Source organism: Centropristis striata, chromosome 17, assembly GCF_030273125.1.
Source record: "Centropristis striata isolate RG_2023a ecotype Rhode Island chromosome 17, C.striata_1.0, whole genome shotgun sequence".
In the NCBI taxonomy this organism is placed as follows: Eukaryota; Metazoa; Chordata; class Actinopteri; order Perciformes; family Serranidae; genus Centropristis; species Centropristis striata.
Window position 1 is genome coordinate 16,089,596 of NC_081533.1, and position 144,179 is coordinate 16,233,774.

General features: G+C 37.5%; 3 protein-coding genes across 4 annotated transcripts in view; 1 reads left to right on the top strand and 2 right to left on the bottom strand.

The window, feature by feature from the left end:
- Positions 1 to 21,922: 21,922 nt before the first annotated feature.
- On the top strand, positions 21,923 to 28,900 carry gpr185b (G protein-coupled receptor 185 b). 2 transcript variants are annotated; one of them, XM_059355274.1, is made up of 2 exons: positions 21,923 to 22,197; positions 25,185 to 28,900. In XM_059355274.1, the coding sequence occupies exon 2, from the start codon at positions 25,187 to 25,189 to the stop codon at positions 26,255 to 26,257; it is 1,071 nt and encodes a 356-aa protein (XP_059211257.1). In that variant the 5' UTR covers positions 21,923 to 22,197; positions 25,185 to 25,186; the 3' UTR covers positions 26,258 to 28,900. The 2 variants fall into 2 exon arrangements, with proteins under 2 accessions (XP_059211257.1, XP_059211255.1); XM_059355272.1 differs by lacking the exon at positions 21,923 to 22,197 and adding an exon at positions 22,972 to 23,366.
- A 20,896-nt stretch (positions 28,901 to 49,796) lies between these two features.
- zgc:109889 (uncharacterized protein LOC553542 homolog) lies at positions 49,797 to 116,769 on the bottom strand. The gene is made up of 11 exons (XM_059354604.1): positions 116,181 to 116,769; positions 77,063 to 77,207; positions 72,110 to 72,244; positions 63,597 to 63,750; positions 61,683 to 61,800; positions 58,498 to 58,566; positions 57,976 to 58,020; positions 56,484 to 56,617; positions 54,596 to 54,886; positions 51,759 to 52,174; positions 49,797 to 51,044 (listed from the first exon to the last, which is right to left on the bottom strand). Exons 2-11 carry the CDS (start codon positions 77,193 to 77,195, stop codon positions 50,887 to 50,889), a joined length of 1,653 nt encoding a protein of 550 aa, XP_059210587.1. The 5' UTR covers positions 77,196 to 77,207; positions 116,181 to 116,769; the 3' UTR covers positions 49,797 to 50,886.
- Positions 116,770 to 139,444: 22,675 nt separating this feature from the next.
- The window catches only part of htr2cl1 (5-hydroxytryptamine (serotonin) receptor 2C, G protein-coupled-like 1), a 41,850-nt gene continuing 37,115 nt past the window's right edge, over positions 139,445 to 144,179 (bottom strand). Inside the window, exons 5-6 of the mRNA XM_059354902.1 lie at positions 142,121 to 142,347; positions 139,445 to 140,168 (exon numbers count right to left, since the gene is read on the bottom strand). Coding sequence (XP_059210885.1) covers positions 139,620 to 140,168; positions 142,121 to 142,347 — 776 coding nt within the window. The 3' untranslated portion in view covers positions 139,445 to 139,619. The remainder of the gene's footprint in view (positions 140,169 to 142,120; positions 142,348 to 144,179) is intronic.

Consider the following 144,179-nt stretch of genomic DNA (forward strand, 5'->3'; position numbering starts at 1 on the left):
GTCAGAACTTTAAAAAACATGTTATGTTTAATATTTTAGTGTTTCTGCTGCGTTCTCATACCGATACAGTCGGTATTGTTAAAATAATTGTTTATTTTCTATATTGGTAAATGATTTGATGCTTGATTTCTGCTCCTCTGTTGTCTGTCTCTGTTCTCTGTCTCTGTGTGTGACGCAGGTCACTATCAAAGGTCAAACCTTGGGTGTAATATCTCTATGCATTTATATTAAGTCAGACAATATGATTTTGATACAATGATTATGTTTGTGTGTTAATGTTATAACATATATTTCATTGTCTGTTTCATATTTTTTAGACTTTTAGAATCTATGTGAGACAGTAAAAATCCTTTGGCCCTGTAACATATACTATCTTTGTAAGAAATAACAAGGCAGAGAGAGTCGTTGTTGAGACTTCATGAACTGAAACCCGTCTGTTTGTATTCAGGGACATGAGTTTTTGAACCCGGAGATCTCTGTAAAGTGCACATTTTTTGACATATTGTAATAAAATTATGTTAAAACTGAGAAACTTGGACGTCTCCAGCTCTTCATTTCCCCATCAACGAACTGCGCAGAAAAATGGTGAGGTTTTTTCTGTTGGTGACATTATCAATTTTCAAGGTTTCCTCATGCAATTTTTCTAACAGTATGAATGCAACTGTATGACCTATAGGGACCAATGCCTTTATAAATAGCAGCTGCTGTCTGTTAACATGTCGGGCAAATTGATTAGCAGCAAAGAGAGAGAGATCAATTGATTGAAAAGAAATAGCTCTGGTCAATACTGCACACAGGCTGGGGGTGAAGAGCCACATGCACAGTCTGCTCAATAACATGACTGATGGGCTGGGATAGAATTAATTCAATCCAACAAAGTCGTTTTAAAATTTATAGATGAGATTTGTGACATATTTACTTTCTGATATTACTTTTTTTTAAGCTAAATCATTATGGAGTAAGACAGCTGTCATAAAGATGTGATGCATGATTCCAACCATTCATATTAGTAATGTTAAACATTTGTATGTCAATAAAATAGTTGTACACAAAATTCAGCTTTTTTTTTTTTTTTACATTTTATTGACATCCAAATGTTTAACATTACGAATATGAATGGTTAGAATCATGCACACATCTTTATGACAGCTATTTTACTCCATAAATCATGAAATTATTAGTGTGTTTTCTTAATTTCAAAGATTAATTTTCAATGCTAAAGGGCCACATGGAGTTTTTTCTTTGGCAGAAATCTGGAATGATTCCAAATGTTTTATATAGTTTTACATTATTAAGTTAAAATGTGTCGCTCAGGCTACAGACACAAAGTAGACACATTTATGTCAACTGACATGTGGCTTTGATTTGAAGGGAAATACAGAGACACACACACTCGTACCGACACAAGCACACACTGCCCTTTTCGATCAACATCAAAGCTGTTCATTCTATGAATAAGAAAAGTGAGCTATTTTTATATGACACCCCAGTGTGGCTCTCAAGTCGCCCATGTTAACAGTAACAAGGACTGACAGGTGAGTGTGTGTGTGTGTGTCTGTGTGTGTGTGTGTGTGTGTGTGTGTGTGTGTGTGTGTTGAACATCAGCGGTGTGGCATATTGGGGTCCTAACCCACAGCTGCTCACAGTGACAACAGGCTGTCTGAGTGCATCACTATTCACTGACAAACACACACACACACACTTTCTGTTTCTACATTTTCATTTGTCTAAGGCCGATTCTTGGCCCTGTTTTAGGATCCAATCACAGAACGGGGAGGGGCGGCAAGATGATGACGCGTACTATTGGACAGACGGAAGCTTGTAGTTTTGTAGTTTTCTTACGGATCCAACATGGCTGCAGCAGACGCAAGCTCTCTTTGGATCTATCTGTAGACAGTGTTCTAAATAGTTTAGAGCCAACGTTTATTTTAAAAGAAGAACAACGTTTGACTTTACACTCCTGTTTCACCACCAAAAAGGGTGTTTTAGCCTTGCTTCCGACAGGATTTGGCCAAAGCCTAATCTACCAACTAGCCCCGCTACCGCTCGCTGCTGTAACCACGGTGATCTGGCTACGAGCCGGGGGACAGCGGAGCACCCAGCAGCTCGTCTATTGACCATAAAATCAGTGGATGTGTGTGGCTGAATGACATGAGGGGGAATAAGGCGTAAAAATAAATAATCTTACAGAAAGCGAGAACTGGAGAAGCAAAGCAGCAAGCAACACTCTCTCACAGACACACACACACACAGACACACACACACACACACACACACACCAACACTGCCGGTAGACTGTGAGCAGCCAGAGTCAGAACATGCTGCAGAAAAACGTTGCAGAAGCAGAAATCAGCATTTTAGTCTCAAAGTAGAGATGGGCTTGTTTGGCTATGTAAACATCAATTTCTGTCGCTCTACATACGTCATCTGGTATAACTGATACGATTGGCTAAGAGCTACATACAGACGCTTATGATAAAAATTTGTATCGCCCAATAAACTGCTCTGGAGGATCGTAAACCACGCCTCCTCTACAGAAAAATGAATTGGTGGCATCCAGACTAATCTCATTTGTGATATAGGCTTTTTTAGATATTAGCAGAATTTAGATTAATCTCTTGCTAAGTGTGCTAACCTTCTGATCTTGCTAACAACACGAAGCATATTTAACCCTTGAGTATGTAACATATGTTTTCTTTAAAAGATCACCAAAAATACATCGTTTATCATAGAAAGAAACTTAAAAAAACAGGCATTATCTCCAAGATTTAAACCTTCCGACAGTCCTCGAAGTTGATCATAGTTTACGAAAGTTTCTATTAGAAACACTAACCAAAGCAAAGCTTAAAATTTTGATATTTCCATCAAATTCACTTTATTCTACATGTCTAATTTAAAACGTCGCCAAAAATAAACCGTTAAATTCTGCTCCTCAGCAACACTGTGAAGCCTTGATTGATTCTGCTGAGACGAACATTCACGTGACAAATATTCACTGAAAATGTGAGAATGAGAATGAGAATTTGTAAAAATGTAAATAGTTCAATATGTATAACATGTGACCAAATTGTGTTTCTAAAAATATCGGTGACACTTGTGGGCATTTGGAAAAGTACACGTCCATTTCGTACACGTCCTTCCACAAATCTTTTATTTTTATTTGGTAAATTTGTGCACTGTGAAAGCAAACCAGACCAAATACAAAACAAACCAAAAGTATAAATTTAGCTCTAATTTGGATTAACCAAGCAGACTTGGGTTGTGAAAGCACCCTTAAAACAACAAATTTAACCTTTTAGTTTCACTGGAGACATGAACATCGGTCTCCTGGGTCAAAGTCCTGTGTTTGTTTGAACCATAAAAACAATTTTAGGCAACGTACTCTGATGTGTTTACATTTTGTGTAGTATAAACTGTAAAAACTGTTCCTCTGCTCTCTGTGGCAGTATTCTGGGAGTTACTGTCTGCTGCCTGGAAGTGGTGAGTATATCTCCCCTATTATTTATAGGTGTTATATTGTCTTTATTGTATTTTCAGAGAGGCATTATTGTATGATGCCTCTCTCATCCTTTATTTATACCTCTCTGTGTCCCTCTGTTGCATTTTATTCCTCTCCGTCCACTTTTATCCTCGTCTTTTTATTTTCTCTCTGCCCTGAGAGCAATATCCTTCTCAATAACTCTCCTTATATCTCAGTCTTTCTTGTCCCCGCGATGTCAGTGTCACACACACACACACACACACACAGTAGGGTTTCCTTGCTGCATCTCGTCTAGTGACAAAACACCACTGCAGCTCTCTGCAGGAAACTCCTTCAGACACATCACTCACAATAGGGGCCACACACACACACACACACACACACACACACACTTGCTACTTGTCTCAACAGGAAGTGACTGGAATAGTAGTACCTCCAGGCAAGAAGACATGAGTGTGTCTGTTAGTGTGTGTGTGTGTGTGTGTGTGTGTGTGTGTGTGTGTGTGTGTGTGTGTGTGTGTACATACAGTATGTCACTGGGCTTTGCGTGAGTTCCTCTATTCCTGCTCACTGACCTCTTTCTGACTTCACACTCTTAAATCCCTCGTCAAAATAAAGCTATGCATATACTAAAGGCCACATTTTCTGTATGTGTGTGTGTGTGTGTGTGTGTGTGTGTGTGTGTGTGTGTATTCATGTGTGTGTTTGTTTGTGTCTATGTATTAATGCTTACAGCCGTCGAGCACTGATTGGCCCTCTGTGGTGTAGTGTCCCTCGAGCAGATTGGCAGGAAGTCCATCAGTTGGATGGCTGACACCTGCTCATCTCCCTCTGGATTCACTCAGTCAGTTGATGTTCCCACTCGTTCGAGCACTGCAGTGACAGGATCGCTGTTACTTAAGTATGTTGTTAGTCTACTCATTAACTCCATATTTTTACATATTGTTTCTACCATTTGTATTTGTATATTTTTTTGTATGTTGATATCACATAGACTGTATATAAATAATGGAAGTAATCACCGTGTCGTCACCCGTTGGTTTGTGGCCCGTTTGAGACATCGAGTTCAGCGTTACACTCTTCGCCATCTTGTGTCGCCATCTTGTTTTCGGAAAAAGGGAGCAGACCATATCTGGATTGTGGAGGAGGAGAGGGATCTGATCACTGACTACAGCCTCTCTACACCTCAACCTGACTGAGAGAAGCTGCTGCTAATTCATGTTAGCATTAATTCGAGCATTAACTGAGATGTTAGTTTCGGCTAGCAAAAAACAAAAACAAAATGTACGTTACTTACCTAAGAAAACTGAGCAGCGACTCCTTGGAGTGTCTGTTAGTCCAACCAAACACTGAACAAGACATTTCTAATGAACAAAACGTTCAAATAAACTTTCCGTTATGACACATTAAGTGAAAATACAGTGTGAAAGGGCAAAACTGCTAAACGTCCATTATATATATATAGCTTTATTGACACGTTGCCGTGGATACGCATTGTTTTGCTACTCTTCTGATGACAGCTCACTTTGTTAGTGACCTGTCTATCAAAGGTAGCCACGCCCCAAATCATATGATTCTTTATCTTCTATTTTCTTCTAAATGCGGCCATGATTTACACTATGAACATCAAATTGTCTTGAAGAAGATTTTTACTAGCGATTGAAACCATAATGTTGTCCTAAAAAAAATTCTGAGGTAACAAATAAAGTGAGAAGTTTTCTGAAATGAATGGACGTAAATGCTTTTGCAGCCACCGTGGTTGAGGTTGCCGCCTGGTATACCACAACAAATTCCTAGTATGTGAAAACCTACTTCGCAATAAAAGTTATTCTACGCCTAAAAAGTGTATTTCATATATATTTCATAAACTTTTTGATTACTATCTCCTTCCACATTTTTCATTATAGAAACTTCATTCAAACATAAAAATATTAACAGCTCAATACAAAATATGGTTGCATGTATTTTTCTCATTCACATCTTTCATACTTTAAAAATTCCACATTTTTCTCCACTCAAATGAATGGGGAATGTGACAAAATTAAACTCCTTTGACACTTTTTCATCAAATATTCATTCATGCTTTCAGCTAGAAGCCTTCAAACCTTCAAATCTTTCTGACATAATACTTTCAACTTTCAAATTTCAAATGCCATTGAAACTTTTAGAAATACTTAACCTTATTTGAAGCTTAGTAAAAAAAAGCTTTTTTAACATTCTTCTTGTTTCTACTACAACTTCTTCTGATACATTTAAACCACCATTGCTGCTTAGTGTCAGGTCTTCAATCAACTTAAAAATATTCCACTTTTTTGAGACATTATTGGTATAATTCAACTTTTCAGATCATTCATATTATTTCAACCCAATCCCACTTTTAACACTACTCCTACTTCAACTTCTTCTAACATATGTAGTGTCAGCTATTTAGCATCCAGCATTCCCACCACAGTTTCTTCAGAAATTGAATCCTCTAGTTATTGCTAATTTTCCATTGTGTTCATTTAATCTAATGTCAAGTGTGGCCTCCTCCTCTTTGTCCTTCCCCAGAGCTGTGCGGTGACATTATGTATAAATGAATCACAGCACAAAATAAGCCAACAGCACAAGTTCCCCCTTAAGGCTTTGTGAGATTTATAACCATCGTTCTTTGGCGAGTGTGCTTTAAAACCTGAGATTTCAGGGTGAATTATTTCTTGACTGTAAAGACAATCTAACAAAGGATACTTGTAGAAAATATAAATGTTGACAGAAAAGGTAAAAAAAAAGAAAAGCCTTTGAAAACAGTTTCTCCCATAGACTGTGTATAAATAATGGACGTAGCCACGGTGATGTCACCCATTGGTTTGTGGCCCGTTGGAAGCATCGAGTTCAGCGTGTCACTCGGCGCCATCTTGTTTCTGGAAACTGGAAGCAGAACATATCTGGACTGTGGAGGAGGAGAGGGATCTGATCACTGACTACAGCCTCTCTACACCTCAACCTGACTGAGAGAAGCTGCTGCTAATTCATGTTAGCATTAACTGGAGCATTAACTGGGATGTTAATTTTGGCTAGCAAAAAACAAAAACAAAATGTACGTTAATTACCTCAGAAAACTGAACAGCGGCTCCTTGGAGTGTCTGTTAGTCCAACCAAACACTGAACAAGTATTAAATATTACAACACTAGTTACACTGGATGAAGCAGTACAATGTTAATGGATATGTGAATTTTGGGAGTCATTGGCAAACATCTTAAGTTGTTGCTTAGGGAGGAGTTTCTGCATTGCAGTGGTGAAGTTTTTTTGCCTTCTTTGTCTTTTGGGACAAACAACTAATCAACAAAGCAATCACATTCTTAATCAATAATGAAAATGATTGTCAGTTGCAGGCCTATAATGAAATGTTTTAGACCTTTCAATGCATCACTTATTCCCTTTTCCCTGGACACATCAGCATTAAACCTGAAGCTACCTGAGGAAAAGTGTCAAGCTTAAATCAAAGTACCATAGTTTGTGCAAGCTTTCATTAATACGTGTGATTAAAAAATAAAATCAGAATATTCAGTGATGAAAATTCAGTGTTGTAGTCCATTCACACCCATCATGTGAGCAATCAAGGGGAAAATGGAAGAAAAAAATGTCCTGAATTGACGGACTGAGGGGTTTCCCAGGCAGACAGGGGGAATGATGAGGGCAGTCCAGAGGGGTCCAGAGGTGAGGGGCCATCTGGTGACTGAGTGGCTCAGACAAGAGCTACTACAGCTGGACAGCATCTGGTCACTCTGGCCTCTGGGCTCCATCCAGAGGACTTCAGCCAGAAACTGGAGGGGAAATCACTGAAATGTCTGAGTCCAGCTGCTGTGACTAAGATGGACAGATGGATGGACAGACAGGTGGACGAATGAATGAATGGATGGATGCAGTTGGTGGGAAAAAAAAGAGTGGGAGCCAGGATTGCCGGACATGTTGCACTCTGGACATTAGGAGTGAGGAGGGGAGGAATAAAGCCAAAAAATTAAAGTATGACTGCACTTTTAAGATTTGGGTAAAATGGTGTAATGATGCATGTGTGCCGATGGCACTAGGGCAGATCTGGGCATTAGGCGGCCTGGGGGCCACATCTGGCCCGTTGGCTGTCCCTGTCCGGCCCACGAAATTAGAAATCAATACAACCACAGTGCTTTTATTTTGAAGGCGATTTACATATGTGCGTGCATGCATAGGCACCTGCACAGATTTATCTTGTTAAAAACACTTTGCTTTTTGCACAGGCTAAATAAATTATTTGTTTACTGCATAACATATGTACATGCTCTATATTGTTTTTGTGGTTTGAATGTATGTTGTGCTTAAAAAAAATTGGTTTATACAATTTTTTACTGCTATATTTGACTAACTCCACATTAACATAGTCTCTTCATAACATATATTCTTACCACTAACAGCTCTAAAACCATATAATTTACTGCATTTTGTAAAGCGATGAAATTCATATTGAGCAGAATTTAGAGTATTGGTCCGGCCCTTCGCAACCTTTACAGTATCTCATGTGGCCCCTTGGGGAAATTAATTGCCCACCCCTGCAATAGGGTCTGGGGGGATATGTCCCCCTCCCAATATCCCTACATAAGCCGACAAATATTGCTGGTAAAACAGAGGATTAATGTCCATAGTTAGACTAATTTACATTGCAGCGCACATAGAGAGTCTGGCTTTTGCGTGCCACAGCTAATGGTGCATTCAAGGTCCACACGAATGTCAGAATTTTCGACATTGTTCCGAGATCCAAGTTCCGAATGTCAAGTTCCGACTTTTAGTGTAAATTGAACACACCATAAGGCGTTACGGTAAGAATGTGTCAGACCCACCTTCAAACTAAAAGCAAACACATGTAGCTTTCAAAACAAGAGCACATGGATGTGTTAGCAGAATCCACCACAGAATTTACAAGAAGACTGTCAAAATATGACGCCTTGAATGAAACAGAAGAATGATTAAGATGGAATAGTGGCATTAGAATGTGCGAGAGGCACCGAATTTAGGCTTTTAGCGCAAAAATTTATCCCGGGAAGGATGCCTCCAGACCCCCCTACTTTGTTTGGGTCCTCCCATCATAGTCTCATCCTGTGGGAAACACTGGTTCTAAAGGCTTGACAGACTGAACAGACAAGAAATTTCCCAGCAGTATGTTCAGGATAATGAAAGGAGGAGAGATGATTTCTGGGTCCTTCATTGAGTCAGCTTCAAGTCGGTAAATGTGTTTGGCTGCACTGGGAATTTCATGTACAAACTTCTTTCTATTTATGTCAATATGTTGGTTGTTGTTTACACTACAGTTCATATAAAAATGTTTGACTAAAACATGTTAGTATTTGGTTAAGGCATGAAGTGGAAAAATAACTCATTGAGTTGAAATCATTTGCTGACAGCTTCGTCCCCCCCAGTTCAAAAATCTCATCTGTAATGGTGTTAAGAAGAGATACAGCAAAGTGATGATATCTTTCAAATTTTCAGAATTGGAAACCACATCCACCAGAGCCTCTGGTGTCTTACAGCTTCGTTAAAATGTTGAAGACACAGATCTGGACAGTTTTATTTTGAAGAAACATGATGTCCTCAAATTTTTTTAAATGGATTTATAATTAAATTTCAGCTGTTTTATTGCAGTAACCATGATACCTTAGAGGAAGATAAAATATGCCGCTGGAAAATATTGCTTTTTTGTTAATTTATGTATTCATTTTATTGTTTTAATCATCAAACGCACCGTTAAAAGGACACAATGGAACCAGTGAATGTAATTGAAGCTGAACAACTATTTTTCCTGTCTCCTTTCTCCTTCTTCCCTCTCATGTACTACTAAGCTAAACCTCCAAAAGATTTCTTTCTTTCTTTCATTCTTTCTGAATCATTCCAGCTCAGTTTCATGGCGTCGATACTGTCGTCATCATCACCAGTTAAAATCCACTCTACTGCAATTACACATCACGGTGGGATGAAGACCAACGTTCTTATTCTTACTCATGCAGGTGGAGTCTTAGTCAGGCATATACCAACTCAATAAAAAAGAGGATAAGGCAAACAAATGAAAATGCTAAGAGGAGATTAAAGTGAGACTATCGATTTTTTGGTTGATTGCAGAAGCACAGCTGTTTAAAGGTTACATTAAAGCTATTGCAGAAACAAATGTGCTCATCTCCTATAAGCATCGGGGGATTTTCTCCAATATGATTTCATTCTTGATTTACTATAATCATACAGTTAACTAATAGCCACTATGTTTAGACTTTGAAATGTATGACAAGCCCCAGTGATAGTATCAACAAAACAGGAACTATTGTACAGCCACAACAACAACAACAGCAACCAGTGTAGGTTAGATTCCCAGATATTAATTAGTTTCTGTTTTTTTCTTTACTTTTTTTCCACTGCTTTGATGTGACATTGGCAACAAATTTAAAATGAGACTGATGTTTGATCTTGCTTATTCAGAGCTTGTGGGCACAATGTGGATTCAAATGTAAGATTTTTCTCATTGGAATCTCTCCTAAACCTCCTTCAAATATTCATATGAACTCCTCTTCAGCAGTTCCAGTGTTCAGGTTTAATGAAAGACTGGGTTAGCTGGTGACTTTCAGCCAAATGTTCCTGTGGTTGATGTTGATTACAACTACAGATAAGTATGTATTTGAAAATTGATTAAAGTCAACTTGAAGGCCTTTGTTAAGGACACTTACATGTTCTGTTTTTGGTTTCAAGAGCTGCCGTCACTCTACGAGCAACCATTCTGAGTCAGCCGAATCACCGGTCATCTTTTAACAGGAAGGGAACTATTGCAGTTAACATGGTCACTCGTTAATTAAACCGTAACATCAGTCATCTTTTTAACAGGAAGAGAACCAGTCAGTTAACACGGTCACTCGTTTAACCATAACACCAGTCATCTTTTTAACAGGAAGAGAACCAGTCAGTTAACACGGTCACTCATTTAACCATAACACCAGTCATCATTTTAACAGGAAGAGAACCAGTCAGTTAAACCGGTCACTCGTTTAACCATAACACCAGTCATCATTTTAACAGGAAGGGAACTATGTGAAGGAAACACTATTCAACAGGGGAACAAACTTTGATTCAACATCCACATGCCGAGTCAGTTGAGTCACCAGTTAACATGGTCATTGTTAAACCATAACACCAGTGATTACTGGTGTTATGGTTTAACAATGACCATGTTAACATGAAATTATGAACATGAATTAACATGAAAGGAACTACAGCAGCTAACACGGTCATTCATTAAACTATAACAACGGTCATCATTGTAACGGGAAGGGAACTATGGCAGTTAACACTGTCACTCGTTTATTAAACGGTAACACCAGTCATCATTTTAACGGGAAAGGGAACTACGGCAGTTAACATGGTCACTTGTTTAACCAAAACAGCAGTCATTATTTTAACAGGAAGGGTCCTATGGCTGTTAACATGGTCACTTGTTAATTAAACTGTTACACCGGTCATCATTTTAATGGGAAAGGGGCCTATGGCAGTTAACACGGTCATTCGTTAAGCCATAACACGAGTCATCATTTTAACAGGAAGGGAGCTATTGCAGTTAACATGGTCACTCGTTAATTAAACTGTAACACCAGTCATCTTAACAGGAAGGGAACCAGTCAGTTAACACGTCACTCGTTTAACCACAACACGACTCATCATTTTAACAGGAAGGGAACTATGGCAGTAAATGCTGTTACTTGCTAAGCTGTAACACCAGTCATCACTATAACAGGAAAGGAACTATGGCAGTTAACACCGTCACTTGTTTTAAAATAACATCAGTCATTATTTTAACAGGAAGGGAACTATGGGAGTGAAACACTATTTGACGGCGGAACAAACTTTGATCAAACATCCACATGCCAGGTACAGAAAGTCCACCAAAAAAATGTGCATTGAATGCACCCTTTTAGTGTGTTCATGCTAACACTCACAACTCCAACTACTGTCTCGCCTCTAAAAGCTGCTGTGCAGACTGATTCACACAGAAAAAATATAGTGTCAGTTTTGAACAGTCGTGAGAAAACAGGTGCAGGAACCCCCATCAGAAAGCAGAAAGGTGTTACACACATTTCATCACACTTACAATCTCAGAATATCACTCTCTCTCTCTCACACACACACACATACACATATTTTAGTCTCCATGGAAATACATTAATGCATATATTTCCATAATTATTATACAGTTTCATTAATTAGCACATTAAGATCAAGACTAGATAAGGATAACAGTATAGTTAATTATACCATTGCCACAGGAAAAAACTTTAATTGGTCACCATAGAAACAGTAATCTGCTGTTTTATGCAACCAGTTAACTTAAATGGACCTAGCAAACAAGCAAACTACACTCAGCCTTGAATATTTTTTGAATATTGATTTTTTTTTTGGCACTTCTGTTGGCAGAAGTTCACAAATATCACACGTTTGACATATTATGGCCATGAACCACACCCTCCCGTCAGGGGGGAAACGCATGTTAAGATATCACCAAAAATATGCTGTTTATCATAGAAAGAAACTGTGAAAAAATTAATAAAAATGGATCGTCATCATTATCTTTCCAATAGTCCTTGAACGGATCATAGGTATTTCAAGTTTTTGTTAGAAAAAAACACCAAAAAACAAAACAAAATGAAGCTTAAAATTGTGATATTTCTGTCAAAATCACTTTATTTTACGTGTCTCATTTAAAACGTCATCAAAAATAAACTGTTTGTAATAACAAGATCCTTCTAAAAACATCACGTAATAAATATTCACTAAAAATCAGACAGAACTGCAGGCTGTTTACACAGAGCTGAGAGGAGAGGACAGGAGAGCTTGTGCCATTACAATTGCAAATAATTCAATATATGTAGTATGTGGACACCCAATTTTATTAATTCTTAACTAAAAAATTAAAAAAATGTCAATTTATTGGAAAACTTGAACACCTGAGTCATTAGTGTCTTTTAGTACCATCAAATAGAAAGCAAGACATTTTTAAGCAACCACACTGAAACTGAAGCACTGAAATAACTACAACAGCAACACATATAAATATTGGGTTGTGTCATTGTCACGTTACAGAGCAAATCCTTTAATCATGCAAAACTTGAAGTCTTTATTAAATATAAGTAGATGACTTATATAAAAATCGACTGCACCAGAATATAAACATGTTTATTCTCGTTGTAAACATGGGTGTCTACTGACTTGCTTTTGGTGCCAGCCTCAAGTGGCCATTAAAGGAACTGCAGTTTTTGGCATATTACAGCTTGGTCTGAAGTTGTTAAAATTGTTAAAGTTACTGTATGCTTAAAAACTGATTTTGTAAGGATGTTTGTTAACCCTTTACAGGGCGAAGAACTATATTTGGTAACTTCAGTGGATATCTAAATGGTCTCCATGTCTCTCTGTTTGGTCGTAGAACCACATGGATTTCTTTAGCTAATCAGCAAAGAGCATGCTACATCACAGACGGTGACACCATGACATCTGACCAATCAGTATGATAACAATATAATAATATTAATTTTATTGACCTTGACCTCAAATGTAAAAATAAAAAATTTAGAAAAAAAATCAGCAAGAAACAGTCGTACAAACAGAGTTATTCTTCAGTGACTTGTACGAGGAGAACTTGACTATGACGGCATGTTAGGGAATAAAAATGAATAAAAATAATAGTAATATTTCGAGAAAAAAGTAGCAAATTTACTAGATTAAAGTGGCAAATCTACAAGAAAAAAAGTTGAAGATTTATGAGAAAAAAACAACTTTTTTCTCGCAGATTCACCACTTTAAATCTCATAAATCTGTGCATTTTTTCTCGTAGATTTGCCACTTTAACCCATTTAAGCTGGGAAAGTTATTCTGCCATTAAAGCCGGGAAAGCGGATACGTCGTTTTGTAGTATTTGTAGTTATTTTTATTACAGTAGGCTAATGAAAACTATTTCTATGTCTATTTCTTCCAATGGTCATATGATGTTTGCATCTTGCTGATGGGCATGTATTAGTATTATGAAGAGGATTTTTATTCAGTCAAATGTAACATTTGCTGAGTTTGTTGATTTTTAAAAAAACTTTATTGAAGGTTTGGACAAATAAACTCAACTTCTCATGAAAGCCACGGGTATAAGCTCTCAAATACTTTTTGAATTTCATTTCTATCTGCAACAGAAGCTAAAAAATCTTCTGAATTTCCAGAAAAACTGGTTTTAGGGGGTTCTTTCAAAATCGGCCAGAGGTTTTACAGGCATTTTTTCCAGGCGTTTTAGGCCTAAATGGGTTAATCTCATGAACTTTTTTTTTTTTTTTTTTTTTTTACACATTCTGGCTTTATGTAATATCCTCCAATATTGTCTAGGGTTGAAATTTGGAATTTGCAAGTATTTCAATGAGTGCCCTATTACGGGTTAAAATCAAACTGCTAATACGCACAGCGGTACACACACTTGTTTCCAGCTTTGCTTTGACAGTGAAGAGGGACATTTTACATTTCTATTAACCAAAGGCTCTCTGCAGTCCATCAATTTGTTCTCTTGCTCTTTTTCTGCCTCCCTCTCCCTCTTGACCTTTCACTGAGACCTTTAATCAAAGCAGAGTTATGGCTCCCCAGAGCCGTTGCTAACTACCGAATCACACGTCCTGACAGAGCTGCAGGGATTTGGTGGGTCTGAAAAGTCTGTGTCCTCCTCTTAATCCTACAGCAGCGCGCTGAATAATGCATGTTGTTCTCCGCCTGGGAAAGAGAGACTACAGCGCCACTGGTGATTCAGTGTGTGATTCAATCTCAAACACAGCTCTTTAAGACCTGCGCTGTGGTGAAACACGAGGAAACGAAGAAAACGTGTCGCACCCTGTAAATGATGCAGGAACCCCTAAGTTCAGATGCGTCACTGCTCCAGTCCTTTCTATCTTGTGATGCAGCAGTTACAGACTTTAAAGTGTATGTCAATGTTATACCACTGCCAACAACAATCAAATTGCTTGATTTGGGCATCAAAGAAACACATATTTTTAATGTAAAACTGTCTTATCATGTATTTTTTTCTGGTATAAATCACCAGGTCCATTTGTTTTGGAGAGGAGGTGCCTTCTGTGGATAATTCTGCCTGTCTGGATTTTAAGTTAATCAAAGAAACACATGTTAGCATGCCAATTAGTTAGCAAAGGAGAAAAAACTAATTTTTAAGACGAAACTATACTTTATTCAGTGTTTTTACCAGTTTTAACTAGCAGGTCCATTTATTTTAGCAATAAGGAAAACTATTCGGATAATTTGGCTCTGGAAAAAATCTCCTAAACAATGAACACTAGTAACCAGGAAAGCCTTGGTCCGCCTTTTGTAATTGTTTTGACAGAGACTCCTAGAGTCGGCAAAAATGACATACTGCACATTATACTGGGCGTATGATTAGCCTTGTTTCCATTTAAGTCAAATCGAATTTTGAAGCAAAATTTAGAAATGTCGCATTAAAGAAAATTACGTTTTCATCAACTGGTTTAGAGCGAATAAACAAAGCTGCATTAATGTACTTTGGTCAGCAGATGGCAGTGTTATCTATAGCTGAAGGCTAATTCGTCAGTGAACAGGAGAAGAAGTAGAGAGAAAAAACAACAAAAAGAGGTTGCTAATCGGACAACTTTGTCCACCCATGAGAAAAAAATGGGGAGAAGTCTTCAGGGATTGGATTCAATTTGTCAACTTATAATTGTTCTTTAACCCATTGAAGCCTGGAAAGCGGATACGTCGTTTTGTAGTATTTGTATAAGCTCTCAAATACTTTTTGAATTTCATTTCTATCTGCTACAGAGGCTGAAAAATCTATTATTTAGTAGAAGCGTTGACACTTCTGTTGAATTTCCAGAAAAACTTCAGGTTTTAGGGGGTTATTTTAAAATCGCCCAGAGGTTTTACAGGCGTTTCAGGCTTCAATGGGTTAATGTCAGAGCGGAAACAGCTGATCAGTCATGTGAATTAAATGTTCGCTACGTCAGAACCTCAGGAAACACCTTCACCTTGCCTTTACCTAGAACCAATGCACTCTAAAGGTGGGTTATGTATAGAGCTGTAGCTCGCTGGAACACTTGATCACAACCAGTGGAGCGTCGAGTTTTAAACTGAAACTGAGAGAAACAGTGTTTCGTCATAATATTATGTTGCAATCGCCTTCTATAAAATTAGTAAATCATGTTAAGTTGAACTCAAGCAGGTTAATACATCTGCATTGAACATCATGGTACATTTTATGCTTTCTTCGTATACTCTTCTATAACCATGTAACTCTTTCATAATCATGTCTTGTACTACTTCATGTATATTGTAATCATGTTAATATACATTTTAATCATGTTAGGATAAATGACTTCATGTTATCCTCTGTATAAATGCTGTAATGAAGTAATTGTGTAATAATTGTTTGATTTAATGTGGACCTCAGGAAGAATAGTCTTCATCTCTATGAAGACTAATGGGGATCCAAAGGATACAATAAACAATAAACTTATTAGGAAAAAGTGTTTCCATTTCCCGTTTAACTTTAAAAAAAAAAAAAAGTCAAAAACAAACTCAAGCGTGCATAAAAACTTATATCTGCATTTTCAAAAAAATTGGGTGTTTCCATCAAGCTTCTTCAAAATGCCCATAGAAATTTGTTCTGTTGATCAACAAGTTGTTCAAAGAATAGAGGTATCGTATCGTGATGAATTTTTTGATTTACACCCCTTATATCGTTATACATACTGCTCAGTTATGTTATGTCACATTTATCAGATTGATACTGTGAAGTCAAACTAGAGCTGTCATTTTCAACTACAGGAATCCCACTTAGATAAAACAGTAAAAATCAACATAAGTCCCAGCCTTAATAGATGGATTTTCCTTTAAGTATCATACTCAAGGGAAACCCAGTGGATGTTTTATGAAGTAGTGTGTAGGTGTGAAGGAGTGAGAGGAGAGGAGGAGAGGAGGGGAGGAGTAGTATTAGTCATCCACTTCCACTGCTGAGATGTTCCCAGCCAATGTGTGTGTGTGTGTGTGTGTGTGGGGATTCAACCCTGCAGCAGCCTGCTTATCCTGTTTTTTTTTTTTTTTTTAATCAACCCCTCTGACATTTTCTCATTTCCTTGCACTTTTTTCCCCTCTATGAGGAGTCAGTTTTCCCTGTTAGATAACACGACATCATAGCAGCGATCATAAGACGTAAGCATGCACCACTGCCCTAAATATGAACACAACAACGTTATACAACTCAATCTCCTCAACGTCCTCCTGTGACTTTCACTGCGGAGGAGGAAAACGAACAGAAACGCTCCAGTGATGTAATACAGTTTGACTTTGGCATGCTTTGTCATCACTGTATAAAGGCGAGTGAAAGTGTGTGTGTAGTAGAAATGAAGAAGACGGCGTCCAGCTTTCTGCTACAAAGCATACCAAAGCAGCAAGATGATGTAACAGCTCTCAATTACCCATGGTGCTTTGCAGGAAAGATGAATGAAGTCGGACATGAAGAGGGCGTCAATGGGGGACGCACGCGCCCGTGCACTCGCATTTCATCTGTATTCTAATCATGTGGGGTGATTCATACACAGAAATAAGGCAGATGCTTTAACTGAAGGCAGTGGGAGTCTGTGTGCAGCAAAAAGAAACCAAAAGCTTCTTTCCTATTGTGTTTATCCTCAAACATCGTGGGCTTAACAATGAGTAAAGAGAGAAGGAGGGACGCAAGGAAGAAGAAAGAAATAAAGAAAAAGGTTGGCAGAGTGCAGATAGCGTGGGCCGGCTCGGGAGTTTCCTGCACTAAAGGTGTGATGATGTAATTGAGCTGGAGCAAAAGAGAGAGAGAGAGAAATAGAGCTTGTGTTTTTCTTTCTTTCTGTTTTTTTTTTTTCTACACACAAGGGAGGTTCGCAGCCACAGAGTCACGCACCCATTTAACTGGAAAAGAAATTAATTTCTAACAGGGGGCTATTATCATATCCAAGTGGAGCAGCAGTTCATTATCAGCAGGGCCGGTCCAAGAGCCCCAGGGGGATTTAGACTGAATTTAACCCACCTCCATCTCTTTTGACCTGCTGTTTTTTCCCCATATAAATAAGATTAATATTAATTAGAATAAGCAGTCTGCTCTTATCTGTTGTTTGTAGGTGTAGCTGTGAAAAATAATGCACTGGAATTCGTAGGAAAATGAAATGGCATGGTAGAAAATGGCATGATTTTTCAGTTTAAGCTATCATGCGTTTTGTAACGATGTGAATTATTCAGTTTATGTAATGTATATAATGTATACATGTAGATGGTACAGGAGAGGCAAAAATAAGCCTTTTTCGGTTGCTGTCTGATGGATTCTTTTGTAAAAACATGATTTTTTAAAATTTTGTTTCATTCATTCAAAGGTTACTCCCAGTTTTTCCCCTTTAAAGGGTTTTTGTGTGGAGTTCCTTATTTGTAACTGCAGCCACGGGGAGATTTAAACTTTTATCCTGCTGTTTTTTCATATGAATTAGATCGCTATTAAATAAAATAAGCAGGCTGTTCTCATCTGTTGTTTGTAGGTAAAGCTGTGAAAAATAATGTGCTGAAATTAACAGGAAACCCTCAAATTTATTGTGAGGAAGCGCCCAATGCTTTTCTGTTGTCAGGTGGTGCCCTCTAGTGGCCGTAGGAATTATGACAGGAGCGAAGAAAGCAAAGCAGAAGGTGAGGTAACATAGTAGTTATAAATACTGACAAAAGTTGACAGTTAATGTCTGTCCGTGATGTTTTACTATGTCACTTCCGGTGCTCATGTTGTCCTCATAAAACCTTAACTTCCGGTATTGATGTGCATTTATTTTACTACCTAACCGGGATGTTTTTTGCCCTAACCTTAGAGAAGTAGTTTTGTAGTGTGATTGTAAGTAAACTGCAGCCTTATAACTGAAAGTAACAGCTTTGTTTTCAGCGATAATCATTGAATGAGCTGATAACAACCTTCTCAACCTGCTAGCAGGTGGAGCAGACCCCAAATGGATGATTTTTATGGGCCAAAATCTGCTGATAATAATTTTACCTTAAGTGAAATTACTTGAAATTTACTGAAAGAGCTGCTAATAAAGTACGGATGACTGACAAAGTGTAGGGTTATTTGCCTATGTTGAAACTTTTGAAAAAGGAAGCTCAAAGTTAATTTTCAGCAAAGTTTGGAATAGGAAATGGTGGGATTTGGGGAATTTTGTGCACTGCAACTAAATAAAGGAGTATTTCATTTACAATAGGATGAATAAAATATTGTCACTCAAATTATGAAACACTACAACCTGACCAATACTGGATTGTTTTAACTCTATGAAGTTTTGGGCTATTTTGTCCATTTTTGAATCCTTTTCATCCTTCCTGTATACACCACTTAAAAAAAATGTTTAAATGCCATCTTGGTATTTTTTCCACCTACATGACCTAATAATAATTGTTATTTTTTTCTGACTTACTGGATCAACATTTTGAACCAAAAATAAACAAAGAAAAACCAACATAAATGTGATCTTGTGATTGTGTGTGATCCTGTCATCAACTCTGGTTTTTATTCTAGTGGGACTCTGTTTTATTTGTGTCTTGTGTGTTTAGCGTAACAAGTTTGGTCATTTTGTGTCTTTTTTAGTCATTTTGTGTCTCGTAAGTCATTTTGTGTCTCGTAAGTCATTTTGTGTCTTTTTTGTTCATTTTTTGTCTCTTTTAGTCATTTTGTTTCTTCTTCTGTGTTTTTTTTGTTGTCATTTTTTGTCTTTTTTGGCCATTTTGTGTCTTTTTTAGTCCTTTAGTCCAACATAAAATGTGATTTTCAATGTTTTTTTTACTTTCAAAACACTATCATGCTCAATAAAGAATTTTTAATGTTCCAAATCTGAACAAAGGTTGCAAATCTAACATATAAGAGGGTTCCATCCAGTTCTATCATTTTATACTAAATATATTTGAGCTTGTCTCCAGTTTTACTTGGTATATCATCATCAAACTGAAACTGGCCTCATGGAGTTTACAGCCAGAACTTTAGAGGTAAATTTACAGTAGGGCTCCACGCTGCTTTGTTTTCTAGTCTGGATGTCATGAAGAAGTCTGGATTTGGAGCTTTTGGTGAGGGTAAAGGTAAAACAAATTTTGGAACTCTGATAGCAGTATATTCACCAATATTTTTATATAAAGAATGTAACCTTTTTGGCCCTGCACAACCCCACAGGTGTTTAAATAAATCTGCCCTGCTCAGGTTGTATTAAGTATAAAAAGTAAAAAAAATAAAAAAAATAATGTTATCCTCATTTTACCTTTTTATATAATATTTGCAACCATTTTCAACATTTGGAAACTTTAACTCACATGTGATCTATGCACTTTATTCTTATGACTAAAACTAATTTGCACATGTATACCAGGCACTTTATGTATTTGCACTCAGCAGTTTTTTGTCCATGCGAAGGGATCTTACATATTTGACTTAATTTAAAATTCTTCATTGAGGATGAAAATGATTTAAAAAATATATATATATATATTTTAATTGTTTTTATAGTATAATTAATAAATGTACCTTCAGTTTTTAGAAACTTTCGCTTTTTTCTTTCTTTATTTTATTTTTACATAGTTTTTATTCGTTTTTATTATGAATTAAGTACAGCGACCACATTTATCTTTTGCATTTTTTTTTACATGGTTTTAAGTATTAATAAATTATACTTAATAAATGTACCTTAAAAATAAAATGTGATTTTATGTTGTTTTGTTTTTGTTTATTTTGGGCTCAAAATGTTGATCCAGTAAGTCAAAGTGAAAAAATAATTATCAGCTCATAAAGATGTCAACACCACGGCATTTTTTAAGTGGCAGAATGAAAAGTATTCAACAACTGACAAAATAGCTGAAGACTCCAAAGGGTTAAAAGGAAACAATTTTCTTTTTTTTTCTCCAGTTAATCCAGCATTTAAATCATTACTTGAACATGCAGCAGCCAGTAGATTTCTGTATTTAGGCCTCAGATGATGTAAAGCAGCCTGCAGCAAACACACAGAGCTGGTGGTCGCTCCATCTGCAGCAGCCTGCTCTGTCTTCTTCATGCATGGCGGCACACATGGTCCAGCTGGTGCTGTATGTATGCATGCACTTATGTATGGGTGTACGCGTTCACGTGAGCCCCGTGTGAGTAATGCAGTGGGATACCCAGCAGCGCTGCGAGATTGCATAACCACCACCACCACCACCACTATCCCACCGAGTAGCTGGTTCCACTGGCTGCTGCGGACCACAAAGCAGCATCAAACACTAATAGACACAAACATTTATTAATAGCTTATGCTTTATAGCGGATTATAGCTTTTTTTGCACATCTTATGATGCAATATTAGGAGGAGGTGTGTGTGTGTGGGGGGAGTGTTGATGTACTGTACGTCCAATACATCGACCTTGTGAATCACATGTATTCACATCTAACATCAGAAATAATAAGAATAAAAGATTATTCATCATCATCGTCATCGTAGTAGTAATAATAAAAAACTAAGGCATTTTAATAAATACATTTAATAAAATAAGCTTCCTTTACTGAAGGTGAATGTATAAATCATAATTAATAATTAATTTATTAAGAAAAAAGGATATGTTCCCCTTACTTACAATCAATAATAAAACAATTTTTTTAATAAATACATTTTTTTGTTTCCTTTACTGAAGCTGCAATTATTAATTAAAACGAAGAATAAAAACTATGTATTTTTAAAATTAAATAAATAAGTAATAAAATGCTTAAGTTTCCTTTACTTAAGGCACATTTATTAAGTATAATTTATTAATACTTAAAACCATGTAAAAAATGTAAAAGATAAATTTAGTCGCTATACTTAATTTATAATAAAAAAACTAATAAAAACTATACAAAAACAAAGAAACAAACAAGTGAAAGTTTCTTAAAAAATAAATAGGATTTTTAAAAAATAAATAAATAAATACATCTCAAGTTTCCTTTACTGAAGGTACATTTTATTAATTATACTTAATAATAAAAATTAGGTGAAAAATATATAAGAGAAATATTACAATAAATAAATACCCTCAAATTACCTTTACTTAAGGTATATTTTATTAATTATACTAAATAATAAAAACTATGTGAAAAAACTAAATGAGAAAAATATTAAAATAAAAAAAATACATCTCAAGTTTCAATGTACTTAATAATAAAAAAAAACTATGTGTAAATAAATACGAAAAATATTAAAATAAATAAACACTCTCAAATTTCCTTTCCTGATTTCAGTATACTTAATAATAAAAAAGGATGTTAAAAATAAAAAACTAAACTAAAGTTTCCCTGACTGAAGGTAAATTAATTCATTATTTCTCTCCGTGATTCACACACCGACCATGATGACGGGCACCGGAGGAGCGGAGACTTCTGACGTCAGACGAGGAGAATGACAAGCGCGTCCAATGAGGGGCCGAGGATGTGCAGCGCGAGGACGGAGCTGCCGACAGAAGGCTAATAACCATGCCAACCGAGGAATATAGCGCGCGCCGCTGACTGGGGAGAAAGAGAGGGGGGGAAACCCTGCAAGAAGAAGAAGAAAATATATCAAAACATAAAGTGGAGGATACAAGGACAGAGAGAAGCATCCTGGTTTCCTGCAGGGGGGAAGAAGAAGAAAAGGAGCTGGTAAATTTTCTCCTTTTTTTTGTCTCTGTGGCGTGGTCTCCCCTCCATCCCTCCCTTCATCCCTCTCTCTTTCTCTCGCTGGCTCAGGGACTGCACTGCTGCAGCTGAATGAAACCGATCCAGGTACCATTTATTGTCTCTTTTGCACACACACACACACACACACACACACACACACACACATGTCTTTATGTAGATGTGAGGACCACCACTTCCCCTAGCCCAACACACACATTTCAGGGTTTACTATCTCTGAAATTCACATAGTTGAAGCCTTTAGAGGCTATCCTAGCATTTCTTTATGAGGACCGGGAAAAATGTCCTCACAACTACAAATGTCCTCACACTGTTGGTGTTTTGCCAGGGGTTGGTCCTCACAACTATATGAAGACAAGCACACACACACACACACACACACACACACACACACACACACGCGGGTAAGAAGCGCTCGTGACAGGGTTTGCTTGCTGCAGGTTTGATGCTCCGGGGGGCTGCATGAGCTGCCGTTACCGCAGGGATGTGAGCCCCCCTCATGGTGGAGGAGGTGGTGGTGGTGCTGGTGGTGGTGACCTTCCCCGGCCGGTTTGCAGTCATTGAGTATGCCCGTGCATGCGTGCGTGCACATGAAAGAGAAAATAAAAGGGGGCGGGAGGTGAAAGAAGGGTGTGTGTGTGTGTGTGTGTGTGTGTGTGGGGAGGTTGAGGTGGGAGGTGTGTGTGTGTGAGAGAAAGAGAAAGGGGGGGGGGGTGGTAGGGGAGACATTTTTTTTTTTGTGAATGGAGCTCCACATCCTTTTTGGCGCGAGCGCGCGCGTACTGGCAGCTCGGCTGGCTGAGCTAAAATTAGCTTCGTGCCGAATTTTTTTTTCATTATTTATTTTGATGTCTGCGTGCAGCATATGTGGATCCGAATGAACTAACCAGGAGAAGGAGGAGGACACACACACACACACGCACGCATTCACGCACACACACGCGCATGTCTGGGCACGCGCCTCATACACGCCACTGGTGAATAGGACAGCAGCTACCACCACCACCACCAGCACCAGCGCCGCGCCGTGCCCCAGGACGTCATGCACCATTTTTAGAGATGCTCTAAAAATAGAATGATGGTTTTGACTGTGAGGAAATTGAACGTCTTCTTCTGTCTCCGGCATCTTTTAGGTAGGAATGCACCAGATTTAAGCTTTTATTTATATTTATATTCATGTTTTTGTGTTTGTTATGCGTGTGTAGGCTGCTCTGTGTGTCACGTTGTTGTGGAATATACATTACCATCACATATGGATTACTTGTGCGTGCTGTTGTGCTGCTGGTAATTACCTGTCAGCATGGTGCGTGGGTGCTGCTGGTGACGTGCGTGCTTTGGGGTCAAGAGCATAGTTGTTTTCATGAATGACTGAGTGAATGAATGGGCGGATGGATGGATGGATGGATGAAGAACGTCTCTTTTACCCCTTTATGTAAGGGGAGAGAACCCTCCTTTTCCTTGTCCTTTCCTTCCCTCCTTTGTTTTGTCCTCTGCTCTCGTCTCCGGTCCTGTCTCATTCTCCACACTTTCTTTTTCCATCTTTTTCCTCCTCTCATCCTGCACTTCATCTCCTCCTTGTTTTCCTCTGAACTTGGCGTCTCTTTTGGCTCCTCTGGACCAACGTCTCGGCTCTTCTTCGTCGCCCCTTTTTCTGAACTTTTACCCTCCTCACTTTCCACTCAACCCCTTACCCCTTACCCATTCATATTTCTTTATCTTTTTTTTTCCTCTTCCGTCTCTCATTCTTCCTCAGGCTTCCTGTTGTGCATATTTTATCGTTCCCCTTGTCTGAACATTTCCCTGTTTTACACGTTATCGACTGCAACTTCCTTCTTTACTTCTCCTCTTCTCTTCCCTTGTCTTTTTTCAATTCTTTACTGCTTTTCTCGAAACTTTGCATCAATTCCTCCTTTCCCTACTCTCAAATTTCCTTTATTTATTTTTAACGAGGGAAAATAAATGGGAAAATATTAAAATAAACAAATACATCTCAAGTTTCAATATACTTAATAATAAAAACTATGTGAAAATAAATAAGAAAAAATATTTAAATAAATGAATACTCTCAAATTTCCTTTACTGAAGGTATGTTTTATTAATTATACATAATAATAAAAACGATGTGAAAAAAACAATTGAGAAAAATATCAAGTTTCAGTATACTCTATACTATGTATGGCCGCACAATAACCCTCCTCCTACCTATTAACTATCAGAAATCAACATTAACAACAACTGGTGTTGTAAATATCTACTCTTTATTTTTATTTTTATTATTTACCTTATTTTCTGTTAAAGTTGTTAATTAACCTTAATTTGTTCTGTAAATAAAAATAATAATAATATAAAAATGTTTAAGATAGAATCTACTTATTTTGATCACATTAAATATAATCTTTATTTAATTCTAAATCAAGAGAATTTTGAATGAATCCAACACAGTAGAATTTTTAACTGACAGGCACTTCCTGTTAAGTTGTTATCAACTCAACTTGTAACGTACTTAGATTTAATAAATAATATTGCGTGCAATCTGTTGCCTCAATTTTATTGACTAGCTATTGTTTATCACACGTTATCCACTGCAACTTCTCTGTAAAACCCAACTTTTGTTTCAACTTAAATATTTGAGTTTCCATGCTGCGAAATAATTTCATGTCGAGACAACAAAGACAATGTAGTTAGCCCAAATTAATCTTGCTATTTGACTTAATATTTTAAGTTAAAATGACTTTTTGAACAGATCTTTGTTGTATTGAAAAGGAAAAATTAGTTATAATAACAAACAAGCAACATTGGGTTTTACAGTGTTCCTTCTTTACTTCTCCTCCTCTTTTCTTCCCTTGTCTTTTTTCAATTTCTAACCGCTTTTCTCGAAACTTTGTATCAATTCCTCCTTCTTTCCCTCCTTTGACTCCACTCCTCCTTCCCTCCTTCTCTCGTTTCTCCAGCTATGATTCTCTCCCTGGCCGCGGCAGCAGCCATGAGTAGCGGCGGCGGCAGCAGCCTCAACTCCTCCTCCCCCCTCGACCCCTTCGACTCCTCCACCTCCTGGAGCCTGGCCGAGGACCCCTCCAACTCCTCCTCCGAGCCCGTCGTGCGAACTCTGACCCCCGACCTCCAACCGGCGACCACGGCCGTCGCCGTGCAGGAAGTCAGCCCCTGGGACATCGCGCTCTGCGTTACCGGGACGCTCATCTCCTGCGAGAACGCCCTGGTGATCGCCGTGCTCTTCTACACGCCGACGCTCCGCGCCCCGATGTTCATCCTGATCGGCTCGCTGGCGGTGGCGGACCTCCTTGCCGGCCTCGGCCTCATCTTGAACTTTGTCTTCACCTACCTGGTCGACAGCTCGGTGGAGTTTGTGACGCTGCTGTCCGTGGGGCTGCTCATCTCGGCGTTCTCCGCGTCCGTCCTCAACATCCTCGCCATCACGGTGGACCGCTACCTGTCGCTGTACAACGCGCTGACCTACCACACGGAGCGGACGGTCACCTTCACCTACGTGATGGTGGTCTTCATCTGGGTGGCGTGCCTCGCGCTGGGCTCGCTGCCGGCGCTCGGCTGGAACTGTCTGAGGGACGAGTCCACATGCAGCATCTGCCGACCGGTCACCAAAATCAACGCCGTGGCGCTCGCCGTCACCTTCCTGCTCGTCTTCGCCCTGATGATGCAGCTCTACCTGCAGATCTGCAAGATCGCCTTCCGCCACGCGCAGCAGATCGCCGTGCAGCACCAGTTCGTGGCCATCTCCACCACCAAAGGCGTCTCCACGCTGTCGGCCATCTTGTGTGCCTTCGGGACGTGCTGGCTGCCGTTCGCCATGTACTCCATCGTGGCCGACTCCAGCTACCCCGTGATTTACACCTACGCCACCGTCCTCCCCGCCACCTGCTGCTCCGTCATCAACCCCATCATCTATGCGTTCCGAAACCCGGATATCCAGAAGTCGCTGTGGATGGCGTGCTGCGGCTGCGTCCCGTCCAACCTCTCCCTCAGACCCAGGACCTCCAGCGACGTGTAGCAGCGAAGGTTGGTTTCTGTCTGACGTGATGCTTGACGCCGAGTCAGGGTTGTCGGAGGGAGAGGAAGAACGAGAGGAAGACGAGACCAGGAGATCAGTGAGAGGTTGGTGGCTGAGAGGTTTCCTCTACTCTTCGTATCAGGGCTGGTGGGCTGATGGCGAACGCACGGCGGGCCACGGTAACCGTGGCGATGGGAAAGTGCATGGTCCAAAAAAAAAAAAAAAAAGATCTAATAGAGCTAATAAAGATCATGTGGCTTGGCGTGAACCAACATCGTGGTGGAGGTTGTGTGAAACCAACTGCAAAAACCTGATTAAGGTATCGTCATGGTGATTGTAGGCAACGCGGCGGGGGCGTCAGGCGACTTTTTTCAACTGACCTCCTTCCGAGAAGTGAGCCTACTTCTCAAGAGTAGCATAAATGATGATGTGATGGCGGGATTTAGGAAGAAACGTCCTAAAGTCTCCATAGGACCTGAGCTTTTGGGCAGCACTGCATGGTTATGCAATCAGAAGGAGTGAAACAGTCTTAAAATACTGTGTGTGTTTCCACTGATGTGTTTGAAATTAAGTGGTGTGTGGATAAAAATACAATGAGCTAAATATACACAACGAATGACCTTGAGTATTCTCAATGAGCTATCTTTGCAGTCTTGTCCTAATAGGTAAAAAAAAACAAGAATATTTCCTCCCTTGAAACGTATTTTAACAACAATGTTCCCGTGTTCCCTTGATCTGATGCAGATTAAGTAATTAGTGAGTTTATAGACAGAGAGTGCAACAATAATTAACTCTTACAGTATGTGCTGTAGATGGAAATTAGATGGTGTTCATGATCATTAACACTGCTAGTCTGCCAAGCCCATTTTCCCAAAGCCAACAGCACAATGTGCATTCTCTCAAACACATTTCAACGCATGAAGCTGGCGGAAAAAAATGTGAGAGAAACGTCTCCTAATCACATGCCAAATGAAATCTAATCCACCAGCCTCCTAATGCATAGATAACCCGGCTACTTTGCAACAAAAAAAACCTAGAGAGAGATTTCCACATTCAGGCCAGCGTGTGTTGTCCTTGGTGTGATGAAATCAAATCTGCTCCCCCCGTCTGAGAAAAACGGTTTTCTCAGCCAGCCAGCCGCTGCGCCGTGACTGTGAAGCAGAGAGAGAGAGAGAGCTGAATTCAGCACCAAGGACAGCGCCACTGCAGAGCGCTGCTACCCTGGGAATGCTCTCTGCTGCGGGGGGAGAGCGCTGGAAAGTAGGCTACGCTGTTCTCGCTGCACACCATCTTGATAGGGAATGTGAGACGGGCTTTAAAGGGCCATTCCAGCCTGATTGGGGCTTGATCTGGACACATTCAGAGCTAATTGACTGCTATTTTTAAATGCATTCAGTCCTGAAAAGACAAACAAAACAACATAATGATGTAATAATAATAATAATAATAATACATTTTATTTGAACCTGGTCTCACAGGAATCCATGAAATAGCCACGGATTCGCTTAACTCAAAATAATAGAAATGGATATTTTTTCCTATTGGTTTGTTCCATGTCACGTGACTTTCAAGGTCCCGGCGGTCAGAACAAAAACATGGCGGACAGTTCTCTCATTTTCAGTGAAAAAAAATCAATATTTTGACTTTGATTTTGATCACATTTCTAGCTAGAAATATGTTTTATTTTCTAAATATTCACTCAGTGAATGTACATAATCACTTTGTATGTTGGAATAGCCACGGGATATGACTGTCATTAACTTGCATTGTAGCGAAATCCGTGTCAGTTTCACAGAAATTTGAGTGATTCCGTGGCTATTCCATGGATTTTGAGTTAAGCGAATCCGTGGCTATTTCACGGATTCCTGTGAGACCATGTTGTTTTATTTGTAATGCACTTTACATTACAGGAAATCTCAAAGTGCTACAGGATTAAAAGCATAGCAGTCTAATTATAAAAAGGATAAAAAAGGAAAAAACTGCTAAAAACTGAAAACATACATTCATAATCTAAAAACCATCTAGATGGGAAGAACCAAAGGTTTTGCTAAAAAGGAATGTGTCTAATTTGGACAGTGAAGTCTTTAAAGTAGCTCGCAGAGCAGCTTTTATTGTCTGAAAAGCACTTCCAGTTCCTGCTTGTAAGCAAGACAACCAGGAGCAGCTAATGTCAAACAAAACTCAATCAAGACAAAACATGCTGTCACCAGCTCTTATCATGAAGTGTCTACGCAAGAAGCCACAGAAAATGACTCCAATCATGCTCAAATTGTCCTTTAAATATCCACTTGAGGTCCCATAGCGCGACTATGACCCCGTCCTTTCTATCCTCCACGGTTCTTTGGCCTCTCTTGTGTCTCAGCAGCAGGAATTATGCATGAGAAAAGCAATGTATGGGCCCACAAGTGTCAGTAAAGCAAGCCTTCTGACGAGGGGAAAGCAGCTGATGGTTTTCAGAGACGTTAATCTGCATCTGCATAACGCCTTTTAGGCTCTAAATTTAGAGACGGCATTCTAGCTCCATTGCTCCATCGATTATCCATTAGCTAGAGCGGAGCACAATCCATACTCAATAGGTCATTTTTCATGTAGACGGTTTTGCTCGGCTACAGTACATTTAAGTTGTACTTGGATATTTCCAAAGTTCTGCAAAAACCTCTGGACTGGATGGTATTTCCATCATTGCAATGGCCTAAAAACATTTTTCCGTGCTCATATTAAGGGTTTTTAAGAAATATGCATCCAATGAAAGAGCAAAAACACACTTGAAGCACTTATAACCAGCACGCCAAACCAACAGGCAGCAATATAACTCTAAACCTAAAGCCATGTTGGCCAATGATGCATGGAAGATGATGATGTTGGCCAATCAGAAGCCTCAAAAGAGTCTTTACAGGAAGGTGCAATGGTGCATTCTGACGCCTCTGTTACTCAATATAGTGGCAGAATAACCGCACATTCATAAAAGGCTTAATGATTAATCTGATTTTTTAAAATGTTATTCAAATCGCAATACAGACTTCTGTCACATTCAAATCGCAGTATATAATATTTACTATAGAGAATAAAATTGTGATTCCCTCCAATACCGTAAATCATTTTGCAAGTGCAGCATCAATCCGAATAATCTTAAATTGATACTTTTTACAAATTGTTCCACCCTGACATTACAAACTAGAAACTTGCTTTATCTGATACTGGATGTCTGAAAATATTCCCCCTGGATGGAGTTTTACAAAAATTCACTCTTAGAAGTGTCACAATCTGAATTGATACCATGTCGCCTCTTTTTAGAGAAGAATTTGAAAATATGAATGTGAATGGCAGTCAACAGAACTGTTGATCTTTACGAATCAAGACTCTATAATCTGATTAGGGCTGGGCGAAAATACCGGCAAAACTTGTATGCCGGTATTTTTAGGTGGGATGACGATATACAACTTATATTGGTTTTCTTACACAAAACGTGCAAAGTGTTTAGTTTTACCTCAATGCCACAAGAAATCCTCATCAATTAAAAACCTTCCACCTTTTGAAGCAATTTCATCAGATTCAGATGTTTGTCATCTGCAATACAAAATCTGAAATACCTCCAAATTACAGAACCGTTGTTTCTTTGTTTTTATAGGAACCACATCTTGCTAGTGTGCAGAGGGGAGCAAACAAATAGTGGTCACAAGTTAAGGCAACATTAAAAGATATTGTCTCAACTACATATCTCTTTCTAAAATATAATGAGTTATACCGATATAACACCCAGCCCTAAATCTGATAAAAGCATAGCATTCAGTGTTGGAAAAGAAAAGTTTAAATTGAGGATTGAATGGAATCAGGACCTTAAAACCCAAAGTCTGGTTTTCAGTGACATAGAACACAGTATTCGTATGGACGAAAGGCCAAAATGCAAAAAACATCTTTAAAAAGACTTATGTATATCTGACTGTATGTTGGAGTAGGCCTTAGTCCCATGGTGAGGAATGGATCAAAATGAACAACATGTACACAAAAGTCTATAATAATGATGTAAAAGAGGAATCAGATGGTCTAAACTCCTCTGGCTTCAGCTCTCCGCCTTCCATTTTCACTTCCCCACTTGCAGCCCGTCAGCAGTAGCTGGATATTTGCTGCACACACACACACTCACACTCTCCACCTTAAAGAAGCAGCTCTGCCCTGGGGCCCCTCTGAAGGCTCGGCGGGTTAATGAGAAGCGAGAGAGGCGAGGTGACGTGGCGTGAAATAGAAACGCCAGGCGAGACGCGCTTTAACGTAACCTCGGGTCACGTCCGGCACACACCCAATCAGGATGGAGTCATTTCTCACTGAAAAGGGCATCGTGTAAGTTAAATCCACTTAATGTTAATAACATCTGGGTAATAATGGAGTCGGCCTAATGCACAGAGGATGTAGTGAGGACGGGCAGCAGGGGGGATTTATGTCCAACCTCCATCTGCATTTAAATAGAGATAGTTCTCACTCTGTGGAACCTCACAGAGAGAAACCATGACTAAGCTATTGGCACGCTGCTAATATACATGTGTGGGAGGTGTCCTGGCTTTGGGAAAACAGTTCATAGAAACTGTATGGGCTGTAGTTTATAAAACTCACTCAACACTAGAAAACAAAATACATGTTTCTGTGACGACAGGGAGTCAGTTCCAAAATTCAACGCTTTCTACCAAATAAACCACGACGACAGACGACAGCAAAGAAACACAAACTTTTGAAAAATGGCGCTCAGGAGACGCAGGTATTAAGATTTTTTTCTATAGTGTAAATTAAAAAAACTTAGAGTAGAGGTGTTTTCTATTTTTCTTGGCAGCAGCAAACAATCAGTTGTTTTTGCAGCAGTTGTGAGCAGAACAACAGCGACACTACTGATTTTATTTGATAAGGCAGAAATCTCTTGTGTCTTTTTTTTTGTTTGTTTGTTTTTTTGGCCTTATTGGAACAAAAACTCCTTTGCAATAATGTCCAACTGTATTTTGCTGTGTACAAAAAGCCACAATGGAGAGAAAAGAGAGAAAGAAAGGGAGAGGTGGTGATCTCTGGCTGGTTTAAACTCAAACTTATTGTTTCAAAGCAACAAATAGCACATTGATTATAGTATTAGAGAGGGTTTATGGCCGTGTGGCTGGGGTTTCCACAACACATTGCAGCATCATGGAAGTAGGACAAACCTAAATATGAAGCAAATGCTCCATTTCCATTTATAGATGCTCTATTGCAGACAGAGATCTTGCAATGCTATTTTTCTCCCCTCCAAAATTAGCCTTATTTTCATCTCTACAGTAAACAAGTTAAAAAAAAAAATGTTTATCTGAAGGTCACAGCTGTTAAACGAGCCAGCCACCTCGCTCTCTCTTTTTGCTCAATCACTACATTGATGGAACTGCCTAACGGTAAAAGATTTGCATCAATTATTAAGTGTAATACTTTCAATTACTCTGAAGCTGGATGCAGGAGATATATGGATGGAGTTTGGTACTTTTGGCGAGCTCGCTGAATCCATTTCACAGAGGAATCTGATGCAGATCCTTTTGGCACACAGCTCTCCTGTATGCACAACCAAGTGTGGGACTCGCTTAGTCACCTGTGTTTGGAGATGCTAGATGGGACACAAACAGATTACATTTTAGTCTTTAAAACAGCCAAAATGAAACACTGATAAAGCATTTTGCACCAATGCTAACATACTGGATGTAGCTTTCAAGCTGTTTTCACTCTTTTACTTCCCTATTAAAAATTAATTACACTCAGATTTAATTAGGATCATGAGCCAGACTTGGATTAAACAAATGGTTTTTTCATGGTTTGTTTTAGGCTCTAAAGCATAACATACGTGTCTCAAGGCAAAGACTTTAGTTGTAGGAAGTCACCAGCTTTCTGATGTTTTTTTGGATACAGCTAATCCTTAAAATGGCAAAATATGCCAGGGAAATAAATATTAATTTAAATGTAATCGGCACAATATTTTGGTTAGATCATTAAATAATCATAAAATATTTTTTTTAGCAAGCCGTTTTTCCATGTAATCAAATTTGAAGCGAAACTTTAAAATGTCACATTAGGGATGTTTCCATCAGCTGGTTTAGAGCGAATAAACAAAGCTGCAGTAACGCACTTTGGTCAGAAGATGGCAGTGTAATGTATTGCTGTAGGCTAATCCAGCAGTAAACACTAGAATAAGAAGAGAAAAAACAACAACAGAAAAGAGGTTGCTAATCGGACAACTTTGGCCACCAATGAGAGAAATTGGAGAGACCTTCAGGTCTTCAGGAATTGGATTCAATTGGGCAACTTATAATTGTTCTTTCATCGGAAACAGCTGGTCAGTCATGTGAGTTAAATGTTTGTTCAGAGCTTATTTGGAAAAAAACAGTTTCCATCTCCCATTTAGCGCAAAAAAATCTCAAGGGGGCATAAAAACTGTTTTTTTTAGACTTGGTTTTAAAATGTGTCTTGGGCGATGTGATCGGATCACTCAAACCACTTGCCAAGGTGACCAAGGACCACATATATTTTGTAGTGTGAACGCTGATGTGTCCTGATGCTTCCTAAACAAGGACGAAACAGGAAAATACATCATCAGTGCGGGCTGTGTGGTCGTCATGGTGATGAAGGAGCACCAACGATCGTAGAAATAAATGGGCAGTTTGTGGCCCAGAGGTTGGGAATCAGGCTTGTAACTGGAGACTCGCTGGTTTGAATCCCATGACTGACAGGTCAAAAAAATTAAATGTTGATGTCAACATCCACAAATGATGCAACTTCCATAAATTTAGCCTGGATATTTTAGGGGTTACCAAGCTCGTCTAATCAAAAAATGGATTATTTATTAAGACAACCCTGTAGTGTCCTTGAGCAAGGCACCTAACCCCCCTGCACAGCTCCCCGGGCGCAGTAATGTGCTGCCCAACATAGTATTTGAACTGCTCCTTGTGCAAAAATTTAATTTCCCCATTGTGGGATTAATAAAAGTAATGAATCTAAAAATGGAGAGTCGCACTGATGTACGTGGTTGGGGTGCAAGTAAATTGGTAAATGGACCTGCACTTATACAGCGCTTTTCTAGTCGCTTAACCACTTAAAGCGCTTTACACTATAGAATATATTCACCCATTCATACTGGTGGCAGAGGCTACTCTAAACAGTGCCACCTGCCACCATTGGGAATTCATTCTCACACTGATGAACGCAGCATCGGGACCAATTTGGGGTTCAGTATCTTGCTCAAGGATACTTTGACATGTAGGCTGCCATGGTCAGGGATCAAACCACCAACCCTCCGATCACTGGACGACCCGCTCTACCAACTGAGCCACAGCCGCCCCAGTGAAACCAGAAACCTGTTTAATCTCGATTTGAGCAGAAGATTTAGTCCAGAGAAAAACTTGTGGCGACTCATATTGTAACTGGGCCGTTTTATGAGGGTATTGCCACCAAAATAGCAACTTGTGAATAAATGTGCGCTGGGCATTTCAGCGTCTAGCTTAAGCGGTGTAGGTAGTAATAAAATCCTGGAAATGCTGTATACACAGGTGTAAACCCTGATGTGTCTCATATGTCCTCTTGTGATCCGATCGCCCAAGACACATTTTAAAACCAAGTCTAAATCATCGGCCAATATTCGGCAGACCAGAATGCATCCAATACCAAAATCTTGGTCATATCTATATTATCTAGAGATTAATCAATGGATTATATGTTCCTCTGTGGGTTGAAAAAACTTTATGATCTCTTGTGATGGATAAACTTTTTGGTCCTTTGGCAGTAAAATGCCAACTTTATGCAGGGTTAAACAAACCATTTGATCCAAGTCTAGAGAGAATCATGAGCCCTAAAGTAAAAAAACAACAACACAAATCTGTTGTGTGAGTGATAGAACAGCTGATCTGAAGTCAGTGTAAACTCCAGCAGCTGTATATTAAACACGGTGTCTGACGGTCCCATCTGGCACGTCCATCTAGTGATTGTTTTAACAATTAATAACACTCATCTGTGAATATGCCACTACTCAGTCAACCATTCCTGGGGCAGGAGTGGAGCGACCACTCACTGTGTGTGTGTGTGTGTGTGTGTGTGTGTGTGTGTGTGTGTATGTGTGTGTGTGTGTGTTCTCCCCCCGGGATCATAGCCAATTGTAATGAACCATAACTCAACCAACTCTCACTGTAAACACAAACACACGCAGAATGGTTTTGTCAGCCGCTATACAGGACTATAATTCAATTTAAAACAAAAAAAAAGGAAAAAGAAACGATGTACAAGTGAGTGTGTGTGTTATTTTTATTATGCAATGCTGTACAGAAATGTATATTTTTGTAATGTTCATCAGGGCATGAGTTACAAGACATGGTCGCTGCTGTGAGCATGAGTTTATTGTGAGTGTGTGTGTGTGTGTTTTCTTCCTCTTCTTCTGTGTTCTTCCTATAAAACAAATGTCAAAAGTTTCTTTTGGGGGAAAAAAAAGAAGCTGTGTGTCGGATATGCTGAAAAAGTGCCATATTTTTCGACTTTATAGTGTCTTATTTTTCTGTTTTGTTTTTGTTGTGTGTGAACATTTTTCGGAGGAATATCATTGTGGAGTAAATCTGTAAAACAACAACAACAACAACAACAACAACAAAGCTGGTCAAAGACAGCAACTATGAGCTATGATAAAGGAAGAAAAAAAACAGGTTATGTAAAAGTGAACCTGGTCTCACAGGAATCCGTGAAATAGCCACGGATTCGCTTAACTCAAAATCCGTGGAATAGCCACGGAATCACTCAAATTTCCGTGAAACTGACACTGATTTCACTACAATGCAAGTTAATGACAGTCATATCCCGTGGCTATTCCACGGATATTTGTTCCTATTGGTTTGTTCCAAGTCATGTGACTTTTAAGATCCCGGCGGTCAGAACAAAAAACATGGCGGACAGTTCTCTCATTTTTAGTGAAAAAAAAATATCAATATTTTGACTTAGTTTCTGCATAAAAATGGATTTTGATCACATTTCAAGCGAGAAATATATGTTTTATTTTCTAAATATTCACTCAGTGAATGTACATAATCACTTTGTATGTTGGAATAGCCACGGGATACGACTGTCATTAACTTGAGAGATTCCGTGGCTATTCCACGGATTTTGAGTTAACCCTTTATCAGACAAAGAACTAAATTTGGTAACTTCAGGTAATATTTCGAGAAAAAAGTAGCAAATTTACTAGATTAAAGTGGCAAATCTACAAGAAAAAAGTTGCAGATTTAAGAGATTTAAAGTGGCAAATCTGCGCGAAAAAAGTTGCAGATTTACGAGAAAAAAGTGGAAAAAAACACCTTTTTTCTCCCAGATTCACCACTTTAACCCTTAATAGGGCCCTCATTGAAATACTTGCAAATTCCAAATTTCAACCCTAGAGAATATTGGAGGATATTTCATACAGCCAGAATGTGTAAAAAACATACGAAAATAATATTTTGAGAAAAAAGTTCACGAGATTAAAGTGGCAAATCTACGAGAAAATAATGCACAGATTTATGAGATTTAAAGTGGTGAAACTGGGAGAAAAAAGTTGTTTTTTTCCCACTTTTTTTCTCGTAAATCTGCGACTTTTTTCGCGCAGATTCACCACTTTAAATCCCTTAAATCTGCAACTTTTTTCTCGTAGGTTTGCCACTTTAATCTACTAAATTTGCAACTTTTTCCTCAAAATGTTACCTGACTAACTACCAAATATAGTTCTTTGCCTGATAAAGGGTTAAACAAATCCGTGGCTATTTCACGGATTCCTGTGAGACCGTGTTGGTAAAAGTACATGACCTTGATGTTATCGACCATGATGCCGAGAAAAGACCAATTTCATCAAGCCAAACTCTATTTTTCTTCTGTAACATCAGACCAGCAGCAGAATTGATATCAGTGTTTCTGTAAAATGTCTTCTTGACTTAAATTGCAGTAATCTGAACAGTTTTTTCCATAAAAAGACAGAGACAGAGAGACAGAGAGAGAGAGACGGTGCGTAGCAGCGCTGTACGTCACAGAGTCAGGTTTCTAGTGACGTCATTTTGTCTGAGTCGTGTCTCAGAGAGCAGGTCGTTTCAAAGACATCCCCTCTGTTCCTCTTCCTCCTTTCACAAACGTCCCCCTCACTTCTGCCTCCCCCTCATCATCCGTTAAACCACAACCTCCTCTTTCTCTCTCTTTACTCTCTCTTTTTGTCCCTTTCCTCCTCGTTCTTCTTACTATCACTCATAATTTCTTTATTTGCAGTCATTCCTCACATCAATCTTTCTTGACATCTGTACCTCTTTTTACCTCTTTTATCCATCCATCCGTCCCTCATCTCTTTCTCTTGTCTAACATTTTGCTATCCTTGGCTCGGTCGGACTCCGTCTAAAAATAGTCACACTGAAAGCTGATAAAAAGAACAGCGAAAAAAAGGAAAAAGCAAAAAAAAGACGGAGGTAGTAAAAGAAATCGACCCTCCCTCCCCGAGCACAGGAGCAAACCTTCACTTTTCTCTGTAGAGAGAAACATAAGCTTCCTTTTTTCCTTTTTTTTAACTCCTCTTTGCACAAGCATGCATTCATCTTCTATTTTTACACCCATCCTCTCTTTTTTTGTCTCTCTTGAGCACAAGCATTAACACAAGGGATTTTAAAAAGCAGGGATCGGGGGCGAACGCCTTCACTAAATAAGCAGGACCCCTCCCCTTTTTCGACCGTCACTAAATCAGTCAGGCTAGGCTAGGCTAGGCTAACGATTTCCCTCTGTAACCTACAACCTGGCAACACTTCAGGCGAGCAGAGATTGTCAATCAAGAAAAAAAAATACCATTACAGAGCTAATTTTCTATTGGACCGAGTATGGCCTTCATAGAAAAACATTGTTTTATGCATTGATATTGTTGGATGATCACGGATATTAAACCCTCAAGCTGAGGGTGTTATAGGGTAATGATGCTGTGATGTCACAGATCTGATACAGTGTCCTTGAATCATGTTTATTGTTTCATTTCTATTGTATTTTTTTTTTTTTTTTCAATTTTGTGTCTTTAAGTTTGTGTCGTGAAACAGTCGGTTACGATAAAAAGTACAAATGCACTTTATAAGATGGACATGTTACACATTGCACTTGTAAATGTCGAATGTAAAACCTTGAAGAGAAAGATTTATTTTTACTATTGTACATAAATAAATGAGAACAAAAAGACTGCAAAAAAAAGAAAGAAAGAAAGAAAGTGGAGAATAATTTGCCAAATAAAACCGAGAACAACAAAAGAAGAAAGTTGTAACATCGTGTTTTCTTACTGTGTGCTGGAATGGAGTGACGTCAGTGTGTGTGTGTGTGTGTGTGGGCGTTTGCGTGACACTGTCTGCGTGTGGGTGTTATTACGAGTGTGTGTGGGGATTGTGAGTGTATGTGTGAGTCAATATCGCAGGTCACTGTAGTGTTAAGGAAAGCCTGCGAGTATAAAAAGATGCCTCTGAATTATTAAACCACTCCCTGCTTGCATAACTGCAGAAAACAGAGAGAGTGAGAAGAGGGAACGAGGGGAATGAAGGAAAAAAAAGAAGAAGAAGAAGAAGAAGAGAAAGAGGGAGAATCCGATCAGAGAAGATGCGACACACACACATGAACATACACACATCCATATGACTTTCACGTAAAGGAAAAAGGATGAAGCCCAGAGGGAGGGAAGGAAAGGAAAGGAAAGGTGGAACAAAAATGGCAGAGGGAGGAGAGATAGCATATGTGTGTGTGTGTGTGTGTGTGTGTGTGTTAGATCTTAATAGACACACATTTGTTATCTTTGGGCAGACCGGTTCCCCCAAGGGTGTTTAAGCATGTCTGTGTGTGTATGCTTTTGTTAAGGCGGGGTACTGGGACGCACACTAAAGGTTTTTATTTTTGGACTAAAGCTTTCTTAATAAATTATTAATTAATGCAGCAGGAGATTTTGGTCATCCAAATCTGTGATGCAGGCATAGGTGTGTGTGTGTGTGTGTGTGTGTGTGTGTGTGTGTGAGAATTTAACCTTTAATCAGTCAAATCTTCGCGTGTGAATTGCACGGTGGCGAGACTGCATTAGGTGTGTGTGTTAGATCTTAATAGACACACATTTCTTATCTTTGGGGAGACCGGTTCCCCCAAGGGTGCTTAAGCATGTCTGTGTGTGTATGCGTTTGTTAAGGCGGGGTACTAGGACGCACACAATTTTTTTTCTTTTTTTTGGACTAAAGCTTTCTTAATAAATAATTAATTAATGCAGCAGGAGATTTTGGTCATCCAAATCTGTGACGCAGGTGTAGGTGTGTGTGTGTGTGAGAATTTAACCTTTAATCAGTCAAATCTGCGCGTGTGAACTGTACGATGGTGAGACTGCATGAGTCGTGTGTGTGTGTGTGTGTGTGTGTTCGACTCCTTGACTCACCTCTATGCGGGGTCCACACGGAGGGGAAGAGCTCCCCCATGTGGCCACAGGTAGGTACTGCAGCGACAGGAGACAAGGGGGGAAAAGACGCAGCATCCGCCCACACATACACACACCTCACTTCTTTTTACGTCATTACAGCAGCTCGCTAAAAACAAGCACGAAGCCAACGCTCTCCCCCTTCTCCCACCGTACTGTCTGTCTCCCCCCCCCCCCTCTCTCTTTTTCTCTCTATGAGTCAGAAGGCTCTCTCCACCATCTGCTGCAGGATGCTGCAAATCACCTCCATGTACGTACGTGCATGTGCAAAAAAAAAACAACCCCAAAAAGAGCACAGAAGGTGGTGATATTCCTGCATCTGTTGTGTCCTCTACGCCCCGATCTGCAATTTAAATGAACGTTTGATTGAAACCTGTGACGATTATTTCCTCCAAGTGGCCAGGAAATGATCCATGAGTGCACTCAATGTGAACCGGGCGTCATTAACACATCAGAGTTATTTTAAATGTTGCCCAGTGACAGGACTGCAATGTTCTACAAACTTCCAGCTGTGAGGTTTAGTGTGGAGGTGGCAGCTAGTGACATTTATTGGAAAATCTGACCTTTATTGTGTGCAAAATCAAAAATGTGGCTGAAATTAGATCTTGTCTATTGAGGCTTCAAAACATAATTCAGCATTTAATTTAGCATTTTTGTGGTTTTATGTTTCTTTGTGGTCATTTTGTTTTTCTTTGGAGTCCTTTGTGTCTCTTTTGTAGTTATTTAGTTTCAATTTGTAGTTGTTTTTTGTCTCTCTGTGGTTGTTTTTTTGTGTCTTTGTGGTTGTTTTTTGTCCCTTTGTAGTGATTCTTTGTCTTTACTCTCGTATTTGGTCTCTTTGTGGTTGTTTCATGACTTTTTGTAGCCGTTTTGTCTGTTTTTGTATTGATTTTGTGTCTTTTGTTCATGTCTCTTGTTGTGTCTTTCTGTGGTTGTTTGTGCTTCTTTGTAACAAATTAACTACATGAACTTTCTTCATTTAATAAACTAAATGAAGAAAAGGACCTGGTACTGAAAGTCAAGTCAATTCAAAATATGCAGTGGAAATGAGGCATAATATTCAGTGTATGTATCCAAGTAAAGTGACATGGAGTTCCCCAGGGCTCTATGTTGGGTCCTCTTTTATTTGTACTTCTATTGAGTCAAATGATGCAAATTCATGAGCCCTACAATCATAATTATGCAGATGACGTTTTCTTTGTAGTAGTAATTTGTCGTTACTTTTGTCTCTCTGTGGTTGTTCTTTGTCTCTTTGGAGTCATTCTTTGTCTTTACTCTTGTATTTGGTCTCTTTGTGGTTGTTTCTTGACTTTTTGTAGCAGTTTTGTCGTTGCCGTTTATTATCATCCTGTTTGTGATAACTATGTGTGTCTTTAGAGCTGTTTTGTATCTCTTAGTAGTTGTTTTGGTATCTTTTTTTTTTATCTTTTTTGGATGATTTGAGGTTTTTTCCTGGTTGGTACACATCTCCTTGAATGACATTTTATCGGTGAAGGCCAGGGGGCCCCTGACACTTCGGACCCCTGAGCCAATGCTCAGTAGTCCTGTTCAGTACTCCATCTATGACTCCAGTAAATACTCCAGAGCTCTCAGAGAAACTGAACAGCATCTTTAGCCGTCCACCTGCTGCCTTGACAGACTGCCAACAAGCTTCTTTAAAAGCATTTTCAGCTGTTTGGCAACAGACCTGCTGCAATTAGTCTACCATGTCTCCTGTCATTATGTGATTTCCCTAATGTTTGGCGGAGGGCAGCCATCAAGCGACGTCGAACATCTGCGATAAGCAACTACAGACGTACACAGAGCCCGCCCTTTGTAAGAAAATGATCTCAAATAGTTGCTTTGAAAAGAGAGTGCTCTCACTTACCTGATGAATTAAATTTGTTTAGAAATTGATTCAGGCACAATATCAGTCCTTGTTCAATCTTTGTGCTGCCTTTAATATGGCGGACCATACAATACTACAATTGAACATCTAAAGCTGCATTTCCACCTCATAGTGCAGCATGGATCTTCTCAAATTGATTCAGTCTCTTTTGGTTTTCCATTAGCAAAAAGTGTGGATAGCAGATGAACTCATACTAGAGCCAATACTAGAAAGTGAAGCTAAATCAGTGCAGACCAATTCTTTCTTGTCTTTGCTATTGTATTTGGTCTTTTGTAGCTGTTTTGTGTCTCTCTTTTAGGTGTTTTCTTGTGTTTATATTGTCTCAGTTCTTTCGACCAATTGTTGGTCAGAGGGAACCATCACAAGTCTGACACAGAACATCCTGCAATTTATTTTAATTCACTCATCCCAAACAAAAACCCAAACCCACAGACCTACACCCCACAATTGACCTTGTGCTAAATTAACTACATGAACATCTTCATTTAATAAACTAAATAAAGAAAAGGACCTGTTACTGAAAGTCGAGTAAATCCAAAATATGCAGTGGAAATGATGCATAATATTCAGTATATGTATCCAAGTAAAGGAACATGAAGTGACATGGAGTTCCCCAGGGCTCTATGATGGGTCCTCTTTTATTTTGTGCTTCTTTTGAGCCAAATGATGCAAATTCATGAGCCCTACAATCATAATTATGCAGATGATGTCACTGTGTCACCACAAGTAACTTTGTTGTCCAAACAAACAAAAAATTGATTTACATGGACTCAAGCTTTACGACTTACCTCCCTGTGATCTTGGGTTACCTACCCTGCATATAAGACCGTGGTTCCTTGGAGCAGTCATATACAGCAAATAACCAACAATAAGCAGCTGTCTCTGGGTCATTTCACTCATGCTTTAACCTCTGGATACAGCACACTGAGATAATGCTTTGGTAATATGTTCTACATTAACTCGTCCTTGGTACAAATGCTGTTTTCAACCTACTTAAATAGGTCCTTGAGGTAGATATGGGACTTAGATTGCCTCAGCACTAAATCTTCAACGTGTAATAGATCTTTGTATCAGTGGGATTAATTGTAACAAAATGTAAGTAGCTATTTAAAAACTATTAAGGGGTAGTTTAAGTTCAAAGATGAGTTTGTAATTGAAATATTACTGCCATAGAGTATGCCTCATAAGCCAGTTACAGGTTTCTGCAGGTTCATTTTCACAATGTAGCTGTCTGAAGTGAATAAAACGAGTGTGAAATGAATTGTGCACTTTGAAAAGGGTTAGCAGTAATTAAAACCTTTTATTTAAAAAGTTGTCAAACCAATGGTATGATCTTATTCAGTGTCTGACTTTGGATCCAGTATGTAAAATTGCAATATTCACTCATGAATCCTGTAACTGTAACCGGTTTTATCATTAATATGTGCAAGTAGCAGTGGTGGAATGTAACTAAGCACATTTACTCAAGTATTGTACTTAAGTACAACTTTTGGTATGTCTACTTTACTTGAGTATTTCCATTTAGTGTAACTTTATACTTCTACTCCACTACATTTTGAGGCAAATATTGCACTTTTTACTCCACTACATTTAGCTGACAGCTTTAGTTACTTTTCAGGTTGAGATTTAACATGAAAAACATGTTAATTTAAAGTGATTAGACATAAAAAAAAAAGAAAAAAAAAGAAACCTCATTTGAGTATATTAAGCAGCTACAATGAGCCGTATCTAACGCTCTTTACATAAATGCATAAATAAAAATAATCTAATAATATATTTAGAATATGCATAAATATTTAGCATTTTGAGTACTTTTATTTCTGATACTTACAGTACATTTTGATGCAGGTACTTCTGTACTTTTAGGTTTTGAATGCCGGTCTTTCACTTGTAGTGGAGTAATTTCACAGTATGATATTAGTGCTTTTACTTAACCCTCTGGAGTCCATCTATTTATTGAAAATACATGTTTTATTTACAGTAATAACTTTATTTATATATGATATGTAGACAAGCTGAGAAAGCTAGTTAAAAGAGCAATCATAGGAGTTTTCACAGTGTGCCATTTATGTTTCTAGACCATTTTTAAATTGTGAATTTTCTTAGTACAATAAAAACTATTACTATTTTTAATTTACATGCAAATAGACTGTTTTGTAGTTTTATTATTAATTATTTTTTCTGCTGTTTTTGTGTGTATAAATGGTAAAAATAAATAAAAATGGTACATTTCCATAGACACCTGTGTCTTTTGTTTGTATTTTGGGTTCCTGGCAGCTTTATACTTTGTTAATTAAAATAAAATGAAAAATCTGACTGATAGCCAAGTTTGTGTCTAGAAAAAGGAGCCATGCATGTGATGTAAGCACAGACTGAAAGATGCTAAACAGAGACAGAAATTAATGCATAGGAAGTTGACAAATTTGAACCAAAATCTCCTGGACTTCAGAGGTTTAAGTAAGGGATCTGAATATTTTTTACCACTGAAAAGTAGGTGACATTTTAATCGATGGTGAATTTGCCTTTTATCTCTCCACAGGGAATGGAATCAAATATCTGCACTCAAATAAGCCTGAGTCATCTTGAACACTGGTTGCATCTCTTACAACGTCAGATAAATCAAGTGCATCAAAAGCCTTTGATTCCAAATTTAGATCCAGATAAAATTAGACCGTCGCAGTAGAGGATGCAAGAAACCTAAAAAATTATCCTCTTTGAAACCGACTGACCTGCATTTTTCTGACTAATACACTTACACAGATAATTCCTCTGCATTATTTGTGTGTTGGTGGTCATTTTGTTTCCTTTTTTTAACATTTTCCACTGACCTCTCGCTCTCTTGCTCTCTTTCTTTCTGCTGTGTCACCATCTGTGCCCCAAAATGACTCCTCTCTCCCAAACAGCACCCGTCGGTTCCTCCTCCCGCCTGCCAAGATCCATAACAGCACGGCGCTGGAATGAACCATGTTGACTCCGGCGGGCATGTCGCAACGCTGAGAAAATGAAGCGATGATCACTGGATTCATGTCGTCGTTATGACATGACTGACACTGCTGAGTAACTGTTAGTCATTTATCACAGACACACAATATAATGAGCCTTAATTTGAGATAGTGAAGGCAAGAAATGATGCCTTATCTGTTCTAAATACAGCCCGAAAACAGTTAAAATGGGTCAATTTATTCATCAAATTTTAAAACTTTGCTCAATATCAGAAGCTGTGACTAAATAGGCAAAAATCTAACATAAAAATCATTCCTTGGTATTTTTTCACTTAGGATTTAACCCTCTGGAGTCTCCAAAAGCTCCAAATCCTTCATGACATCCAGACTAGAAAACAAAGCAGCGTGGAGCCCTACTGTAAATTTACCTCTAAAGTTCTGGCTGTAAACTCCATGAGGCCAGTTTCAGTTTGATGATGATATACCAAGTAAAACTGGAGACAAGCTCAAATATATTTAGTATAAATTGATAGAACTGGATGTAACCCTCTTATATGTTATATTTGCAACCTTTGTTAACATTTGCAACATTTCAAATTCTTAATTGAGCATGAAAGTGTTTTGAAAGTAAAAAAAAAAAAAGGTTCAAAATCACATTTTATATTGGACTAAAAAAACAAAATTACCAAAAAAGGCACCAAATGACTAAAAAAAAAGACTAAAAAAGACACAAAATAACAAAAAAAAGACACAAAAATGACCAAAAAAGACACAAAATGACTAAAAAAAGAGACAAAAAAACAAAATGACCAAAAAAAAAGAGACAAAAAGACTAAAACATTGACAGAAAATGACAAAAAAAATAAACAAAATCACTAAAAAAGACACAAAATAACTTACAAAGACACGAAAAGACAGGAAAAGGACTCAAAATTGGACAAAATAGCCCTATAAGACTCTATAGAGTAAACAATTAAAATATGTTTTTAGGGCATTTCATGGATTAAAAATGTGACAATAAATAAAAATTATAGAAAACTTTTTTTTTTCATAGCAATTAGCAAAAATAAACACGTATGATGTAATTTCACAGACAAGAGCTGAGTCTAATTCTATGATTAAACTACAAATCAGATAAAAAAGAATTCCAGACATTTTTTGGGGAAATTGTACAATAATTAACTCAAATGAGCTCATAAAGGTTTTGGGGTTTATGTCAAATATTATATATTTTTAAATAAGTATCAGTATGAAATTCTGCATCACCATTGTACACACAGTATTCATAATTTATGTTTTATATTGGTGAGATGTAGCACAGATATGAGGCTTTACAGCAACAATAACAAGATGTTTGCAATGCAAAAATAGAAAAAAAAGACTAATAATCCAAATGGATATTAAAAAAAGAGCAGGATAACCATTTTGTTCACCATTTATTGTCTATAGTTACATGCATACTTGCTTACAGTTGGTTTTTAGTGTGCAATACACAGTTTTATTTTGTTTCATTGTCTATGTTATATAATACCCCAAATGTATTTCACTTTACAGGCTGCCTCGCCAAAAGTCTATACAACATGATTCATTTCTCACATTTTCAACACATAATGAAGTATTCTCACAAGCCAGTCGCCACAGATACACAAAGGTTGATTTGAAATCTTTGCCTTTTCTGTCTCCGATTAAAAATATAAGACTTTAATGTACTTTGTCTCCAAGATTTGGTAGTAGTGGATGAGTATTTCCCATTTGGAAACCTTGACTAGGACTAGTGTTTTCTAGCAGATCCAACAAGACAGGAAGTGTTTTACGGTCACAGCTTTTTATTCTAGGATGCTAAAAGTTGTTGGGATCCAAAAACATTTCAGGACTGATTAAACTGTATCCATGGCTCTTGCCATTGTTCTTGGGTAAATCCAGCCCAGGTATATGTGCTTTTTTTTTTTGCTTAAACAATAATAATATCCATAAATGCTATAACCAAACAGTCAGATCAACCAAGAACCCAACAACAAACCGTCCATCCATCGTCCAGTCTTTTATCCAGTTATAATTTGTATACTTCAACAGCTGTTTGTACAAATATCAAGTGGTATTTAGAAACAAGAAAAGAGCTATTTTTGAGCCATATCCCTTTAAAATGACAATGTTTTCTGTAACAAACCAAGAAGGTAAAAGCCTCGAACCAAGTCGAAACAGTCACAGATATATTTCCTCCGCCAAGGAGGTTTTGATTTCGATTTTGCTTGTTTTGTCTGTTTGTCAACAGGATTACAGAAAAACTACTGAAACTTGGTAGAAGTATGTAAGACTGGCCAATGAAGAACCTACACAATTTTGGAGAGGATACAAAGATTAGTTTAGTAAACATTGGGGGACAGGGCAAGATATTGGTGAAAAAATGATCTGTTCCATTCTAAAGAGTGAGCTTTTTCAAAACCAACATGGCTCAGTTCAAAATTTTGTTTCAAAACAAAACTTCTCATCTCTTCTCTGACATGATTTTGACATCAGATGATTTGCTACCACTACACTTCATAGTGATGTTTGTTCCAACAGAGAGACTGTTGTCTCATCTGTCACTGGATTTCGACTCAGACTTCTACGTTTAGGTTGTCTAATCCAGTAAATGCTGTTTTAGAGATTTGAGGGCCAAAGACATCTCGATTTTCTAGTTGGTTGAAAATGTGATGTTTTTATTGATTGTTTCAACAGTATTTCCCTGCCTGTATTTGCTCACTTGAGGTTTTGGTTGTTGTCTTTGTGGAAAAGTTGATAAATTGAATATGGAAACTTTTGCTGAATTAGTTGTTATGTAGTGAACATCTAGCTCATCAGCTGTTTCCACTGTTGGTATCTTCCAAGAGAGAATATTTATTTGTCTTCAGACAGAAACATGGCCAACATTAGCTGACGTGAAAGAACAATTACAACTTTCCCAATCGATCAATTGAAGCCGATTCCTAAAGACCTCTGTCCATTTCTCTATCAAATTTCCAACTTTACTTCTTCTACTGTGTTTACTGGTGGATCACAGGCTACAGCGCTAACTTCTGATTAAACTACGCTGTAGCTTTGCTAATTGATAGAAATACGCCTAATGTGCATTCATTCTTTTGCTTAAAATCAGCTTGATATGTGAATTGAAACAGCTACTGAAATGTCGTATATTTCGATTTTTTTTGTGATTAAGTGCTAATGTTCACTTTATAATCTAGTTTTATAGAAGCTCTGGCTTCCCTAAATTGCCCAGATCTTCTTTACAAGGAAAAAAAAGATTATCCACAGTTAATATAAAAGGACTAACCAGAACCATCGCTTCAGCCCGAAAAATGTTTCACATTTAAAAAGAAGGCGATTGTGACAGCAAATTGATACAATGCTTATTTCTAGCATTAAATTCTATATTTCTATGAGATATTAGATAGCGCTTTGGCTCCAGATTCAATCAGGAGCAGGTGTATCTGTTTAAAACCATAAAATAATTTAACCCTCTGGGGTCTGTGATTGTGCCGTCCTGATCAGATCACGTGACGTTTAACAAAAAAAACTAGGCCAGACTTGAAAAGTACAGACTTGAAACTTTCTCCCAATTTTTGTTTGACATTTCTATGTCATGTAAAACGAAAGATATGATAGTTTTAATTTGATAGTACAGAAATATTTGAGCGTTAGTGTAGCACTCTTTGTTTTGCAGCTAACAAGGGAAAAAAACGCCTATAAATATACATGTTTTTATGGGACTTTTTTGTATATAGTTTCATTATATTTAAATTTTTACCTTTTTATATTTTCAGATTTGCATCCTATGTTTACATTTTCCAGTTCCAAAATAGTTAATTGAGCATATTTGTGTTCTTTATTATAGTAAATAGTAGGGCCGGGACTTTAACGCGTTAATTAAGATGAATTAATTACACAAAAATTAACGTGTTAAAAAATGTACGCATTTTAATCTCACTTATTTTTACAGAAGGTCTACCTACCTATAGGCTACCTGAATTTCTGAAATGTACTATATTTCTAAATATGCTATTGCTACACTTAATGGCAAAAATTGCTCTGGTCTGTTGGACTTGAACAAAAATAAACAATGTTTTTGTTGCTTAAGCTTATGTATTCAGTCATTATTCAATGGTATACTAAAAATCCATGTGAAAAAAAAATTACTTCTCACTGTTCTCAGGTCAAATATTTATATGCGATTAATTGCGATTAATTTCGATTCATTAATTACAAAGCCTCTAATTAATTAGATTATTTTTTTTAATCGAGTCCCGGCCCTAGTAAATAGTATAATTTTTCAACTCAATATGTTGATAAAGTAGGTTAAAGTTAAAATGGATAACAAATATGGGCATAGGAAACATTTTTTTTATATGGTGCATGAAGGGCAAAATCAAAAGTATTCAAAATCGGCCAAAATCGGCTCAGACCCCAGAGGGTTAAGGTGCTTCTCTGACACGGCTGTTTTCTTTTCTCTGGTACCTCGTTCCTGGCCTCGAGTAGAAAAAAACCCCTAAAATAAACCAAACAACTCACTGCAGCACATTTTAAAAAGAAAAACCACATTATAAAAACACTACAGTCCAATCAGCTCATACTGAGGATTAGCCAAACCTATACTGAAAAGAGATAGATAATATACTGTATATTACTGTTGCAAGTCTCTTACACTTATGTATTTATAGTCCGGGGGCTGCGTTCACAAAGCCTCCACGGACAGCGGGTGCTGGGCCAGGAGTCGGGTCGTGTGACGGAGCGGGCGTGACCTTTGACCCTGGCTCAGGATGACGAGCTTGTGGTGTGTGGTTAAAGTGTGGAAGCGTTTATATAAGACCAATACCACAGCACACAGCCACTGGCTAAAATGTTATGAAGAGAAAAGAAAAAAAGAGAGAAAATAAATTGAAATAATGGCGTTAGAATCTGTGTATCGTTCGTTCTTTCCATTTTCAATTGGCAATCAAAAATCAAATAATGAAAAACTGACTGGTTGTTTCGTTATTTGTTGTCTATTATAAAACTAAATAAAAGATAAAAAAATGCTTGTTTTTTCATATTTCAATCTTAGGCTCAGATCGAAAATACGAAATGGAAAAATGGGCACCAGGGAGTAATTTGATTTTAATGTTTAATTGGTCGGGTTTACGTGATTTGGAAGATTTTGATTACCAATTGAAAATGGAAAGAACGAATGATACACAGATTCGTTAGCTCGCTCGTTAGCTTTATTGTTGGGTGCTGTGATATGAAGGCTCAATGAGGAGTCAATAAAGCTGGTGGCGCTTGTTTTCCCAAAGCAGCGTGACCCCGGGCGGGTGGCGACTCTCGTCACAGTATCAGATATTACACAATAGAACGACTGAATGTCACAATGTTTAAGATATGAGACGAGGACTGCAACGACTTTATGGGAGTTTGGCTTCAACACGGACAAGAGAAGCAGCAGCACATTCCTCTGTGTGGATCTTTTTTATCTGGTTAATGTCCAAAAAGTTATTATAATGCCAGGTCACAGGACACTTTCACTGAATATTGAAGTTGTTATTAAATATAATGGTGTGAGTCACAAAAAGTTTGGAAATCTGTAATTTCTTTTAGTCATTTTAAAACATTATACTCAAACATTTTTAATGCTTTTTGTAATTGTGTTCTTCATACTTACAGTCATGAAAAAAAATATTAGATCACCATTGTTTTCTTCAATTTCTTGTTCATTTTAATGCCTGTTGGAACTAAAGGTACATTTGTATGGACAAATATAATGATAATAACAAAACTAGATCATAAGAGTTTAATTTAAGAGCTGATATCTAGACATTTTCCATGGTTTTATTGATAATGATTTGGAAAATGGAACATGGAAAATGTCTAGATATCAGCTCTTAAATTAAATTCTTATGAGCTATTTTTGTTGTTATCATTATATTTAGTTGTTCAAGACATTAAAATTAACAACAAAATGAAGAAAACAAGGTGCATCACAAAGGACATTTTTGACTTTTTAATTTTAATTAAATTCCAATTTAGTCTCTTGATGATTATTTTTTATCGTAACCTTGCGATTTATGTCTTTATTTATGATTCAAGGCTGATATGTTTTATTGGTCTTTTTCGTCACTTTATTGCCATTAATGTGGTTCTTATAATAAATTGCACATCCTTCTATCCATATATATATATATATATATATATATATATGTATATATATGTTAAAATGCCTGGTGCATCACTAGGGACATTTTCAGTTTTTTAATTTAACTTTTTTTTTTGATAATTTGGCGTATGCTTTTTCATTAAACAACAACATTAGCATTATGTAAACAAACTGGTTTTTGTTGGTCATAACATTTAAGTCAATGAAAGTGGATTTTTATTGCAGTTTTAGGAAGGAAAGATTGAGTGTGTTTTATCCGACACCTTTTAATCTGTTAAAGACGTTAATAATCAGTCACTATTTACTGGATAAACAATGGTAGATGATTAATATCCTGCAGGACATTTAAATCAAACCAGGTGATTGTGCATTTAGTGACAGCTTCATGCTGTATTTTTCAGCTGTTAGCATCACAGCAGCCAGAGTTCATTCCACAAGGATGATTATGCTGCTGATTCTACAGTCTTGTGTTGATAAAATGTGACCAAACTCTCTAAATGAGGCTGCAGCCTCTTAAAGAGAGAGTGTGCATGTTTGGTAAACAGGCACGGCGCTGTGAGAGTTTCTACGAAGCTATTTTTTCCCTGATTTTCCTGACTTGTTTCCATAAATTCTTTCTCAACATTTGGCAGATAAGTTACGATTGCACTATAATTATTTTATTTGTCTTGTGCTATACCATGTGCTTTGTAAACACATTCCCCCCGTACTCACTGGGGGCCCACCTGACTACAGCTATTACAGGCTCTCACCCTGTGATCTTCATAATAATTATCACTCAAATACGTAGGGAGGGAGAAGTAGGCGCGTTTGTTTATCACAGCTGAGTGTTAGTGGTTAAAAATGAGAGTTCGGGGGCGGGAGGGCGTTATAAATAGTGTGATTGTGAGTGTGTTTATCTCGCCGTGTGGTTAGACACACAAATCTCGAGGGTTTGGCGTCGTCAGCGGCAACGAGCAACGATTTAGCAACCTGTTGCTGAGCTCAGAGAGGCGGCGTTTACGTGTGTGAATGTATGCATGTATGATTGACTTTGATCTTTTTTTCGGTTAAAATGTAAATGATGAACGTTAAAACCAAACCCCTTCATTTCCACCACAGTGTCTCAATGTTTCACCTCCCTTTCTGACCCCAGTGATCACCTCCTCTCTCAACTCCTCCTTTTGGAAATGTTTAGTCGGACCACTCGTTCTCGTCCAGCTCGGAGTCGTCGTCGGACTCGCTGTACTCCACGGCGATGCGGCGCGACAGGATGGTGGCCACGTCGTTGCCAACGGGCTCCCTCTTCGCCTCCTGCTCCCTCTGCTCCTGCACCTTCCTCAGCTGGATGCCTGCAGGGGAGGAGATGGAGGGAGGGAGTTAGGGAGTGACTAGAAGTTCTGGCGTCCTTGGTCTGATGTGATTAGAGTTGTTCCGATTCCGATACCAGTATCGGAAATTGCTCCGTGAAAACTACAAATGCTACAAAACGACGCATCCGCTTTCCCGGCTTTAATGGTAGAAATGCGGTAATGCTTTCCAGGCTTATATGGGTTAAATAAATTATGTTAAAATTAAGTTAAAAAACTTTCTTTCTCACTTGTGCACCGTTATGGTACAATGTTGCCCAAAAAAGAAACAAATTGACCAATAAAGACACAAATTGATCACAAAATGATGAAAAAAAGATACAAAATGGTCAAAAAAGACACAAAATGACCAAAAAAGACACAACATGGCTAAAAGAAGACACAAAATTACCAAAAAAAGGAAACAAAATGACGAAAAAAGACACAAATTGACCACAAAATGATAGAAAATAGACACAAAATGACGAAAAAAGACACAAAATGACAAAAAAAACATAAAAATTACAACAAAAAAAAGACACTAAATGACCAAAAAGACTAAAACACATGAACACTTTAACACAGTGGAGACAGAGCTGACTTCCAAAATGATTTGGCGACCCCCAGAAATCATCTCGCAACCCCAATTGGGGTCGGGACCCCAAGGTTGAGAATAGCTGACATAGAGGGTAAATAAAGACTGAATCCCACACTCACCCCTACGTATGGCGGCCAGCAGGTCGGAGCGGGCGTCGCTCATCGGGATCATCCCCAGCATGGTGGACTTCCTGGCCGAGGGCGCGGCGTCCACGGCCGACTGTCCCACGGCGGCGTGCGGCGGTGACGGGTGGGCCTGGTGGCCTGCGGGGGCTCCGGGCGGCGGAGGGGGAGGGGCGGCCGGCGGCGCGCCCGAAGGAGGGTGGGAGGGGGAGGGCACGTAGTTGGCCGGGGGAGGAGGGGGGGAGGGGGAGTAGGGGCGGGACAGGGTGGAGGAGGTGGGAGGGACCGCGGAGGCGGCGGCGGAGGGCGGGCCGGTGGCGGCGTCGAAGGCGGTCTGCGCCGAGGGGATGGTCGGGGGAGGGGGAGGAGGGGCGGGGGGGATGTAGTACTCTGGGATGGTGGAGGGTTGACCACTGGGGAGGGAAAAAGTACAGAAGGTTAATAAAGTTCATCAAAAGGTTTTTAGCCAGTTGTTCAATAAATCATGTGTGACGAACACAGAAAAAAATAACCAAATCTAAGCTGAAAAGAATTACATTTGGTTAACCCTCTGGAAAATATAGAAAACATGTTTTATTTACAGTAATAACTTTATTTATATATATGTGTGCATTACTTACTGTTACAGGTGCATCTCAATAAACTAGAATATGATGGAGAAGTCCATTTCCACTAGTTCAAGTCAAACAGACCCAACCAAGTATTGAGTCATATACATGGACATACTTTTCAGAGGCCAACATTTCCATATTAAACATACTTTTTAAAATTGGTCTTTTGTAATATTAACATTTTTGAGACACTGAATTTGAGGTCTTCATTAAATGTAGAATTATAATTAGAAGAAATTAAATACATTAAGACATGAAATGTTTCATTCACATGTGTGTAATGGATCTATATAATGTGTTATTTCCACTTTTTGAATTGAATTACTGACATAAATAAACTTTCCTATGACATTCTAATTTATTGAGATGCACCTTTATATTGCAATAAAAGGCTGCAGTGAGTAAAATGTGACAGAAGCGAAAATTTTGGTCATTTTGTGTCTTTTTTTAAAATAATTTTGTCTTTTTTGGTAATTCTGTGTATTTTTTGTCATTTTGTGTCTTTTTTTTGTCGTTTTGTGTCTTTTTTTAAACTAATTTTGTGTCTTTTTTGTCATTTTGTGTCTTTTTTTTGGTCATTTTGATACTGCCTCCAGCGGCCCCCAGGTAATTTGAGTTTAAGACCCCTGCCATAATCATTATCATTAGAAGAAATTAAATAAATTAAGACATGAAATGATTAATTCTGTGTGAAATGGATCTATATAATGTGTTATTTCCACTTTTTGAATTGAATTACTGACATAAATAAACTTTTCTATGATATTCTAATCTATTGAGATGCACCTTTATATTGCAATAAAAGGCTGCAGTGAGTAAAATGTGACAGAAGCGAAAAATTCCCTGAAACTGCTCGGGGTTCAGGGTTAAAGAATAGTTTGAGCTGCTCTCTTTAAGGGAATAGCTTGACATTTCATGGGTTTAAATCTGCACAAAAACTGCATGGTAGAAATGACAAGTTCTCTGTCTAGACGAGCCGTTTCATTTATATTCTGTTCACTGTTTGTTGTGTCGATTTGAGGAGAGCTGCGAGCCAAATTTCTGACGAAATGAACCCGAGACTTTCGGGGTCCCACATCACTGGTTTGGATGAATGTCAGGTGTGGGAGAAGTCATGCGGAGACATTTTGAAAAGGTGAGACGATTTCATTTTAACATTCACAGCAGCAGTCGGTTGACATTAGCTCGGCCTTTGCAGTTTAAACATCATGTTTCACTTAGTTACTTTACTATCAGACTACAAAAAGGCAAATGTCATGAGACACAGTAATGTGTTGTGCACTAACTACATTTAAGAAACCTGAAACTGCACAAAACTAAACCGAAAATACTATAATAGTAATGCAAATACTGTGAAATACTACAGAGAATGGGAAGAAATAAATAGATAGAAAGACAAATACATTAGGGCTGGGCGATATATCGATATATATAGATTAAAAAAAAATATCGATATATTTTTAAATGTGATATGGAATTAAAAAAATAATTAAAACTTATTTTTATTCCTTGGCTTTCAACCACGCATCTTGTTTTTAGTGTTTTATAGTTTGCTTTTATTTATTGTTTTTTATTTTTATTTTTTTAAAGCAAATGAAACTATTTATTTTAGTGTTTATTCATGTTATTTATTTATTTATTTAATTGTTCTTGTTTTGTTTGTTTATGTACAGCACTTTGTTGCGGCTGTGGTTGTTTTAAAGTGCTTCACAAATAAAGTTGAGTTGAGAATTAGACCATATCGCATATGTCGATATAGTTACATTTTTTGTCTTTCTTTATATATAAATGCTGCCCTTACTAGGGTTTGTCATATTTAGTTCTTTTGTAATGTTCTGTCAAATTGGTCATTTTGTGTCTTTTTTTAGTCATTTTGTGTCTTTTTTTAGTCATTTTGTGTCTTTTTTTAGTCATTTTGTGTCTTTTTTGGTCACTTTGTGTCTTTTTTTAGTCATTTTGTGTCTTTTCTGGTCATTTTGTACTCCTGTTGTTATACAGTATTTATGCTCACTTAAATAAGCGGTTTCAATAAAACTTGTGACATGTCATATTTGACTTTGACTGAACATTTGCTCTCACTTTGCGATAAAAATATCAGGATATATATCGTATATCGATATTCAGCCTGAATATATTGGGATATGACTTTTGGTCCTTATCACCCAGCCTTAAAATAAATTCCCATTGACAATCAATAAACCCTGATCTAAACGGGAAGCCTACCTGTGTCCAGCCCGGTATTCCTTAACGGACTGCTGCCTCGGCCCGTTAACCGTTGGGTCTCCACCAGGCGGGGCGCCGTGTCCTGATGGGGTCCTGCCCAGGGAGGCGGCATGTCGCCCCGCAGGCCCCGGTGCGGCTGCTGGGTTTGCCGGCCTGAGGACCCGATCCAGTGACTGGGTCTGGGCTGCGGCGCTGAGGTGGTCCCTGGTGGGGTCGGTGGGGTGGACGGCGCTGGGGGCCTGGGTGGAGGGGTGGTTGGGACTGGCTGGGTACGAGTCGGACGCCATGGACCTGTTGGCAGGAAAACGAGTGAAAACACAGGTTTCTCTCCTGGATTACTGCAGTTATAGTCTGGAAATGATTACTTCCAACAAGGAGGTCAAATCTTTGTTTGTTTGTCTGTCAGCAGGGAAAACGTACAGGTCTGATTTTCATGAAACTTGGTGGAAGGCTTAACTCTAACCAGAGGTGTGGACTCGAGTCATGAATATGATGAATTTTGACTCGACTTGAAAAAATGTAAAGACACTTGCAACTCGACTCCAAAAAAAAAAAAAACAGTCTAATGTCATGGGGTCCTTTTTGACCCCTGAGGACCATGAGTGTGATTCTTTTATTTGTTTGCTGACGTTCAAAAATGAACAATGCTTTCAAAACATACGTTTCACTAAAAGTTGACATAACCTACTTGTGCTACTGTGCATTCACGTCAATAAATTATTAGTTCACTAAAACTATTGAAAAAAATATTCAGGTTTTAATACTTTTTTTCCCCTCTTGAAATGAGGCCTAATTTTGTATATTTGACTAAAATTGACCAATAACAATGAAAAAATATGAAAATTAGATAACAATTTGTTGCTATTGTTGTTAACCAGTCTAATGTCATGGGGTCCTTTTTGACCCCTGAGGACCATGGGTGCTATAAAAATGTATAAAACACGTAAAAATGTATGAAAATAAGTTGAAATTTATATTATCTATAATGGATGCAGATGGGATTATTTGAAAATTATTGGGGTCAAAAATTATTTGGGGTCAAAAAGGACCCCAGGACTAATATTTTCTTTACTTATTGAGATTTATACATGAAACTGTAAAAATAAAAACATGAAATATAAATTAACATGCTCTGAATTACCTTCTCCAGAAGAGGGCAGCATAAAGCTTTAAACCACACAGCAGGACGGTTGGTGCTGCTCAAGTCTCTATCACAGGTGTGTGCTTCAATGTGTAACTTCAATTCAATCAATACCTGCACATTATATACTATTTAGAGCAGGGGTCTCAAACTCAAATTACCTGGGGGCAGCTGGAGGCAGTATCAAAATAACCAAAAAAAGACACAAAATTACTAAAAAAAGACAGAAAATGTCAGGAAAAAAAAATTACTTAAAAAAAGAAACAAAATGACCAAAAAAGACACAGAATTACCAAAAAAGACAAAAAATTGCAAAAACAAGACACAAAACTACCCAAAAAAAGTAATTAAAGGGACCTTCCACACCCAACACGGTAAAGTGCCATTCATATGAAACTCACATTAAACTTTCATATCAAGGTGGGGGGAACAAAATATCATCACGAGGGCCGCAATTGGCCCCCGGGCCGCGAGTTTGAGACCCCTGATTTAGAGTATACGGACACCATTTATAACTGTTCAGTCTGAGGAAACCAGTAAAAGTCAGTGACGCTTATATATCTGAAACCTCACACTCACACACACTCCTAATAATCTGACCCGTGTGTGTTTGTCCTCTTGTGTGCATGTATTTCTAGTTGTCCCTGCAGAGAGACAACTCATCACAATAACAGTGATGCTTTGTGACAAAGAGGGACCCTGGAGGGAAAGCCTCACACGTACAGCGTCTACGGCTGGTGTTTGTACCTGCTATCAGGGGACAGGGAGCCTTCTGAGGACATGCCATGGTAAGGTGACGGGGTGAGCCTGGCGTCCGGTCTGAACTCTTTGTCATAGGCCAGGACGTTCCACTCCTGGCGGCGGTTACGAGCCTTACGCACCTTTAAAAAACAAAACAAAAAAAAACAGCATAAAGGGGTTTGTTTTTCACTGAAGACAAAAGACAGAGCACGTCTCTGTCTGATGAATAATGCAGGTGATGGCGTTGTTCAAATTTCAACTGAAAAAAGCAACATCTGGTGCTGCTGTATTGGTTTAATGTTGAGTCACTGCAGAATCAGCACAGCTGCACCTCTCCATGGGCCCATTAAGGACAGTGCTAATGAAGAGTGTCTCACTGTCTTCACTTTAGGAAATTGCTTTAATATACTTTTATTAAAGAGTGATTAAGTGTTCTCCCACACCGCCAATGGTCTCCTCTCTTCAAATGTACTCCTATAAAGCGGAGATCACTGTTGGCCCCCTTAAATACCGGCAACACGTTCATTTCTCTGCAAATTACACACTTATGCAACCCATACTGCTGCAGATATATGCATGCAAAAGCTTATACAGTACATGCATTTCAGTTTGCCAGCGTAAAGCATCATTGTGCACTGCAGCAGTGAATGTAACAGAAGAAAAGTTTGACTTACATGAAGATTAGTAAAGTAAAGTAAGTTAGTAAAGGTTGCCGACCCCTGATCTACACAGTCAACACAATTTCAAGGTGGACACATTAATACCATTATTATATAAATACTTTCATTTTTTCATATATATTTTTTATTTATTGTCCCGTGCAACAATCAATGAGTCGCCCCCTGCTGGCCATTAGAAAGAATACAGGTTAAAGGCGATTGCTACATGTACTATGTTTAATCTTATAAACCCCTTTCAGACTGCAAAAGTCCTGCTATATTGCTATAACGAGCTGTGCCTGCTTTTTGTCTTAGGACATCACCGTGGTTACAGCAGTGAGCGGTAACGGGGCTAGTTGGTAGATTAGGCTTTGACCAAATCCTGTCAGAAGCATTAAGGCTAAAACATCCTTTTTGGTGGTGAAACAGGAGTGTAAAGTCAAATGTTCTTCTTTTAAAATAAACTTTCGCTCTAAACTATTTAAAATGCCGTCAGCTAGATCGAAAGAGTTTCGCGTCTGCTGCAGCCATGTTGGATTTGTAAGAAAACTACAAAACTACAAGCTTCCGTCTGTCCAATAGTACGCGTCATCGTCTTGCCGTCCCTCCCCGTTCTGTGGTTGGATCCCTAACACAGGGCTAAGAAACGGCCTTAGACACCAGACCCTTTCGCAGTTCGAAATGAAATCGAGCATGCAAGGCAGTATGGGTAAACCCAGGCTAGCAAAGTACAGCATGTATGCATGTGTATTACTGTTTGTTTGTGTACAATAAGCGACAACTTTTCTGGCAGAAAAACCCTGTAGAAAAGCTGATGCTGAGTATAAATCCTCACTGACCTTCTTCACCTCTCGGCCCGGGTCCTCAACCTGCTTCTGCTGCTCCTACAAGAGACAGAGGCAGACAGATTGACAGAAGAGTGGAGAGAAAGTTAGTCGTTGATTATTGATTTCTCGTTGGCAGAGGAAGAGAGAACAGGACCCCATCACCAGCTCCTTCACCATGGGGTAAATCCATACACACACACACTAGTCTACTCACACCCAGTGACTATTAAACACACACTAGCAGACGATGGACAACAGAGCCAAAAACCTCTAGAAACACAAGACGGGAACCAAACCAATCCAATCACAGAAGGGTTAGAGAGAGGGTGAGGTGGCAAGCGAACGCAACGTGACACACATGGACACAAACAGAAAGGACGGTGTGTGTGTGTGGGTGTGTGTGTGTCTCTTTTTTGTGCTGAAAAGTGGTGTTTTTTTTCATGAGTGTGTATTGTGTGTTAGTGGGAGTGTGCAGAGGTAGAGTAGGGGGGGAGGGGGCAGGCGAGGGCAGGTTAGGGGTCTGGGTTGTCTTACAGAGATGGACAGGGGGCTCCTGGGTGGGGCCTGTCTGGAGTGGGGCCTGTCAGGGTGGGCCGGACAGCCCTATGGAAACATGGGAGAAAGACAAGCTGGTGCGTTAGACTGAGCAGAGGAAGAGGAAGAGGAGGAGGAGGAGGAGGAGGAGGAGGAGGGGGGCGCTGTGCGACTTGGAAGGCCAGGTAACTATCATGGATACATAAAAAAAAAAAAGAAGGAGGGAGAGAAAGAGGAGGAACGTGGAGATGAGCCGTCCTCCTGCAGCTGAGCTTCAAACCTGTTGCAAAACTACTTTGTATCTGCAGGGATTTTTTTTTTCCAGGTTGAGAGGAAAGGGACAGAAAAAAATGTGAGTAGCATTAAATTGAACAGAAATATTGACATAGTGCAAACACATACAGCAGCAGCTGTTCAGGGGAAGATGGAGAGACGTGGAGCATTTTAAAGTGGGAAAGGGGAATACCAGTAAAAAGTAAAATTAATCTCTCTATGCCAATTTTATTGGTTTAACCCTTTGATGCACAACATGGTCTAAAGTGACCCGACAGTTTTTATGTTCTATATCTTTGCAATAAATTATTTTCATCATTCAGTATTCCAGGTTTTCCTCAATTAGTTTTTTGATCATCATACATCCTAATTTTATGCTTTCCTTTATGGATTTTTTAATAAAATCCCTTTTTGTGTCATTACTCTTCTAATGCACAACATGGGTAAAAAAATGACCCATATCCATTTTTTAGCTAAGTAGCTTGCTAAGCTAACTACTTAGCTAACTTCTTGGCTAAGAAGCTTACTAAGCTAACTACTTAGCTAACTTCTTGGCTAAGTAACTTGCTAAGCTAACTACTTGGCTAAATACTTAGCCAAGTAGTTAGCTTAGCAAGCTACTTAGCTAAAAAATGGATATGGGTAATTTTTGACCCATGTTGTGCATTAGAAGGGTAGTGACACAAAAAGGGATTTTATTAAAAAATGAATAAGCTAAGCTAACTACTTGGCTAAATACTTAGCCAAGTAGTTAGCTATGTAATAATACAAAAACTTTTTTTCTTCATAAAGTATGAGAGGCAAAATGGAAATAATGATCTGTTGTTATCAAAAACAAGATACTTAAAGAATACTTGGAATATTCAATCATAAAATAAGTTGATATCAAAAGACAGAGCACAGAAACACACAGCAAGCATGAAATAACATCGGGAATCAATGTGCGTCATTTTTGACCCATGTTGCTCATCAAAGGGTTAAGTGAACACTAAGTGACAGAGTTCAGAAGAGATTAACACAGAACTAACTGGGACAGACAGAAACTTATTCCCTTTAGTACACGATGAGTTCAGTGTGTTCTTTCCATAAGTCAAACTGGTTGAAACTAATTATGATTCCTAGTTATTTCTGGCCCTTACTTAGATTAAAAAAAAAAAAAAACTGAATAAGAAAGCTATTGGGAATAAGGCTTAACCCTCTGAACCTACAAATCTGCCAGCATGTATTCATAAAAAGTAATAATAAACCTAATTTGCAAAATTTTCCATGCCATATATCATAGCCAGAAACTGTAAAAAAAAACAGAAATAATAGTCAGATTTTAAAATTTCCGACAGTCTGTCAGTTCTATCAGGAAAAATAACCAAATATATGCTAAAAATAGTAGAAAATCACTTTATTCTACTTAACCTTCTTACTTCTACTTAAACTTAATTCTTTAAAATTACGGCTGCTGACACAGAGCTGAGAGGAGTGGACAAGACATGAGGAGAGGTTGAAAAATATATTTAAAAAAAATATATGTTTAGCATTTGGAACCTCCTTTTTTGAAATAAATATATATATATATATATATATATATATATATATATATTTAATCAATTCTAATTTTTCTAAATTCTAATATCTCTTCCAATTGAGGATTTATTTTCTTTTTATTGATTTATTTGTGTCATAACTGTTTTACTGTGTTTCTCTCTACCAGCCATTATTATGCTATTATTATAAATGTATGGAGTATTTTTTTCATACAAAAACAGCATAAATGTGTAATTAGCAGCTAATAAAATTAGCCATTAACTGTTGTATTCCCCTTTGGCCATTTATTTGTCTCTGGATAATAAACCTGCCCACCTGCTGCTGTATCAATAACCAATTACACAACAAAGCAAAGCTAAATGGTGAGTACAGTCACATAGGAATACATACAATGAAACAACAGCATAAAAAATACACAATTAGGCAAAAAACAAAACAAAACTGATTAGCAAATAAAAACAGCAGATGAATTTTATTCACTTGTTTTGCAACACGCTCTCAATCACATACATCCAGCCCGCAGCATGTGTACAATGACACACAAACAACTTGTACTCACACTAGGGCTGCACAATTAATCAAATTTTAATCGTGATCACGATTTTGGCCACCACGATTAAATTAACCTGATCGTCGGTGATATTTCCATTTTAAAATGCGGCTCTCCTGCATATCCAGTCAAGCACTTTCTACACCAACCACCAGGGGGCGAACGCATAGTTAAGGATTCATGTAGCTGCCTAAATAAATAACGAGCGAACGATAAGCAGGATGTGACGTAGTACTGGACGCCACAATAACACGCACGATTTGTAAAAGCCGGCGAAGCAGTGTTGCCACTTTCATATTTAGCGACTATTTAGACCCCCTTAGTGACAGTTTTTCAAAAATAGCGACTGGCAACAAATCCAGCGACTTTTTCTGGTGTTATTGGAGACTTTTGGAGACTCGTTCTTACTCCTTAACGAGGCTCATTAAGAAGAGTCGAATTGGCACAGTCCTCCTGCAGCAGTCTCTCCGAGCTGCAGAGCCGGAGGGGATGTTAACCCCTTAGCGTCCAGTCTGCAAATTGCTAATAGCCTAACAGCTAGCTCTGTAGCAGTACAGTGTGTATGTGCTGCTGCTGCAGGAGGTGTTCACTTAGCGATGTCTGTTTGTTTACAACAAGCACCGGACACTAAAAACTGTTCCTATTGTTTGTTTAAAAGTAGTGCAATAAAAATACAGATGTTTTCCCTAACATGATGAATAATCGCGATTACAATATTCATCAAAATAATGGACATTTTATAATTTTGGCCATAATCGTGCAGCCCTAACTCACACACGCATGAAGCCAACCAGCACACACTGATGCGTACACACACACGTACCTTCTGCCGTCTCTTCTCCTTGCGCTTGTCCTCGGTGGCCTGCAGCATCTTCTCCTTCCACAGGTTGAAGAAGTAGGAGGGGTCAGTGTAGAACTTCAATGCATCCTTCTTGTCATCTCTGTGCAGAGGAATGAGGAAGAGTGGGTGGAAAAGAGCAGAAAAAAACACCATCAAAAAACAACAATTACTTCCTTGTAGAGGACTTTGAAGGAATTTAATGAAAAGGAATTAAATATAGTTTTGCTGATATGGATCACTACATTGACATCTATGACTAAAAGATCTATACCAGGGGTCGGCAATCTGCGATTCCATTACTTATCCATTATTTCTGTTTTCCCTACGGTTTTAAAAACTTTTACCTTACCATCTACATTTTGCCAACTTCAAGTCTAGTTTTGAGTTTCTTTAGCTAGACTAGCTTTCGATTCCAAATCTCTAGAGATATTTCTTTGGTGTCCAGCCTCATTTGCATTTGGCTCCTCGCTGCATTCTGATAAAAACATATTAATACATTTTCATTATTACTTAATAGTAATGTTGGAAGGCTTATTTAGACTTAGCAGGCAATAACACCTACATTGTGAGGCAAAATAAGGTTTGCGGCTCCGTTCTGACATATTTTCTTTTTTTTTTGTCAAACAGTGGCTCTTTTGTTAGTAAAGGTTGTCGACCCCTAATCTATACAATCAACACAGTTTCAAGGTGGACACATTGATACCATTATTATATAAATACTTTCATATTTTCATATATATTTTTTATTTATTGTACCGTGCAACAATCAATGAGTCGCCCCCTGCTGGCCATTAGAAAGAATGCAGGTTAACCCTCTGGAGTCTGGGGCTATTTTGTCCGTTTTTTAATCCTTTTCATTCTGCCTGTATATAACACTTAAAACAATGTTTACCACGTCATGTCGACATCTTTTTTTTATCAGCACAACCTCACCTTTATGACCTGATCATTATTTTTTCACTTTGACTTACTGTATCAACATTTTGAACCCAAAGAAACACAACAAAATGTTACAAATGTGGACACAAGTTGCATATAGATAAAATGAGGATAACATCTAGTTCTATATTTTATACTAAATATATTTGACCTAATCCCCGGTTTTACTTGATGTCCTGTTGATGGCAGGGAAACTCACTGCTTCATCATGAAGAAGTCATATGATGTGATTATGTTGGTGTGATTGGTGACTCCAGAGGGTTAAAGGCGATTGCTACATGTACTATCTTTAATCTTATAAACCCCTTTCAGACTGTGTTTCTGCCTGCTGTATTGCTATTAAAAGTGATGCACACATCTGGACACGCTTGATATTACCACGTTATTTCAAGATAATGATAATTTCACGTTATAACATTAGCCGGCGATCAATAGTGAGCTAGCGTTAGCGACTGATCATAGCATGCTAACGTTAGCTGGCGATCGATAGCTGGCGATCGATAGCGTGCTAGCGTTAGAGTGCTAGCGTTAGCTTGCTAGCTATTATTGTTTTTGTATAATAAGCGACGGCATTATCTGTACAGTAAGCTTATTGTAAACAAACAGAGATTCTACAGACGCAGACAAGTTGTTCTACATTTTGACTGAACATGATTCGATTACTGTCTGACTCAAATGAGTCATGTTTCACATGATACTGTTGGTCTGTGTTGGTCGCACAAATAGCCTGCATCACATATTTTCCATCTTGCCGGCTCCGCAGGTTCACATTGATCCCAGCTCGAACAGTCCCTCAATTTAACACCTTTTGTACTACTGTACCAGGGTCTCTTGGCCTCCCCCATTACGCCTCCGCTACGTTCCGATTGGTGTAAGTGTAAATATCGCGGCTTGAAATGACAGTGTGAAAGGGGCTATATAACTCCCAATAGAAAACAGCTCGGCTACACTATTAACCTGTAAGGGCTGAGAATGTTGAGTGGAGGAGGTTTGTCACAGCGATGGTACATCTCCACCACGGGGTTGGGGACGGAGGTCCTGGACACCACCTGCTGGTCCTGGATGGTGCTGCTCTTAAAGGCCTTCCTCATATTGATATCCTGAAGGGAGACTGGAAGGGAAATGGAAACGGAGAAAGGGATTAGTAACCAGTACAGTAAACAACTTGACAGTTACGACATAATCCCTCAAAACAGCTGTTTTAACTCTTCAAGTGTCGGTTTAACGGCTAAATCCTGCATGTGCAGCACTGTCCTCTGATCTCAGTTCAGCAAAGTTTACGCTCCTGAATCAAGGCAGGTTTTGTGGGATTGAAGGAGGAAATATGATCTCCTGTTTGTACACTTAATAAACACTGTTAATCAGCCAGCACATGCCTACTTAATTTCAATTTATAAAAGTAAGCTTCAGACTTTTAATTTGTTGAAAAAAAAACAAGATAAAACTTGCATTTCTGGGCAATGTTACGTAGATTTCATGGGAATGCCAAAGAGTGACTTGTTGCAGATTCAGTGGCTCTAATATGGATAGATCTATAATAACATTACAGACAACCAGGATGCAAAAGGGAAATGTAATTAGATTTTTTCAGGGCAAAAATACAAGATTATGTATTTTTATTGGATTTATTGGATTCTTTCCATTTACAGTGGAAGAAGCAGTTCTTGTGTCCCTTCTGGTAAATAAAATAAATTAAGTCATTTTTTATTGTACCCATTGCTCATTTGTCTAAGTCCCCAATGCAATCCATTTAGCATGCACAGTTCTGTCTTTTCTCAAAGCAAGAAAAGTTTGGAAATTAGATGTTTAGTAGTAATTTAGTAGCTTGAGTCACACAGAACAGGATGCCACTTTTACTGCAGAAGTGCAGTCCCAGAAACCCAATGTGACTCTGTCGGACACAGGAATGTAAAAGAAAATGGAACAGAAGCACAAACCCAAAACACCAAATCAGAAAGCAGCTACAAGAAGATTTGAACTAGTTAGGAAACTAACTAATTTAAAAATGAGAGTGATGATTTTTTTGGCCCACAGACAGGAAGAAATGGTGTTTATATTTTCTCAGGCAAAGTTTGTCAGTAAGCAGTACTGCAAGTTAGAATCAGAATATCTTTATCTTTATAATAACCAAAATCATTATCAAGAAAACCATGGAAAATATCTAGATATCAGCTCTTAAATTGGGCTTTTTTGTTGTTATCATTATATTTGTCCAAACAAATATACATTAATTTGTACCAGGCATTAAAATGAACAATAAACTGAAGAAAACAAGGGTGGTCTAATCATTTTTTCCATGACTGTAGACTAACATGTAATACAGACAGCTCACATACTGTATGCACTCAAACACACACAGAAGGTGATAACAGGACAGCAGGGACAGCTTGGTCTTAGAGCTTGTTGCACCAGCTTAACAAGTATCTTTCACACACACACACACACACACACACACACACACACACACACACACACACACGTCTTTATATAGTTGTGAGGGCCACGATCATTGAGTTGTTTGTGAGGACCACCAGTTCCCCTAGCCCAATACACACATTTCAGGGTTTACCATCTCTGTTAGGACCTTCCCTGAAATTCATACAGATGATTAATTGATTAATTAAGGCCTTTAGAGGCTATCCTAGAATTTTCTTTGTGAGGATGAGGCAAAATGTCCTCACAACTACAAATGTCCTCACAATGTTGGTCTTCTGCCAGGGGTTGGTCCTCACAACTACATTAAGACAAGCACACACACACACACACACACTATAACCTGCGTGTTGTTGGTGCTCTACATGCTTTTTGTGTGTTATGCAGCGTGTAGGACTGCATGATAATGTGATTTGTCTACATGTAACAGGAGCCAGTTTGCGTGTGTGTGTGTGTGTGTGTGTGTGTGTGTGTGTGTGTGTGTGAAAGGGAGAGTGAGAGACAGAGAAAATGCTTCCTGTATGTGTGTCAATCCTTTAACCCTCCCCAGAGGAGATTTAACGTGACGGTACTGCAATGCTATCCAGGATCTAGCAGATGGCTAACCACACACACTGGCTGGTTGGGTTTACATCGGCCCCGTGTATAATGAGGTTAAACCGTGTCAGCGTGACATATGTTTCTGCCAGTGATTTACTTGACTTCTGTACTGTATACTGTGTGTGTGTGTGCTATCAACAGCATTATTAAAAAAATCTGAAAGGAGGAGCGTGTACGGTTTAACCTCTTGTCCGCAAATTCCTCAAAAACTAAAGAGCGATTGCCTGTTTGATCTCTGTGCGAATCTGTGTGTGTGTGTGTGCGCGCGAGCCTGTGTGTGTGTGTGTGTGTGTGTGTGCAGATTCTGCAGTCAGCACACACTCCTGTCTGCTCAGTGTTTGATCATTCCCTCCTAAGCTTCTGTCCCCGCGGCCAAATGAATAATCCACAAAACTAGCAGCTAATGCAACTTTCATTCAGACACATCTTCAAAGAGACCTCCAGCTTCTCCCTCTCTCTCTTTTTAACACACACACACACACACACACACACACACACACACACACACACACACACACACACACACACACACACACACACACACACACACACACACACACACACACACACACACACACACACACACACACACACACACACACACACACACACACACACACACACACACACACACACACACACACTAACCCAACTGTCTCTTCATCACCTCTAGCTCCGTCTCTCATAACTCTAATTTTAACACTCATCTTCTTCTAACATGCGTACAAACATGTTGATTGCTGGTTGGTTTGCAGCAGTCTGACTTCCACATTTACCTGAATTTAACAACCGATTTAATATCTGGATCTCGTTTGATCCATCCGAGTAAAACGAGACATGTTAGATGAATGAATAATACGGAAGCCCTAAACGGCCAAGCATTCATATATTTTTCTCCCTCCGTTTTCTCGTGATAACGAGTTAATTTCATTTGTTTTCTCAAGATCTCGAGAAAATTATCTCATGGGAAAAAAAAATCTGAATGCATGGCTGTTTAGGGCTTCCGTAGAATAATACTTTTAAGGAGAAGTTGTGTGACTGTTACGGGTAGGATGCATCACTCTTTTTTATCATAAACACAGTGTGATAAGTTGATTCTCCAGGGTCAGACTCATGGCACTCAACGTACAAGCTTTCCTTTGTGCAGCAGCACTTTCACATGAACTCTGCAGATGAGATACAACAACAGACGACATAAGGTTGTCTTTTACTTTCCTGAACCACATGCAATATGTGAAATGGATTTTTTTAAAACAGGTTTTTCTATAATGATTACACATTACTTGTATGAGCATTGCTGTTGAATGTACTATGAAAGCATTTAAAAAAAAAAAAAAAAAATGCAAAAAAAGTTTCTAGTATGGGTAAATGGACGATATGCAAAAAAATAAAATAACGGTACACTGCAAATAAAGTCCTCAATATATATACAGTCATGGAAAAAATGATTAGACCACCCTTGCTTTCTTCAATTTCTTGTTCATTTGATAGCCTGGTACAACTAAAGGTACGTTTGGTTGGACAAATATAATGATTACAACAAAAAAGGCTCATAAGCGTTTCATTTAAGAGCTGATATCTAGACATTTTCCATGGTTTTCTTGATAATGATTTTGGTTATTATCAAGAAAACCATGGAAAATGGCTAGATATCAGCTCTTAAATTAAAGTATTATTTAACTCTGAACAAATATAATAACAACAAAAATAGCTTAAACAAATTAAATTAAATTGAATTAAATCATTTCCTTTAATTCTTCCTTCCTTCCTTTAATTCTTCCTTCCTTTCATTCTTCCTTCCTTCCTTTAATTCTTTCTTTCTTCCTTCCTTCCTTTCATTCTTCCTTCCTTTCCTCCTTCCTTCCTCCCTTCCTTTCATTCTTCCTTCCTTCCTTTCATTCGTCCTTCCTTCCTTTCATCCTTCCTTCCATCCTTCCTTTCTTTAATTCTTCCTTCCTTCCTTTAATTCTTTCATTCTTCCTTCCTTCCTTCCTTTCATTCTTCCTTCCATCCTTTCATTCTTCCTTTCTTTAATTATTCCTTCCTTTCCTCCTTCCTTGCTTTTCTTCTTCCTTTCATTCATTCATTCATTCTTCCCTCCTTTCATTCTTCCAATTCTCCCTTTTTTCCTACACTCTTTCTTCCTTCTTGCCTTTCATTAACCATTCCTTAATTTCTTTCTCTCTTCCTTGATCCCCTCTTCCTTTAATTGTCTCGTTTTTCTCAATTTATTTCCTCCTTTCATTGCCTCCCTTCCTTTCCTTATTCTCCCTTCCTACTTTTTCTCTTTCATCCTTCCTTTGTTCCTTAAAACATACAGGACTTCACTTGGCTGCCAGTTTTGAGACAAAAACACAGCAAAAAAAAGAAAGAAGAAGTTAAATTGAGCAGTAGTGAGGGATGAGAAAGAAAAGTGCGAAGATGTGAGCGAGATGAGAGACGCGGGAGAGTAACAGATGACGGAGTGAATGTGTGCTAGGAAACGACAAATTGGTGGTGCGTGGGAGGAAGAGGCATGGAGACGAAGGAGAGATGAAAGAGTGGAGCGAAGGGAGGAAGAGTGAGAGAGAGAGAGGGAGGGAGTGCAAGACAGAGGACTGCTGAGCTTTTTCTTTTCATCCTCGTCTGTGCAGCAGCTCGATCTGACGCTCCGTCTGAGACGCCGTGCTGCAGAATGACTAGGCAGTATCAGCAAGAAGAGAGGGAGAGAGAGAGGGTTAGGGTTAGAGAGAGAGAGGGAGAGGGAGAGAGAGGGAGGGAGGGAGAGAGAGAGAGAGAGGGTTAGGGTCAGAGAGAGAGAGAGAGAGGGAGAGAGAGAGAGAGAGAGAGAGGGGGAGAAAGAGGGTTAGGGTTAGGTTTAGAGAGAGAGAAAGAGGGAGAGAGATAGAGAGGGAGAGAGAGGGAGGAGGATAGAGAGAGAGAGAAGAAAAAATAGAGGCGGACTTAAAGGGGGAGGAGGCTGAGTGAGACAGAGAGGAAGGAATACATAGAGGGATGGAGAGAGAGATCAAAAGACAGAAAGAGAAATAAAGAAATACAGGAAAGAGGGAGGGAAGATGTGAGAGATGGTTTGATGGGGAGAGAGAAAAGAAGAGGAAGAAAAGTAAGAATACAGAGAATGGAGGAAAAAATAAGGGAGGGCTTGAGGGAAAAAGGTGAAGTTGATTAAAAGGACAGATGGAGGTAGACAAAGGAAGAAGGTAGAGAAAAGGAAGAGTGGAAAATGGGGAGCAAATAAGATAGAAATAGAAGAGAGGCAGAAAGAATAAAGTAGAAGAGAGGGAGATGGAAACAAGGAAGACGGGGGAGGAAGGGGAGAAAATAAATGAGAAGGGGAAGAAAAAATAAAGGCAACCTGAGGAAAAAAGGGAAGAAAGAAAAGAGCAGTGGACTACATTGAAGTTCAGTTTGAGCCTGTGGGGCCACCGTACTCAATCCTCCTGTACGTGCTGACTGGATCATTACAGTCCAGTCTGACCGCCACAGTGTGTGTGTGTGTGTGTGTGTGTGTGTGTGCCTATCAATTACTGCAATACGAAAATTGACCTTCAGAGTTAGTGAAAAGCTTAATGATGGAGATAATGATCATGGCTCGCACTACACACACACACACACACACACACACACACACACACACACACAACTGGAGTGTAATAGGAGTGTGTCTTTCTGATACCTTAACACACTCAGATGGTACACAAACACACACATGGGTATGGAGATAACGACATAAGGATACAGCAGACACACGTCAAATTAGGAGAGTGGAACAGGTTGCGCACACACACGCTCACACTCACGCACGCACGCACGCACACACACACACACACACACAGAGTCACACACAGAGTCACACACACACACACACACACACACACAAACAATATTATGACAGTTGCATTATGACACGATCACGCACACGCACACACACACACACACACACACACACTATTATGACAGTTGCAGGGACATTTTATCAATAAATAATTAGCATAGCCATTACAAATGCTGCAGGCTGGCATCAGGGGGAAGCAATGACACACACATCTGCACAACACGCACACGCATACACAGGAACAGACCTTTAAAAAAATAACTAATAAACTAATAAGTACTAAGATACACACTCTTTATCACACAAGTCCACTCACAGATAGGGATGTAAAATCCATCTGGGGCTCAAGCAAGAACACAAAACGCACACACTCTAACCACAAGACACGCAAAGATCCATAGCAATGAAAAAACACACACAAAAAGAAAGAAAACACAGACACGCCTGAGACTGACTTCAAATGTACACAGGCATTTTTCAGAACAGGGTGTTTCCCTTCTTTTTTTCTAAAAAAAACACGTGTGGAAATAAATCCTTAAAGCTATGTTGGATAGTTACAAAGAAGAAGAAGAAAAAGAAGATGTTGGTTGATAAGAAGCCTATAAAAAAACAGGTGCACCAAAACCAGGTGCTGCAATGGTGCTCCAATCGTTTTTGCATTCATTCCTTTGTATTCCTATGTGTGTGATTGTGTAGAAGCAGTACTAGCAAGAAGATTAAGTCGAAATAAATACAGTTATATACAGGAGTTGGAGGTAGTTCATGGCATTAGTACTACCAGTACCAGCACTCTCATTTTTTCTTTCTTTCTTTTTCAGTCCTTGCTTTTTATTTATTTTGTCCCGTGTCTAATGTCAAGGGCCCTTGGGTTTTCCTGAGATAAACCATATAAACTTAAGTTATTATTATTATTACTTTTGGGACACACAAACACACTGACTCACTCACCCTCCAAGATGTTTTCACTGACCTAAAATGCAGTTTGCATGTGGACGAAAGGTCACATAAGAAGCTACATTTTAAAACATACCTGTGTGGACTAGGTCCGAGACTGCACTTATCATAATCCTCCAAGACAGAGGACCTTTAAAGGGTCACACACACACATACAGAGGCTCTTTGTCCTTTGTGATCATCTCTGTCCACCATTAACCCATTTAGTCCTAAAACGGCTGTGACAGAAGTGTCAACGCTTCTACTTAATAATAGATTTTTCAGCCTCTGTAGCAGATAGAAATGAAATTCAAAAAGTATTTGAGAGCTTATAGCTGTTATATCTGAGCTCCCTCCGCTACAGTTGTCTTCCTCCATGATTTCAGTTCTGGAAAAGTCCCATGTTGCATTGCGACACTCCCACATGTATTCTCATTTTGTGTCTTTTTTTAGTCATTTTGTGTCTTTTTTGGTCATTTTGTGTCTTTTTTACAGTCATTTTTTGTCTTTTTTGGTCATTTTGTGTCTTTTTTGGTCTTTTTTTTTTAGTCCTTTTGTGTCTTTTTTTGGTCATTTTGTGTTTTTTATTGGTCATTTTGAGTCTTTTTGTGTCTTTTTTTGTCCTTTTGTGTCTTTTATTGTCATTTTGTGTCTATTTTTGGTGATGACTTCAAAGTTCTGGAAAAGTCCCATGTTGCATTGCGACACTCCCATATGTATTCTCATTTTGTGTCTTTTTTTAGTCATTTTGTGTCTTTTTTGGTCATTTTCTAGTCATGTTGTGTCTTTTTTGGTCATTTTGTGTCTTTTTTACAGTCATTTTTTGTCTTTTTTGGTCTTTTTGTGTCTTTTTGAGTCTTTTTGTGTCTTTTTTTGTCCTTTTGTGTCTTTTTTTGTCATTTTGTGTCTATTTTTGGTGATGACTTCAAAGTTCTGGAAAAGTCCCATGTTGCATTGCGACACTCCCATATGTATTCTCATTTTGCGTCTTTTTTTAGTCATTTTGTGTCTTTTTTGGTCATTTTCTAGTCATGTTGTGTCTTTTTTGGTCATTTTGTGTCTTTTTTATAGTCATTTTTTGTCTTTTTTGGTCATTTTGTGTCTTTTTGAGTCTTTTTGTGTCTTTTTTTGTCCTTTTGTGTCTTTTTTTGTCATTTTGTGTCTATTTTTGGTGATGACTTCAAAGTTCTGGAAAAGTCCCATGTTGCATTGCGACACTCCCACATGTATTCTCATTTTGTGTCTTTTTTTAGTCATTTTGTGTCTTTTTTGGTCATTTTCTAGTCATGTTGTGTCTTTTTTGGTCATTTTGTGTCTTTTTTACAGTCATTTTTTGTCTTTTTTGGTCATTTTGTGTCTTTTTGTGTCTTTTTTTTTTTAGTCCTTTTGTGTCTTTTTTTGGTCATTTTGTGTCTTTTTGAGTCATTTTGTGTCTTTTTTTGTCATTTTGTGTCTATTTTTGGTGATGACTTCAAAGTTCTGGAAAGTCCCATGTTGCATTGCGACACTCCCACATGTATTCTGATGCATTTCATTGGCCAAGAGACCGAAAATAGGTGGAAAAAACTACAAATACTACAAAACGATGTATCCGCTTTCCCGGTTTTAATGGTAGAAATGCGATAATGCTTTCCCGCCTTAAATGGGTTAATCCACACAGCGTCCCTACCTTCCTCCACAGTGGAGTCGAGCTGGGTGACTTTCACGGCCAGCTGGTCCACTCTCTCCTGCAGGCTGCTCATCCTCAGGTAGAAGCTGTTGGCTTCGTTAAACAGCTCTCCAAATATGTCCTCTGCATGGCGACCTGGACAGAAACGCACAAAAACACACGTTTGAGACTGCAGCTGAACAATATGCTCTTTCATCCCGGGGAAGTTAACAGAGTGCATTCACATGTTCATGTTGGCCAGCTGAGCTCCGGCTCCCAGCTGCCAGCCATAGTCACGCTGAAAAAGAAATCCACTAGACTTCTATTTGCAGAAGAATGATGAAAGTGGTTTTACAGTGGATTGTAGTCCAAAATAAAGTTTTGGTTTGAGAAGAACACTTGAAATAGTTCTCTTTGTGCAGGTTAGGCAGCAGGCATTAATCCTCAGAACTCCAAGCATGTTTAAGAGGTTTTTGGACATTTTTTTGCCCCATTCTCTCACTGTGGACTCATTTTTCACTGCAATATACACTCCTGATTAAAATCTTAACCGTGGGGTTACTCACTACTAAGTCCTTTTTGACACTTTTAGTTCTGTTTTGGGGTTTTTTGGGCAATGGTCTTAAACTTTTGATCAGCAGCCGAACAGCCTGTTTGAGTTTAAATGCAGTTTTTTATTTTTTATTGTGCAATAATACAATACAGTGATATGGACAGACAGACAAATAGTGCAATAATACAGTACAGTGACATAGACAGACAGGGAGTGAATATTAAACGACAACAATGGTACCCCTGTGTGTGTGTGTGTGTGTGTGTATATATATATTTTAATTTTATTTCCATTTTAGTAATACCACTTTCTCTGCCTAATAATGATACATAATATTAGTATTTAACTGCTAGATCTATAACTTAAATGCAGTTTTTAATAAATTGCCTACTATTTTTTTTTGTCTCGAATAGCGAATGGTCCAAATTTTTCACCTGGTCTTAAGATTTTGATCAGGAGTGTATAAGTCCTGGCCCTCTAGGGAAACAGCACAATCATGGTTAAAAATAAGGAGAACTCAATAATCAATTTTGCCCAGTTTAACTCTGTAATAATGCTATGAATCATGTTCATCAAGTTAATTTTTTTTTTTACAATTTATTTGACAAAAAATGGAATTTATATAAACAACACTTTCCCCAAGTAGGGTACTCACATTCTACACATATTGAACTATTTACAATTATATAACCTCGACTCACAACCTCTCCTGTCCTCTCCTCTTTGTTCTGTGTAAGTTAAACTGCAGTTCAGTCAAAGTTTCACAGATTTTTTGAAATGTGACTGTGACTGCACTTTCACACCCTTTCCTGTCCTCTCCTCTCAGCTCTGTGTAAACTACTTGCACTTCTGAATATTTGTCAAGTGACCATTCGTCTCAGAGTCATTCATGGCTTTCTAATTTTGCTAAGAAGTGCAAAATTTATTTTATATATATATATATATATATATATATATATACATATATATATATATATATATACATATATATATATATATACATATATATATATATATATATATATATATTACAGCATCTAGTAAAATATAACATTTTATTTTTGGGATTTTTTTTTAATGAGATGTAGAATATGGTGATTTTGAAGAAATGTCACTATTTCCAGCATAGACTTGGTTATTTATCTGAGAGGAAGCATTCCTCACATGATTTATTTTTTGGGGAAATTTGAATGAAACTGATGGTAATTTCTGTTTTTACAGTTTCTGGATAAATGGTGACATTTCTGCAATTTTTAAAACTAATACTATCTCAACAACCAGCAGGTTTGACATTTCAAACCTGCTGGTTGTTGAGATAGGAGGGTTCAGGTTTGATGTGGACAAACACAAATGAATGACTCCCACAACCCTCAGTGTGATACAGTCCAAAGAAAATAAAATAAAAAATTCAGATATAGCCAGATAAAACAGGAGATGCACGAGAAGAGAAATTTACAGAGACGGAGGTCAGGTGATGCTGTTCCTCCCTCCGTCTGTCTCAGTAGGACAGGCTGCCTCCTGCTGTGCACCTGTCGGATTGAGACTTCCTGTCTGCCAGTGTGTGCGTGAGACAGAAATGTATGCATACTGTATTTACTGCCTTCCTCAATCGCGCCGTCACCTCGAAACCAAATAAAATGCGCACACACACACACACACACACACACACACACACATTCTTGTACTTTTATCTTTGTGAGGACCCTCATTGGAATAGTGAATTCCCTTGCAGGGTTATAATAGTTTTGAATTTTTCATTAGTGTTAGGTTTTTGTAATGGGGTATTTGTTGGGTGGGAGATTAAAAGAGGTCACAGTAAATTTTGCCTTTATTTCCTTTGTCTTATCCATCTTCATTATGTATGAAAAAAGTTGACAAAGACGAAAACGAAGGACATTGTCACTATAATTTTAGTTAGTTTTGTAACCACACAATACAGTTTCAGTTAGTTAAATAATTATCTTTTTTCAAACATGAACCTAGTTATAACCTGAACCCTTAAAACAAAGTCTGAAATCTCAAAAAAGCCTTTAAAGAAGTGAGGACCGGCCGAAATTTCCTCACTTTGCAAAAATGTCCTCACTCTGTTGGTTAAAAACATGTTGTGGTCCTCACGATGTAGGAAGTACAAGAACACACACACACACACCTGCTGCATACCCTGAACGTCTCCATCTCTGCTCCGTTTCTCTGTCTCTCGGCCCACGACATGACAGATGGAGCAGAGGCAGAGCGCTCACTCATTCGCAGTGAGCTGTCGCTGAATTTAATTTAAACAAGAACTGTTAATCAAATTTAAAAAGATCTTTTTCCCCCTAACGTTTCCACTGAATGATTTATTTTCTGGAATAGGTTTGTGCTGTGCGACTCAACGTTCAAATGAACTATGCGGGCTTCTAACGAGCTATTCAGGGTGAAAAGATTCGTGGTAATGAATATTGATTATGATGCATCTGGACACTGATCTGCAGTACTGACTCATCACATTGTGTCACGGTGAACATGTTTATGTGCGGTTATTGGATTTAATAAAAATCCACCTTCTATTGACCCTTTTAAACAGTCTATTTCAAACGTACAGCTGTCCTTATAGTCCGGTTGACAGCCCATAGAGCCCCATTGTGGACCCGGAAAAGTTTTATGATAGAAATATATAGTATGGGTTCCCAGCATGCAGAAACTATACAATGCTAATTTGCATATGTTGGGCAATTTGTGTAATTTAGCTAATTAGCATAAATTAGCATAATCCCTTTATTGGTCATATTATGGAACTACTTGGCCAAATGATACAATGTTAGCATGTTTTTGAAAGACTTTAGAAAGGCCTGGTGTTCCATCATTCAAAGACGTGATGCCCAATACCATTATTGTGGAATTTAGAAATAACTATAGGATCCAATTAATTCCTGAACACTGAACATTTTTATCCTCCAAAAATCTGTCTAAATCGCCCCAAAAAACTCAGCTTAATGAGAGTAAAAACGTGACCAAACCAGGTTTAAATAGTGATTTTGAATCTTGAATCTTTGAATCAAAATGTCATATATGGACTCAGCATCTCCAGTAACCCCTAAAACATGCTGCCATTGTCCATTTTGGCCAAGCAGCTCCTATAATATGATCAATATAGGTGATTATGCTAATGCATGCTAATTAGCTAAATTACACAAATTGCCCAACATATGCAAATTAGCATCCAGCAGTTTCTGCATGCTGGGGACCCATACTATATATTTCTATCATAAAACTTTGGTGTACTCAACATTTCCGGGTTCACCTTTCTGTCAACTGGACTATTAAGGCTTCTTCCTCTCACCAAACAACTGCTGAAATGTATCGAATCGTCACGTGCAGACATTGCTTGCTTCACATTTAACACTTAACATGTCTCAAGTGATGTGATTTCAAGAACACAGCTCTGAATTCATTAGTTTCGGGTGTGAATGCACTTAAAATGCTGAGGATGACACATCAGGATCTCATAATCTCTGGTTGCTCGTGAGTCATTTGGAGGGTGTCAGGCATGCATTTGACCTACTGTGGTGTGGTGTAAACACAATGAGTTGTGAGTTTCTGTGCAGTTAAATCAAGTGTGCAGATGACAATCCTGTTCTTTAGCTCTATGGCTAAGGGAAATGGGTATTTTTAGCTGTGCAAGGCTCCAGGGTTGGCAGTGTTGGTCCGTTAAGCTGCATTCACACCAAATCAGGTGTTGGGGGCGGAAATGCCAGTCCAGTTTATTTGAATGCGGGTAATGTAGTAAACTGGGCTGCAGGGGATGCTGAAAAGTTGGCCCCGTGGCTAAAAAGTTGAAAAAGAATAAACTTTTGAAAAACGAAAGCCGACAACCCTGCCATGATGGCGTACAAAGACCAGGCGGCAACCTCCGGGTCCGAGCAGGGAGGCAAACCAGGAAGTGCCTTAAGCTGCATTCTACCGAAAATTCCAGCAGGGGGCGGTGACAGTGTGGCTACCTTTGATTGACAGATCACTAACAAGGCGAGCCGTCATCAGGAGAGAAGCAGAACAATGCGTATCCACGGAAACGTGTCGATAAAGTTATATATAACATTATATAGATATAAAAAAGGACGTTGACCGGTTTGGTCTCATAACTTTGACCCTTTCACTGTATTTTCACTTAATGACAGTTTATTTAAACGTTTTGTTCATTAAATGTCTTGTTCAGCGTTTGGTTGGACTAACAGACACTCCAAGGACTCGCTGCTCAGTTTTCTGAGGTCAGTAACTTACATTTTGTTTTTGTTATTTGCTAGCCGAAACTAACATCCCAGTTAATGCTAACATGAATTAGCAGCAGCTTCTCTCAGTCAGGTTGAGGTGTAGAGAGGCGTGATTTTAACTAAACTACTGTAAGTGCAAAACATTACTCTTGTTCTGAACCACAGGGTACTCACTCAGACTGCCCAGCTGTTTGATGATGGCAGCCAAGGTGCTGTTGGTAACACACTCCAGTTCACTGGTCACCCCATCTGGCAACGCCCCACGGCACAGGTGCCTGGGCTCAATGTTCCTCTTCACCAACGGCATCCTGGTCTAGGCCTGAGGAAACCACAGACAGGGGAGAGAGATGATTAGTTAATGGGGAGAATTAGCCATCCAAGCACAGCTACCTGTTAGCTTAACCCTTTGATGCACAACATGGGTCTAAAGTGACCCGACAGTTTTTATGTTCTATATCTTTGCAATAAATTATTTTCATCATTCAGTATTCCAGGTTTTCCTCAATTAGTTTGTTTTTGATCATCATACATCCTAACTTATGTTTTCCTTTATTCATTTTTTAATAAAATCCCTTTTTGTGTTACTACCCTTCTAATGCACAATATGGGTCAAAAATTACCCATATCCATTTTTTTTGCTAAGTAGCTTGCTAAGCTAACTACTTAGCTAACTTTTTGACTAAGTAGCTTGCTAAGCTAACTACTTAGATGACTTCTTGGCTAAGTAGCTTGCTAAGCTAACTACTTAGCTAACTTCTTGGCTAGGTATTTAGCTAAGTATCTTGCTAAGCTAACTACTTAGCTAACTTCTTGGCTAGGTATTTAGCTAAGTAGCTTGCTAATCTAACTACTTAGCTAACTTCCTGGCTAAATAGTTAGCTTAGCAAGCTACTTAGCCAAGTAGTTAGCTATGTAATAATGCAAAAACTTTTTTTCTTCATAAAGTATGAGAGGCAAAATGGAAATAATGATCTGTTGTTATCAAAAACAAGATATTTAAAGAATACTTGGAATTTTCAATCATAAAATAAGTTGATATCAAAAGATAGAGCACAGAAACACAGAGCAGCATTAAATAACATGGGAAATCAATGCAGGTCATTTTTGACCCATGTTGTGCATTAGAAGTGTTAAAGACACCACACCCTAAATATGTTCTGACATCCCCAAAACTGTGTCTGAAGCAGCTCAGCTGAAAAGGTAAAATTAGTACATCAACATCATTAAAGCTGCACACTGACAGATAGGAGCAGCAGAAAGCGGGGGGGGGGGGGGGGGCTGTGCTTCGTGACTGCTGATGGAAACGGAGGTGTCATGTCCGCCGTGGGGCGCAGTCGCTCATCACACAGCTTAATGTCAATGCGGCTGGGATGAGCCAAGAGCCAAATGAGCCGGAAAGAAGTTTCTAAATGGTGCTAACGAGCCGCAACTGTAGCCAGAGAGACCACGGGGGACAGAGAGAGGGGTTAGAAGATGACAAAAAGGAGAAGATAGAAAGAATAAAAGAGTGATAGAGAGCAACCGTGACAATGTGAGAGAAGAAAGAGAATGTGCTCTAAAAGAAAGGCTGTCAGTGTGTGAGCGGCCACAAGGGACGAGCTACATATAGATCCAGTATGTCATATGATGTGAGCCAGGCGTCCTGGTGCTGGCTGAACAAGAAGCCTCAGTTATCAGGGCGAAGTGGAAAAGGGAACAATTTAATGCCCAAATGAAGCAGAATGCGTACCAAGTGTTTAAACCTGTAAAGATATATATTTACTTTAAAATTTAAGCAAATGAGTCAGTGGGGATTAACATTAACCTCTGAAACTTTTAGCAGATTGTATAGGTTTTAAGGACCCTTCTTTTAGCAGTAGTGCAACATTTAACATATTTTATTAACCCATTTAGGCCTAAAACGCCTGGAAAGAATGGCTGTAAAACCTCTGGCCGATTTTAAAATAACCCCCTAAAACCTGAAGTTTTCTGTAAATTCAACAGAAGTGTTAACGCTTCCTACTAAATAATAGATTTTTCAGCCTCTGTAGCAGATAGAAATGAAATTTAAAAAGTATTTGAGAGCTTACAGCTGTTATATCTGAGCTCCTCCGCTATAGTCGTCTTCCACCATGATTTCAGTTCTGGAAAAGTCCCATGTTGCATTGCGACACTCCCACATGTATTCTCATTTTGTGTCTTTTTTGGTCATTTTGTGTCTTTTTGCATCTTTTTTTTTTGTCATTTTGTGTCCTTGTGTGTCTTTTTTTAGTCATTTTGTGTCTTTCTTTGGTCATTTTGTGTCTTTTTTTAGTAATTTTGTATCTTTTTGAGTCTTTTTTGGTCATTTTGTGTCTTTTTTTAGTAATTTTGTATCTTTTTGAGTCTTTTTTGGTCATTTTGTGTCTTTTTTTTAGTAATTTTGTATCTTTTTGAGTCTTTTTTGGTCATTTTGTGTCTTTTTCTGGTGATGATTTCAAAGTTCTGGAAAAGTCCCATGTTGCATTGCGGTACTCCCACATGTATTCTGATGCATTTAATTGGCCAAGAGACCAAAAATAGGTGTAAAGAACTACAAATACTACAAAATGACGTATCCGCTTTCCCGGCATTAATGGGTTCAAGCTCATAAATTAACAGGTCAGCATTAACAGCAACTGCAGACTGTAATTTGACCCTGGCTGCACTTTGAAGTGAGTGATCATGACCGACACAGAGAGAGAAAGTGAGGAAAGGAAGTTGGATAAAAGTGAGTGAGAGTTACCGACAGAGCCGTACACGTGAGAGGAAACTGCTCAGCTCTGAACTCTCAATGTGGGACATGCTTGTTATTTTTGGGCCATGATTCTGTGTGAGTGTGTGTTAGAATTAAAGTATGTGTGACTTTTCCTCTGTGTGTGTGTGTGTGTCTGTGTGTGTGTGTGTGTGTGCATATGTGCATGTGGGAGGTGTGGGAGTTCCCAGGTCAGTGCTCTGGAAACGTGCCAATCTAGCACTCTCTCCCACATTTCTAATATAATCTAGTTCAATTAATATGTCCGGGATGGGAGGAATGTGTGTGTGTTCATCTGAATCTTTAGGATAAAAGACATCATGCGAATAAACACTGATTTACACACTTCCCAGGCAAAAAAACATGTTTACGTGCTCCTTAATTTATTTGTCTAGCCTGCACCACACATGCCAACTTTAATAAAAAGTGACTAGTTTGTCCTCTTTATGTCTCCGTCTCTCGCTCCTTTTCCGCTCTTCCTCCCTCTAATAGCGTCTGACATTCAATTACACAAACCACCTCAGATTGTGCCGACTTGTCTTAAGAGTGTGATGGAGCTTCCCTGGAGGCCCAAACAAACACCTTCAATGCTTTAATGCAGGGGTCTCGAACTCAAATTACCTGGGGGCCCCTGGAGGCAGTATCAAAATGACCAAAAAGAGATACAAAATTATTTTAAAAAGACACAAAATGACCAAAAAGACACAAAATTACTAAAAGAAGACACAAAATGACCAAAAAAAGACACAAAATGATGGAAAAAACACTAAATTACTTCAAAAAGACACAAAATGACCAAAAAATACACAGAATTACCAAAAAAGACACAAAATTACTAAAAGACACAAAATTACAAAAAATTATACAAAATTATTTTTGAAAGACACAAAATGACCCAAAAAAGACACGAAATTACGAAAAAAAGACACAAAATGACAGAATAAACAAAATTATTTAAAAAAGAAACAAAATGACCAAAAAAGACACATAATTATAAAAAAAGACACAAAATTATTAAAAAAAATTAAAAAAGACACAAAATTACCAAAAAAAGACACAGAATTATTAAAAAGACACAGAATTACCAAAAAAGACACAAAATTGTTTTGAAAAAAGACACAAAATGACACAAAAAGACAAAATTTCCAAAAAAAGACACAAAATGACCCAAAAAAGAAACAAAATTAGACACGGAAGACAGAATTATTAAAAAAGACACAAAATTAAAGTGCCATTCATATAAAACTCACATTAAACTTTCATATCAAGGTGGGGGCCACAAAATATCGTCACGACTAGTCTGTCCTCTTTATGTCTCCGTCTCTCTCTTCCTCCCTCTAATAGCGTCTGACATTCAATTACACAAACCACCTCAGATTGTGCCGACTTGTCTTAAGAGTGTGATGGAGCTTCCCTGGAAGTGTGCGAGCCGATATCGACCCCCCTCCTCCAGCTGTTGTAAATAATCTAACACCACGGCTGTTTAATAATGCAAACACGCTCCTCCTCATCCTCCGCCGTCGCCTCGATAGCTGCTCTTCAACTCTTATTTGTCTCATCTGTACGGCCCCTCCTCCCTCCCCGCTCGGCATATTCTCTCCATCTTCTTCTCTGTGTCATTAATAAATCAGAAAGGTTGAATATCTCTTCCTCTGACTCCCCAGTGTCCAAAAAAACAGTGTGGGTATTCCCCCCATGTCTGTGTTCGTCTGGCAGTGTGTGTTTCTGTCTGTGAATGTGTGCAAGATAACGGGGGTTGTGTGTTCTACATGTCTGGGTTCGTGATGCAGGTGCTCTAAAACACACTCTCTGACTCCATTTTGACCCAAAGGCACTTATCTCCCCACAGAAGCCCATTCAGGTCAGCTCCAGGGCAGAGTGACATCAGCCTGGTGTCCTACACAACATGCTGGAGACAAAGGATTAACAATGGAGGCCCAAACAAACACCTACAATGCTTTAATGCAAGGGTCTCAAACTCAAATTACCTGGGTGCCACTGGAGGCAGAATCAAAATGACCAAAAAGAGACACAAAATGACAAAAAAGACACAAAATGACAAAAGAAGACAAAATCTCCAAAGAAGACCCAATTACAAAAAAGACACAAATTGACTGAAAAAACACTAAATTACTTTAAAAAGTGACCCAAAAATACACAGAATTACCAAAAAAAGATACAAAATTATTTTAAAAAAGACACAAAAAAAGCCAAAAAAGACACAAAATGAGAAAAAAACTAAATTACTTAAAGAAGAAACAAAGTGACCAAAAAGACACAAAATTATTAACAAAAGGAGACAAAATTATTTTAAAAAGACACAAAATTACCAAAAAAGACACAAAATTACTAAAAAGGACACAAAATTATTTAAAAAAAGACACATTTAAAAAAACGACAAAATTACGAAAAAAAGTAAATAAACGGACCTTCTACACACAACACGGTAAAGTGCCATTCATGTAAAACTCACATTAAAGTTTCATATCAAGGTGGGGGCCACAAAATATCGTCACAAGGGCCGCAATTGGCCCGCGGGCCGCGAGTTTGAGACCCATGCTTTAATGTTTGCTGCATTGCAGCAGCGACATATCTGATTTAGTTTTATTTTCATGAGCTCTGGCTCATTCCTTGGTCATAAGGACCCTCCTACATTAGTTTATGTATCTCAGCGTCTCTTCCACTGATCTGTGCAACAACAAATGTGTCATGAATCATCATGAAATTAGGTTAAAAAACAACAACTGACGTGGTCGTCTTTCTGTGAGGTTTCTCACATACAGAATCAATTATCTTCTGCTGTGAGACGCTCTAGCCTCATATTGTCACGCCTGGTAATCATTTACATACCCAACACCTCCCGTCTGTCAGATGAGGCCATTAATACACTGACATCATGTTTTAAATCCTGTTGACAGGTGAAACACCCCAAAGCAGTCCTCTGCATTTACCTCAATGATCAAAATGGCAGAATGAAGCACCAAATGAAGCACATCAAGGAGGAAAATATCAACACTTTTTCAGGCCTGTCATGATAACTATATTGGTTAGTTCAGGGGTCTCAAACTCTAATTACCTGGGGGCCGCTGGAGGCAGCATCAAAATGACCAAGAAAAGACATAAAATGACAGAAAAAAACTAAATTACTTAAAAAAGACACAAAATTACCAAAAAAAGGACACAAAATTACCAAAAAATACACAGAATTATCAAAAAAGACACTAAATGAATTATGAAAATGAAAAAATAAATAAATAATAAAAATAATAAAATAAATAATAAAATAAATATTCTTAATAATACTATTAATACATTAATTAAATTAAAAATGAAAAAACAAATAAATAATACAAATAATAAATAATTGGATAAATATTAATAATACTATTAATACATTAATTAAAGTAAAAATGATAAGATAAATAAATAATAAAAATAAGAAGATAATAAATAATTGGATAAATATTATTAATAATACTATTAATACATAAATTAAATGAAAAATTAAAAAAAATACAATAAAAAGATAAATAAAACAACAACCCCACACTGGCATTTCTAAGACTTGAAGTATCTTCACTTGTTAAACAGTTAATTACTAAACTATTGAGTTGACTTATTTTATAATACATTTAAAATAATTTTCACATTAAATAAAAAACTCTGTACCTGTAAGAGTGAAACCTGTAAGAATGGAAACAAGCAACCACAATAACTATGACCTCTAAAAGACATGAAGTTTTAAATGCTGTAATTCTTGATGCTGAGGACCGTTTACAGCCTGGAATGTTGGATTACACAGATTTAGTCCTTTTTAGACTTTTTTTGGGGAGCAGAAGACACGGAGGGAAGGAGAAAATTAACAACATGACATGGAGGAGAAAAAGAGAGGAGCCAAAAAGTGTGTCGTGGAGCCATGGGAACGCTGCCATGGCAACGGCGCTAAGGAATCCGCTCCGCTTCTCAAAAGTGGCACTCGGCGCTCCTCCGAAAATAGTAATGAAAGAGAGGCGGAGAGAAGGGGAACGGGGAAGGATGGAAGTAAGGTAAAAGGAGGAGAGGATGGGTGGACACCCGCGTGAAAACTTTACATTGTAAGTAGGTCTCCTGAGGATTTGTTGCAGTCTGACACCTGTGCTTATACAACACAGGAGAGTTTAGAAATAGCACCGGAGGATCTTTTCCAACAGTTTGGGAACTCTGAAAGGCCACTTCAGATCAAAGATTCATGACTGTTTAAGGACACTGCAGAGAAAAGTTGCAGCCGCATTAATCATCCCGTCAGAGGCTGTTAACAGTCGACTGCTAGCGTTTTAAGTGACGGCGGAGGTGGAGACTTTGAGACTTTTCTAATGTAGCGTGCATCAAGTCAGGCACCACTCTGCAGCCTCTGAGTTTGCTGCATCCACATCACTACTAGGGATGGGCATCGATTTTCGAATAGTCATTAAATCATAAAAAAATTGAATAGTTCATCATATCTGGGAAAAAAAAAAAAGAGTTGTATGACTGGTGCCTTCCGCACGGGGGCAGCGTAGCATTTGATGATACAGTGTGGCGGCTAGATGCCAAACTGTAGAAGAAGAAACAAACAGGGGAGAGGATGTTTTCCACGGAAGTTAGTTAGCCACCAGAGAGATTTAGAGACTCTGGAGGTGACGTTTGGTTTTCACTGTCGCTAACTGTGCACAACATCAGCAGCTGAAAGCAGCATGGCTAACTAGAAAATTTCCTCTGGGGAAATTCTGAAAGGGCCACGGGGGCTACTGCCGGTGTGTGTACACTATGATGAGATTCTTCAGAGATTTCAAACAATTAATACTAGTAATGTTATGATACTATATAATATACAAGGAGCACACCTACAACAAGCATTCCTTTTCAAGTATTTATTTATACAGCAACCTAAGCCCTTCAACCTCAAAATGTGTGTGTGTGTGTGTGTGTGTGTAATTAAAATCACATCAAGTTACCTGTGTGTGTGTGTGTGTGTGTGTGTGTGTGTGTGTGTGTGTGTGTGTGTGTGCATGTGTGTGTGTGTGTGTGTGTGTGCTTGTTTGAAGCATGCTTATGCGCATGTGTGTGTGCGTGTATCTGTAACTGTAATCAGAGCAAAGATCAAAGGCAATCAGAGCAGAGCAATCAACAGACAGAGCAATCAACAGAATTAACTGCCACCAACTGCCAAAGTCCCGGAACAATAACAGCAGCCAGAGGTGGACAGACTTGAATTTCTTGCCTCAACAGAAAGCATTTTTGGCAAAACCATAATACCTATCATTGATTCGACTTCACTTTGAGCGTCCTGAGTTCTTCCTGAACGTCTACATATGTTTGTTTTTTTAAGAAAAATGAAAAAAATAGCTTTGTTAGAGCGATCTAAAAAAACTGTTACATCTCCCTTTTTCAGAAATCTTCCTGCATTTTTAATATGGGAGCCAATGAGGCTGTTGGTGCGTGTTCATGCTAGCAAGGTCTGATACAGTAAGCTAGTTTTGCTCCAATGGATACTCTTGTATTTCTGTGTGTTTTATAATTATTATTACAGCTTTCAGTTTGCAAACTGCAGCTTTATCCAACTTAATTCTCAGCTCATTGGCTTATTGACGAACAGCCTCAGAACTGAACGCTCTGCGTGTTTCAGTTTAGTGATCCTGATGCGCAGTCATAAATTTAAAAAAAAAATACAGATTAAGACCGATTACAATAATCGTCGATTAATTATCCCAATTCCTATTTCAAATAAAGCCTCATAAATGCTTTCTGGTCTTACAGTTCTTCTGATAAATGCACATGAAAAAAAAAAAGATTTTGCTATGTTGTGGTGTTGTTAACCAGCATGCTGCTTCTGTCCTTTGCTCTCTCTCTCTCTCTCTCTGGGAAATGCTGCTCACTTTCGTTTGGCAGCCGATTAAATGTCACCAGACCATCATCACTTCAGCCTGTCAAGTCATTTAAGGACTTTGACATGAAACAGTGCACAGAGCCAGCTAAACGGCTATGAGTCAGGAGAAGCTTGTGCTATACCTCCCATAGCTGATTAGTCACTCTGATAAAAAAAATGTAATAGTAAAAACACAGAATCCAGAAAAAAAAAAGTGACTTTTGAGGCGCCGATTGTTAGAAAGTAAGAGGTATTCTTGTGTCAACTTCCAGATTTCAGCCTCTGTAGCAGATATAAATGAAATTCAAATTCTTTTTTTAGTGCCCGTCCTCTCCGCTCTGCATCAGCCAAACAGCTGGCGACTCCCACCTTGCGTGGGTCAACTCGCCTCAAAACCACTTCCAGACTTTTCTCTGTCTTGGCTCCCAAATGGTGGAACGAGCTCCCCACCGACATCAGGACCTCAGACAGCCTGTACATCTTCCACCGCAGGCTGAAGACCTATCTCTTCCAACAATACCTCGGTTAAGTCATGGTCACCTAACAGATATATATATTTAAAAAAAAAAAAAAAAAAATCTTATTCTTTTCTCTTCTTTTCTTCTTTAACATATAGCACTCTTTAGCAATGACAGTTAGCTCTTAAAGTTATGTACTTACTCGATTCCTATGGTCTATGTCTAGTACCATCAGGTTTAATGCACTTATTGTAAGTCGCTTTGGACAAAAGCGTCTGCTAAATGACATGTAATGTAATGTAATGTAGTCATTTTGTGTCTTTTATTAGTCATTTTGTGTCTTTTTGTGTCTTTTGGTCATTTTGTGTCTTTTTTAAGTCATTTTGTGTCTTTTTTTTAAGTCATTTTGTGTCTTTTTTTAAGTCATTTTGTGTCTTTTTGTTTCTTTTTTGTCTTTTTGTCTTTTTTTGTCATTTTGTGTCTCTTTGTAGTCATTTTGTGTCTCTTTGTAGTCATTTTGTGTCTTTTTTTAGTCATTTGTGTCTTTTATTGGACATTTTGTGTCTTTATGTGGTCATTTTGTGTCTTTTTTTGGTGATGATTTCAAAGTTCTGGAAAAGTCCCATGTTGCATTGCGACACTCCCACATGTATTCTGATGCATTTCATTGGGCAAGAGACTGAAAATAGGTAGAAAAAACTACAAATACTACAAAACGACGTATCCGCTTTCCCAGCTTTAATGGTAGAAAAACGCAACAGCGCCCCCGGTTTTAACGGTAGAAATGCGGTAATGCTTTTCCGACTTAAATGGGTTAAATAGTGCATTCTCAAACGGTACCTGAAAAATATATGCTATTCAGCTTACGTGTATTCAATGGACAATATTCCAAATATTGATGGCATGATGAATAACTGTCCTCAAATTCTCTTATTTCTCTGCCTTCATCCTGCAGCTGCTACTTCAAATGAATCACATCAATCAGCAGCACATCATTGTTACTGGAGAAGTCGATCCTCCATTAGTGATTCCCTAGTTTACCTTTGATACTAATTACAAGCTCCTATGATGGTTATATCATCAAGCCAATTAGTCTTTCAAAAAATAACAGAAAACCATGAAAATGTAAATTTGTTGAGCTTGTTGATGTTTTTGCTACATAAAAAGTTACATTTTTAACAAGCTGAAGAAACATCCACTTTTTATTTGATTTCCTTTTTTTGGGAGGTTTCCCATTGTATCTCAGTGACCTGAATACAACTGAATGATGCCCAACTGCTACAGACATTTATATTTATCTATTCATGCTATGTATTTACTTTTTGCCTCCATACCCCTCTGGATGTAAATAGTTAAATTGTATGTGGAACAAGAAGCTTTTGATACAAAACCCTTGGCTCTGTACAATTTTGATACTAACAACTGTAAATCCATTGTATTCCATGTACTTGTCAATTGTTGTGAAATTTCCTAATAAAAAGATCATTTAAAAAAAAAATTACATTTTTGAATGAGATTGAGGCTTTTTGTGTGTTTCTTTTACCTTTAACCTGTGTATTTTATTGCACTTTTATGTGAAGGACTTTGGTGCAGCTCAGCCGTCTGTAAATGTGCTATATAAATTAATTTGACATCATGAAATAAACTCCTACAGCAACCACTGAGGGTGAAATATGTTGAGTCACATGTAGTTCATAGATCAAACTTGTGATCTTTTAGGTCAGTGGTTCCCAACCTTTTTCTTGAGGGACCCACATTTTTACTATAGTAAACTTTGGCGACCACCCCATTGTCCATTGCTTCTATGAAGCCGAACTCAATGTGACTTTCATGGTACCCTCTCTTTTTCTTTTTGAGGTATTCAGCATTTCCGTCCCCCTGACGCTTCGCCATTTTTCCATTAGCTCTGTGTTTCTGTTGTTAGGTGATGTTACCGCTAGGTGAGGTTACCGCTAGATGAGGTTACCGCTAGGGGAGGTTACCTCTAGGTGATGTTACCACTAGGTTATGTTACCGCTAGGTGAGGTTGCCGTTAGGCGAGGTTACCGCTAAGCGAGGTTACCGCTAGGCGAGGTTACCGCTAGGCGAGGTTACCGCTAGGCGAGGCTACCACAAGGGGAGGTTACCGCTAGGTGAGGTTACCTCTAGGTTATGTTACCGCTAGGTGAGGTTACCGCTAGGTGATGTTACCGCTAGATGATGTTACCGCTAGGTTATGTTACCGCTAGGCGAGGTTACCGCTAGGCGAGGTTACCTGTGTATATTGCAGGAGGGATGTTACACATGTCCTTATTCTCACGATAAAGCCTATTTTTAAACTTTTCTATAGTGATTTTTCTATTTTAATAAATGAATAAACGTCTACTGTATCCCTTATTTAGTTGTTTTTGTCCCACTAATGAATTAGATGCTGACTCATCTATATTTAACACATTAGATTTATTACATCCCTTAAAATCAAGAGGGCTTCGCGACCCCCCGTGGGTCTTTGGCGCCCCCCTGTTGGGAATCACTGCTTTATGTTACACTGTGATGCGTTTGTCTGGTTGTTCACCTTTTAGTCGTGGCTGTTCGTCACACTTTTGCCTCTCACCTCCTCCTCCTCATCATGTTTTGATGGCTGTGGGTGTAATTACAGCTGTAATCAGATCAGATTTTTATCCCTCTGATCCAAAGCTGATTGGAGCCTGTTTGTGAGGAGGTGCTGAGGCCAAACATCCCCCCAGGGTGCATACTCATACACTGTCTGGTCTTCAACTCTGTGCAGAAATGCTGCCGGGTGATTCTCATGAACATGGTGCAGCTCATAGCAAAAATCCAAGAGCATTGAATACATATTTTCTTTGACCCTTTATAACATATACAATCTAAAGTCACTGTTTAATATGAATTTATAATATACTTAAAGAATTTTAACGTATTTTCTGACATTTTTAGAGACACTGAGCAAAATTCATTATCGTAACACACTTTTAAATTAAAAAAAAACAACAAAAGTTTTTTTTTTTCCTTGGCAAGCACTTAAATATGCTCAAGGGTAGCTGGTATCACCAAAATGTATTTTATTAAAATATAAACATATTCTAATGCAAAAAATTCTATCATTACCGTAACATTTAACGATTTTTTATTCAGATTTTGTTCTTTATACATTGTTAAAAACCATTGTTTGATTATATTCTGTTAAATTATAAATTTTTAAACAAATGTGTATTTATTTTTATAAAGTTTATTAAATATTTATTGTATATAAGTGTGGGGAAACCATGACATTTTCATCCAGACGCATTACGGTAATGAATTTGTGAATCAAAAAAAGGTTTAAAAATATAGAAAATATTGTTTTAACACAAAACAATGAATTGTGCCTCATTATGGCTATATTGTTCATTCATATAAAAGTGAAATATATTTAGTTTAATAAAGTATGTCCTTATAATCTTCACAGACATAGTTTAGACTGGCTTCATGAGAATCACCCAATAGGATTTATTTTATTTCATTTTATTTTATTCTTTTTCCAGGCCGTGGGAAGTCATGCCATTAGTTAGATGTTGGAAAGTTTTTGGAAAAGTTGTGGAATTTTGCATTTTTGCCACGGTGGTGGGAAAAGTATTCAGATCCCTTACTTCAGTAAAAGCACTAATACCACACTGTGAAATTACCTTACAAGTAAAAGTCCTGCATCCAAAACTTACTGAAGTAAAAGTACACAAGTATTGGCATCAAAATTTGGCACTCAGATTGTTTTATATATTCTAAATATATTTAGTTTAACCCATTAAAGCCGGGAAAGCGGATACGTCGTTTAGTAGTTATTTTCCACCTATTTTCGGTCTCTTGGCCAATGAAATGCATCAGAATACATGTGGGAGTGTCGCAATGCAACATGGGACTTTTCCAGAACTTTGAAATCATCACCAAAAAAAAGACACAAAATGACCAAAAAGGACACAGAATTACCAAAAAAAGACACAAAATTATTTAAAAAAAGACACAGAATAACCCCAAAAAGACACAAAATTATTAAAAAAGACACATAATTACCTAAAAAGACACATAATTTCCAAAAAAAAGACACAAAATTACCAAAAAAGACACATAATTACCAAAAAAAGACATAAAATTACCAAAAAATACACATAATTACCAAAAAAAAGACATACAAGTACTAAAAAAAACTTCAGGTTTTAGGGGCTTATTTGAAAATCGCCCTAAGGTTTTACAGGCATTTTTTTCCAGCTGTTTTAGGCCTAAATGGGTTAATAAAGTCCTTATAATCTTCACAGACATAGCTTAGACTGGCTTCAGGAGAATAACCCAGCCGTGCTCGCTGTGTACAGTACTTAACGAGCTTATTAATTATGTAGAATATTCTGACTTTGCATGTGCATTGCTTTGCACACAGGCCTGCGAGAGACAGACAGATAAAGAGGGTATTAATTACTGTCCTGACGCATCATTCATGCAGGCCATCAGGCAAAGCATCAGCTAATGCTATTACTGCTCCGTCTGTTTGGCTGCAGACTTAAGCACATGCACATGCAGCTCTCCTGCTGTGAAGTTGGCCTCAGTCTGTTCTCAGACAGGTTAGCAACCCTCTCACACACCCCCCCTCCCCTCCTGCTCAATAGGAGGGACGTGTATAATCACAGTTAATTAGCCTTCTACAGTAACTAATGGGAGCGACAAGCGCTGATTCTTTAAGATGATATAATTAGACGATATACTGCATTAGGGACCAAGTTATGGTCCCTCTAATGCGGCAGCTAAATGGTGCTGTATAGTGCATTAATTAGTATGGAGGATAATTGGAGATGCTTCATGCAATTATGTGTATTTTCAGGGTTTATGTGCAGCTTATAGAAGATAGTAGTTTTACTAAATGATAGGCTGTAGAACATGGGTGTCAAACTCGCGGCCCTCGTGATGATATTTTGTGGCCCCCACCTTGATATGAAAGTTTAATGTGAGTTTTATATGAATGGCACTTTATTGTGTTGTGTGTGGAAGGTGCCTTTTGTGCCTTTTTTTGGTCATTTTGTGTCTTTTTTTTTGTCATTTTGTGTCCTTTTTTGGTCATTTTGTGTCTTTTTAAAATAATTTTATGTCTTTCCTGGGTCTGTCTTGCCTGGGTTTAAGTAATTTAGTGTTTTTTAAATAATTTTGTGTCTTTTTTGGTAGTTCTGTGTCTTTTTTTAGGTCATTTTGTGTCTTTTTTAAGTAATTTAGTGTTTTTTAAATAATTTTGTGTCTTTTTTTGGTCATTTTGATACTGCCTGCAGCGTCCCCCAGGTAATTTTATTATTAAATGCTCCAACTCAAGGGTCTCAAACTCAAATTACCTGGGGGCCGCTGGAGGCAGTATCAAAATGACCAAAAAAAGACACAAAATGACAGAAAAAACACTAAATTACTTTAAAAAGACACAAAAGGTCAAAAAAAGATACACAGAATTACCAAAAAAAGACACAAAATTACCAAAAAAAGTAATTAAAGGGGCCTTCCACACACAAAACGATTCATATAAAACTCACATTAAACTTTCATATCAAGGAGGGGGCTTACTGATTGTAAATGTCATAATTTCCTATTCTTCATTTTATATTGAAACTCCCTTCTATTTCCTGTGCATATTATTATAGTGCTGCAGTATGCGGTCTAAAACAAAAGAACAAAGTGAACCAATCAGAGAAAATAACACACATTACAATACTCTAATCTTCAGTAGGCGTCACACAGCACTCCACTAAGCCTCAATTGTGCTGCAGCCTTTAATTCATTTACATTAACAAGTGACCCGATAACACTCCTAATTATACCTTCCAGTGTTATTCTTAGCATTTATAAGCTTCATTTCTTTATTCACACATGAGCTGCACGCTGCTCGTGCTAATTAGCCTGCATGTTCTACACAGTACTGTAGTATGAGAGCGTCATGCAGAGAACACAGGACATTCATTTCATTTCATTTCTCTACATGCACTTTCCAATAAAAGGCATAAATAAAATACATCCTGAATTAATTAATATGATTTCTGACTAATTTTATACATTAAACTTCAAAGAATTCAGTATTTTCTTGCTGTCTGTAATTAAAGCAGCAGGCTGAATGTTGAAGATACCATTAAAGTATTTTTTTAAATTATTTTTTATATAAATATACTGATTATCAAGAATGAAAACTAGTAATAGTTACCTACTAGAGAAGGAAGTGTTTCGAACTTGCAAAATTATTTTTTGGAATATTCTTATCTTTTCTTTTTCGTTTAATCTTTATTAGATTACATTCAATATGTCAATTCCATTTATTATTATTTATTTTTTATGTTCCTGTTACTCCATTTATGCTGCTGTAACACCAACAATTCCACTTGTGGATTAATAAAGTACGTCTATCTAGTTATTGAATACATTATTATAGTTATATTATTCAATATTTTACATCCCGGGACAGATATATTGTGTATTAATGGGCGCAGTCAGAGACAAAATTAAAATTAAGAAAACACACAGATTGATTAAAAATTCCACGTGATCGACCAAATTCTTAACGAACTTTAATCAATCATCGATTAATTATTCCCATCCCTAGTGAGAATATTCCAAATATTGTATATTTCATCCTCTCAGATGTCTTTTTTGCCAAACCAGAAAATGACAAAATATTATCAAAAAGTCACAGGAAAATATTCTAAAAGGTCTCAACTCATATTTAATGCATTGCTGCCTTTCTGGATAAGGTAAACCCCACATCTGTGGCACCCCACAGAGTTAAAAGCAAACAGTTTGAAAGCCACGTAATATAACAGTGGGGACTGTAAATCCAGACCTGCCTATGAAAACAGCAGAGTGAGCCAACACAGTGAAACAGAGCTAATGTTTTATTCGGAGTCAGGATTACTCTGCAGGCCCCGGGAAGCCCTCTGCTTGGTCGTACGCCAAATGTCAGCTAACAAAAGACATCAGCGAATGGAACAAAGCAGATATTAAAAATAAAACTGAAATGAGCACTCAGAGGTATGAAAACCTGATTTTTTTTTCATGAAAGCTGCCTTGTTTTGTTTGAAGTCGGGAAACTGATTTTGTTTGATGTTGCTCAACCCAGACTGATCATTCAAGTTTAAACCGCTACGATTTCAGTTACACACTGTAAATGAACCAATTCAAGTGATGTTAGCCCTCTGAAATTTTGTTGTATTAACATGATTTTACTTTTTTTGCAGAGATTTTTCTAATTTAGCTTTGTGCATTTAGCATTTGTAATGTAATCTTATGTGTTTACTGTTTTTTTGTAATTTCTTTATGTTTTTTTACGTGTGTTTCTTGTCATTTTTGTATTTTTATTGTGTTTTTGTAGTGTTTTGAGTGTGTTTTTGGTTTGGTTTTTTGTAATTTTGGCGTGTGTTTTTGGTTTGTTTTTCATGTTTTATGTGTCTTTTACGTGTGTATTTTGTATTTTTTTTCTGTGTTTTGTGTTCAAATTGTTGATCCAGTAAGTCAAATTTAAACCGCTACGATTTCAGTTACAGCTTCTTCCCCACACACACGCGCACAGAAACGCGCGCGCTGCCTCCTGCTTCCTTCTGGCCTCCTTTCTCCTCCACCCTAAACTCTGCATCTCCCTCGTGCCCTCGCCCGACTCCAGCTCCTCTCTCTTTGATGTCTGTATTTGTTGATGCTCTTGGGTGAGCCGCCATTGTACAAAATGATCACAATTACGATGGCACTTCCCCCCTCTTTTGCACTAATCCTCCCGAAAAACAAATTATGCAAAACGGAGCGAGAGAGGAGACGAGAGATTTTACACTTGTCTCTCGCTTCCTCTCTGCATTTTTTTTTTTTTTTGTTATATTTTGGAAGCAGCAACAGCAGTGGGCTCTGTTGAGTTGTTGTCATGGTTTCTTTTGGAAGTATTTTCTTTTTTTTTTGGCTGGATAATAAAGTGATCAGAGCAGGGCTGAGAGAGACAGAAGAGAGTTTACAACAAGGAGAGGAAGTTCTGCAAGAGATCTCAGTCACTTCATTGTCTCAGAGAGAGTGTGTGTGTGTGTGTGTGTGTGTGTGTGTGTGTGTGTGTGTGTGTGTCTACAGTACCTCTCAACTGAGGGTGAATGCAGATGAAGTGTTATGAAACAGCCACTCTAATGAACGGTGAATAAAACATGTGAGACAAAAGAACCAAAGGCACAATGACACACACACACACACACACACACACCTCATATTCAAATGGTATTTGCAATTCATTAGTGGTATTTGTTTGTATCCACTTGGTGTGTCAGAAGGGTTGGGTTTACCACAAATACACAGTTACAGGCAAGAAATAAAAGAGTATTGAGCTCAGGCCTTAATACACACTGTAAATTAACCAATTCAAGTGATGTTAGCCCTCTGAAATGATGTTTTCTTTAGAAGATTGCCAAAAATATAGTTTATCGTAGGAAGAAAGAGTAAAAACAGGCATGATCGTCAAACTCCTTGATGAACTTTCTGTTAGAAAAAGTAACCAAATTGAAGCTTAAAATTGTATCAAAATCACTTTATTCTGACTTAAAAGGTCGCCCAAAAAAAACAAAGTTTGTAATAACTAGATCCTGCTAAAACATTAAATTCCGCTCCTCAGAGACACTGTGAAGACATTGATTCTGCTGAGACGAACGGTCACGTGACAAAAATTCACTGAAAATCAGACAGAACTGCAGGCTGTTTACACAGATTTGAGAGGAGAGGACAGGAGAGGTTGTAAAAATGAAAATAATTCAATATGTATAGCATGTGGAGACCCAATTTTTGTGTTTTAGACATTTACATTTAGTCATTTAGCAGACGCTTTTATCCAAAGTGACTTACAGGAAGGAAAAAAAAAAAGCAAACATTCCATCTATAGTGCAGTAAGAGCCATTAGTGCATCAATGAGTGCTACTGGGGATTTCCAACGGGCGTTACAACAGCGTCACGTCAGCTTAGCGAGCCGGTCGTATACACGCGAGATAACGAGATCACGCGATAATCCTGACCATACGGGAGACCGCGAGATCCCGTGATAAACTCTAAACTCTATTTATTTTACAGTCTATGGATAAACTGTGTGTATAAAGTAAACAACAACAACCAACAGCTTACTTTGCTTCTCTGACGTGAAAGATCTGTTGATCTGACCATTTATCCTTATAAAAACAATATGTTATGTCATAAATGATTGATGATGTTCCACTTCAACAATTAGTCTCTTGTCGTCCGTGTCGCCGATCCTCTGAGACCCTTTGATTGATTGATTGCTGATCTGGTGCCCCGGTCATAACATAACGTTGATGTGAAGTAGTTTTAGGCTGCATGAACTGCGTATTGTGTTTTATTTTGAAAGGGGCGGAAGTGTTTTACGCTGATTCTGAGTCAGACTTCCTGTCTGGTGCGACCTGCTCTGTTGAGATTCACGCGATTTGGCAGCGTCTCCTGGAGAAATAGAACTCCTACCTAATGCTCGCGTAGAGATGATGACGTGACGCTGCTGTAACGTTACGCAGCGCGCCCGGTGGAAATGCTCTCATTGATTAGAGTGTTACCTATTTGCAACAGCGAACGCGGCGCTGACGTGACGCTGCAGTAACGCGCCCGGTGGAAATCAGGCTCTAGTGACAATTCTTTAAGGAGTAGAATTGCCGTGTGGTGCTAGGAGAGAAGATGCTCTCTGAAGAGCTGGGTCTTTAGACACATGTATTTTATGAATAAATTACATATTATTCCAATTTTTAACACTTCTGTTGTCCCCACTTTGTTCCCACTTCTAGCCATCATTGTGCTGATTCCATAGAGCTGCAGGACTTATATATTGCAGAGAAATACAAGACCACAGTGAGTGAAATGTAAAAAGAAAAAGAACTGTACTTGTATTAAATAACAGTCAGTCAATGTCAGCCAGCTGTTATGATTTATTGAAATAGTGGTGGGGTCAGTTTTTACTGAGAGGCTTTGGTCCATAAAACTTGAATCTAAACCAACATAACTTCTCCTTGTTTCAGCTCATTACCTTCACCTTCCTGTGTATACTTCATATCACTACAGACCATTTCCCCTAGTAATCTGTTTCAATTAAATTAGCTAGAGTACAAAAAAACAGTAGGCAATCCATCAATAAGCATCCTCAGTCTATATTCATGCAGTGTGTGGCATGCAAGGACCATTTTCTAAACTGTCCTTGATGCTTTCTGGATAGCTGAAATGTTGTGCAAAACTGTAAAATAGACACAATGAACTGTTGCTGTGATGGCTGTCCTACAGGATCTAAAAGTTGATTTGCATGTCCATATCATTTACGCGTTAGCCTGTCCTCCCCCTCTAGCGGCCGTAGTAATTGTGAATGACGACAAGGCGACATATAAATGGTAAATGGACCTGCACTTATATACCGCTTTTCTAGTCGCTTTGCGACCACTCAAATCGCTTTACACTACAGACTGCGCTCATTCACCCATTCACACACACATTCATACTGGTGGCAGAGGCTACCCTAAACGGTGCCACCTGCCACCATTTGGAATTCATTCAAACACCTATGAACGCAGCATCGGGAGCCATTTGGGGTTCAGTATCTTGCTCAAGGATACTTCGACATGTAGGCTGCGACGGTCAGGGATCGAACCACCAACCCTTCGGTTGGGGGCCAACCAACTCTACCAACTGAACCACAGCCGCCCAAAAGTATAAAGTATAAAGTAACGAACATCACTGAACTTCAATACCTCATGTTTTTACATAACAATGTCACTTCCTGTAGTCACGCCTTCCTCGTAACTGCTTCACTTCTGGCATTTACGTTAGAGAGGTGGGGAGAGAAATCGTTACAGCATTGTATTGCGATATTTTGCGTGGCAATATTATATTGATTCATGGCCGCCAAGAATGGATATTTAGCGTTCCGACAGCCCCCTATGTCAAGTATACTCCACTTTAGGAATATACTGGACATACTGGTATCATATGAGACTAGAAGATCTAAAGAATCTATAGGAACCTGTGTCGGGATGTTGTCGAAATAGCGCTGCAAAGTTAAGCAATTTTTTCATGTTTTATGGTGATTTTCAAAGGGGTCATGTGACCTCTGACGTCATGCTATCTCAATGAAAATTGGCTCTCTGAGTTCCCACAAGTCTCTTTACACACATGGCTGCCTCCCAACTGAGAACTGAGAGTTTTCTCTTCTTTGACAAAACAATTCTTGATTTAATATAATTTTGTGGACACAAAATGCAGTTAAATAGTTCAATCGCAATATATTGTATCGCAATACTCACCATATCGTAAAATGCCTAAAATTGCAATAATATCATATTGTGACTCAAGTATCGGGATAAAATCGTATCATGGGGCCTCTGGTGGTTCCCACCATTAATTTATGTACTTTTTTTTAAAAGATTTTTTTGGGCCATTTTCAAGGCTTTATTGATAGCGAGAGACAGAGTTAGGAAACAGGGAAACAGAGGGGAAGACATGCGGGAAAGGGCTCCGAGTCGGATTCAAACCTGGGCCGCCCCCTCACGAGGACAATGCCTCTATGGTACCCGCTCTACCAGGAACCATTTATTCACCTTTTAAACTGTCTTTTAAAACATCTTTCCGAGAAGTCTTTGCCCTAATCCTAGATCAGTGGTTCTGTAGCCTAAATGACAAAACTAAACAAAAGCATGTCTTAGTTTCAGTTGATTATGCACCCATGAAAACATAATCATGAATATTATTTCTGCCAATAGATCCCCCTAAATCCTGCACACTGCTCCTGTAAATAGGTCAAATCTAAAATACTGAATATCTGCACAAAATATCTATTTGATTCCACTCGGTTCTGTCCTCCGCTAATGTGGTTAGTAAACAGGTCAGCCACAGAACGAATACAATGTTTCTGAACTGCATCGAGCCTCACACACTGCATGTGTGTGTGTGTGTGAACTCCCCTCATGCCCCTCCGCGACCCTTTCCCTCACAATTAAATGTGTCGACCTCAGCACGATTGCAACAAGTCATCCGGCAGAATCATGTGACCTGACACACACACACACACACACACACACACACACACACACACACACACACACACACACACTCTTGTACTTCTATCTTTGTGAGGACCCTCATTGGAACAGTGAATTCCCTGTCAAGGTTATAATAGTTTTGGATTTTTCATTAGTTTTAGTTTTAATTTTGTTGTGAATTTTTGTTTTCAAATCCAGTTAGTTTTAAATCGTTTTTAGAGTGAGTTTGCTAGTTTTAGTTTAGTATTTATTTTTTGAAACGCTTTAGTTTTAGTTTAGTTTTTATTAGTTTTAGTTTTTTTGTAATGGGGTATTTGTTGGGTGGGAGATTAAAAGAGGTCACAGTAAATTTTGCCTTTATTTCCTTTGTCTTATCCATCTTCATTATGTATGAAAAAAGTTGACAAAGACGAAAACGAAGGACGTTTTCACTGTAATGTTAGTTAGTTTTAGTTCGTTTTATAACCACACTATACTAGTTTCAGTTAATTATCTTTTTTTTAAACTCTCATTTTTAATTTTTATTTCAGTTAACGAAAATATTTTTTCAATTCTAGTTTTCGTTATTTTGTTTTGTTTTCGTTGACTATAATAACCTTGTTCCCTAGTCCCTAACCCTAACCCTAACATAAACATTATGCAACCTTAACCCTAAAACAAAGTCTGAAATCTCCAAAAAGCCTTTAAAGAAGTGAGGACTGGCCAAAATGTCCTCACTTTGCAAAAATGTCCTCACTCTGTTGGTTAAAAACGTGTTCGGGTCCTTACTATGTAGGAAGTACAAGAACACACACACACACACACACACACACACACACACACACACACACACATATACGTCAAACTGGATCTACTGGTGCAGCGTTAGTGGACAGTAGGGTAATGGGATGAAGGCAGGAGAAGACAGGTCACATTAAAGCTGTGATTTGATGTGTCACAGTGTCCCAGTTTCCCTGCTCCCAGTATAATAAACTGGGGAGGTGGGACAGGACAGAGACTGACACAGAAACCAGTAAGACATGTAGAGTCAAAGGCTGGTCTGTAGGCTGGTGAAGAAGCCTGAATAAATTATATTATAAATTTAAAGCTGCTGGGTTCTGTTTGGGAAAACAATTCACACATTGTTCATGTCTGTGGATGTTTAAAACAACTGGTAGAACTCATGCTAACATGCTACATGCTACATACTACTAAAGGGAAAACTTGAACTAGATTTGGATTTGCTTGGAGGTAATTTTGCTCACTCACGTAAAACATATCCGTCTCATGAGAGACAAATTATTGTATCTTGCATTTGTAACTAAATTCAATTTTTCATACTTATAACATCATCACCACCTTAAAGAGCTGTAGACTGAGCTGAGCAATAGTTTTGTTTAGTTTAATAGTTTAATTTACTGTGACCTCTTTTAATCTCCCACACAACAAATACCCCATTACAAAAAAAACTAAAACTAATAAAAACTCAGCTAAACCTAAAGCATTTCAAAAAATGAAATATTAAACTAAAACTAGCAAACTCACTCTAAAAACTAATTAAAACTAACTGAATTTGAAAACAAAAATTCACAACGAAATTAAAACTAAAACTAATGACAAATTTGAAACTATTATAACCTTGCAAGGGAATTCACTGTTCCAATGAGGGCCCTTATAAAGTACAAGAGTGTGTGTGTGTGTGTGTGTGTGTGTGTGTGTGTGTGTGTGTGTGTCTTGCCTTGGGGCGGCCCATGAGTGCAGCTGTATTGACTGTTTCCAAAGTGGATTTCCCTGGCGGCTTTCCCATCACTTAATTCTTTGTGACAGGCTCAAAGACAAACTACAACTTTGCGTTTCCTCCTCAACATATTCCGCGAGACAACTTCAATCCGCGATGAGTGAGATCTGTATTTAAAAACTCAGCAGTCTGATTTACAGATCACTGCAGCAGCTACAAAGCGGCAGACTGTCCTGGCCCTCAAAAACAAGAAACCACACGGATTTTTGCTCTTTTTGTCCAAATGAAATCCTCCTGCAGGAAAAAAAAAAAAAAAAAAAAAGGCACACACTGCTCTGCTCACAGGAAGTACGGAATTGAAACTTGAGTGAAATCCAAGCCGTCTGCTGAGCAGCAGTGAGAGAGGCTCCGTCCAGAGGAAGCTGCACCCGCCAGCATAACATCTCCCACTTTTCTGGTCCCGATGGTAAAAAAAAAAAACACAGATCGACCAGGCTGGTGAGCCTGAAGCCATGTTTTATGATTTTAGGGCTTTCCCCAATCTAATATTTTGGATGCGAAGCTTCGATAATATTCAACAGCAAATGTTAGAGCATAGTGAACATAGTGTGCAACACATGTCTTTTGGCTTCATTAAAGCCATTAATTTCCTTCATTCAGATTCTGTTTGATGAGATGATAGGGTTGTCAAAAGTATTGATACTCAAAAAAGTATCGATACTAAAACGTATCCGGATACGATACTCATTTTCAAAAGTATCGAGTATCTGAAGCTTGTTATCATAGTTGCAGTTTCTTTTTGCACAACTGTTTCTTATTATAAATATTTAACCTGTGGTTCTGTTAATTTTTACATGTTGCATTTTTCTTGTTAATAAAAATATTTCTGTTAAATTTTGGGGTCTTTGTTTTTATCCTTGTGGTATCGAAAATGGTATCGAGTATCAAATATTTTCCTGAGTATCGGTATCGAGTTGAAAATTTTAGTATCGTGACAACCCTATGAGATGATTTCCACATTTTAACAGTAGTTACATAGTACAAGAATTAACATTAAGATTAAGATTCCCTTATTAGTCCCACAATGGGGAAATTCAACCTCTGCATTTAACTAGAGCTGGGCGATATATCGATATAAAGCTAGCTGCTATATGTTTAGCATTGAGGTGATACTTGAATCAGTAAACCTTGGAGTAATAATTGGAGTACTGTACTTTCATAAAAGCAAAAAAGCACTTACCGTCATATTAGAGTAAAAAAAAACAACAACCTTTAGATCATGGGTCTCAAAGTCGTGGCCCGCGGGCCAATTGTGGCCCTCGTGATGATATTTTTTGGCCCCCACCTTGATATGAAAGTTTAATGTGAGTTTTATATGAATGGCACTTTACCGTGTTGTGTGTGGAAGGTCCCTTTAATTACTTTTTTTGGGTAATTCTATGTCTTTTTTTTGGTAATTTTGTTTCTTTTTTGAGTAATTTTGTTTTTTTCTGTCATTTTGTGTCTTTTTTTGGTCATTCTGTGTCTTTATTTGTAATTTTGTGTCTTTTTTTTGTAATTTTGTGTCTTTTTTTGGTCATTTTGATACTGCCTCCAGCTGCCCCCAGGTAATTTGAGTTTGAGACCCCTGCTTTAGATATTCTACAGATTTACTGTATATTATCTGTATTTTTAAAGCAATTATCTGTAAATCAACTTACAGTTGTTTACTGTTATTTGACAGCAAGTGTAAGTGACTTTTATCTTTCTTTTTCTTTTCTTTTTTACAGTGTAGAGATAATCATCATACAGAATTACACATTGACTGCCAACAATCTATCAACAAAAAGACTAAGATTAAAATCCTCCCATCTTTAATCATCGGCCCTACTAAAGTACCTTGGAGGCCCTTAAGACGAGTCTTTACCTCTGACCTCCCTGTGGAGGAGAGAGCAAAGAGAGATTACATTTCCACCACATGAATCGATAAAAGTATCATTTTGAAGATGTGGTCATACCGTCTTCCACTTACGTTTCCCTCTTTTTAATCACACCGGTTCACACAGCACACCACCCACCCACTCTGAGGCCTGTGGCCGGAGATTGAAGCTCGGGGGTCAACGCCGGATCAATAGTTTCTTCAATAAAACCACCAGCAACACCTGCACGTGAACACCCAAACACTAGGCAGCCTCATCGATCACCACCGGCAATAAACCATGCTGTAAAATCGCTGAGTAAGGCCGACTTCCTCGGGTGGGGCGAGAAAATGTGAAGCCACAAATAACAGATGAAGACGTCGTTAACCCTCTGGAGTCTCTAAAAGCTCCAAATCCAGACTTCTTGATGACATCCAGACTAGAAAACAAAGCAGCGTGGAGCCCTACTGTAAATTTACCTCTAAAGTTCTGGCTGTAAACTCCATGAGGCCAGTTTCAGTTTGATGATGATATACCAAGTAAAACTGGAGACAAGCTCAAATGTATTTAGTATAAAATGATAGAACTGGATGTAACCCTCTTATATGTTAGATTTGACACCTTTGTTCCCATTTGCAACATTTACATTTTTTTTATTGAGCATGATAGTGTTTTGAAAGTAAAAAAAGATTCAAAATCACATTTTATGTTGGACTAAAGGACTAAAAAAGACACAAAATGTGCAAAAAAGACATAAAATTACTAAAAAAAGACACAAAATGACGAAAAAAAGACACAAAATGACCAAAAAGACAAAAAATTACATAAAATGACCAAAAGAAGAGACAAAATAACTCCAAAAAAGACACAACAACAGACACAAAATGATCAAAAAAGACACAAAATGACCAAACAAGACACAAAATAACTAAAAGAGACACAAAATGGCTAAAAAAAAACACACAACAGACACAAAATGATCAAAAAAGACACAAAATGACCAAAACAAGACACAAAATTATTTAAAAAAGACACAAAAAAGACACAACAACAACACAAATGACTTAAAAAATGGACGAAATAGTCCAAGACTCCATAGAGTCAATGTTGAGAGGGATAATTTTGTGTGTGTGTGTGTGTGTGTGTGTGTGTGTGTTTGTGAAATAAATCTCACACAGCAGCGTTCAACAATTTGTTTTTGGCTTAGAGACGCACACAGAGCTCAGACGGACACAAAGGGACACACACAGCAGCAGCAGATTGAGGTGAGCCGTTCGGTGTCATTGTGCGCTGTAACACCCACGCCGACGCGTCGTCAATAGACTGGCCTTGCTTGCACTTTGCATCATCCCGCCAGAATAAAACAACAAAAGCCGATGCGGTTAACACGGCGAGGTCAGACTGCCAGGTGGAAGAATGATGATACACATTCCTGGGGGGAAACGCTGCCTGGCAACGTCCCCGGCAGCAAGAGACGCAGAGCTTCAGAAAATATATATTTCCTGACAGCAATAATGCCGAAAAGTTTCCCCTTCCTGTCTGTACCTGCAGCGCTGTGATGCAGAAGTAAGTTCATGATAAATGGACTTGGGCAGCGCTGCCAGCAGCAGAGAAAAAGTAAGAAATAGAAATCATGATAGAGCTCATCCACTTGGAATATCAGCAGAAAGAAAAATTAATTAATTATTAAATAATTTTGTGTCTTTTTTTTTCTCTTTTTTGGTCATTTTGTGTCTTTTTTTGATCATTTTGTGTCTTTTTTAAGTAATTTAGTTTTTTTGCCTGTCATTTTGTGTCTTTTTTGGTCATTTTGTGTCTTATTTGGTCATTTTAGTGTTTTTTTTTTGTAATTTGGTGTCTTTTTTTGATCATTTTGTGTCTTTTTTGGTCATTTTGTGTCTTTTTTAGTAATTTTGTGTCTTTTTTTGATAATTTTGTGTCTTTTTATAGTAATTTAATTTTTTTCTGTCATTTTGTGTCTTTTCTTTGTCATTTTGTGTCTTTTTTTGGTCATTTTGATACTGCCTCCAGCGGCCCCCAGGAATTTTGAGTTTGAGACCCCTGATTTAGGACAATGAAAAGGGTCAGATATCTTATTTCAACAACCCAACAAGCTAGTCTTATTGTAAGGGCCAATAAGGGCCAGTTCAGCAATAAAAATTTAAGTTAAAAACAGTTTAAAAAATTAATGAATTTCATTGTAATTCATGCAATGCTGGAGTTGGCAGGTTTCTTCTCAACGCCCAACCCTAATTCTAATGCTACAAGTTTTAGTTTGTAGTTAAACATGATGAAGTAATGCTACTGGTAACGTCTATGTGCTGTTTCCAGCCCATCCATTACAGTAGAATAGGACCTTTGAATTCTATACTTAGTGGCTTTTACTGTACCCATTATTCTACAACTATACCATCTTTCAATGGGAACAGAGTGAAATATACTGTATGGAAGAAGACTTATGACGGACGGATCCTATTCAAAGTGTCAGATGGTTATTGGAGCTATGAATAGCCCCGGAGTGGATCTCTAAGTGGCCACATCACTCAGTCTGAGTGCACCCTGAAGAGGCTGCTGTGTGTCTTCACAGTTCATTCAAACCATTAGCCGCAACGAGACGCGGCAAACATGTGTCCGAGGGAGACCTGTTAGAATAATACAATCAAATCCAGCTTCCTTTCAACTGGAGACGTATAAAAATCGACCAGATCTGGTTCAAAGGGGAGGCTCAGGAACAGAACAAGCTCCTATGGGAGGAAGGATAGAAAGGACCCATGCATCTGGGAAACCTATACAGCAAAATCTGTAGTGTTGTTTTTTCAGTGTTAATAATTTTGAGTTGGTGGGTGTTGGAGTTGGTTTAACACTTGTAGTGAACAAAAAGCTCTGCCAGCGTCTGTAGCGTCTGTAGCCTTGCAGGTGACTACAAAAAAATTCAGATTTTGTGACTTGTGACCTTGTATGTTAGGCTAAAGACAAAATGCGCTTTTAATGTATCATAAAACAAAACAATGAATGTTAATCATCACATTAGTGAAAGGAAATAATATGATTTTAGGAACATGGTCTCACAGGAATCCGTGAAATAGCCACGGATTCGCTTTACTCAAAATCCGTGGAATAGCCACGGAATCACTCAAATCAGGATCAGTCATATCCCGTGGCTATTCCATGGATATTTTTTCCTATTGGTTTGTTCCAAGTCACGTGACTTTCAAGGTCCCGGCAGTCAGAACAAAAAACATGGCGGACAGTTCTCTCATTTTCAGAGAAAAAAATCTATATTTTGACTTAGTTTTTGCATAAAAATGGATTTTGATCACATTTCTAGCGAGAAATATATGTTTTATTTTCTAAATATTTACTCAGTGAATGGACATAATCACTTTGTATGTTGGAATAGCCACGGGATATGACTGTCATTAACTTGCATTGTAGCGAAATCCGTGTCAGTTTCACGGAAATTTTAGTGATTCCGTGGATTTTGAGTTAAGCAAATCTGTGGCTATTTCACGGATTCCTGTGAGACCATGTTGGATTTTAGGGTTAAAATACACTTTAATGTGCCAAAGTAACACAAAGTATGTTAAAAATTAACACTCAAAGTGAAAAGGAATAACAATTTTGAGTTAAAAGTGCACTTATGTGGCGTCATAAAACAACCCCAAGGGTGTCAGATATTTAACACTATTAAAGAGTTAAAATATTAACACTTTTCAAAGTGTAATTTTGACTCAGAATCCGTGAGAGCTATATAAACTCAGAAAAAGTGTTAAATTGAACTCCCTGTGAGTTGAATTAACACTCCCGACATTGCTGTGTATACTTACTCTTCTTTTAAAGGACATCTAGAACAATGGCTCAAATCACATCAAAAGTGTGACCACTAACTGGTCTTGAGACTTGAACATTACTTTTTATTGCATAGTTGTATCCTATCTGGGTCTGGTATGTGTTTTTCAGCACAACCTCACCTATATGACCTAATAATAAGTGATTTTTTTATTCTGACTTACTGGATCAACACTTAATAAAAGAAAAACCAACATAAATGTGCTCTTGTGATCGTGTGTGATCCCGTCATCCAACTCTGGTTTTTATTCTAGTGGGACTCTATTTCATGTGTGTCTTGTGTGTTTAGCGTAACAATTTTGGTCATTTTGTTTCTTTGTTAGTCATTTTGTGTCTTTTGTGTGTCTTTGTAAGTCATTTGTGTCTTTTTTTTAGTAATTGTGTCTTTTTGCGTGTGTTTTTTTTTAGTAATTTTGTGTCTTTTTGTGTTTTGTTTTTTTTAGTAATTGTGTGTCTTTTTTTTAGTCATTTTACATCTTTGTAAGTCATTTTGTGTCTTTTTTTTTATTAAATGTGTCTTTTTGTGTATTTTTTTGGTCATTTTGTGTCTTTTTGAGTCTTTTAGTCCAACATAAAATGTGATTTTGAATCTTTTTTTTAACTTTCAAAACACTATCATGTTCAATAAAGAATTTTAATTATTATTGTTATTGTGTGTGTGTTGTCTCCTCTATTTGTATCTTACCTATATACTTGCTGTCTTTTATATTTGTATTTATTTTTATTTTTTTAGGGATGCAAACTAGCAGCTTTGCTATAATCCGGCATATTTACAAAGATGTTTTTCGATGTTCATTAATGTGCACTGTCCCTATCCAAAAAATAAAGTATTAAAGTAAAGTAAAGTCCATGCATCTGGAAAAGCTATAAGCATAATGTGCCTTCTACCCAGGGACGGAGTACGGGGGACTCCTGAAATACAGATTACTGTGAAAACACGCCGCGTACCTCTGGAATCCTAATCATCCTCAAGGCTTCGGCACAGAAACGTCTCTGAATAAAGCAGCAGCTTTAAATCTCTCTGCAAGGTGTTGGCAGACGAAAACATACACGGCATTCGAGATGGAAGGTTGTTTTTACTTTGGCGGTCGTCCATTTTTAAAGATCACACAGCGGACATTTTATCTACAAGACATTTTATGTATATTTACTCCATGAGTGATTAAACTAAGAGCTTAAACCACCAAGTACCTGATATCCCATCAGCCTTCACTTTCAGTCGGCATTCAAAATTCTGTATTCTGCACAAAGGCAACAAGTTTTGTTTGCACCAGAGCTTCAAAACAAATCTTTTATTAGAAAGACTCACTTAACTCCATGGAGTCTTTTTGGGCTATTTGGTCCATTTCTTAATCCTTGTCATCCTGCCTGTATACACCACTTAAAAATGTTTAAATGCCATGTTGGTATATTTTTTTCACCTTTATAACTTAATAATAATTGATTTTTTATTCTGACTTACTGGATCAACATTTTGAACCAAAAAGAAACAAAGAAAAACCAACATAAATGTGATCTTGTGATTGTGTGTGATCCTGTCATCCAACTCTGGTTTTTATTCTAGTGGGACTCTATTTTATTTGTCTTGTGTGTTTAGCGTAACAATTTTGGTCATTTTGTTTCTTTGGTAGTCAATTTGTGTCTTTTTTAGTCCTTTAGTCCAACATAAAATGTGATTTTTAATCTTTTTTTTTACTTTCAAAACACTATTATGCTCAATAAAGAATTTTAAATGTTGCAAATGTGAACAAAGATTGCAAATATAACATATAAGAGGGTTACATCCAGTTCTATCATTTTATACTAAATATATATTGACCTTGACCTTGTCTCCAGTTTTATTGTAAAATAAATCAAGAGAGGCAAAGTGAGAAAATGATCTGGCTGCTTTGATACTCAAATAACGGAAAAAGTCAAAATATCGAGAAAATAGTCAAAATAATGAAAAAAAGTTGATGTCACGAGAAAAAGTCAAAATGAGAAGAAAAAGGTCAAAGTCACGAGAAATGATTGAAAATGAGAAAAAAAGTCGAAGTCATGAAAAAAATTCAAGATAACGAAAAAAAAGTCAAAATAACGAGAAAATAGTAAAAATAATTTTTAAAAAGTTGAAGTCACAAGAAAATGTCAAAATTCATCGATAACTTTGGCAAGAAAGTAAATAAAGATAAAAATCTGAATTGTAATTGTCAGCTGCAGGACCAGGATCAACAGTGGGATTTGTGCTCACAAGTATTTCACAAGAAAAAGTCAAAATGAGAAGAAAAAAGTTAAAGTTGAATGATTAAAAATGAGAAAAAAAGTCGGAGTCACGAAAAAAAGTAAAAATAACGAAAAAAAATCAAATTAACGAGAAAATAGTCAAGATAATGAAAAAAAGTTGAAGTCACAAGAAAAAGTCAAAATGAGAAGAAAAAAGTTGAAGTCATGAGGAATGATTAAAAATTTGACAGAAAAGTCGAAATCACGAAAAAAGTCAAAATAACGAGAAAATAGTCAAAATAATGAAAAAAAAGTCATGAGAAATGATTCAAAATGAGAAAAAAAGTAGATATCAGGAAAAAAGGTCAAAATAACATGAAAATAGTCAAAATAATTAAAAAAAAAGTTGACGTCACAAGAAAAAGTCAAAAATCATCGATAACTTCGGCAAGAAAGTAAATAAAGATAAAATCTGAATTGTAATTGTCAGCTGCAGGACCAGGACCAACAGTGGGATTTATGTTCACAAGTATTTTTCTCATTTTAGAACAACCGTCCTCAAAATGACAAAAAGTCCTTATTGCAGTGTATTTCCCCATTAAAAATGCATTATAACTAATGACGCCTTCTGTGTGGAAGGTTGTAGACAGAACAGAACAAAAAAATCTGTAAATGCAAGCAAACTAGAAACTCCTCTGGGGGGAAAAATGTGAAGTGTGCATCTACAAAAGCACCAGAAAAACCTAAAAAATGCTCTTTGTGCCCTCAGCAGAGAACACGTCTTTGTCTACCAGAACAACATCGCCCCTTCAGTGTGTGTGAAAGCGAGTGTGTGTGCACAGTTATGATGCACCGTATGAATACTGAGCTGCATCCTTGTTTGATTCTTTATGCTCATTTAGCACTCTCTGCCTTCTTTGCCCTCCTTCCTCGACGATTCGCTTATGTAAGGAATCAGCGCAAGCTTGTCTGAGCAGCGTCTCTGATGAATACAACTCTGTACTGTACAGCAGCTTCTCTCTCACACACACACACACACACACACACACACACACACACACACACACACACACACACAAAGGGAACCTATTATCTAATCACTGTTTGCCCAGGCTGGAGTCTAGACTAGAAAGGACACAGTTGCAGTTCACAGAAATGGACCCGGTATAATCAATTTAACAGAGTGGTTAAAAACTGTTTGAATTGCCAGAGTTAGGGCTGGGCGATATGGCCCTAAAAGAATAGCACGATATTTCAGGCTATTTTTGCGATAACAATATTCTTGACGATATAGGAAATACTAAAAAAGAAAAAAGAAAATATGATTTTTTTTTTAGTCTGTATAAATAATAAAAAATCTAAAATGTGGTGTGAAGTAGGGGTGTGCCATATCGTATCGTTCACAATAATATCGGTATATTTTTTTTATGGTTAAAAAAAAAATGCATATCATGATATTGACAACATTCCTACTTCTTGATGTGGTGGTTAAAGTTGTTTTAATTACAAAAAGCTACTTACTCCCTGTCGCTAAACACATGCAGCTTTCAAAATAAGAGCACAGTGTGTTAACGGAATCCACCGGAACCCCTAAATGGTTATTTTTATTATTTTCTCATACAAGTCAAGAGTAATTTTTTTGTATTTGGCAACTGTTGAGATTTGCACATCAAACTAAATTTTAGATTTTTATTTATTTATACAGACTAAAAATAAATCATATTTTCTATATCTTTTTAAGTATTTCCTAATATCGTCAATAATATCGTTGTTGCAAAAATAGCCTGCAATATCGTGATATTCTTTTAGGGCCATATCGCCCACCCCTAGTGTGAAGTGCAAGTCTCAACAGTTGCCAAATACAAAAAAAATTACTCTTGACTCTTGAGTATGAGCAAATAATAAAAAATAACCATTTAGGGGTTCCGGGGGCATATTTTAATGACATTTTGTAAAGGAGAATAAAGGTTCTTGTATGTTTTATTTAAGGCATCTTATTTTGACAGTCTTCTTGTAAATTCTGTGGTGGATTCTCTTAACACACCGTGCTCTTATTTTGAAAGCTGCATGTGTTTAGCGACAGAGAGTAAGTAGCTTTTTGTGATTAAAACAACTTTAACCACTACATTAAGAAGTAGGAACGTTGCCAATATCATGATATGCATTTTTTTTAACCATAAAAAAAATATACCAATATCATCGTGAACAATACGATATGGCACACCCCTAGCCAGAGTTCCCACATTTATATTCAGTTTGTCCAGTTAACATATTAGTGTTGGTTCAGAGTTACTTTGTGACTTCAACGTCAAAGTACAAAAGATAACAGTGCATACAATAACTGCTGAGTGATCTGTGAAATTGCCACGTAACAAGTACTGTTAAACTCTGAAATCTTCAGCTATTATGTCCTTTAAAAAAATCTGTTAAAAAATCTTCGCCATGTTGGTATCAGTTTTTTCAAGTTTCTCACTTGATTTAGCAACTTTACAGACCCTGTTAGCAGCTTCAGTTCTAAAAAGTGAATAGCAGCATATTTTAGCAAGAAACACTGTATTTTGTTTTGTAATTCATTTGTAGGCATGCTCTTAAGAGTCTGCAACTTTTCTGCCAGCAACACAGGATCTCTCTCTCTGTCTCACCTCTTGTGCCGTGCAGGCAGGAAGTCAGCTGACACAAGCGCCAAGCTAAATGAGATATGATGTCACCGATATGCAAATGAATGTATGATGTCATCTGGTGACTTTTAGAGCTTGTGCTAGCTCCTTTCATTGGTACCGTAATTTTCGGACTATAAGCTGCGCCTTTTTCCCCAATTTTCGATTCTGCGGCTTATATAACGGTGCGGCTAATCTATGGATTTTTACAGCTAACGGCCACTAGGTTACCTCCTAAATCTATGGATTTTACAGGTTACAGTCCACCAACTTTAACTCTATGGGCTCTATGACCGGTCCGTGAGGAGCGGCAGGCTCCAGCAGGAAAAGCTGGAGGCAGGTGTACTACCAGATTGGCTCGGGGTCCTTCATATACTTTTAAGCTATTTTTCACTTGTCTGTGTGTATTTGTGTCAAAAGCTACTTATGCTACCTATACACCAGAAGACTTTGAAAAGATTTGGAAAGACTCCTGCAAGACTCACACCTGCTCACATCTAAAGACAAGTGTTAAGAGTTTTTAGTCCCAGCCTAGTCTCAGACTGAGATTCTACAAAGACTGTAAATCTTGCAGGGTCACTATTTACAAGACTACAACTAGATTTCCTTTAGCATTTTTTACCTACCATGCAATTTTTGTGTGCACAGTGGTTTGTGTTGAAAAAAAGAAAAAGAAAAAAAGAAGAGAAGACGCCCTCACAAAGCTGAAAAAGGATTTCTGTTTTTCTGAAAAGTTGACTATTTTACAGTAAAAATAGATATAAGGAAGAATAAAGGAAAGGAAACTGTAGAAAAGAATTAATGATATACATTTATGTCTTATTTAATTATAATTAGTTTAATTGAATAATTATACTTATCAGCTCTATCAACTTTCATTTAGTTAATCACACATTCATCATCAATTATTTATTACTTATTTATGTATACATTTATTTATACATTTTAACTGGGTCTGCTTACTGTTCTCTTTACTAAGAAACAGCGTCCCCGAAATCCCGCTTGTGGCCGTAAATATATTACATCTCTATATTTGTATTTAGGACTGAGCTTACTAACATTATTGTGATGATACTGTGATGATAAGTGGTTTTACTGCCGGTCTGGAACCGCTCATCTATTGGTTGTTGATTGTGTTACGTCACTACGACTTGCGATCATATCAAACACGTTTGATATGATCGCAAACCAAAGACTAGGAAAAGACTGATAAGAAACAGAGCAGATTACTACCTTACACTTAACGATCGGGATGACGGGAGCGCGCTGTGACTCCTAAGACTCCTAGAAGTAAGACTCCTAGATTTACTAAAGACTTTCAGTTTTTAGTCTGGGACTGTGAAAATCGTTTGGTGTAAGCCCAGCATTAGTTTGTCGGAGTCGCCGTGCCGTAATCAGCGGCAGACGAAGGACCCCGAGCCAATCTGGCAGGGCGCCGGAAAAGAGTGAAACAGGTAGCGCGCAAAAGTAAAAGTGAAACCGAGAGTGGTACGAGAGACAGAACGAGAGACAGACCGACATTACGAGAGCGAGATAGTTTGTGCAAAGGAAGTTTTCATGCACAAACCGTCATTATGGAAAACAACCGTAGAAATGCATATGATGCAGCTTTTAAGTTAAAGACAGTCAATCTGGCTGTAAAAGAAGCTTCCTCAAGCAGCCATCTCTTTCCCCACAATCCCCTCTGTGAACGAACCCTTGCATATGGTAATTAAACATTAAAACACCTGCGGCTTATAGTCCAGTGCGGCTTATATATATGTACACATCATTCAATTTAGCTGCTGCGGCTTATACTCTGGTGCGCCTTATAGTGCGGAAAATACGGTAAAAAGAATTTTGCTTAAAATAATTGCTTACAACAAGACCAGGGATGGGCAACTTAAATGCTGGAGAGGGCCACAATTATTCATGTTCACTACCACAGGGCCACATATAGGACTGTGCACTTCACCAGATATGATGAAACTGCAATTTTAAATATGTTTACAGTGCAGTAACATATTTCATGCTCAAATGCATGTATAACAGTATAAATAGGAATACAAAAGGTTTGAAGCAAATAAAAAATAACCACTTACTGTGATTTATTTTTTTTTCAGTGCAAGAACAGCAGACCAACATTAATTGCAAGAAGTAATTTTGTGCATTTTTACACTGCACTTTTAGGATTTCATGCTCAAATGCATGTAGTTGTACTGAGGGCCACTTCAAGTGAGGGTGCGGGCCGTATGTGGCCCCCGGGCCTCCAGTTGCCCACCCCTGAACTAGAGTCTGACCGATTTATCTGCCTGTCACATACACATTTCTTCAATTTCTTGTTCATTTTAATGCCTGTTACAACTAAAGATACATTTGTTTGGACAAATATAATGATAATAAAAAACATAGCTCATAGGAGTTTAATTTAAGAGCTGATATCTAGACATATTCTATGCTTTTCTTGATAAGAACCATAAATCATAATGAAGAAAACCATGGAAAATGTCTAGATATCAGCTCTTAAATTAAACTCTTATGAACTATTTTTGTTATTATCATTATATTTGTCAAAATGTACCTTTAGTTGTACCAGGCAATAAAATGAACATGAAATTGAAGAAGAAAAGGGTGGTTTAATCATTTTTTCCATGATTGTATATGGAATGTGTCTATGTTGTCCAATCTGCACCGATATGAAAACTTTTTTTTTGGAACATATAATGTAGAAAAAAGGATGCTTGGGTTGATTTAGAAAGTGTCTTAGCTATTTCTTTAATTTTAATTATTCTTTTTATTTATAGTTTTTATTCCTAGCATTAGTTGATTATGTAATACATGGTATGTATAATGTATAATAATGTTAAATATTATTATTTTTTAAGTTATTTGTTTCAGAAAGCAGCCTGCATAGTAATATCAGTGCAAAATCAATGCACAAAGAAAAACTATTTTTTACAATTTTAAAATCACTACATCAGCTGTCATATCAGTAACAGTGACACATTTTAGCCTCTAAAATTGGTATTCGTATTGATTTGAAAAAAAAAAAAACAATATTAGTCAGGATTTACCTACAACAAGTATATTGATTAATAAAAGGTCTGCTGATTAATTTTCTTCTGAAAATCTGACTAAACTCTGATTAAATCTGATAAATCTGCTGTAAACTTTAATTTCTGTATTGATGATGATCACTTTGCAGCTTTGCCAACACCCATCCAAATTCAATAATGTGATTTCTTGCAATACTGGATTACTTCCTGTGAAACACCACCAGGTATAATCTGCACAAAGCCTCGCAGCTATTTTTTTTTTTTTTTTTAAGCAGAGGACAGGGAATCAACAAGCAGAGGTAAACAACAGCAACAGGAGCAACATGAAAATGAGCCACAACAGAGAGAAAGGCTTGTACAAAAAAAATCCAGAGGGCCTGCTATTTCACATCCACAAACAGAATATTAAATGTAACATATGGGTCAATGACGTGATCTATATACACTACCGGTCAAAAGTTTTAGAACACCCCAATTTTTCCAGTTTTTTAATTGAAATTCAAGCAGTTCAAGTCAAATCAACAGCTTGAAAGGGTACAAAGGTAAGTGGTGAACTGCCAGAGGTAAATAAAAAAAGGTAAAATATAACGTACATTTCAGAATTATACAAGTAGGCCTTTTTTCAGGGAACAAGAAGTGGGTTAACAACTTAACTCTATGGAGTCTTGGGCTATTTTGTCCATTTTTGAATTCTTTTCATGTCTTTGTAAGTCAGTTTGTGTCTTTTGGTGTCTTTTTTTGGTCATTTTGTGTTGTTTTTTTTAGTCCTTTAGTCCAACATAAAATGTGATTTTAAATCTTTTTTTTACTTTCAAAACACTATCATGCTCAATAAAGAATTTTAAATGTTGCAAATGTGCATTCATTTCAGAGTAAACAGACATTAAACTGCATCATTTTCAATTAAATTCTGGAAAAGTTGGTGTGTTCTAAAACTTTTGACCAGTAGTGTATATATCCATAAAATCTGATTATATACAGGGAAATAAATGTGAACTAAAATGAGAAGAAAATGCAATCCACGTTCACATTGCAACACTATGGTACTGTATATAACATGTTTTAACATAATTTATCAAAGCTTTTGGAAAAAAATGGTTGTATTTAGAATATGTTCTGCTCAATAATGATGAAATGTGTAAATGTAGAAATACTAAAAAAATAATAATAATTTAATGTTTTTATAAATGAAGTAATTATATGTATAAGTTCATTTCAATACAATGTAGGTGGATGAAGTATTTAATATTTAGCATTTTTTGTGGTTACACCATTTGACATCTTGCCAACCCTTATTTGTCAATGACCCTTATATTACAAAAATAAATTTAACACATATTGCTGAAATGCATTAAGAATGTCCAAAAACCAATAGAAATATCAGACTACTGTGCACGTACAAACTGTTTTTTATTCTAGTGTGACTCTATTTTAATTGTGTCTTGTGTGTTAAGCGTAACAATTTTGGTCATTTTGTGTATTTTTAAGTAATTTTGTGTCTTTTTTGGTCATTTTGTGTCTTTTTTGGGGGGAATTTTGTGTCTTCTGTGTTTTTTTTAGTCATCATGTCATACTTTCAAAACACTATCATGCTCAATAAAGAATTTGAAATGTTGCAAATGTGAACAAAGGTTGCAAATATAACATATAAGAGGGTTACATCCAGTTCTATCATTTTATTTTGCATCTCTCTACACCATGGGTCTCAAACTTGCGGCCCGCGGGCCAATTGCGGCCCTCATGACGATATTTTGTGGCCCTCACCTTGATATGAAAGTTTAATGTGAGTTCTATATGAATGGCACTTTACCGTGTTGTGTGTGGAAGGTCCCTTTAATTACTTTTTTGGTCATTTTGTGTCTTTTTTAAGTAATTTAGTCTTTCTCTGTCATTTTGTTTCTTTTTTTAGTAATTTTGTCTTTTTTTTTAGTAATTCTGTGTCTTTTTTGTCATTTTGTGTCTTTTGTAAGTAATTTAGTCTTTCTCTGTCATTTTGTTTCTTTTTTTAGTCATTTTGTGTCTTTTTTTGGTCATTTTGTGTCTTTTTTTGGTCATTTTGTGTCTTTTTTGGTAATTCTGTGTATTTTTTGGTAATTCTGTGTATTTTTTGGTCATTTTGTGTCTTTTTTTGCAATTGTGTGTCTTCTTTGGTCCTTTTGTGTCTTTATTTGTAATTCTGTGTCTTTTTTGTCATTTTGTGTCATTTTTAAAGTAATTTAGTTTTTTTCTGTAATTTTGTTTCTTTTTTTTGTAATTTTGTGTCTTTCTTTGGTCATTTTGATTCTGCCTCCAACGGCCCCCTGGTAATTTGAATTTGAGACCCCTGCTCTACACCAAACCCCATAAGAAAAAGCTTCTATTTTATCAGTATATTGACATGCAGACAGAACGGTTCCCTGGCACAGACTAATCCTCTGCACACCTCCTCTATAAGCCCCACTGCTCTCTTTCTAGTCCAGCCACAAGCTTGTTCCTGCCAAAACCTATGACACACTGAACCAACTGGTGACATTTTGTTGCAGGCGGTAACAGACGCACCTGACCAGCGCGCTGGCTGGAAACGACGGCCACGATTAAAATGGAGCGAAAACGGGAGGAAGATTGGGCTTGAAGCCTGCAGATAAACGGGCACTAATTAGTAAAACATGCAGCTCAGCCCGCTGCCTTTCTGTCATTGTGTTTTCTGCGTGTGTGCACGATGCAATAACAATAACAAACGCACCCTCCCTTACCGTACGTGCTCCCACAGGAGGCATGTCTACACACCATTGCTGTCAAATGCAAAGAAGAAGAAAAAAAAATCAGATTTACCTGGCTGCGGTCTCTGCAGACACCTTCTTCTTCTTCTGTGGTTTATTTAAATGCTGCTCTCCTTTCCTTGCTTTCCTCCTGCTCTGCAAATCATTTCAGGTCGCCCATGTTCGCAGCTCGATAGATGGATGGATGGAGAGAGGAGGAGGAGGAGGAGTAGGATGAAGAGGGGGTGGAGGAGGAAGAGGAGCAGAAGCCTTTGATGTGAGGAAATCTGGGTCCCTGCTCGCGACCCAGCTGCGTGGACTGGATTTATGTCGTTTCCAAGGCAGCGTCCGTCGACCTGACGAGCGTCAAGCTGCCGCCTGTTGTGCAGAAAGACAACTTCCCGTTTGCATTTCAAAATAAGAGTCTCAACTAAAGTTACTTAAAAGGGGAAACACAAGCGAAGTAAGATGTTTTGAAAAGGGTTTTTAACTTTAAGTCTGTGGAACAGACTAGGTGTGGAGCTGAAGCAATGTCCATGCATGATCCAGTTTAAAAAGCGGTACAAACACATGGTTTTCACAAGGTACAGGGAGGAAGAAGGGCATTAACAAACGGTCGTTTTCATAAATGATAAATTATTTATGTATTTGTAACCCAGACTTGTAACATCCCACACCTCCTACGTATGGGGCACGTTTTCCGTGAACGCACACGCTGCTAGGTCTACTTTTAACCTTAAAAGGATACAACTTATACTGTTTATATTCTGCTTCCAAACACTTCTAATATCTGACAAATCCCAGATCCTATAGTACGTTATTTCTGGTATAAACTGGACTGTTACATAATCAGGAAGTCATACTAGGGCCTTTTAGTAAAGCAGAGGACTAATGATTAAAAGTAACAGAAAATATACCACAGTGGTGTCAAATGTCCCTTGTAATGAAATCAAATCAAGCATAACTTAATTGTTTTGTATTAAATCTGGTGATTAAAGTTCTATTTACCTATATTTAGATATTCAAATATACACTCAGACATTATAGATATGACTGAAACTGATTGCAGCTCAATACAACAACCCTGTAAGAAAAAAAAAGAAAAAAAGTTCATGCCTTCATGAAGTTATAAAGTTCAGGTTTTGTTAAAGCTTTTGAGAAGATTTGATGTCATGGTAGTTTTTTTAGGCGGTTAGTGCTGTTGAATTGTATTGTTTTATTCTGACAGGTGCTTCTAATAGTGAATCTACCTTAATTTATATAAATGAGTTTGATACTAGAACAACAGCACCACAAACTATAGGCTCCAAAAAAGGCCTAACCATAAAGCAGGTCCAACTATAAATGTAACATTAAAACCTTTAAGAATGGAGAATTTAATTAAGGATTTGTGTTAGTTTTTGCTTTAACTAGTTGTAGCTAAAAAGCAGCTGAGTGCATAAAAAAAAAAAGGTTTTCAAACAAGCATTTATAACTTTGGTTAACACTTCTCAGTACACACATATGGACTAGGGCTGCAACTAACGATTATTTTCATTATCGATTAATCTGTCGATTATTTAAACGATTAATTGATTAGTTGTTTGGTCAATAAAATGTTGAAAAATATCAATCAGTGTTTCCCAAACCACAAGATGACGTCCTCAAACCTCTTGTTTTGTCCACAAACCAAAGAGATATTGAGTTTATTGTCATTAAGGAACAAAGAAACCAGAAATATTCACATTGAAGAAGCTGAAATCAGAGTTTGGACTTATTTACTTTAAAAAAAACTGCTCAAAGCAATTATTTGATTATCAAAATACTTGACCATTAATTTAATAATCTATTATTGTTATATTAATCCAATAATTGTTGCAGTTCTAATATGGACTAACGTTCATATCTAACCTTTGCTAAATTAACGACTTCACAAAGTTTATTTCAACTTATTTAAGTGGATTTAGATCACACGTTCTAACCAGTATCTTTTTAAACACATTCCTGCAAATAAATACATCACTTTTTGCTTATAAATATTCGTGTTTTTATTGAGATATTGTTGATAATGTCGAGTGAACTGATTTGTTTGTAACGTTAGCTAGCTTACTACTTGTAACCCACACAGCGCTAACGCTCACTTACACACAACTACAGTGAAGTATCTCTCCAAATTATCACATTGCTCTCATTGTGGACATCAATACTTCAGTAAAAATGTAAAATAGTGTAATATCACTTTGTAGTGGCTTTATATTGAGCGCTAAACGTCTATAGTGCTGGTTTCTGTGGTAACTGCTGCTAACTTGACGCAGCTGAGACGAACCAGGGAGATGCAGCAAATCGGCGTAACTGCGCATGCGTATCCGAAACATGACGAGTGTTTCCGATGATAGCCGAGGCCACCACCCACTCCATGGAGCATCCAGCATGGATGAGTGAGCAGAGATCCTCGCTGAGGATTCAGAGCCGCTGCGGGCCTCTGGGAATATGACACTAGCATGTAAACACGAGTGGATATAAAGGCTCATTTCTCTTCAATTAACGAGCAAAAAGCGAAACAAATAATTACCAGATTTTTTTTTTCACATTCCGATTTAAGAAGCCAATTTCACGGTCACCAGTGGTAAATAGAGATAGATAACAGAATAAAACGTTTTGGACATATTTAATACAATAAGATGGGATCTCAAAGGTGAGACTTTCTAAGATACGTCGAAAAATAATGTACATTTCTTTCAAAATATATTATTATAGTGATTTTTTAGGGAAAAAATGATTTTATTATATTTTTAATACATATTTTAAATAATCATATGTAATATTGATATTTTAATTCTACTGTATTTTATCTTCTATCTTTGTCTTTTTTATCTATCTATCTATCTATCTATCTATCTATCTATCTATCTATCTATCTATCCATCCATCCATCCATCCATCCATCCATCCTTCTATCTATCTATCTATCTATCTATCTATCTATCTATCTATCTATCTATCTATCTATCTATCTATCTATCTATCCATCCATCCATCCATCCATCCATCCATCCATCCATCCATCTTTCTATCTATCTATCTATCTATCTATCTATCTATCTATCTATCTATCTATCTATCTATGTGGGAGGCAGACCTCTCAGTTCAAGGGGAGGCTCAGGAAATTAAATAAGAAGAATAAGAGTTGTTATCAAAATAAGTTTATATAGAATAGCCTAAAACTGTGTAGTTTGGTTAACCCTCTGGAGTCTCCAAAAGCACCAAATCCAGACTTCTTTATGACATCCAGACTAGAAAACAAAGCAGCGTGGAGCCCTACTGTAAATTTACCTCTAAAGTTCTGGCTGTAAACTCCATGAGGCCAGTTTCAGTTTGATGATGATATACCAAGTAAAACTGGAGACAAGCTCAAATATATTTAGTATAAAATGATAGAACTGGATGTAACCCTCTTATATGTTATATTTGCAACCTTTGTTCACATTTGCAACATTACATTTTTTTATTGAGCATGATAGTGTTTTGAAAGTAAAAAAAAAGATTCAAAATCACATTTTATGTTGGACTAAAGGACTAAAAAAACCTACACAAAATGACCAAAAAAAGACACAAAATGACTTACAAAGACATGAAAATAATTCAAAAATGGACAAAATACCCCAAGACTCCATAGAGTTAAGTTGTTAACCCACTTCTTGTTCCCTGAAAAAGGCCTACTTGTATAATTCTGAAATGTACGTTATATTTTACCTTTTTTTATTTACCTCTGGTCGTTCACCACTTACCTTTGGACCCTTTCAAGCTGTTGATTTGACTTGAACTGCTTGAATTTCAATAAAAAAATGGAAAAATTGGGGTGTTCTAAAACGTTTGACCGGTAGTGTATATAGATCACGTCATTGACCCATATGTTAATATGTTAAAAGACATAAAATGACTAAAAACCCCCACAAAATGACCAAAAAAGACACAAAATGACTTAAAAAAGACACAAAATGACCAAAAAAGACAAAAAATGACAAAAAAAAGACAAAATGAGAAGACAGAATGACCAAAAAACCCCACAGAAGACACAAAATGACAAAAAAGACACAAAATGACCAATACAAGACACAACATAACTAAAAAAGACACAACAACAGACATAAAAAGAACAAAAAAGACACGAAAAGACATGAAAAGGATTCAAAAATGGACGAAATAGCCCAAAACTCCATAGAGGTAAAGAGATAGTTCAGAGATACAGTGGTTCTGGGGATTATTGCTTTTGTTTTCACTAATAAATGCATGAAGACAGATTTTTTTCATGTGATTGTAGTAGTCTGAAGTTATGTCAAACAGCAATATTAAGCTATTTAGGACTCAACAGTTGATTGTCCATGTGATCATCAGTAACTGACTTGGATTCAGGCCGATATTTAAACACACATTTACCAAAAACTGACCAGTTAGAAAACCCTTCTGCATCTTTATATCAGCAGCTTGTAGGGTCTATTTATGTATCTTATTTTTTCTCTAATAAAACCAGTGGTGTACAGGTATTTGCAGACACTGTAGGTTACCTCACAGTCCTGCTGTTTCCCATCTCACCACTCAGCGGCGCTGTTGCCTTGTGTTTGAATCTCCTCGACTCTTCTGTCGCTGTCCTTGGTGCTGATTTAGGCAAAACAGACGCCTAAAATGTGTATATCTCTATATTTAACCCTCTGGAGTCAATCTATTTATTGAAAAAAATATGTTTTATTTACAGTAATAACTTTATTTATATATAATATGTAGACAAGATGAGAAAGCCAGTTAAAGTTCAATCATAGGAGCTTTCACAGTGTGAAATTTATATTTCTAGACCATTTTCAAAATGTGAATTTTCTTTCTACAATGAAAACTATAACTATTTTTAATTTACATGCAAATAGACTGTTTTGTAATTTTATTATTTATTGTTTTTTCTGCTGTTCTGTGTGTATAAATGGTAATAAATAGATAAATAAATAAATAAAAAAATTTCATAGACACCTGTGTCTTTTGTTTGTATTTTGGGTTCCTCGCAGCTTTATACTTTGTTAATTAAAATAAAATGAAAAACTATGCATATAGGAAGTTGATAAATTTGAACCAAAATTTCCTGGACTTCAGAGGTTTAAAGTAAAAAAGTTATGTTTATCTTTTCCTTTGAAAGCATTATTTGATTTCAAAATAATTGTCCACGTTTAGTTCCTTTTCACTTCAGTATGGGTTGTTTGTGGGAGGGAATAGAGATCTATTTATCTTTGTTTTAATTCTGTTCTCCACCCTGATTTTTTTTTCTCACCATAGAAAAACTAAAAATTAAGTACAGCAAGGATCTGTCACATTGTGATTCTTTTTATCTACAGAACTTTGTGGGACTTTCTGGGATGCTTTGTGAAAGTTTACTGTTGTGAGTGTATTTTTTTATTTTTTTGTGGTGCCACCTTGTGGCTTTTTGTGATAATCACATCTGGTTTTACAGTTTTTCTCAGTCACTTTGGTGCATTTCTCACATCACTATTAAGATTTGCACAACAGTTAGCTCAACCTCCACAACATTTAGTCATTCGTGCACATCATAGTAGCAGTTTCTGCTTACAACGAATTACAAATGTTTTTGTACGTGCATCAAGTGCTTTCATACAACTCTCTGCTGTTTTATAACATTATCATTTGTCAGTCAAAATGAACTATACTTGTGGATGCTGGATAGTCATTCCATATAAAACTAATAGTCCTCATTGCATTACTTGAGTCACATTTTTTTACATACAAAATGTTGAACTAGTTGTCAAAATCTGTCAAGCAAATTTTATAAAAAGATTTCTAAATCTTTTTTTTTTTTTGAATAATTTCTCTCAGGTGAGACGAAACTATGTGACCAGATAGAGAGAAACGTCTGGATGTTATTTTGTGTCTTCTGTGGAGTTCTTTGGTCATTCTGTCTTCTCATTTTGTGTCTTTTTTTGGTCATTTTTTGTCTTTTTTGGTCATTTTGTGTCTTTTTTTTAGTAATTTTGTGTCTTTTTGTGGGGTTTTTTTAGTCATTTTGTGTCTTTTTGTGGGTTTTTTTTTTGTCATTTTATGTCTTTTTAGTCCTTTAGTCCAACATAAAATGTGATTTTGAATCTTTTTTTTAACTTTCAAAACACATACAAAATGGTGAGCTAAAAATCTGTCAAGCAAATTTTATAAAAAGATTTCCAAATCTTTTTTTTTTCCTGAAAATGTCTCCCAAATTGAATCATTTCTCTCAGGTGAGATGAAACTATGTGACCAGATAGAGAGAAACGTCTGGATGTGCATGAATGATTTACAGTACTATGTATGTTGTATGTTCAGTTCTATTATGTACGCAATATTGTTTACAGTTGTGCACAGCTCTACCCAAAGGGAGTTTATGTTTTTTGTAAATGCTGTGAACAAATTAGATTTGCAAAGAGCATATGCAATAAAATTTGAAACATACATATCTAGTGTCTTGTACTCAGTTACCTCACTGAATACAGTAGTGTATAACTTTACTGTAGTTTTCAAATGGCTGTGTAAATAGTATACAGTGCTGTCTTGAGCATTTTCAGGTAATGTTACCACACTGCAAAAAAGCCAACTTGTATTTGTAAGTTAGCACAAAATGTAAGTTAGCACAAAAACAAGTTGGTGAGTTGTTGTTACTTATATCTTTAAGTTGGGGTTCACAACAAGGGACAAAAGTTCTGCTAACTCTTATTTCTTTGTTGTGAAATGCGGGAAAGCGGTGAAATTCGGTCATTAGCGAAAGCTAGCGGCTAACTGATGCTAGCGGCGCTGCTTGTTACAGCTACAAGAGTAGCCATTAGCGTATCAATGCTAATTCAAAATTGTGGTCGCAACATTAGATGACATTTCATAGCGGTGTTACAATCGTGCCAATTCAGCACATTGCAGAAGTTAGCAGAAGTAAGGATTAAAAGTTATTACAATGTAAAATTATAAGTTAGTACAACTTACAGTTGAGTTGACAAAAATGTGAATTCAGAGTTGAGCAGACTCAAAAACAAAACTTAAAATATTTAGTTTAAGTTTGTTGCCTTGAAATTTTGAGTTCACCCAACTTTTCTTTTTTTGCTGTGCAAAATCTGCATTGGAAAACATTTACAGAGTAAACTGTCATAATGAAAACATGACCGAGCCATTTGACTATCTTGTTCATAAACATGGTGTCAGGACTTTTCATCTTGATGACATTGAAACTTTCATTGACATGAAAACTTGCTTTTGAGGAATGAACTATCCATTTTGAGCAAGTGACACACTTTTGCAGGTTATCAACTAGGTTTTGCAGTTTGTACTAATTGTTTTGAGAGATGCATTAAACCTCTGAAGTCCAGGAGAATTTGGTTGAAATTTGTCAACTTCCTCTGCATTCATTTCTGTCTCTGTTTAGCATCTTTCAGTCTGTCCTTACATCACATGCATGGCTCCTTTTTCTCCACACAAACTTGGCTATCAGTCAGATTTTTCATTTTATTTTAATTAACAAAATATAAAGCTGCCAGGAACCCAAAATACAAACAAAAGACACAGGTGTCTATGGAAATGTACTTTCTTCTTTTATCCTTTTTTTTTTTAAGAAGTTGTAGAACTTGTAGAAAGAAAATTCTCATTTTAAAAATGGTCTAGAAACATAAATGTCACACTGTGAAAACTCCTATGATTGAACTTTAACTGGCTTTCTCAGCTTGTCTACATATCATATATAAATAAAGTTATTACTGTAAATAAAACATGTGTATTGTCAATAAATAGATGGACTCCAGAGGGTTAATTGTTGTGCAAATGTTAATAGTGATGTGAGAAATGCACCAAAGCGACTGAGAAAAACTGTGTGAAGCAACAAACACGGAATAATTTGCTCTTAAAAAACAGAAATATATTGATTATTATTCAGCACACCCAGCCGATAAATAATTGAGTAAGATTAAATAATGAAATAAATAAAATAAATAAAACAAATAAAATAAATAAAACAAATAAAATAAATAAAATAAAATAAATAAATAAAATAAATAAAATAAATAAAATAAATAAAATAAATAAAATAAATAAAATAAATAAAATAAATAAAATAAAATAAAATACTACAAGATCAATTAATTCTATAAATTTAAGTGAAAATATTGTTTCCAGTCCACTACATGCACATTAGTTTGGGGTAACCAATCAGAAGGTAGAATCACGTGTGTCATAAGAATTTCTTCCTCTTTCACTCTTCCAGTACTTTGCCCTTTGAAGTAAGTTCTACAGGTATGGAGGTAAATAATCTGGGAAAGAAGACCAAACCTTCAAAAACTCAACATCTTTTCCTTTTAAGACAGCATGTAATCTCTCATGGGGAGCTTCTCAAACATCTCTCTGTAGCAGAGGGTAACTCCTGGAGGGGAAGTCTTTGATCCGAGAGATGGAAGTATCTGGAGGTAAGGCCCAAGAGGAAAACACCAGAGTCTATAAATATATAATATCTGCTTTTAAAAAGATGCAGCAAGTAATGTGTGACCTTTATATATATTAATAGATTAGATTAAATGATACTTTATTGATCCCACAATGGGGAAATTCACTTGTCAAAGCAGCTAAAGAAGAAGCAAAAGGTGTGAATATAAATTACAGGGGAAAAAACTTTTAAAAGAAAAATATAAAATGTATGGTGTACTAATGAAGCTAACTCTATCTTTTTTTGTCTTGTTTTTGCCTCTGCATTGTACAATATTTTATTATTAATTTATGTTGAAAGAATTTTCCATTTAAACATTTTTAGACCGTAAAAAAAACCTTTAGCACCAGTCAAGAATTTCACTGTGTGCAGAATGTTACATGCATCTCTACACAATTATATAGTCATGGGAAAAAATATTAGACCATCCATTTTCTTCAATTTCTTTTCATTTTAATGCCTGGTACAACTAAAAGTACATTTGTTTGACAAATATAATGATAACAGCAAAACTAGCTCCAAGAGTGTAATTTAAGAGCTGATATCTAGACATTTTCCATGGTTTTCTTGATAATGATTTTGGTTATTATCAAGAAAACCATTGATTTCCAGTGATGGAAGTGTTATTTTTACTGTACTTTTTGGTGCCTTTTTGAATCTAATGTTTTGTAAGGTTGTATTTTTACATGTCTACTGGATTTACAGATGAGCAGGAGCAAGAGCTTTTAAAGCTCACAAATAAAACAAGTTTTCTGATTTTGGTATTATCAAGAAAACCATTGAAATGTCTCATTATCAGCTCTTAAATTAAACTCTTATGAGCTATTTTTGTTGTTATCATTATATTTGTCCAAACAAATGAACCTTTAATTGTACCAGGCATTAAAATGAACAAGAAATTAAAGAAAACAAGGGTGGTCTGTTATTCTTTTTTCCACAACTGTATATTTTTAAAGCCTGCAAAGATATAATTAGATAAAGGTGCTGTATACGGTATTAACAGCAATATTAATGCACCATAAACACTGTTTACAGCACCTTTACAGCTTTTATGGTATATGTTATGCCATATATGGTAGGGCACATGTGGAATAGGAGTTTTGCTTCTGTAAGAGCGGCCCCACCCTGACCCTTGTTCACGACCTAAATAAGGTTAAAAAGGAAATTTAGTAGTGGGTCTGTGCCCAGTGGTGGTTCTACACAGGGGCCTCCAGGGGCCACTGCCCCTGTGAAGAAGCCTTTGGCCCCTGCTGTGGCCCCTGTGTCAAATTAATAATAAAATTATCAATTTATAACAATGAACAATAGAACAATTCTAACCTTTTTTTGTTCAAACAACATCTCACTGTACACAAAAGGAACCCAGAATGTGTACATTGTATAATAGTTTAACTCCCTGGATTTTTAAAGGGCTATTTTGTCCATTTTTGAATCCTTTTCATGTCTTTATGTGTCTTTGTAAGTCATTTTGTGTCTTTTTGGTCATTTGTATCATTTTGTATCTTTTCTGGTCATTTTGTGTCTTTTTTTTTTTGTCATTTTGTGTCTTTTTGTGTCTTTTTTTGGCTTTGTTTTTACTGCACTTTCAAAATAAAAAAAGTGATCGGCACAAAAATGAGAAATGTCATTGTCATACAAAAAAACTGTTATTGTTGGTGAGTCTCATTATTTAAATCAATGTATTTGTATCTTCCAAAAATGTACTTAAATAAGCTAAAATAAAGATTTTGAATGCTTCAATATCATCTTTGCCATTTGTTAATGTGCTAATGTGCTCCTCTGATTAAACACTGGCCCCCACAGTAAAACTGGTCTAGAACCGCCACTGTCTGTGCCCTTAAATACCCTCACACATAGAAAGAAATTTCAGAGAGAACAAGGGCTACATTGGACACGGGACACCTTTCATTCAGCAGCCTCAAAATTGACAAAGTTCTCCTCCGCTGTACCTAGGCAGTGTATTTTGATGATTGATAATAAAGATGACTAAAAGGAACTTCAACTTGGTCTACAATCCATTTTTATCACTCAGAGAGGTAGTACATTTATACTACACTTTGAATAGGGTCTGGAGGTATTTGTTACAGCAATTGAGGAGCAGTGGCGGTTCTACACAGGGGCCTCCAGGGGCCACTGCCCCTGTGAAGAAGCCTTTGGCCCCTGATGTGGCCCCTGTGTCAAATTAATAATAAAATGATCAATTTATAACGATGAATTATATCTACATTTATATAATATATATGTGTATATATAAAATATATATATATATATATATATATATACACACACTACTGGTCAAAAGTTTTAGAACACTCCAACTTTTCCAGTTTAGAAAGGAAAAAGTATTCTAAACTGTTGACTCATGGAAGTAGCCACCTTAACAGATAGAACAGCTCAACACACTCAATGGAAATCAAATATTCTTCAGAAAGTTCTTCCCAACTCTGTTGCAGAAGTTCCCTTAAATGTGGAGCAACTTGTAGGTTGTAAGTGATCAAAAAAAATTTGGGACACCTGTAGGAATTGGTAGCAACTTAGCAACTTTCAAGGGTTGATTAACCTCCGTTGCTGCAGAACTGCTTTAAGTTTTTAACCCATTTCTTGTTCACTGAAAAAGCCCTTTTTGTATCATTCTGAAATGTTGGGGTGTCTGGAAAAATTGGGGTGTTCTAAAACTTTTGACCGGTAGTGTATATATATATATATATATATATATATATATGTGTGTGTGTGTATATATATATATGTGTGTGTGTATATATATATATGTGTGTGTATATACATATATATATATATATATATATAAAGATCATTCTCACTGTATTGCAAATGATTAAATGAGAAATGTCATTGTCATACAAAAAAAACTGTTATTGTTGGTGAGTCTCATTGTTTCAATCTATGTATTTGTATCTTCCAAATATACTTGAATGAGATGTTTAAATAAGCTAAAATAAAGGTTTTGAATGCTTAAATATCATCTTTGCCATTTTTTTAATGTGCTAATGTGCCCCTCTGATTAAACACTGGCCCCTCCTTGGCCCCCACAGTAAAACTGGTCTAGAACCGCCACTGTTGAGGAGTCTTGGCATGGCCAGTGTTGGTTCCCCCCCAAATCCTCCAAATCTACCTTTAAAAACCTCCTGAAGACGCAGCTCTTCAGAGAGCTTCTTCTCTCCTAGAACCACGACAACTCTACTCATTAAAGAATTGTCACTAGCACGTATTACTGCACTAATGGCTCTTATTGCACTACTCCTTGATTGTGCCCCTTTTTTCCTGTAAGTAGCTTTGGATAAAAGCGTCTGCTAAATGACTAAATGTTAACCCTTTGATGCACAACATGGATCAAAAATGACCCTCATTTCATTCCCATGTTATTTAATGCTTGCTGTGTGTTTCTGTGCTCTATCTAACTTATTTTATGATTGAATATTCCAAGTATTCTTTAAATATCTTGTTTTTTGATAACAACAGATCATTATTTCAATTTTGCCTCTCATACTTTATGAAGAAAAAAGTTTCTGTATTATTACATAGCTAACTACTTCGCGAAGTAGCTTGCTTAGCTAACTACTTAGCCAAGAAGTTAGCAAGTAGTTAGCTTAGCAAGCTACTTAGCTAACCACTTAGCTAAGAAGTTAGCTAAGTAGTTAGTCTAACAAGCTACTTAGCTAAAAAATGGATATGGGTCATGTTTGACCCATGTTGTGCATTAGAAGAATAGTGACACAAAAAGGAATTTTTATTCAAAAATTAATAAAGGAAAACAAAAAAATTAGGATGTATGATGGTCAAAAACAAACTAATTGAGGAAAACCTGGAATACTGAATGATGAAAATAATTTATTGCAAAGACATAGAACATAAAAACTCTGTCGGGTCACTTTAGACCCATGTTGTGCATCAAAGGGTTAATGTAAATGTAAATCCCCAACAGCAGCCCCCCTTCCCACTGGGAATGCATGAACAGAAAAGTTGCAGCACCGTTATCTGTGGTCTGTTGATGAATAAAGTCACATTTTCACCACACCGTAGAAGTGCATGTGCAGGTTTTTACAGCAGAGATCTGTCAGAAACACAGCTGAAGAGAGGAGGCATCACTGAACTGTGCTCACGACACAACGGTAGCACATTTAATCATTACTTTTAAGTCTTAAAGGCCGTCCTATCTTACTTAGTGTACCATCATGCATCGTCAAACAGCTGGGAAAGCACGCTGTGGTTTTGAAACCTCTTTAAAAGCGATGACTGTAGTGTAATTTGTAAGAAATCTCAGCACCTGCTGAAGTCATCACGGGTTATTTACGGCCCTGCCAAACCTACAAAGACCTATTTTATGGTCATTTTGTGCTATAAAACTCGAGCTACCTGCATCAAACTGAGTGGATGAAAAAAGCACTCCTCTCTTGGCCAGCGTGGGTATAGTACTCATATCATGAGGGCTTTTTGCATGGCTCAATGAGCATGGCACTGAAACACAGCCGAGGCTAAGGGTTTAATAAGCTCCAGGTTCAGCTCTTTTCATGGCACCGTGAAGCACTTTGGATAAAAGCTCACACTGATTGGCAGAATAAAGGGACATAATAGTAGAGCGGAGTGGCCCAGTGCATGCAGGGAGCTGGGACCTTTGCTGTTATTATTAAATTCCCCAAATTTCACAGCGAAGTGTGTCGCTGCTCATCATCAGAGGGGAGGAATGCTAAACAGTTCAGTAACTTCTACCTGGAGGGTTGTTGTACTGCTGCTCTGTGGTGGGTTGAAAGAAATGCTCAGTCAGGAGGAGCTGGATCCAATTTAAATGCAGTCATCGTTTCACTTGAGCTCAGCCACTTCTACGTTCAAAACACTTTCTAACTCTATGGAGTCTTTTTTTAATTTTTTAATCCTTTTTATCCTGCCTGTATACACCACTAAAAAATGTTTAAATGCCATGTTGGTATTTTCTCCCAGCACAACCTCACCTATATGACCTGATAATAATAGTTTTTTATTCTGACTGACTTGATCAACATTTTGAACCAACAATTTTGGTCATGTTGTGTCTTTTTTAGTCATTTTGTGTCTTTTTGTTCCTTTTTTTAGTCATTTTGTCTTTTTTGGTAATTTTGTGTCTTTTTCTAGTCATTTTGTGTCTTGTATAAACATTTTGTGTCTTTTTGTTCCTTTTTTTAGTCATTTTGTGTCTTTTTTTGGTCATGTTGTGTCTTTTTCTAGACATTTTGTGTATTTTTTCGTCATTTTGTGTTTTTTTTTTGTCATTTTGTGTCTTTTTTTGGTAATTGTGTATCTTTTTTAGTCATTTTGTCTTTTTGTTCCTTTTTTTAGTCATTTTGTGTCTTTTTTGGTCATTTTGTGTATTTTGTAATTCTTAAATCCAACACAAAATTTGATTTTGAATAAATATTTTTTTACTTTCAAAACACTATCATGCTCAATAAAGAATTTGTTGCAAATGTGAACAAAGGCTGCAGATATAAAATATAAGAGGGTTACATCCAGTTTTATCATTTTATACTAAATATATTTGAGCTTGTCTCCAGTTTTACTTGGTATATCATCATCAAACTGAAACTGGCCTCATGGAGTTTACAGCCAGAACTTTAGAGGTAAATTTACAGTAGGGCTCCACGCTGCTTTGTTTTCTAGTCTGGATGTCATAAAGAAGTCATGATTTGGAGCTTTTGGAGACTCCAGAGGGTTAAGTCTCATAAATCGTGCTAGTAAGTTCAGGAGAGGATCCACAGGAGAGTCTGTACAAATAAGACAATTGTCCACACATTAGAATAATATTTTAATAAATAAATAGCAGCATCACACAGAAAATAAAGAAAATATACATTGTGTGGATGATGGCATAATCATTGTATAAACTCAAGATGTTTCGTAGACAAACATTCACAATTAAAATGGTATAAAAAACAGCCACTGCATAACAGAAGAAGGTTCAACACATAAAAAGATAGCTAACCCACGAGCGCCGGATCATACAAGAGCGAGACAAACCGGACAACTGGTCTGTGTCAATGCAGACGAGCATCAGAGGGTGCTGACGCCTCGGGGTGCAAGAGTCAATGTTTAATGCAGGGAAGGTGCACTGGAGAAGTTGGGTTTGCCAAACTCTTGAACAACCTGCAGCTCTGGCTATTCTCAGAGCCGTTTAGTGACAGAGTTACATGTGGGGGATACAGTCGGTATTAAAAAGTTTGTTTGCCGTGATTTATTATGCTTGGCATGCTGAGGTATTTCACCTTTAGATTTGAAAACTAAAAGATCTTATGAGGTCTTTTGGTTTAAATTTATCACTTAAAAAATAAAGGAACAGAGGGGAAGTACTGTACCAGCCCTCCATACTGGATTTCACATTAAAAGGAAAAATCCACCCTTTGGATTCTCTTACATTTTCTGACATTGCTTATGAATGATTTGTGCACCATATCAGTGATTTCCAGCCCGGGGTACTTGCACTTCTACAGTTGCCAGGGGGATTTGGAAATATGGTCGAAAAAGTCAACTAATTTGAATAAAAGGAATAAATTATGAGTTGATTAAGACAATATATCAACTGTAATGCCTGAACACTGCATGTTGCAGTTGTGTAGCTGTGCGAAAACTAATTAGAAAGCAAGCACAGAAGTTTAGGTAGCTAAACGTATTGAATAAATGGCAGAAAAATATAACTAAAAGTAATGCATAAACAGTTTTAATAGTTGGCAAGAAGTATTACATAAATTAATCTAATCATAGCGCAAAGAACTGATTAAACAGTTCAAATAATTAGCTTAATATATTGGATAGGCAGTTGAAATGGTTAGCTAAAAATACTGAGTAACTGGCTAATGGCTACAACAGTTAGCTAAAATTACTGCCTTAACAATTCAAATAGTTAGCTAAAAGTAGTGGATAAGGACTGAAATAGCTAAAAGTTCTGACTGAAAGGTTCAAATAATGAGCTAAAAGTAATGGAAAAAGGCTGAAATAGTGAGCAAAAAGTCCTGAATAAAACAGTTCAAATAGTTAGCTAAAAGTAGTGGCTAATGGCTACAACAGTTAGCTAAATTTACTGCCTTAACAGTTCAAATAATTAGCTAAAAGTAGTAGATACACAGTTGAAGCGGTAAGCTAGCCTGGCTGTGAAAAAACTTAATCTCAAAGGCTCACTAATTGACATATTATATCTTGTTTGTTTAATTTGTTCAAAAAACATAATTGTAAAAATGACATGTGCATTTAGAGAGTTATCTGCTGAAAGCTACAACTCCCTGCCAAAAAATAGTTCCAGCACAAAACTCATAAAAACCCATAAAAACACAACTTGTTTTGTTTTGTTGCACAAAACAAAATAGATATAACATGTAAATTAATATGTTTTTGTTTTACTTTGCAAAGAGCCAGGCTAGCTGCTTCCAGTGTTTCTGCTATGCTATGCTAACCATCTTTTCTGCTGAAACATTTCTGGGTGGATTTTTCCTTTAAGCTTGTGCATATGCTCGGATTGTTTGAGCATGAAGCATCTCACTCATAGATGGGTTTCTGTGCAACGTCATCACCAGGGGACAGAAAGAAGAACTTTTGAGGCATTTTTTTTTTAGCAAACCAAGGTCCGGGGCAGAGGGAGAGTTTTTATGCTGTTGTTTAATATTCAAAGGGTATCACAGGCCTTTGCTAAGAACAGAAGGAGATTATGGATCCATTCCGAAAATATGAGTCATTTAAAAGAGCAGATATGCTCAATAACCGGCTCAATAACCATTAAAACCAGGTGAAATTTACAGGACACACTTTGTGACACACCTAGCTCCTTTAAGCTAAACATTTATCTGAATAGCAAATTTTATGCAAATAGTCAACTGTTGTTTTCTAGTATTTTTACTTCATCTCACACCTACAGTTATGGAAAAAAATGATTAGAACATCCTTGTTTTCTCTAATTTCTTGTTCGTTTTAATACCTGGTACAACTAAAGGTACATTTGTTTGGACAAATATAATGATAACAAGAAAAATAGTTCAAGAGTTTAATTTAAGAGCTGATATCTAGACATTTTCCATGGTTTTCTTGATGATGATTTCAGTTATTATCAAGAAAACCATGGAAAATGTCTAGATATCAGCTCATATGTACCTTTAGTTTTACCAGGCATAAAAACATGAAGCAGAAATTGAATAAAACAAGGGTGGTCAAATATTTTTTTCCATGACTGTATATATGCAAATAAAAGATAAACAAACAGATCAAACACTGAAATGGCTTTTTATTATTGACTTTTGATTGAAAATTCATAACAATACAAGACCTTTGTTGATTAAAGTGGTTGATTACAATGTTGACCACAGTCTCGGCTACCAAAGTCCTGAATGTGAATGTTTGTTCACAAGAAACCCGTCTATAGAGTCAGATCACTTTTAAACACACTATATGATTCAGAAAATAGTCGTGGAGAGGGAAAAACGTCCAAATCAGCCCTCCTCAAATGAATTATAAAACTCTGTCAATAAACGTCTCCAACTATTTCTATACACACCAGACCTGGATCGAATTATTAGCTGAAATCCCTTCAGATAATTTCTCAGAGTAATTGCTTTCATCTGTCTGGGCGGCGAGCCGGACAGGATTGGCATCTGCAGGGGACAACCTGATTGAATCCATTGTGCCAGACACGGTCGATAGAAAAACCCCAGAAAAGTTACTGAATCAATCTCAGATAGCAATTTGAGCCAGGCCTGGTACACACACAGGTACACGGGAAACATATAGTTATTACATTGCGACATACTGAGTTGGCTGGCCTGGCTGTAGCTCTTTGCTTGTTTGCACCTGGATGGATCCAACACGACCCATTCAACTTAGTTCAGAGAGTCCTCTCATCTCCACTTTTCCTCCGTTTTTCTCTTGTTGTTATTGTTGCTATTTTGCATTCTGATAAAGATGAAACGCCTGCAGGAATTGCAGGCTGTTCGCAATGTGCATTTTGTTGATTGCTCTTTGTTTGTTCCTTCTTTCCGTCCTTCCTTCCTGCGCTGTTTTCAATTCTTCCAAGTGTTAAAAGAGAGAAGAAAAAAACCCAGAGTAGAGGCAGAGAGGACCTTTTGAACATCACTTCAAACATGCACGATATTGTTGTAGGCCAAACCTCAGTGCCGGCTTGAGAACATTAGCTCATGTAGACCTCTCCTTGTGGAGAGAAAAGTGGTGCGAATGACCACCGAGTAAGTCTGTAGCATACAAATAGAGGATAAATTATACAGAGATGCACAGAATTAGAATGAAGTGACTCCCAGTTCTTGTTTTTCATTCTAATTGTATGCAGAGGTGGCCGCAGACCTCAGGCTTTGGATCTGATTTGTCCACTGCAGGCTTTGACTTTTGCTCTTTGACCTTAATGAGGGGGGATTATGGTTAGAAAATGGTTTTACATTCAGGTGTTTGTCATTTTTTACTGTCCTCTGGGTGAAGGGAGTATTACTAAAATTAATTATTGATCACTGGGGAAAGTGACATCTACACTGCAAAAAAGCAAACTTGTATTTTTTGGCCTGAAAGAGTGATTTAAGTTGGTAAAACTTGGAAATATAAATTATTGATATTTAGGGCAATAATGTAAGTTAGCACAACAAAGGAAGCCAGTTGTATACTCAGAAACAAGTTGGTGAGCTGTTGTTACTTATATCTTTAAGTTGGGGTTCAAAACAAGGGACAATAGTTCTGCTAACTCTTAGTTCGTTGTTGTGAAATGCAGAAAGCCAACTTTCCGAGTTGCACTCGAAGTCTCATTGTGGCTCTGCTGCCTCCAGCTGGAGTCCACACAAAAATGACAGAAATCAGAATTCAGAGTTGAGCAAACTCAAAAGCAAAACTTAAAATATTTAGTTTAATTGTCCAACTTAAAATTTTATTGTAGTTTGTTGCCTTGAAATTTTGAGTTCACCCAACATTTCTTTTTTTGCACTGTACTTTGATAAGATAATAGCATGGTTGGAAGGAAAAATCAGCTAAATGAGTGTCAATCAGTGTATTTTTGCATTTAAAGGGGCACTCCAGCAATTTCATATTACACTTCCAAAATGTTAAGGGACTAAAAAGAAACACATTAAACAAAGACTGGTTAAAATTGAAGCAGCAGAGGCTGAGATATGCTGACTTTTAGTCTCAATCTTCAAAAACACTACAATTCCCACAATGCAACTCAGTAGAACCATCTGCATTTAAAATGCTTTAAACCTCAGCACCTCAAGCTTTAAATTTAGGCTGCATACAAAATTGCATATTATGCACTAGTTACACAATATGCCTATTATTGTTTGATATTTTTGTACAAATTAACTCTTTTTTTTGACACACTGAGCTGTAATTACCACATCACTTCCTGAGAGCCTCCTTGACAGTTAAAGACTCATAACCAAGGTGACCCATGCACCTGCAATAATGAGCAAGGATGAGGAACCACTTGAGCTGTTCTTCACCTAATAATTCTTAAATTACCATAAAAGGTTAACAACTAATCCAACAGTTTTAGAAGGCCAAACAGTTTTTTAATAGGTAGACTCCAGCTTATGTGTAATTAAATGCTTATATTAGCTTATTACTGAGCTGCCTTGGCCGCTCTCTGGTGTCTTTTTATTGATGTCTCCACTGCATTGCATTATGGGATATTTATGTGTCCAGTGTTTGCATACTGCAAGATTTCACCAGAAACAGTATGAAATTCATTATTTTTATGCTACGTTTTCGGAAATACTATATATAAATATTATTTTTGGCATACTGAACAACGTGTAAGTATTATTAGGGATGCACGATATGATCGGCACGTAATTTGTATTGGCCGATATTGGCTTGAAAATTAATTATCGACATCACGCCGATATAATAAAGTGATTTAATAATGGGGTGACATCACCTCTCTGTTGCACCTTGTTTGTAGCTCATAGAATTGTGCAGTGTAGTCTCAGCCCACCTATTTATTTATGTTCTGATTAGGGACTGGAGCTGCTTATATTTTATGTACTTTTTGTGATTTTGTTTGCACAGTGCAGATTGAGTCGTCACATATTGGCTCCTGTTTTAAGTTCAATTTGAATTTAAGTAGCAGTCTGTAAGGTACATGTAGTTTTATTCAATTTGGGTTTAATTGCTGAGCAGTTGCACTTTTCACATGTTCCCAGTGAACACAGGTTATGTTTACTTATTATGTCAATTGGGAAATTAGCAGAATTTGCCCTGATTGTGGGTATTAGTTGTGCGGGAAAAAAAATATCAGTATCGGTAATCGGTTAAATGAGTTGTAAAAAATCGGCATATCAGATATCGGCCCTAATATATATTTATATGTCACTATAGTTATAGTTCTTGATATGGAAAGGCCTTTAGTCTCAAGGAAACTCCTCCAGAGACACAAAAGGCAAGAAAACTGAGCCTGAAGTGAAAAACTGAGTGAAATGCCCCTTAAAGTGACCTCTTAAAACGTTACTTTCCTCAATGTAGTTCTTTACAACACAAACCATTTAGCTCTATTGAACTAAACCTACAAAGCCAATCACTAAATGCACACCAGTTTCAGGTTACACCTTCTATAATATCTCCTGTTGCTAAAAATGTTTTTTTTGCCACAATATTGAATCCTTTTCTAAGGCAGTACATCGCAGATATTTAATGGAGACGCAGTGTGGAGGAATCACGTTGCCTGTCAGATGTCGATAAAAAGTAGGAGGGAGGGAGAGAGAATCAGCGGCGCAGAGCTGTGAGGGGCTGCTGACCGATCTTGATGGAGTCAGGGGTCTGTCTCTTAGTGTATCGACTTTCTGTCCGTTTTATGCGACAGATGAAATCTAAAGCTATTTGGTCTTTGAGTCACACTCCGATGACTCGGGCTGAACGGATTGTAAAGACAGAGATCAGAGAGTTTTTGACCACAGAGTTGGGGGTCCAAACTGCAAGTCTTGGAGCAAGTTTTCCAACCTAAAAGCCATCATTAGGGGCCCGTGTGTAAGGGTGGGGCTCTGCTAGAGCCTTTATTGCTGAAATGTAAGCATAAATCTTCTTTCTGTCCTCTTTGGCTTTCACTGTAGCATCTTAGTACATTTGGGCTGAGAGGTTTTTTGGAGAGAAAAGCACTGATCTAAGGGCTGACCTTGAAAAAAAACGTAATTTTCTAAATGACAGTCTTGTTTAATCAAGAATGTGTCCCTCAGAGACGATGCTCTGAATCTCAAACAGGGCAGATTTATCCCCACATGTGATGTCATAACTGTGATATGTACTCTGATACTGTGATATTAAGTATATTATCTCAAAATTTGAATCTAATAACAAAACACTATACTTTTTAACAAATCTTATGCTTCTGATGAGTAAGTTTCACATCCACAAGATGAAGTTTTCCAAGTCCCTCCCTAACTTTTCACAAGAGAATTAAAATTTTATATCGAAACTTTAGAGTTGATGTCAAATAAAAAATGTGAACACACTCTCATATATATATATATATATATATATATATATATATATATATATATTTAATTCTACAGATACTGTAACTGACATTTTTCTTTGTATATCTTGTTTATACTGAATGCCTGTATTTTTATATTGTTTATATACTGTATTTCCTTCATTGTTAATAAAGATCTGAAAAAAAAATCTCAAAGATGCTGAATTGGTATCTTAGATGAAGGGAATATAGGTAAATTCAGTCTAAAAAAAAGTCTAAATTCTGATTCCAGCTTCTTAAATGTGAATATTTTCTTGTTTTATTTGCTCTTCTATGACAGTAAAAAGAATATATTTGAGTTGTGGAACAAATAAGACATTTTAGGACATCATATAAGACCAAACAGCTAATCAGTTAATTGAAAAAATAATCCACATGTTAATTGACAATGAAAATACTCATTACTCGCAGCCCTAGAGAGATTTCCCTAATTAATGTGATTGCTGATGGACATGATTCCACTGTTTTGGGAAAATAATCGTGAGTTTTATCTTGTGAATCAATAATAATGGTGGCTAATTGAAGCTGTGGCTGATAAAATATATAGAGTTTGTTCTTTTTACGAATTACATCTTTGTGTACCCTTATATTAACCCTCTGAGGTCTATGATCAGAAAAAACTAAGTCACTCCAAAGTACAGACTTGAAACTTTCTCCCAGTTTTTGTTTGACATTCCTAGGTCAAGTAAAACCAAAGATATGATAGTTTTAATTTGATAGTACAGAAATATTGGTGCGTTGGTGTAGCTCTCTGTGTAATTTTGCACATAGTTTGTTTTGAAGAGTTGCAGCTAACAAGGAGAAAAACATGTTTTTATGGGACTTTTTGTATATAGTTTTATTATATTTAAATTTTTACCTTTTAATATGTTCATATTTGTATCCTATGTAAGTTCCATAACAGTTCATTGAGCATATTTGTGGTTTTTATTTGTAGTAAATAGTATCAACTCTGATTTCATGATTTTTGGGCTCAATATGTTGATAAAATAGGCTAAAATGAGAAAAATAACTGTCAGATCATGTAGGTGAAGAAACTGGATACCAAATATGGGCATAGTGAACATTTTTTATGTGGTATATGAAAAATCAAAAGTATTCAAAAACGGCCTTTTTAACGTGTCTTTTTTTAAAGCACCGTAACAAAAAACAAGGTGACGTGGAGCAGTTTTTTGTTTGACGTTCCTCGGTCATGTAAAAGATATGATCGTTTTAATTTGACAGTACAACAATATTTATTCAAGTGTAAAAGTAGGATGGGACGAGGCAGGTGTGGCATTCTGTAAAAATGGAAAAAAGGGCTCTAATCATATAACACTGTTCCTATAAATAAACATGTTTTTATGTATAGTTTAATTATATTTGTATTTTACCTTTATATGTTGCATATTTGTAACCTATGTTTTACATTTTTCTGGTCTGAAACAGTTCATTGAGCATATTTGTGGTTTTTATTGTCATAAAAAGTATAATTTAATTTCAGATTTCATGATTGTTGGGCTCAATGTGGTAATAAAGTGGGTTAAAGTGAAAAAAAAATATAGTCAGATCATGTTGAAGTTGTGCTGAGAAAATACCAAATACCAAACATATAGTATATAGTAAATATTACGTGGTATTTAAAGGGAAAATAGGCTCAGACCCCAGAGGGTTAAAATAGTCACTTTTACTTTTAGATTGCTCCCTTTTCTTTTCTTTTTAAATTGTTGTGTGTAAAAACTTTTAGAAGTTGGGTTTTTAATTTTCTCCGGTCATCAGAAGCAAGAGCCTGACAGTTGTATTGGACCAAAGGCCTGCGCCATTTTTGTTTTTAGCTCTTTTGGCCCCTTGTTGGACCTCTCTGTGTCTCTGTGTGCGACCACCAGGTGGCACTGTGAGTCCACCTGTGGTCCTTATACATTCCTTCATCTTTGTTCCTCTCAGACAAACTTTCACTGCAGCCTTGAGAAAGTTTCCTTTAGAGAAAAAAAATCCCATTTCTCTCGGCTGGATAGTTTGATTATACATGCTGGAAAGGTTCATTCAGATGTATTTTATGACCGGCACAAAAAATAGATTTGGTTTAGTTTCGCTTGGTGTGGTGGGATTCCACATGGACCAGAGCTCGGACTGCATTTGGACTCTGCGTGAAGGCTTGAAGTCTTGGTTTGACCCCGTTTGGCCTCAGCGGTCGGTGCTTGACTCCGTAACCTGCATCAGTGGGACTCCGTCGAGGGCCGCTTGACTTCATACCAGGTTAATAATGAGCATCTCTCTCCACTTTGTCTTCATCTGAGCTGCTAAGAACACTTTTATTCTCCATTTCTGGTATGAAAACCAACATTGTGACACCCAAAAATTCAAACGCTGGCTTCCATTCCAAAACTCTCATTTTTCTCACACATTGCTGTAAGTATTGCACTTCAGAGTAGAGGGGTAAGGCTCCTTTCACAATAAAAGCACCCACCGCCGATGCAGCCGATCTGTTTTCTTCCAGCGCCAGCTCGTCGAAACGGCCCAGCGTCTGCAGGTTTTGAAAAAATGAAGACAAGATAAAACGACAGAGAAAAAGCACACAATCACACGCTGCTGGTGTGTTCTCTGGAGGCGGGGCTATAGCTGATGAGTGACAGCTCCTGCTCCACCTCCGTTTCCGAAAGCATGCCGACGGAGAGGCTCTGAGACACTATTCCGATTTGCGTCTCGTCATCTGTCATGTCCTCCGGGTCCACCGTGAGCCTCCCGTTGTCCCCCCTGCCGCCGTTTCGACAGTTGCTATTGCGGTCCATGCCTCCTTTCCCGTGACCGCCCATCAGAAGGGGGGTCACGGCGTGCGACGGGCACGGCGGGGGGACCAGGAGGGTTTTGCAGCCCTGCCCGGCAGCGTTGGCCCCCACTTTGTACTGGCACCTGATGTAGCTGGAGAAGGCCCTCCTGTAGGTCTTATTGAAGAGGGTGTAGACCAGAGGGTTGACCCCCGAGGAGATGTAGCCCACCCACACAAAGACGTTGAGCAGGTCGTTGAGCAGGGACTCGTTGCAGGAGCCCCGACACAGGACGAAGGTGACGTTGGTGATGAAGAAGGGACACCACATGATGAGGAAGAGGAAGAAGACGATTCCCAGGACCTGAGGAAAGAGAGACAAACAGAAGGAATGAGCAACCAGTGGCGGTTCTACAGGGGCCTACAGGGGCCACTGGCCCTGTGAAGAAGCCTTTGATTCAGATTCAGATTCAGGTTAGATTTATTTGTCATTGCACAGAAATTCAATGAAATTCAATGCACTCACGTGACTCATAAATAGCATAATAAATAGTAAATAACAAGATATATTCTCATCATCTCATCTCAATAAATAGAAAATAGAAAAGATACATTCTCATCATCTCAGCACTTAGTATATTCATGTCATGTAATTCATTTACTGTACCATCAACTTAGTACCATTGTATGTACACTTTGGCCCCTGCTGTGGCCCCTGTGCAAAATTAATAATAAAATGATCAATTTATAAAGATGAACAATGGAACAATTCTAACCTTTTTTTTATTCAAACAATATCTCATTGTACACAAAAGGAACCCAGAATGTGTCCATTGTATAATAGTTTAATCGTGCAATAAAATATTGTGTGTGTGTGTGTGTATATATAGATCATTTTGACTGTACTGCACTTTCAAAATAAAGTGATTGTGCACAGAAATTAGAAATGTCATTGTTATTGTTGGTGAGTCTCATTATTTAAATCAATGTATTTGTATCTTCCAAATATACTTAAATGAGATGTTTAAATAAGCTAAAATAAAAATTTTGAATGCTTGAATATCATCTTTGACATTTGTTAATGTGCTAATGTGCCCCTCTGATTAAACACTGGCTTCTCCTTGGCCCCCACAGTAAAATTGGTCTAGAAGAAATTTAATTTAAGACAAAAGCCAATCAAAGAAAAGACGACATAATGAATGAAAACAAAGCAAGAAAAGATAACAAAAGAGTGGAGGAGATTAGAAAACCGTACATTAAAAACTAATTTCCTTCAGTGGAAGTGGAAGTTTTAAAGAAATGAATTGTGTCAACATGGACATTTTTCTGATTAGAAAAATGCTTGAAATAATTGAAATGCAATCATCACACACAGTCTTTTGTTTTTTAATATCATTGTCAGTGTGCCACTTCTACTGCAATTTGAATTATTGATACAGGTGTGAGAGCGCTTTGGTCGCCATCCAACAGGAATTTGAATGGAAGCCACCGACGAGCACACTCTGAGCTCTCTGTGACTCCGGCAACGCTTCAAGCTGTTTTTGCTGTTTGCTCAAAGTGTCTGGCTGGATTTGATAACATAAGAGCTTCTCAACATGCAGAACTCAGAAACATCTGGAAGTTACTCAGACGAACACGTCTCTCTTGGTTGTCAAAAGTCATTGATAATGACACCAAACGAAGGGCATTCAAAAGTGGTCCCTCAATATGAACACGAGGGAAAAAGAAGATCACAGAATATCTACATGTCAACAATTCTATTTGGCTACTTTTTGACACAAAAAGACACAAAATGACTATAAATGACAAAAAAAGACAGAAAAAGACTAAAAAAAGACACAAAATGACTTAATAAGACACAAAATTACTAAAAAGACACAAAAAGACACAAAATGACTTAATGAAAGACACAAAAAGACTAAAGAGACACAAAATGACAAAAAAAGACAGAAAATGACTTAATAATAGACACAAAATGACCAAAAAAGACACAAAATGACACAAAATGACCAAAAAAGACACAAAATAACTTAAAAAACAAACAACAACAGACACAAAATGACCACAAAAAGACACATAAAAGACACGAAAAGACATGAAAAGGATTCAAAAATGGAGTCCATAGAGTTAAAAGGCAACTTTGGTTAATTTGAAGTGAAGGAACCCACAGTATTCAAGTATTGCGGTTCAATACCCACCTGTACCTCTGAATGTGTTTATCTGTTTATCTCCCTGCTGTTAAATCACATTACTGTGAGCCCTGAAACACCTTGAATCACCTCACAGACACTCAGCTCCGCTCCTCTCCGTTCTCACCTTGGAGGCCCGCCTCTCGTTTTTTATCGCCTGCATCATCCCCCGCCGCCCGTGGCAACCCGACGTGTCGCTCCGCCCCGGCCCCGCGGCTGGCGAGCTGAGCTGAGACGCCACCTCGGTGCTGGGAATGATGCTGATGCTGTCTGGCGACGAGGCGCTGAGCATCTCGGCTCCTTTCAGACAGCTCAAGGTGCTCCGTCTGCTCTGAGGAGGCGGGGGCTTTAACTCTGTGGGAGGGGTCACAGGGGTCAAGGAGCTATATTAGCTGCAGAACGGGCTCAGGTTGAACAAATGTGATTGCACAAAATAAAGACGTTGGTGGAAAGAAATGCATGTAAATACATAATTTTGCTTTATATTTAATTAATAGTGTCTACATGCCTAAATGCATTGAGTTGCTGCCATGTGATTGGCTGATTAGATATTTGCAATAACAAGCACTTGAAGTGGCCAGTGAATATATATATATATATATATATATATAGGAAACTATGGAAAAAAACGTTAGCGCACCCTTATTTTCTTCAAATTGTTGTTCATTTTCATGCCTGGTACAACTAAAGGTACATTAGTTTGGACAAATATAATGATAACAACAAAAATAGCTCATCCATCCATCCATCCATCCATCCATCCATCAATCCATCCATCCATTCTTGTCCGCTTATCCGGGGCCGGGTCGCGGGGGCAGCAGGTTAAGAGTTTAATTTAAGAGCTGATATCTAGACATTTTCCATGGTTTTCTTGATAATAACCAAGATCATTATCAAGAAAACCATGGAAAATGTCTAGATATCAGCTCTTAAATTAAACACTTATGAGCTATTTTTGTTGTTGTCATTATAAATGTCTAAACAAACACTATTAATTAAATATAAAGCAAAATTATGTATTTACATGCATTTCTTGTGACATGTCATATTTGGCTTTGACTTTGACAATATTTGCTCTCACTTTGTGATAAAAAATATCAGGATATATATCGTATATCGATATTCAGCTTAAATATATCGGGATATGACTTTTGGTCCATAAGTCCCAGCCCTAACTTTCTATATATATATATAATGTGTATTTTGCTGGAGTTTGTCAGCCACCACACTGAAGGATTGGATTTGTCTGTTATCACCATGACTCATTCCAACTTAGTTACTGAGAAAACTGCAGATTTCACTCCCCGACAACAACCACTGAAAGCATGTCAGATTTTGTGTTAACAAGGCTGCTGACATTTCGTATGGAGGAGGACATATGAAAAGGTTAAACACGAGGAGAATGTTTCATTCACACTTTTCTGTGTTGGAGATGCCAGAGGATAAGGTAGAAAATGGGCAAATACTGCCATATCATGCAATTTGAACTTTACTGGAGAAGCGAAGTGCTGCCCAAACTGATGGGACAGATAGCTGCTGTCTGCTCAGCACCACAGCTTTATAATAAACTGCTGGTGAATCAGATATGATGCATGCATGAGGCATACTGTTGGTGCTGGGCTGTGGTGGAAGCATCTTTTTTATTATTAAAATGAAAATATGCAGCAATGCTTGGAAAACACAAGCAGCAATGGCAGTTTTGTGCTTCTACTTGGTTAAATTAGGGGATTATTTAGGTTTGTGGAGTAATTAAAACCTCAATTTAGCCTTTTTTTTTAATCCCAAAGGTTTTATGATGATACTGACCAAGTTTGTAGTTGATCTGATTAAATCTGTAGGAGGAGTTGGTTGAAGTATGCGACGTGGAAATGGTGAAATTCGCTGAAAAGTGCAATATTCGATCCACGATGGCCAACTTCCTGTTCGTTTTTGGGTATGGATTCTTGAGAGTTTTTGGTGCGTCTTCCCCAGGCGGCAATCTCCGTGCCTGAGCATGGAGGCCACCAGGAAGTGCATAAAGCCTGCAATTCACCGAAAATTCCAGTAGGGGGTGCTAAGTTTGGCTGCAAAAGAAATCTGCCCATTAATTTCAGTGCTAAATTTGAAAACTTCTCACTTGATTTATTACCTCAGAAAAAATTTTCAGGACAACACTATGGTCTCAATGGCTAGTAAAAAATCTTCTT

Coding starts and splice junctions, on each gene's coding strand:
- gpr185b (XM_059355272.1), top strand. CDS start 23,309: ATGATGGTTTTGACTGTGAGGAAATTGAACGTCTTCTTCTGTCTCCGG. Junction 23,367..25,184: donor CTGTCTCCGGCATCTTTTAG/GTAGGAATGCAC, acceptor TCGTTTCTCCAG/CTATGATTCTCTCCCTGGCC.
- zgc:109889 (XM_059354604.1), bottom strand. CDS start 77,195: ATGCCGTTGGTGAAGAGGAACATTGAGCCCAGGCACCTGTGCCGTGGG. Junction 54,887..56,483: donor TCCCTGTCCCCTGATAGCAG/GTACAAACACCA, acceptor TCCTGCCAACAG/GTCCATGGCGTCCGACTCGT. Junction 51,045..51,758: donor GCTGGCCGCCATACGTAGGG/GTGAGTGTGGGA, acceptor CCTCCCCTGCAG/GCATCCAGCTGAGGAAGGTG.